Source organism: Nicotiana sylvestris, chromosome 8 (assembly GCF_000393655.2).
Source record: "Nicotiana sylvestris chromosome 8, ASM39365v2, whole genome shotgun sequence".
NCBI classification, from domain to species: Eukaryota; Viridiplantae; Streptophyta; class Magnoliopsida; order Solanales; family Solanaceae; genus Nicotiana; species Nicotiana sylvestris.
The window spans coordinates 3,512,152-3,639,756 of record NC_091064.1 but is presented as its reverse complement, the minus strand read 5'-3'; the positions used below and the strand labels follow the sequence as shown (position 1 = coordinate 3,639,756).

The window sequence follows — 127,605 nt, the reverse complement described above, 5'->3', positions numbered from 1 at the left end:
TTTGCTGAAGTTTTTATTCGTAATTGCACTAAATAAACTGAAGTTATTTTGTCCTGAATTCATTAGTTTTGTCATTAAGCTTTTTCAAAAACTTCAGCAGAAGATGCTGAAATTATTTAGTTCATTTATAAAAACTTCAGCACTAAATAAGCTGAAGTTTTTTTGTCCTGGATAAGCTTTTTCAAAAACTTCAACAGAAGATGCTGAAGTTATTTAATTCATTTGTAAATGTTTCAGCACTAAATAAGCTGAAGTTTTTTGTCTTTGATTCATTAGTTTTGTCATAAAGCTTTTTCAAAAACTTCAGCAGAAGATGCTGAAGTTATTTAGTTCATTTGTAAAAACTTCAGCATAAGCTTTCTAACATACTAGATAAATAATCACCTTATTCTTTCATAGTGTATTACTACTATAAACTAATCAGATTGCCAACAGTATCTAAATCATAAATTTTGAAAACAATAAACGTGAAATGAATAGAATTACATAGAAATATTCACAAATTATTGTTTACTAACTTACGTAATTATTTATAATTTATTTTTAAATAATCTGATAAACATACTTATGGCAATCATCCCATGAACTGAAGTTTCATAGCAGCACCAACGGCAGCAGAAGAAAGAAGAAGAAGAAGAAGAAGAAGAAGAAGAAGAAGAAGAAGAAGAAGAAGAAGAAGAAGAAAACGAATGAGGAGAAGGAGGGGGAGAAAGGGAGCTAAAATTGTTTAAAAAGTGGGTACAAGTTAAAACTTTTTTAAAAAAAAATGGATATAGGTTAAATGGGGGCGACCAAATAGGGCGCCGCGTGCAATTTTTACGATAAATTATATTATAATTTTTGTATGTATGTGTATTTTATATATATATATATATATATATATATATATAATATAAATATTTTATATATTTTTGGCTAGTTAATGCAATTAGTTTTGACCGACCAACCAATTTTGTAATTTTTTCTATGTATTTTGACATGGCCATTTAGTAGTATCTGCCCAGTTAGTTTTTTAAATTAATACCAGAGGGATTTGATTAATTTATATATCTAAATTCGAGGATAATTGTATCTAAATAATATAAAAGTAATTAGTTTTCATTTTAAAGAGCCAAATTTTTTTTTTTGAAAAGTCATTATGGTCAATTTAAATAAATATATCAACATGACTTATAAAAGTGTAATAATCCTTCACCAAAATTTAGTTTAACATGTCGGATTATGATAAATTGTTTAAGGTATCTTAACGTGCGAAAAAAATTGGTAATTTAATCATACAAATTTAGCGAATGAACCATTTTTAGCCATGATACCTTATAAGTGTTAATTTTGATTATAAAGCTAGATATGCTCAAGTAAATTGCAGTATTGTTTATATACATGAAAAATAAATTGAATATACAAAAAAATGCAACTCAACAAATGGTTGATAAAATTCGTAACGAATGAAATTTGAATACCTTGAATCCTGTTTTGGTATCGTTTAAACCCCAACTTGAGAGGGATGGAGGTCATTTTTGAAATTCGCATTGACTAAAACTAGGGAAGATTCTCCAGAAGAGGAGGATCAATATAGCGTATGTCCATGAGACTAGATGGGTGGGTACTAGGGCACGTGAAGTTAACGGGTATAAATTATGGTACTTAATGGGTGTTGGGGGTACTAGGGGCAAGAACGAGTTAGGTATCTTAGGAGACAGGGATTTTAGGGAGCTTGTGCTTGATGTTAAGAGGCTGAACGATAGATTGATGGCTATTAATCTAGTGATTGGTGGGCTCACTTTAAGCATGGTTAGTGCATACGCATCGCATGCAGGCTTGGGAGAGGAGGTCAAGAGGCAATTCTTGGAGGATTTAGATGAGGTGGTGTGTGGTATTCCGCACTCCGACAAAATTTTCATAGGAGGTAATTTTAATGGTCATATTGGGGAGACGGCTAGGGATTATGATGATATGCATGGCGGGTTCGATTTTGGAGTTAGGAATGAAGGTGGTACTTCGTTGCTGGATTTTGCTAGAGCCTTTGATTTGGTGCTAGCTAACTCGTGTTTTCATAAGAGGGAGGATCATTTGGTCACATTCGGGAGCACGGTGGCCAAGATTTAGATTGATTGCTTACTTTGCAGGAAGAGGGATAGAGGCATATGCACTAATTGCAAGGTTATTTCGAGTGAGTGGCTTTCGACCCAACATGAGCTCTTGGTTATGGACTTGGAGATTAAGAGGGAGAAGGAGAAGAGAGCGGTGTTTGGTCAACCTAAGATCAAGTGGGGAGCCTTGACTGAGCACAAAGTTGGGGAATTGGGAGAGAAGTTGTTAGATATGGGGGTTTGGAGGAGTTGTGGAGACGCGAGTAGTATATGGACCTCGATAGCAAATTACATTAGTGAAGCTGCTAGAGCAGTGTTAGGGTCACAAAGGGTTTCTCCAGGGGCCACAAAGGCGACTAATGGTGGAATGGAGAGGTCCAAGGTAAAGTAGAAGCTAAGAAAATGGCATATATGCAGCTAGTGGAGAACGCTGACGATGAGGATAGAAGGATGCTTAAAGAGTTTATAAGAAGGCTAAGAAAGAGGCAAAGTTAGCGGTCACGACGGCTAAAACCGCAGCATTTGAACTCTTGTATGCTGAACTTGGGGGTAGAGGCGGTGACAAGAGACCGTTCAAGTTAGCCAAGGTTCAAGAAAGGGCGGCTCGGGACCTGGACCAAGTGAGGTGCATCAAAGACGAGGATGACAAGATATTGGTGGAAGAGGCGTGTATTAGGCGCATGTGGCAGTCATACTTCCATAAACTCTTGAACGAGGATGGGGACAGGAACATTGTTCTTGTGGAGTTGGAGAACTCAGAGAACTAACGTGATTTTAGGTTTTATAGGCGTATTAAGGTTAAGTAGAGGCATGGCGACTGGGCCAGACGAGATCCTAGTAGAATTATGGAAGGCTGCGGGACGGGTAGGGTTGGAGTGTCTTACTAGACCATTTAATATCATTTTTAGGACTAAGAAGATGCCCAGAGAATGGAGGCGGAGTTTTATGATCCGTTGTACAATAACAAGGGTGATATCCAAAATTATAACAACTACAAGGGTATTAAGTTACTGAGTCACACTATGAAAGTATGGGAGAGGATGGTGGAGAGGAGGGTGAGGAGAAGTGTGTCTATTTTGGAGAATCAGTTCGGTTTCATGTCGGAGCATGAGACCACACCATTCATCTTGTGAGGAGGTTGGTAGAGCAGTACTGGGAGAGGAAGAGGAAACTGTATATGGTGTTTATCGATTTAGTAAAAACTTATGATAAAGTCCCAAGGGAGGTTCTATGCATATACCTGGAGGTTAGTGCTGTTCCAGTAGCGTAAATTAGGGTGATTGAGGATATGTACGATAGAGCAAATACTGAGGTGATGAATGTGGGAAGAGACTCGGACTATTTTTCAGTTATAATGGGGTTGCATTAGGATTTAGCTCTTAGCCCATTTTTATTTGCCCTGGCGATGGACGTGCTGACGCCACATTCAGGGGGAGGTGTCATGGTGTATGTTGTTTGTAGATGACATAGTGCTAATCGATGAGATGTGTTGCAGGGTTAACGGTCGGCTAGAGTTGTGGAGGCAGACCCTGGAGTCTAGAGGTTTCAAGTTGAGTGAGACAAAAACTGAATACTTGGAGTGCAAGTGTATGGGGACGCATGAAACAGAAGTGGGTGTGAAGCTTGATACACAAGTCATCCTGAAGAGAGATAATTTCAAATATCTTGGGTTTGTTATTCAGGGGAACGAGAGAGATTGAGGATGACGTTACTCATCGTATTGGAGCGGGGTAGATGAAGTGGAGGCTTATGTCTGGTGTTTTGTGCGATTAGAATGTGCCTCCAAGCCACCAAGGCTTAAGGGCAAGTTTTACAAAGTGGTAGTAAGGTCGACTATGTTGTTTGGAGCCAAGTGCTGGCCAGTCAAGAAATCTCATGTCTAGAAGATGAAAGTATTAGAGATGAGGACGTTAAGAGGGATGTGTGGGCATATCAGGAAAAACCGGATTAGAATGAAGTTATTAAGGACAAGGTAAGTGTGGCCCTTGTGAAAAATAAGTTGCGAAAATCGAGATTGAGATGGTTCGACATGTGAAGAGGAGAGAGATCGATGCCCCCAGTGAGGAGATGCGAGAGGTTGACCATAGCGGGACAGATAAGAGGTAGAGAGAGAATTAGGAAGTACTGGGGAGAGTTGATTAGGCAAGATATGACATTACTTTAGCTTACCAAAGACATGACCCTCGATAGGGAGGTGTGGAGGTCGATGATTAGAGTTGTGGGTTGACAGGTAGTCGAGAGTCTCTCTAGTCGTAGTAGTAATAGTAGTATGGTATTCTCTTATTCTGAGTTCCTTATTGTTAGACGATGTGGCATTATTGCCGGTAATTTTTGCATTTTGCTTGTAGCTTCGTATTCCTAGTTCCTTTGCTATTACAAGTTGTGCTACTTGTTTCTGTTATCTTATTTCCTTGCCATTGTTAATTGTGTATTTTTCTTTGTTCTTGTGCCGAAAGTCTATCAGAAACAACCTCTCGTCCTTCATAAGGTAAGGGTAAGGTCTGCGTACACGTTACCCTCCCAGACTCCACTGTGTGTGATTGTACTATTTTTTTTGTTGTTGTTGTTGTATTGACTAAAACTATTTAGGAAGCAACAAAATAAGAAAAATATTTGAAACATGGTTTTCTCACCTTATTTTGTTTTGTTTTGTTAGTGCCATTTAATAAGCCAAAAAAGTAATATTTGAAACATGACTTTCTCACCCTTATTGTTTTATTTATTTAGTCTTTGGATTTGTAAGTGACAACGTGCTTTAGCTGATATGAGTTTGTTTCATTCACGTGCAAATTCATTGTTGTATTTTATAAATAAAGTTGAGGATAATAAATTGTTATCTAATAATTGAGGTGTTAATGATATGGGTGATTAATGAGTTTTTCTTATTTTATTTTCCTTTCGCCGTCCATCGCATGAGCTTAAAGATAAGCAAAATCTTATAGACATTGCTTTAAGATTAATCCATATATTCAATTGAGACTGTTTATCGTTTTATCGTTGTCGTTTTGCTTTCAACTTGTTTACTTGAATTAAACATTACAAAATTAAAAATAAAATAAAAAAGCATAAGACATTTCATAAGGTGGATTTAATCAGATAACCTCGATGCAAAGGCGGATATAACACTAAATGCAACGAGTTTTACCTACTCTAATATTTTTTATAAGGATCATAATTCCATATATATATATATATATATATATATATATATATATATATATATATATATATTTGAAAAATATAAAATTTTAATATTATAATGAGTTCAATTCAATAAAAGTTAAAACCATCAAGTTAAAATAATATATACGACCTTATTGTGCAGGGTAAAATTGGTTAATGTCAGTTGGTCGAATGATAAAATGACACGTAGAATCAAAGACAAGCAAAAGATAAGTCAACGGATAACTCACACTGGGTGCGAAGTACATAGCTGGTACCGAGTGGATACCGAAGAAAGCATAGCCAATAATAGAGATCCGAAAGCATGACATCGGATAAGCATTTAATGAGCAGCCATTACGAAAAATATTTACATTCAAAGTCCCACGTTACATGACCATCAATGACATTTTCATTCTCATTCAAGAGTAGCTTGATTTTAGATCTGTCTTCCTAAATAAAGCTATAAATAGCAGGATTGACAACCATTTTAAGACATAAAACATTTTGCACACAAAGTTTTGCTATACTATTTTATGCTCAATCTAAACATTTTTATTATTGCTTCTGCTTTTGCTCTAGGAAAGACAGAGTTCAGAATCAGGCTTGTTATTTTCTTTAATTTCAGTCGTCAATCTTATTTTTATGCTTATTTCTTTATCACTTCTGGATCAAATCGATTCGCTTGTCTATGAAACACACTATAAATTCAACTGTACAGTTTTACGGGTACACACTTATTTTGTTTGGTTGCTATAACTCGCTTATTTTGTTTGGTTGCTATAACTCGAGAAATGAAGTAACTACTTATCTTTTTTTTTTTAAATTATAATTCAATATTCAGTATCCATATTAAAACTCACATTAATTCGACTTTACATCGCGTAAAGTTCATTAATAAGGAACCACTTCCTCTGAAATTTTTTTCATTCTCAAAGTTCAAGTTCATTGTACCACAACCGTAAATAACTATCACAAATACAGAAAAGGAAATAAAGGAAACAAAAATTACTCGTATTGGTGCTATTATTAAATCCAATAATATATTCTTAATATCTATATCTATATCTATATATATATTAAAGCAAGAAAGTTACTATATATAATTGACATTATGATTAAGCCAAGTGACAAGCTAATAAATATCAATAGTATATGGTAACTTTATTCTATATATATATACGAAATTTGAATTAAAAGATAATTTTGAATTTATAGATAAAGTTCTAAAATTTAAATTTAAATTAAAAATAAAATTTATCTTTTTTATCATGTTATCATACTTAATTCGGTTAATGATCATATGCAATCATGTTACGAACTTTTGTTATTTTTTCTAATTATTTAAAATACTACTTCGCCTCTAGCCAAAAAAAAACTACTCCATATAACTATAAAATTCTTTCACATTTAAAATCCTATAAGTATAGTTCTTTGAAACACTATAGCTAGATTTGAATAAAACGAAATTCTTTTAAAATAAATGTAATATATAGGGTACACGTCTATGTTTATCTAAATAACAAAAAAGAGTTTACAAGACCAGATAAAAGTTTACTTGCATATATAACAAAGTAAACATACATGCTGGAGAAAGAAACATCACAAAATCAATCAATATTAAAAAAAAAGTTGTTTCTTTTTTCTTCTTGAAGAATATTTGTTTGAAGAGTCAATTTGCATGAATGGACATCAAACAAATCACAAAAAACTTTGGCTATATAATTGCTATCATTAATTTCAATTTAGCACATTCAAGGAATTGAAGGGTATAAGCTGAAACCCCTTTATTTAGTTGTAGTCAAGCCAATATTGCAAAAGTATAATATTTTTTTCATTGAAGAATATTAGTTTTGAATCATTAGATTATGTGAAAGGTTTTTCTTTTCAAACTCAACAAGAGAGAAATTGGTTTCTAATTGATAGTTTCTATAGCGACTTTTAAGTGTAACAAAGAGAATATATAGAAAAAAATTGGTATGACGTGAAATATTTTTTTTAAAATGTAAACAAATTATTTCAAAAAAACTCTTTAATTTATTTAATTCAAAGATAATAAAAAGATAAGATATTTTTGAACATTAGTAGAGAGTTTTAAAATTATTATAATAGAAGTTTTATCATGGATAAACTCAAAAAACCGAAATCTTATGGAATATTTAAATAATATTCGGTCATATTTATTGTTTACTTTTTATAACTAATATAAATAGATGATATACTGACAATACACGATTATACACATATTATATATGGATTATATATAAATTACACATCATTCAATTTTTTAATTTAAGTGGTCGGGTGTGCACCTATTTAGGCTGACTAGATAAAGCCAAAAGAAAAATATGAAATAACTTCAACCAAAGACTAAAAATATAATTAAAGTTCGTATGTAGACAATTTTTATTAAAACTCATCCTTTTATAGTGAAATAAATTAATTTTTTGTAACAAAAGAAATAGTGACATAAAAAGTAAGATACAAGAAAATAAACATTGAAAAAAATGTTAGAAAGATCTAAAAACGAGAAATAAAAGATGACAACAAATTTCTTCTTATGTTTCATCTTTGTTCAGTATAAAAAATTTGAAAGTTAATCTCATCGATTTTAATTTTTTTTTTTCAACTCAAATACATAGATTATAATATAAGGATATCTCAGATTTTTTTTTAATTTACATTATATGTCATTTTTAAAAAATCACTATTACTAATAAACTAATATGATATTCGAATTTGAATTGGAATGCAATTTGATTAGTTTGCATTGAGGTTAAGCCAATTATGATGTCAAAAATAAACTACTTGACAATTTTAAGACAATATATGCAATATTTTATAATAATAATAATAATCAACTAATTTAACATTTAATGATTCAAAGAACAATTTTTTTTGTATATATAGGGTATTAAAAATTCAAATTCTGGGGCTAGAAATATCGATAAACTTAAAGTGGAGTCATACTGAAATAAATCCGGCCAAAGAATCATTTAAATTTTTAGATAGTCGATTAAAGTGAAGTTTAAATTAAGGATAATATCTTCACTAGCATTATTATAAAGATAATCATTATTATAATATATATATATATATATATATATATATATATATATATATATATAAAGTTTTAGAAATTGAAATTTCAAAAAAGAAATATTTTTTGAAAGATAAAATCATACCAAATAAGAGTTCAAGTCATAGTATAAGAGTCACGTCGTAATCAAAGAATCGTTTATATCGTGTCAACCTTTGTGTTTTGCCATAAATATGAGTTATTATTTCACTTTGTGACTATTTTTAGGTTCCAATGACACCTATGAGAATAATGCAAAAATAAAATTATTACTACGAGAATTGAGAAAATGTTAGTCTTTTTTCATGTAGTATTTTTTAATTAATATCTGATGATTATCTATAATTATTTATAAGGTTTAAATGTTAAAGTTATTTATATATAATTCAAATAACTCAAATATTTAACATGGTTAATGTCAAATATCAAAATAGAGTAAAAAAATTCACTAGCTAAAGAATTTTTTTATATTTTTAGATAGCCAACTAAAATAATTTTTGAATTAAGAATAATATTTTCAATTACATTATTATAAAATAATTATTATTGAAAAATAATGTTTTAGAAACTGAAATTTTAAGAAAGAAATATTTTTTAAGAGATAGCAACACACTAAATAAGAGTTCAAGTAGTAGTAAAAGAGTCAAGTCTTATCCAAAGAGTCACTCATTGTCTCAACATTTAATTGTTTTACCATAATATGAGTTGTTATTTTGCTTTTTGACTATTTTTATGATTCAATGACACTGACAAGAATGATCCCAAAAAGAAAAATAGAAGAAATGATTAATTTTTTTCATGTAGTTAACATCCAACGATCATCTATATTTACTGAGAAAGTGTAAATTTTAAGATTATTTACATACAATTCAAATAACTTAAATATTTGACATGATTAGTATCCGCACATCGGCGCGCGGTGCGGGTACTAATAATAGTTTACAAATTAAACGAAAAGTACAGTATTAATTAACTATAGGGAAGTAATAGTTTATTATTCCAAAGAGTACATTTCAAGAGCACCATTCATAGTAAAAAAAAAATTTCCTTATCACACAGAGAGCATTTTCAACAACACAAATTGGTGAATTACCGTTGAAATCTCCTTTCTTTTTATCCTTTTTCTTATCTATTTTACTCTCTTCAATTTTCAGAAATTTTATCTATGATATCCGTCTGTTATCTCTTCGTCGTATGATCAAATCTCACTCTGGTTAGTTTTTTCAATATGAAGTTTCAGTTTTTATTTGTTCGTGTATATTTCTCTCTTGTTATACAGTCAAAATGCATGCATTAGGCTCTAAAATGAAGCATTTTTTGTGGATTTTGCTTGGATTTTACTATGATCTCGATTTTCATGTCTTACTTAAAATTGGGGGTTTTCATTTTGAGCTTTATGTTTTTTTTTTTTATATATATATTTGCAGGGATCAGTTACGGTTAATTTATCTCAACATTCATCTGCTTTGTAATTACTTGAAGGCAACATCCGGGGAAAAAACCGATTTTGGATGGTAAAAAGGTGCGGTTTTGAGTTTCTATATTTGGCATGTTTTTTGTGTATAACCTGCATGTTTACTTCTGTAATAATGATGATATATGTATTGATGAAGAAATAGCAAACAAGGGAAATATGCTGATATTTGTATTTAACACTAATTACATTCTAATTACGTAATAATTGATCCTAATATATCGAAGATAAAGGAAGGAGATTGCCAAAGAAGATCCACACCTTTAATGGCAATCCAAGGAGTTCTTCAAGAATCGAAAAGGTCTCCATAGAACCTAAGATAAGCATATCCAAAACCAGTTAAAAATCTCGCACTACTCCAATTTATACTACTAGCTAAACAATGACCTTAGGCCCAAGTTCAACTATTCAAAATTAATAGCAGTCCTAACATAACTAAAGGGGTCGCGAGGCCAGTGAGGCGTGTGGGACCATGCTTGAGTAATTCCGAAAGCTCAAATTGTGATAAAGTCTTGGTCAACTTGTGGTCAACGATGGTCAAGCCCGTGGTCAATACCAGTCAAACTTGGTCAACTCTTGATCGGGCCTTCATAAAGCCTTCCAGTCTTCTTAATTACTAAAGTTCGGAGCCATGCTGTTGTCATGTGTGTCCTCATAATAAGCTTTCTTTTCTGATTTCAGCAAAGAGAAAATCAAATGGAGACACCTTAGAAACAATTATTCAGAAAGGTAAAAACTTTATTCTCATAATTTATTTATCTACGACCGTCGCTTATAAGAAGGTTAAAAATGTAGGTTTAAAATCGTTCACGTGGTTTATAGGTAGAGTTGTTTGGGAATATATTAAGCAAGTTTTAATTTGGTAATCTTGTTCTCTTGGCTGTCCCTTTATTAGAAGTTCCTTGAGTTACTTGTACTATTAGGTTCAGAAGTCTGAGCATGCATGGTAAAGAATTTGATGCTTTTCTTATAACTTCATTTTTAAGAAATCTGTTTGGGGCCAACCCTTAGGACCAACTGCGACCTTTGAAACCCGAGGATATTGGTCCATCCCTTTACTATCCACTTAAATACCGGGCTTAGTTCACATGCTACATGTCTTGAACCTGTGACCTAAGTCACAAGTCCCTCAACCTTTGCCACTTGAACTAAGTCTTGGGGGCTTTAATAATTTAATTATGGAAAAATATTTGACAGCATATTATGATTCTATGAAGGACACAATACAAATAGGAATTTCATGAGTGCGCCAAAAGGAAACTAGAAATGAGAGGCTATAAATATACATAGTCATTCTCTATTCCTTCAAAAGCTCTCCTATTTCTCTCTTTCTACACGGCCAACATGATTTCTAATGGTGCTACATCCCATGCTCATTGGCTTCTCTTCTTGCTTCTAACGTCAGAGAGCCTCCTTTACTCTGCCTAGATAGCCTCCTTTACTGTGCCTAGCATCACCCATTGCAGCCCAAATGAGCGCAAAATCTCACACCACAAGCAATTTACCCCTTGACAAGTAAAAGGAGGAGGTCCACATCTTGACATATGTAATGCTCATTTTCTCAAATTCTCAGCTGTCAGGATTGTTCCATTGCTGCTACCTGCTAGCCAAGTAAAAAGGACACCTTTTTTGGTGATGCGGGGATCCGAACTGATAAATGTTGAAAATCCAGTTCCTCCCTCGGCAAGAGCTGATGACAATATGACTACACTGAAAAATCTCCATCTCTTTCCACCCTTCACCCACCTCCAACTTCCATGAGTCATGACTAGCGCATGATATAGTTGGTTTGTAAAGCATTTCAGCCAGAACTTGAAATTCAGCTACTTCCCAGTCATGAAGTATTTTATGCTATGATGTGGTGCAGTGGATGAGACTGTTTCTCCCTTAACCAGAGGTCTCGAGTTCGAGCCCTGGGTATGGAAAAATCCTTGGTAGGGAGCGCTTCCCCTCGAATGGGGCCCTACGCGGCGCGAATCCGGATATAGTCGGGCTCCAATGCAGGTACCGGACACCGGGTGGAAAACCAAAAAAAAAGTATTTTATGCTATGTGGTTGAAGATGTTTACTATGGAATTACACCCCTGTATTGATGGCTTAGTTTTGTCACAAACATGGCGTGTATGATTTTTGTTAATGGTTGAGAAATCCGTTTGTTCAGCTTGTAAACTCAGTGGCTAATTCCGGCTTTTTGCTGCCCTTCTCCACGCAAAATACTGGACTAGGTCCAACACTAGGTTTCAAGCTCGTCATGTACTTGCCACACATCCAACCCGTACTACCTTTTTCGTTGAACCAATGCCCTGGGGCCTGGTTGTATTGGTATTTCAGCTTTAGTTTTTTTAGATGTTGTAGATTTGTTTCTGTATCAGTGTCATTATTTCTGTCGTATCTTCTGACAGTAATTTCTAGATTCAAAACTCTTCCGGATATTTGAACAAAGAAGTCAAGGTTTGCTTGACGCCTTTTCACTTTCATTTCATTAACTTACTTTGTTTGATTTTGTCTGGATGTTGTTATAAGATTGGGATATAGATTCTCAATTGGGATGCTTTTAGTCTTTACTCTACTGCGCATGGAAATGCTGATTCTCATTTCTGATTTGAACGTTTGATAGTTGGGTTATTTTTACCGCTGCCCGCTGAAGCTACTTTTGAGCTATAAAGATCCATTCATTGGAGGCTACTCCTATTTAGCTTATGAATCTTCTCTCAGCTAGATCACATAGAAAGTTGATCTTAAACATGATTAGGTATACCCGTACCTGATCGATATACTCTTAATGCCGTTGCTAATTGCTCAACTTATTTTATTTTGTCGAATTTATGTTCAAGTTCTCTTCTTCTTCTCCATGGCATAATCATCAGAACCGATCAAGTGGATTGAATGAACTTACTGGTGCCTATGAAGCTTGTCATATGAAGCTCGTTTTGGTTTCCAAATGAGCAGTTATGCTCGTCAGTGATGTAATACTGCCTGTCAACTGAATCCAGGTCAAATTTGATAGTTGAGGGGGTTCAATCTTTAGAATTATGGTTGAGTTTTGCTATTCAAAATATGTGCAGTGTTATGTATAAATGTGAAATCTTCAGTTGTTATTTTATCCTACACCTATTTTGGTAGATGGTGTGACTAGTGGAAATCTTTGAGTGCATAGCTTCAAATGGGTGAGTCTAAAAGTGTGATTGTGGTAGAGAATTGCCCAAGACTTCATTGTATTGAAACCTCATATGTTGCTTGAGCAACTTTTCCTGATACGAACAAGTGTGACTTGTTAGAGTGGCATGTTTGACTCCCAAGGGAGAGGAAACAGACAAATTGATTTTGAATCCTTTAGGCAACTTGTGCTTACTGAATTGCAAAAAGGTCCTGCAGCCACTTGACTTTCAAATGAGTTGAATTTTTTGGCCATAATGCTTTATTATTGTCATGATTTTGTTTTGACAATGAACCAGAACCCATTCTCCATCAAACTCTGTAGCCGTAATCCTCTCCGTTTTGCATGTTCTTTTGGATCTTTACTTGCCCATACTAAAGCGTTCAAGATGTGATCAGGTTCGCGATGTGCATCACTTCCATCACCCATACCCTATATTATAACGGATTCGAAATTGCAATCAACAGTTACCCCTGAAACAATTAGGTCCGCCATCATAATAATATACCTTTCGCGAAGTCAACTTGGAAATAGTAGTTTGAGGAAAATTTGAGTGCAGGAAGAGTAGCTTGCCGTCTTTGCTTCATTAAATTCTCGTTTCTATTCCATACAGTCTGGTTTGCTTTTTACCAAATATAACTGCTCTATTTTAAGCAGCAAGTCATGCATAGCTCTGTTTTTTCTTATCAATATCTAGGTGATGTTTTGTGAGATAAGTTCAGATTTTTGACTCAAAGATCATGAATGTTAAAACTTTTGAACGGAAACTACTAAACTTTTAGGTTTTATTGAACTGTACTTATTGAAATGAATATAGACAAAGATATTATAATAAAGTATCAGTTGACCTGAACATTATCTTCATTGAAATAAGTATCAGCTCGTACTCACTTAAGTTTGTGCAGTCTCTTACAATGGATTTACGTGAAAGTTGTATTCTGATGCCTGTTTCTTCTCCAAGCAGGCATTCTCCACTAAATTTTACTGGATAAAATTGCGCAAAGGAATATGTCCTATAGTAATCAAATAACTGATTTGGAAGCAGACCAGCGAAGTCAAGATGTCCATCCGGAGCCTTGTGCTTTTTACCGGAGCTTAACAACTTTTCCGCAGCCTAATGTCCACGCAATATTACCAGCCCCTGGAAATGCTGGTAATTTCTATTTGCACCATCCACAAGACTGTCAAGAGGGTGCATTAATTTATGGGATGTCGCAGTACAATGGGGTTCAATATCAACATCCTGCCTCCAATTTCGACCCAGCCATTGCTTCATCGACAAATCATTATAACCATTACGTAGCTGCTCCATCTGCTTCTAGAGATCTCCAGGTTGCAGTAAACCATGGGCAACATGAGTGGCTTCCATTTTCAAGCACTCAAGGCACCTTTGGAATTAATGTAGACAGTTATGGAAGGAACAATATTTATGGCGACAGTGTCAGAGGCTTGTTTAAGAGAAAGAATGCTGAAGGGATTCCCGTGAATTTTCAGTATCAGCATGCCTTGGTAGGCTCCAGTTCTTCTCTTGCCCCAATGGGTGCTGCATCGTTTATACCACCTGAGTACAGAGGAAATGACTCATCATCATTCATCGAAGATGGAGCACTGAGAAGTGTGAGGGACATATCTGGTGCTAGTGGTCCAGATAATGTATTAGGACACAACAACAATGATCTGCTTCAAGGAAACTATGTCGGCCAAGCCTGTCAATTTCCTGGAAATTATTGGTCAGGCTTGCAGTTCAACAGCACCGCTAGAGAGACTGAATCTTGGGCCTGGAATCGTAGTGCTCGTCTACCTTATCTGCCTGGTACTTCCTACTCATTTTTTATTAATGACTTTTATGGATCTGTTCCAGCCTATATTTTTGTTCAGTTGCTAAGGGATCCTGAGATGAGCTTCTGTTTCTTTCTTTAATGAGAAATTCTTGCTTTTAACTTTCCATTTTATGTTATCTTTGCCTAATTTGTGGATAAATTGTTTCGTAGGATAGAAGAGTTCTTAACATCTTCAATTGCATAAAATGAGAAACACTGACATGAGAGTTCAGTTATAGAGGGCGGGGCGAACTATTCATATTTAGGGCACAAATTTGGAGAGATTAGTGGATGGCTTCGATATACCTAATTTACGAACAATAAAAGCCGTGTTTTTTTGACAAGGAGAAAATAAGGAAAACTCCCTCCATCTCTCTCCTGAATTGATATAACTTTTTAGGAATTTCCACAGCAAATTTCTCCTGTTTCATGCATTAATTTCTTTGCCTATTCTCAACTAAACACTACCTATTCTTCTCTTCATTTAATGTTCATCAAAGTCGGTGCTGTTTTATGTTCCGCTCTAATAGTGCCACTGCTATGTCACCCAGTTGAACAGTATCTGTATCCGAGCTTTCCTTCTGCATTCATGTATGGTTAAAAGGATATATTCACAGGAAATAAGTCTTACCCTTTCTTTTCATCCTTACATTATTTTTCCAAAACCTATTTCATATTTGTTCAAATTGAAAAAGTTAACTTTGTTATATGCAGAATGATTATATAGGATTCATATAGCTGCCCAGTGAATTTTGAATTGAGGTATAGTTGATTTGATTGATTGAATGATTTAAGATTTAACCTTATGAAATCATTGCAGCTCTCGCCTTTCTTTTGGTACTGCTCTAGGACAGTCTTCTTTTTTTGCCCTTCCCCAAATCTTCAAGGTCTTTGTTCGAAGTGATAAAATTTTAACTTCCTAAACTAATTGCATGTCTCTTCTGCTTTTTTTTCTTCCCATTACTCTAGGTGATACTCGAGGTTGTGAAGATGGTGGAAACTTCAGTATGCGAGGTTATCAAGTAACAGCCGGCAACGGAGGTTTGACTAGTTTTGTGCACCCATCCGTTCCTCAAGGGCACCCAAACCTTCGTCATTTGCCCCCAAATGTCCAAGGAGTGAGGCCCCACATTATCACCCTCCCTCCACAAATGACTGCTTCTTCACACAGACACCTCCCAAGTAGCTCGTTGAACAGCTCTATCAATCCATTCGCCCTTGTGGAAGCAGGGCCTAGATATATTAGACCATTCCCACCGACTGGGTTTAGATTGTACAGGCCTCAACGAGGAGAATTTATGCATGAAACAAATGTTAGAAATCACAACCTACCTAACATGAGAGTTCTTCCTGAAGATGTAAAATATGTGTCTGTTTGACCAGATTTCCAGATTTTTTTGTCACATAATTGTCTAATTCCGGGCAATAAAATTTATGGGGTTGAATGTAATGGGTTATTCTTTGTTGGTGGTTGTATGCAGGGAGTGGCAATGTTGGATATTCCTGGCTACCATGCAGTGAGTGATCCTGCTGATCAGCATGGAGAGATGCGTATGGACGTAGATCACATGTCTTATGAGGTAGGAAGATAGAAGGTTCTTCAACTGTATGTACCGGTTCATATTTATCATGATGGTTAATGAGTATTATACAACTTTTCCATTTTCCTTTTTTTGGGGGGGTTAGGTATATATACTACTTTAGTAATGTTCATTTTAACAATTTATTTGCTGTAACTTCTGGAAACAAAATTTAAATCCACTTTAAAATCCTACGCCAGGAGCTTCTTGCATTGGGAGAGCAGATCGGCACTGTAAAAACCGGGTTATCAGAGGAGGTCATTGTTAGCCATTTGAAAACAAGATCATTTTCATCATCGGTAACTCCTTGCAATTTGGAAAGGGCTGCATGTTCAGATAGCAAGACTGATTTCTGTGTCATATGCCAGGTATTATCGGTATGCTGATTTACAGTTGACATGGGAAGCATTTGTGTATAATTTTTTGGAGGGGTCATTACTCAATTTGTGAGGTGTTTTCAGGAACTTTTGATGATTCCTGTAGCTTAATGAGTTAATTTTAGTTTTTCGGGATCATTCATGCCCACTGTCGGTATTTTTTTTTTGTTGATAAAGTAATAATTTTATTAATACTTTGGGCACAAAAAAGGCCCTTATACAGGAAGTATACCAAAAAAGTAGAAAACCTACAAAATGATATGGTTCTATACAAACAACACCCACAAATGGATCTCACAGTTGCACCAAAAAGAAATGAAGGATAAAGAGGCTATTCGTCAATCGTATAAAGTTCATCTCAATATCTTCAAAAGCTCTCCTATTTGTTTCTCTCCAAATAACCCACATAACTGTTAGTGGAGCAACATTCCATGCCCTACGTCTTCTCTTCCACCTACCACAATTCCAATTGAACATCAACACAGGATTTCCCACCATAACCTTGAGGATACCGACATTAAAGGAGGAGATGGTCAACATCTTCACACTGCTGCTATTATGCTGTCATTGCCTTCCTAAATCTTTGCAAGGCTTCCATACCTTATAAGTTGGATAATTTACTAACTTTTAGTGTGTACGGAACAATGTTGCCACGGCCTCTCGAAGTTTCTGAGCATCTTGTTTTATCCATTCCTTCGTAAGTTGAGCGTCCTACTTATTACAATTCAATTGTGTGCAATTACTTGTTAGGTTACTAGCTTTGCTATTCATTGTAGTGCGCCTTTTATTGCTTTTTTATTTTAAACTCTGATGGCCTGCATGTATGTCATATTATTTCAGTCTAATTACGATGATCAAGAGAGCATCGGGACACTCAAGTGCGGACATGAGTATCATGCAGATTGCGTAAAGAAATGGTTGATTATGAAGAACAATTGTCCCATCTGCAAGTCCACAGCATTGTTGACGGAAGGAAAGGATTTGTGAAAGCAAGCGATAGATGGTCACTGGATCTATCATTAAAAAGAACGATGATTTTTGTTTTCTTGCTAAGTATTTATTCCCGTTCCTGAAACTGTACTATATTTTTGTACATACTCGGCAGGGTATGGCAAATGGTCAACCTGTCCAGAAACATCTTTATTGGCGCTATCTCTATCGCCTGAAGTTGTACAGAAACCTCTAACTTTTGTCTGTCGCCTGAAATTGTACAGAAACCTCTAATGGGAATGTCATTTGATCTTCTTTTCTTCAACTACTCTTGGATGTTCTGTTAATGTGTTCTTATGTATGAAGGGATACAAGGACCTGCACAGTTTAATGCTAATGCAATATGGCAGAAAATTGAAGTTGATTTTGGTATAGTTTTTTGGAAAAATTCTTTAAAACAATTTTAGATAAAATGCGCCTTCAGATTCATATTTGAGGTCATATTTGGAAATTGGTCTTTGATTTTTAGTTTAATATATGACGGTTTATAAGCAAGAAAAAACCATATAAGAGTTGCTATTTAACATGTAGCAAGAAGAATATATACTTACCAAAAATAGCAAGAATGGATATGCACAAGTATATAAGTTATAACCATACTTGCCTTTTCTTTTTTGCTGTTTGGTTGGAAAACTATTTTGTAAAAAAGTGAATGTGTTTTTTTACAAAACTATTCTTCAAGTTTTTGAAGCAAATGCCAACAGATCATTTGCTATGAAACAATGACTAAATGGCAGATAAAATAGAAGGTGAAATTGTATTATTCCATGCCTAATTTATAACAGAAATGCAATTTTGATTACACACTTTTGCTTGTGCACATAATACTTTAACTTTAAAGTCTGTACAAAAATAAAACTTCATGGATAGAGCGTAAATTAATTTGATATAGGTCGACACATAGGCTGCTGACACAGTGGATGATAGAAGCCAAATGAGTTGCTCTATTTATGAAGTTAGATTGAAGATTGACAAATTAGACCACCCTAACTTTTGTAAATGTATTTTCGAGAACTTTAAGGTCGTAATTGAAACTAATGGATTAATTTAGTTGGATCCTAGTTTGAGTCATGAGTATAGAGTTTATTAGGAAGTACTATAGTACTTTTCAGTTAAATTACAACTTGTTTGGTGGAAGAGTCTGGTGAGAAGGTGTCTGAACAATCTGCAAAGAAAGAGAAAAGTGTGAGAAAGTCTGTGAAAAGAAAGACTGATGATAATGAGGAACATGGTTCCTCCAAGATTGCCAAGGTGGGTGTGGCCAAGGATGAAGGAAGAGAAAAACTGAGGAAACAGAGGGTGTTGTGGGGGCAAAACATTTGCTCCTGATATTCTTGACATGACAGGGATGCGCCAACTGGTGAATATTTGTAAGTTTCAATATTGGACACATTTGTTCAAAAATGAGAGTCGTGAAGTGTATGAGGAAGAGGTGCATAGTTTCTATGCAGACATGTTCACACTAGCAGAGGACGACATCTGCTTGAAGGTCAACGGTGTAGACTTTGTGGTAGACGAGGCTGTGTTGGGAAATATTTTGGGAGTACCTACTGGAAGAATATCATCCATTGACGGAACTTGTTCTCTCAATTTCAGAAGTGTCATTCTGAAGGATGATGCAGTACAACACGGGGAACGGGTACACAATAAAGCCCTCTTTACAGCGTATCAACTGTTGTTCGAAATGGTGAACAAGGTTATGCTTCCACGGGCAGAAAGTCGTTCCATTACGTCAAAAGCAGACCTGTTCCTAATGGAAGCACTGGATGCCTACACCACTATCAATCTGCCTAGTCTCATGATAGAGCACTTGAAGAAAGTTGCACATATTAAGGATGATAATCATGGGTTGCCTTATGAGTTGTTACTCATTAAGGTGTTTAACTTCTTCAAAATCCCTTTGGGAAATGCTACAGTGGGAACTCGCAAGCAAACCTTCTCCAAGACCACCTTAGAAGAGTGTGAGTGCATTGATAAGAAAGGAGGGATTGGCAACAATTCCACTATCTCTCAATTGATTGAGGCTCAGAATGTTGCCAATGAAGAGACAAGGAAGTTGAAGGCACAAAATGTTATTCTTGAGGTCCAGCTTAATCAGGCCCAGGAGGCACCTGGTTCCAGCAATGCCCAAAGCACAGAGGTTGTCCATCTGACTAAGAAAAATACTGATCTCAGGAAACAGGTTGAGGACCTGAAGGAAAGGCTGCTTAACGAGCAAGTGTTGGCAAATGCTCGAATGGATATCCTCCTTAGAAACCTTGCCTCTTCATCTCTGTCTCCCCCTTCCAGTGCTCCTTAAAATAGTCTCCTTCCTAATGTCCAGTTAACAGTCGTCTGTCTTATATCTTGGTCCCTTTGTTATGTTATTTTTGGTGACTGGTCCTTTTCAAGTTGTTTTATTTTGTGGATGGTTGTATAACAAATGGTACTACTAATTATGTTCTCTTTTATTTAAAATTAATGAGTGTCCCATCTTTTTCCCTATACATGCTATATTCTTCTACTATGTTTTTACCATGTTTGTGTGCACACATGTAGCATGAGTTAACAATGCTGGACTTCTTTTTGCTTATTACTTGTGCATAATTTTTTTATGATGCCAAAAAGAGGAAAATTAATTGAGAGGGAACAGGAACAAGAGTGAACAGGTTCAGGGGGAATACAGAAAATATTGTATGATAATCTTGCTCTCAGGGGGAATTTCAATTACAAGTTTGTCATCATCAAAAAAGGGAAATTGATAGGTTATGTGTCTTATTATGTTTTGATGGTCTAACAAACTTAATAATAAGAACCGGATCGGTAACCTGTTACACATCCTCAAAGTGCTAAAAAATAATAAGTCTCAAGTCGGGCACAAGTTCCAACAATTAAAGTCAAAGAGACGACAAAGGGAACTGATGGACATCAGTTCCCTTGCTGACTGTACCAGTCAACTTCCCACAGTTGTAAAGTTGTTGTAACTATTCCTCAACAAACACGCAACAAGGTAAATAGTGCACCAGTCACTTTATGGGGAATACCTTGTACCGGGTAATTGCTTGCATCATCCAAATGATATCACTTGTATATTATCAACACGATGCAAGGGAAAACGGCCTACTTGAACACATGGAAATCATCAAGCTTCTCTCTCAAGGGTGCTGCAATCTTGCAAGTGACTTCAAGCCTTCAAGAATGAAGAACAACAGAAGAAAGACTAGTTTCCAGCACTGTGTTACCATATATCCTCAGTTGTGTTGTACTTTTGTTAGAGTGATTTACTTGTAACTCCTACTTAGCTTAGCTAAAACCAATGTGTAGGAAACTAGTTGTAACACCATAAACCTTATGTGTGTGTCTTGGTTAGAGTTAGTCGAGTTGTGAGCTTTGTAATAGAGTTATTACAAAGGGGCTTGTAACAGCGTTATTACAAAGGGGCTTGTAACAGAGTTGTTACAAGTGAGTGAGGAATTAAGAGTTTAATTCCTAGGTTACAATAGTTTGTAATCTGAAGTTTGCTCAGTAGTGAAGTTAAAATCCTACGAGTGTAGGTCGTGATTTTTAATCACATGAACTGGGAGTTTTTCACGTAAAACTCTAATATGTTATTTACTTACTGTTGTGTGTGTGTGTGTTATGTAAAGACTGATGGAGAACTAGGTTCTTTATACAGTTTGGTGGACCCTTAATTTATATCATTTGCTAATCAATGTGGCATATGGTGTGGGTTTGAATTTGTGCAAGTCGCATCATGAACGAAACTATCCATCTTTATTCATCCTAAAAGAAGAAAAAAAAAGAACAATAAAAGCGGGGTCAGTACAAATCCAACAGTCCGCAGAAATTTTTTCTTTCCTGTTAAACGAACATCTTGTTGCCAGAACAAACTGTTATAGCATGGCAATTGTAACTTTGCACCTTTATGAAGAGAAGAACTGAAAATGTATTTTGGTTGTGCAAAATTTGGGTGTGGTAATTACAAGTTCTCTTTCTTTGAGAAAGAAAGGAAAGAAAAAGTCTGTCTTAGAAGTACCAAGATGTGAGTATGACACTTGTGTGACATGAATCAATAATATTCTGTCAGACACGAGTTTAGGACGACCTAAAATTAGAAGGCAAAGGTGCAGATGCACCAGTGAGGAGGTGTGAGAGGTTGGTAGGCTGATGACGTATTGGAGAGAGATAATTAGGCAAGATATGACATTGCTCCAGCGTAACGAGAGCATAACTGTGAGACCCCATGTGTTTTATTCTCTTCTCTTACGTAATATACGTAACGTGGTGTGGTTATATTAGGTATATACAATTGGGTATGGCACATTGGGAGAATAAGACTGAAAATGTGTGGTAATATCAAGGAACTAACTAAAGCTTTAGGTCAAAGGAATCCCTTAAACAAAGGTTCGTGGTTAAAGAAATGGCTCGGGTAGCACCCCGCGCGTTCGGAAGGTTTAAGTTAACTTGCATCCGTGGGATAAGACTAAGAGTGTCTAATATGCTAAGAATAGTGTATTATGAGGTATTATAATATCACACGGGTCACATGTTAAGTTTTGGAGTCAAGCAAGTTGCGAAATAAAGGTCGGCAAAGATTATCGTAAATTTCTCTAATACTTTTTCTAAACTTTGGGTCAAATGTATAAGTTCATTTCTCCCAATATATAATAAGTTATTGGATCTACAACCTATCAAATTGAAGGTCTACAAGTCTAGTTCGCAACCAAAAATACCTCACATCAAACGGACCTTGGAGTAAAAAGTTATTACTGTTTTACCCCGGACTATCCAGGCTGAAACCGGGTCGCGAACCGAGTCGGGTCAAACAAGTGGTATAAGTCGGCAAATCTGACTTGTAAGACCCCAAAACATTTCATTTTTGTCCCAAAACAGTGAGGGGATGAATAGAGGGTTTCATGGCGTTCTTGAGTGATTAAGGTACGTTTTTAACGATTTCTACCGTTAAAGTTTGTCCCTGTGCCTAGAAACTCAATCTCTACGCTTTGCAATTGTTTCCCCCTTCTATTAGCTGTGTTTGGAGCTATTTTTGGAAGATAGAAATTTGTTGTTCTTGCTGGTTCTTCAGGCTTTATACTTGATTTTCCAAGGTAACTATCTTGGGATTCTTTTATGATCGTTTTTACAAAGTTCTACGGACGTTTCGTCAAGTTAGGGCCATATGGCAAATCTGCCGATTTAAACTCAATTATGAATTGTTTATAGGTGCGTATAAGCTGCATATATATAGTGTTTGCGAAGCTTAGTACGTAAGGAATAACTTTTGTGAAGGAACTACAGGCATTCGGACGTTCGTTGGGAAGGTATGTTAAGGCTAAGCTCCGTCCTTCCTTTTTGCACGAATTCTTGGAAATTCCTAAGACGTCAAATGTGATATTTTACTATTCTATTGCTAGAAAGACCTTCTTTGAAAGGCATTGGTATCGTATCTGAATAATTTCATGATGCTATTAGGTTGATATTCCACTCGTTCGGTTAATTAGGGTATTCGACATCTATATATGTCATTTTGTCGTTTTTCTTATCCGTATGTTTATATATATGAATTCTTATTCGTCTTTGGGTTGTGTAACTAAACAAAATAAAGGCATTTAGTATTTACGATCAGTTCTTCTTCCTTGTTAAAGTATATTTTAAAATCTCTAAAGTGACACATCGATTTCCAAAAATCACAAATATAAATTTTACGTTTAAACTATTAAAACACTTGATTTTTTATATACTTTCCTTTACTAATTATCAAGAAATCAGATATAAGGACTAAGTGAAGCACCTTAAGCTTTTGATGAACATCTTCAGAGTTAAGTTATCTTTCTAAAAGTCGAGTTAAGTTTTCAAGCTTATTTATTCAAAGAAAACATATGAGGTTCCACGAGACAATTGTATGCGATACGAAGGTGATTATGAGATTATGAGGATAAGAGTACCTATGAGCCAAGATTGGCTAAGTTCTTGTTATGGCCTATTATGTACATTCAAAGTTCATATCATACATGGCATATTATGCATGGACTTCGAGCTATAATCGGAGGTAAGGGGCCTATTTACCCGAAAAGCTATATATATTGTATAGATGGTCACTGTAAGCACGTGATTTTTGCTCTATATGAGAATTACTCCCAAAAAATTCAAAATCAAATGATTTTCCTTGGTGTGCAATTTTGGGAATTTTGTGACATTTTTGGATAATTATTTGTATTTGTCTGTGTATGTTTATTTGTTAAATTAATAAAAAATACAAAAATATGTCGCATTTTGCATGTAGGATTTAATTCTACAATTTGTTAGTAATTAAGTTTGTTTTACAAAAATTAAAAATTACAAAAATAGGCATCTTTTGCATTTTTAGCATTTAATGTCCAAATATACACTTTTATGCTTAATTATTACTTAATTATGCGTTAATTGTTATTGTGAGTTAATTTGTGCTTTTATAACCTAATTTAGTTCTTAATAATAATTTAAGTATTTTTATAATTTAGTTTTAGAAAATAAAAGAAGAAAAGATAACAAAAATACAAAGAAAAATCGGATTGGGCCATTTCTTCAAATTTCAACCCCAGGCCCAAATAATTGCCCAACCTTCCCCATGACCCGGTCCACTTCAAACCGGGTCGACCCGGTCCGCCCCATTAACCCAATACCCAACACCTTTCTTCATTATTATTTTTCAAAACACAAAACAAAACAAAAAAATAAATAAAAAAATCAAAAACCCTAAAACACTAAACTACCCGCCCCCATCCCCCTCTTCTTCTTCACTTCTACTCCAAAAGAATGAGCTCCCATGGCTGCCCCTGGCAACTTCGTCCCAACGACCATGGCTACCCCTTCTTCACCATTGTTAAACAACAACAAATCCGACTACAACACAAGCACACACACGCCCAAAACTCGAAAGCTTGCTGCCATTGCTTCGTTGCTTCATTTCCTTCGTTAAGCTCAAAGCTTGCTCGATATCCATGGCTGCTGCCACGTCCAGTCGTCGACGACGAACAACTTGTTGACCTTGACCCTCTCCAAACAGACCCAACAAGCTTCACTTAATCGTCTTCGAAGCTCCCTCGTCGCCATGGCCATAACGCCATGTTTGCTACTACTTCTGCCGCATGACGAGCAGCTGCCCCCGACGTTGCCTCAGCTGCTGCTTCATCGTCCAAACCCCACCGTCGCCGCTGTTTCTCCTCCTTCTACCATGGCAGCTGACGCTGCTTCTCCTCCTTCCTCCGAGTTGCTGCTGCCGCGCTGCTGCCTCACCTTCGTCTTCTTCACGAATCAGCCTGCTGCTGCCTTCTGGCTTGTGATAGGCTGCCACTATTTCGTTTTTAAACAATGCCAAATGACCATCTTCTTTGGTCGTCCATTCGTGGTCGTCTTCGGCGTCAAGTTATCTTGGTGCGATACTCGTTTCCGGACAGATTGTTTTCATCCAAGTTCATCGTCATTTGTTCGAAGCTTTGGTCGAGGTTTGTCGAAATAGTCCGTACATATTCGTGTCGATCCGGTTGGTAGATTTTGAGTGTTATTTTGTCCGTATTTTGTTTTGATATCTTCGAATCTAAAATCGGCAAATGTTCGTTTTGTTCATGTCTATCGTTTGAATTAATTTTTTTTAGTTTGTTCATGTGCTTTGTTAAATTAATTTTCAGATTTCAAATGGAAGTTAATTAGTTGTTTTTCATGTTTGTATTATTGTTTAGGTAAAAATTTGTTAGTTTGATGTTTTGTTAGATTCAAATTGAAATTTAATTAATTATTTCTTCAATTTGTTTCATGTGTTATGTATTTTCCAGAAATTATTAATGTTGTTTGAATCATTTAGTCCGTCATGTTTGTTGTTTAAAAAATAGATTTAGTTCATGTTCATCTTTGCTTGAAGTTCATGTTTAATCCAGTGATTTAACGTGAGTTTATGTTTGTTTTGATTTGTTTGATTTAGTTTGAATCATGTGTTTTGTTGTTTGTATTGTGGTATCCTTGCTCATCCATTGATGGTCTAAATTAACCAGGATTGGTTCCCGATATGGTTAATTTATTTCCATTAATTTGGAGTTGTGTTGTTCATCGTGTTCATGTGATTTGTTGTTGAAGATTGTTGAGAAATTGGTCATCTTGGCTATATTTTGGTTAAGTTTTGATTAATTGATTGTTTAGAGCTGATGGGGGTAATTTGGTAAATTGCATTGCATTCAGGGGTAGAATGGTAATTGCAATAAGGTCGGAGGGGTAGTTTGGTAATTGAACATTATTTTGATTCTTTATGTTAAGCATGGGGGACAAAATATAATGGGGTGGGTTTTTTGATATAATTGTTTAACATAATGGGGGACAAGACAAAATATAATGGGGAGGAATATTGCATTTGTTTATGTTAAGCATGGGGGACAAATTATAATGGGTTGGGGATGTGGTATTTATTTAATGTAGGCATGGGGGACAAGGTTTAAAATAAAGAAGACATTAAATAGTGGGGACAAAGCATGTCTTGGGGGAATAATTTGGGGTTGGGAATTCAAGACTTGTCTTGCTATATATATAGGGTCATTTGACACATTAGAGAGACTTGGAGATTATTATTGACAGACTTTTACACTCGAGAGAGAGTTTTTGAGAGTAAAAGAGAAAGACAATTTGAATTTTCACTTGAACAATTCTGTTTGCTTTTCTGCGAGTGTTATTCAAAAATCAGAAACTACTGCATCTTGTATCTTTCTCTCTTCTGCTTTGACTGCGATTGCACTTTGGTCTTGCTGATTTTTCAATCCGTTGCTGGGTTATTCTGCTGATTGTTACTGGTTTGCGGTGTTGCTGAACCTGCTGTTGCTGTGTTATTATTGCTGCTGACTCCTCCTTCTTTTGTTCTTGTACTGCTATTTCCAGGTACACATTTGTACACTCTCGGCTTGAAGCGAAATGAAATATTAATCAGGCTTTGTTCCTGTTGAATTCCTCCTGTTTAGACTTGTGTTTGAATATAATTTTCCTTTCTTTGTATAAAGATGTAGTTGAATGATTAATGAGTAATGAGGTTGCATATGTATAATTTCTTCATCTAATAATGTTAGTTTAAATTAATCGAAGAATAGTTAATCTGTTTTGATATTATTGTGTATCTATCTCATGTTCTAGCATTAGTAAATAATAGAATGTAGAATGAAAGCAGTTTTTCCTTGTACAAACGCGATCGCAATTTTCCGTTCACATTAGCCGTAACTTAATAACTAATAAGTTACGTTTTTCAGCATGTAATTAATTAAGAAATTTTCTTTTGTTTTTTTAGAGACAAACTTAATAGAAGAAATGTAGTCACTGTAGGTTTATTCTTAAAATAAAATGAGACGAGCCTCGCCAAATAAATCACACATCGCTGGGGCCCTCAATAAATACATAACCATTGACTAGACTTTGGATTTGGCCATTTAATGAACCTTCACGGCCTCTTCCTAAAATAACAATACGTTAGTCTCTTTAGGATGCGCCTTAATAAATCTTACCTTCTTAAACTCGGGTGCACATTGATGTGACCCAAATTCAAAATCTCAACGGAGTCAAAGTGTATCGACGACCATGGGTACATTGATTGTAACGCGGTTCGAGATACATTTTCACAACGTTGCAATTCCTTGTAAAAAATAATAATAGTAATTATGAAAGCGGTAAAAAGTTAAAATTTGCACATAAGTTCATATTTGTATAAAATCAGATAATTAAGCCGAATATAACAGTTGAGCGACCGTGCTAGAACCACGGAACTCGGGAATGCCTAACACCTTCTCCCGGGTTAACAAAATTCCTTATCCGGATTTCTGGTACGCAGACTGTAATATGGAGTCATTCTTTTCCTCGATTCGGGATTAAAATTGGTGACTTGGGACACCCTAAATCTCCCAAGTGACGACTCTGAAATAAATAAACAAATCCCGTTTCGATTGTCCTTTAAATTGGAAAAAACTCCCTTGTCCCCTCGCGGGTATGTAAAAGGGAGGTGTGACAGCCACAGGTTGGCAATATGATACTGATTAGCTACCGGGAGAGACCGCCATTGCTAGCATTTGGTTGGGTATGTAATGCATTTGCATTAATATATATGTATTCACAACATACGCTTACACGAGCATACCATGCATAATTGATTACTATGAGGTCGGATGTCGGTCATGGAGGCTATAAGAGTTTCAGTGTCAGGTGGTTTCACTATTATTTTTTTGTTACATCAGCTATGTATGATTCTACTTTCTGTCTTACATACCAGTACATTTTTATTCGTACTGATGTCCCGTTGCCTGGGGACACTTGCATTTTTGTTTCGTGCATGCAGGTCCAGGTAGGGACTCTGATCGACCCCTCTGCTAGGATTTCGGGGTTCAGCTGTGAGTTGGTAAGCTCCACCTCTTCCTGGAGCTTTCATAGGATGGTTACTTTTGCGTACAGTTTGGGTATAGTCGGGGCCTTGTTCCGACAGTGCTTATGACACTCTTAGAGGCTATTGTGGACACAGTATTCTGGGTTTCTTTTTGTAGCTTTCAGTCTCCAGCCCATAGGCTTGGCATGTATATATATATGTGTGTAGGCATGTATGTCTCCAATGTGTGTAGGCATGTATGTCTCCAATCGCGGCCTCGTCGGCCAGCTAGTTCTTTATTATTTTGGCTCGTCTACCTTTGTTTATATGGCATATTGTTATTCAGGTCATGACCTTAATGGTCCATGCTTAGTATTTCAGATGTTGTGCTGCCTGATCTGTTGGGCCCCTAGTTTAGTTAGCTAGTATGTTTAGTGGCTAACTCGATCGAATATAGTATCGAGTGTCAGTCGTACCTCCCCTAGTTTGGGGCGTGACAATAACCATGGGTAGGAATATGTGGAAGTTGAGAATCATGGTAGAGGCTTTAGTACATCACTTAGTGTCTTTCGTGCATTTTTGTATTTCTGGACTTCTGTTGTTACTTGTTATTGTCTTCGCTTTGTTTTCTAAATGCACTACCTAGTGTTAGTTTTGTGTTTTCGCTTGATTTTCTGATTGGTTTGTTTGTCACCCCTTCCCTTTATTTGTCCTGAGCCGAAGGTCTATCAGAAACACCCTCTCTGTCTTCTTAAAGGTGGGGGTAAGATTTGTGCACACACTACCCTCCTCATACCCCACTTATGAGAATACACCGGATTTTTTGTTGTTGTTAAACTAAGGAAAATATTATATAATAAATATTTAATAAATAGTTCTTGACATGTTACACGATTATAGTTTACAGTCTCTATTTCTAGTTTCGTGATTTTTTAGCTACCGATAAAATTATTAACAATGCAATTTAATTTGTTGTAACATATTATTCAACATTTGGTCATCAGCACAAAGGTTGTGCTGGAGCCATATTTGTAGTATGAAAACAGTAAAAAGATGCTTTCATGTCCATCGTATAAGGACTGAATAATCTCTAGTAAAATATGAGGGGTGAAGTACACAAATAGTTCTCAAAATAAATGTATCTTGAATTTTTGTCCGGCACATCACATAGCAAAAATTTAAGTTTAATAAGTATTGCCCTTGCTAATACGCTACACTTTTAATATTTGACCTTGAAGTTCTGTTCAGGGGATAAGCGGGGGTCAAAAATTAAAAACAACCCCAAAAAGTCATATTTCTGTAATTTTTAAAGGTTGAGCATCTTCTAAAAAGCTTTCTTAATTTGTTGTAACCATATTAGTTGTCTTAATTTTAGTTTACTAAATTCACTCATCAAAGATAATTATCTCTACAGTCTATCATAAACAGCTGAGTGTATAGACCAAAATCTGTTCTAAGGGAATTTAGCATAAAGTGGTATTAAGGAAAAAGATGTGGTCGAGGTCGACTAGGAAACAGTAGGATTCGTGGCCGAGCAGTCAACACTGGTCGAGGTTGAGCATCAAAGACAGAGCACTAACGACTAGTTTTTGTAATAAGATATTAAAGAGAATATTCCATTGAATATTCTCTGCACTTGTACTATTAAGGTTGATTAAGATATGTCTCATATAAAGATAAAAAGAGATAAGGGGATAAGGCATGTAATAGTCATTTGATAAGAACACTTTTTGAGAAGAAGACTCTCTCTAGCAAAGATACGAACTCTATCTTTTTACTAAGATTCCATCCTCTATTATTTCATACTTTTCCATCAGATCCGAGAATAGTTCCAATGTTCTCGGATTTATCTGTCATTCATCACTCTCAGAAAGAAGAATCATCCACCTCACTAATTATTGGGTGAAATATTCTCCTTATTTACGTAAATGACATTCATTGTTATTTATTGCTTGATGTTCCTCTATTACCGCTCAAATCCTTTAAAATATTAAATGTGCATTGTTTTCAGTTCCCCACCAGCATTATCTCACGTTATTTATGATAACAAGTTCTAAATCTAGAGATATTATCATTAACTAGGTTTAACCCTTTATTACATAAGATTTAACAATTTAACCGAAAGTTTGTATTTTTTGGTCAAACAATTTGGCGTCGTTTGTGGGGATTTCCTAGTTAAAATTTAAGTTTCTTCTAGATCTACAACTAGCACAGATTGCTAACAAAAAAACACACAGAGAACAAAACTCCTTTTTCTTTGTACACACAGATTTGACATGGCAGGTAACGGAGAAGAAAGAATGAGGGTAGTGACCGACCTCACCACCAATCTCTTGAACACCATCAATGAGGTTTCTTAGACAGAAGATGAGGACATAACGCCTAATGCCTCTTCCAGGCGAGGCGGGTCGCCTCTCCTTCACGGCAGTATTGCAACATCATGCGGTAAAGGAGCCTCCACGTCATGACGGAAGAGACGTCACCAGCGGTGAAAAAGCTCCTTGAAGCTTGGCTAACTGACACGCTAACCAACATCATCTACACGCCTGCTCAGGATAAGTCATAGAAAACGCAAGGACTTGCATTACACTGACTACGGTCGAGCAGCATGGCCCTTGCCCTCCTCCGATAACAGGTACTACTCACACTGTTAGTAATGCAGTAAAAACACCCTCACAACCATTTTGAAACAGATGAAGGAAATGGAGAACAAGAACAAAGTGCTTCGGGACCAAATAAGAGAGCACTAAGAAAGGGTCAACAAAATGCGAGAGTGAATGATATATTCGTTATCAAACAGTCGCCTAGAGAGGGAGTGAGGGACTTCCTTGCTCGATTCAACCGAGTAAGAGTGACCTTACCAAATGTATCGGAAGGAATGTCTGTCGCAACTTTCCAGAACGGGCTGAGCAGGAGTGGTTCAAGGGAAACGAGAAAGTTATTGAGTCGGCTTATGAAGTATCCCCCAACTACTTGGGATGAGATACACAACGCCTATTATGCCGAGGTTAGAGAAAACGAGGACGACCTCAATGGGCTGACTCACCGATTAACTTCGATACAAGCCGAGTCTAGGAAATATCGAAGAAACGATACCAGAAGGGGCCTCCTGGCTCCACGACCCAATCGAGAATGACATCTACCATACGATAGAGGCGCCATTGTACCTCCTTCCCACCATGAAGAAGGCCCACCCAGACCAAGGACAGGGACTCATCGGAACGAGATAGGTATTCCCCCTTTGTTATCCGCTCACAATTTTGTGTGTCACCTTCAGAAACAGTCTACGCATTGGAGAAGCTCAGGTCAAAGGTAAAATGGCCACAAAAGATGAGGTCAAATCCAAGTACCAGAAAGTCAAATGCACTATGCGAGTTCTACCAAGAACGAGGGCATAAAACCGAGGACTGCATCGCCCTAAGATTGGAGGCCTTAAACATGCTCCGACAAGGACACCTCAAGGAGTTATTGAGCGATCGGGGAAGGACCAACTTTGCTAGAGGATGCGAACAACATTAGGGACCGCTGAAGCCGCCTTCACCAACCCGCACCATCCAGATTATCATCGATAGAGGTGACGATGCTTCTATCAACAGCGTAAAGTTCACCACAACCCATAAGCACAAACGGTCGATCATTAATGAACGATATGCCAAACTCGAAGAAAGTATCATCTTCGATAAGTCAGATACCCACGATTTGGCTTTCCCTCTCTATGATGCCCTTGTTATCATTTTACAAATTTTAGACACAGATGTGAGATGCTATGGTAGACAATGGGAGCAGTGCATGCATTATCCACCCTCGGGTACTTGTACAAATGAAACTCGAGGATAAGATAGTTTCGTATTGCATAACGCTAACAGGTTTTAACAATATAGTTGAACGAACATCTGGAGAAATCATACTCCCCGTCCTGGCCAGTGGCATCATTCTGAAAACCACATTCCACATCATGGATCAGGACACAACATATAACTCCATAATAGGGCGACCATGAATACATGCCATGAGGGTCATCCCATCTAGCTTGTACCAAGTCATCAAATTTCCAACTCTGTGGGGAATATTCAGTATACGAGGAGAACAACGCACATCTCGAGAATGCTGCCGCATCGCCCTGGATTATACGACCACTCAACCAATGAAGGGCAAAGCAAAAGAGGCATAGCAATTAGCAGGGCCGAGGTCCAGCTGTGATGAGAGAGAAGACGTCTTCAAAAACCAGGATAGGGTATAAGCCGCGAAATCGACCATAGAATACCTCGACCCCATTCAATTGGACTACAACGAACCCAGCAAGAAAGCTTAAATCGGCTGCAAGCTTCAAGAACCAGGTAAATTTCGTCAATTCTTAACTACTAACGCGGACTTGTTTACTTTTAGCCGTGCAGATATGCCAGGTATCCCGAAGGAAATCGTAATTAAACATCGACCCATTCCACCCCCCGATGAGGTAGGTTAGGCGTAAGTTCAACTCCGTGATAAATGATGCAGTACACGATGAAGTCAAAAAGTTATTGGAAAACGGCTTCATTAGAGAGTCAAAATACCCCCAATGGGTCGCCAATATTGCCATGGTAAAGAAGAAAAATGAGAAGTGGCGAATGTGCGTAGACTTTACCGATTTAAATAAAGCATGCCCAAAGATTCATTCCCATTACCTTACATCGATCAACTCATCGATGCAACGGCCGGGCACAAACTGCTGAGATTTTTGGATGCCTACTCAGGCTACAATCAGATCCTCATGGAAGAAGAGGATCAAGAAAAAAAACACTTTCATCACCCACCAAGGAATGTACTACTATAGAGTCATGTCATTCGGACTGAAAAATGCAGGGGCGCCGTAACAAAGGTTGATAACAAAGATGTTCAAGAACTAACTCGATAAGACAATGGAAGTCTACATAGATGACATGTTGGTCAAGTCCAAAAGAAAAGAAGATCACATCGACCACCTGAGAGAAACCTTCGACATACTCAGGCAATATGGAATGAAACTAAACCCCAAAAAGTGTGCATTCGGTGTAGCCTCAGAAAAATTCTCATTTTTCCTAGTATCACAGCGAGGTATCGAGGTCAACCCCGTCCATATCAAAGCCATCGACGGGATACCAGAGCACTTAACCACCAAAAAACAAGTTCGAAGGTTGACTGGTCGTATCACCGCCCTTTTAAGGTTCATCTCGCGATCATCTTATAGGTACCACAAATTCTTTGGTGTGCTCAAGAAGGATAACGACCTCTAATGGACCTTTGAGTGCGCCCAAGTCCTGAAGGAGTTAAAGGCTTACTTTTCGTCGCCCCTACTGCTTTCAAAACCACAACCTAGGGAATGCCTTGTCGTTTACCTCGCTGTGTTCGAGGTGGCTGTGAGCGTAGTCCTAGTCCGAGAAATTAAAGGTATGCAATCTCCCATCTATTACATTAGCATAACACTAGTCAACGTCGAGATGAGGTATTCCACCTCAAAAAATTGACCCTAGCCTTGGTCGTAGCTTCACGAAAGCTTAGACCCTACTTCTAGTGACACCCCATCTCGGTAGTCATGACTTTTACCTTGAAAAGTATTTTGCATAAACCCGAGCTATTGGGAAGGTTAGCCAAATGGGCCATATAATTAAGCGAGCATGATATCATATATCAACCACGAACGACGATAAAGTCACAAGTCCCTTGCCAACTTTGTCGCCAACTTCATCGTAAAAATAATACCCGAAGTCAAAAAAGAAGTCGCTCATGCTTCTCCCCAAACACAAGATCTATGGATTTTTTACATCTACGACGATTCTAACGCGTTAGGGTCCGGACTGGGACTCGTACTCGAAGTCTGAATAGGCGAAGTGATTCGTTAGTCCATAAGGTGCCCTGACATGACTAACAATGAGGCCGAGTATGAGGACGTGATTGCAGTATTAAGGCTAGCACTCAAGTACAAGGAGAGGCAGGTCAGACTACGCTGCGACTCTCAACTCGTCGTCAGCTACATCACAGGGACTTTCCAGATCAAAGAGCAAAGGTTACAAAAATACTAGGCTGAGATTTGTAAACTATTACCCGAGTTTGATGAATGTCAGCTCGACCAGATTCCTCGAGCACAAAACATCGAAGCAGACGGCCTCACCAAATTAGCAGCAGCCTCCATAAACATAACCGGAGAAAGAAATATGGTCACCCTCATCCGATCATCGATAGATCAAATTGAGTCAAGGACCATAAATATAACTTGGGACTAGTGCAACTATATTGTTACATACTTGCAGGATGGCATACTTCCAGATGATAAAAATGAATCCAAGAAGCTTCGAATGCATGCAGCCAGGTACAACATCATTTATAACGACCTATACAAAAGGACGTATGGTGGCCCCCTAGTGAAATGCTTAGGCCCGAATCAGACACGGCATGTCCTTGAAGAAGTCCACGAAGGCCATTGTCGGAGCTCATTTAGACAATCAGGCTCTGGTCAGATGTCTCATACGGGCATGCTACTACTGGCCCACCATGAAAAAAGAGGTCGCAAATTTCATGAAAAAATGCGAGCAACGCCAAAAATACGCCCCGATGATCCGCCAAGCGAGCGAGCACCTCCATTCAGTCACTTCCCTCTGGTCGTTCATCAAGTGAGGAATGGACATCGTCGGCCCCCTCCCCCTGGGGAGAGGTAACATATGATTTATTTTGGTTTTAAATGACTATTTTTCTAACTGTGTAGAAGCAGGAGAATTCACCCAAATACGTGAGCATGAAGTGATCGCCTTTATATGGAAAAACATCGTATGCCACTTCGGCCTCCCCAAAGAGATCAGTTGCGACAATGGACCCTAATTTACAGGGAAAAAGGTCGTTGAATTTTGGAGAAGTTGCATATCAAAAGAATACTCTCGACACCTTATCACCCCGCAGGAAACTGGTAAACAGAATTCTCCAATAATTCAATATTGAACATTATGAAGAAAAAGCTTAAGGACGCCAAGGGACTATGGCCGGAGTTACTACCAGAAGTGTTTTGGGCCTATAGAACAACACCAAAGATAAGCACGGGAGAGACGCCCTACTCATTAGTCTATGGGACTAATGCGGTAATACCAGTTGAAGTCGAAGAGCCCAGTTTGATTTATTCCCACAAGAGCAGGCCGATGAACGATGAAAGTAGAAGGCAAGAGCTCGATGAAGCCAAAGAATGGAGAGATATGGCCTACATAAGGATGATCACCCAAAAACAACAAGCAGAACGCTATTATAACAAAAAGGCAAAAGTCAGACCACTCAAAGTCGGGGACTACGTGCTCAAAGCTAAAACACAAGCAAGAAAAGACCCACGGGAAGGAAAACTGGAACAAATTGGGACGGCCCATACAAAATCACGGCAAAAGCAAACAAAGGGTCATTCCAACTAGAAACAATGGAAGGATAACTACTACCAAATAACTGGAATGACACCCACCTCAAGTACTTCAACTTTTAAGAAAAAGCATTCTCCAAGTCGTACTTTTTTTTTCTCACTTGAGTTTTGTCCCAATTGGGTTTTCTCAATGAGGTTTTTAACGAGGCGGCAAGGGGAACTCTTCAAGTTGAAGTGCGAACGGACGGAGGCACTGGACGGTCAGTCCATTGCCCAACCTCTCAATACTTCTCCAGGTCGACCAACGAAGGGACTAAATAGACTGGGACTGGAATTCCAGCCCAGAAAATATATAAATTTCTCCAAGTATATGAACAAAGCACAAATGCATGAAGTTCGCCCATATTTCGCCAAACGCACAACCAAAGCAACTTTGCCTCAATACTTACTCGGCCCTCATCCATAATGAAATAAAAGTTACATTCAACCTCGTTCGAATTAACTAAGTACAGGTTACAGTCAACCCCGTTTGAATTAACACCTACTTGGCCCCCGGCCGTAATTAAGTAAAAGTTACATTCAACCTCGTTCGAATTAACTAAGTACATGTTACATTCGACCTCGTTCGAATTAACACCAACTAGGCCCTCGACCGTAATTAAGTAAAAGATATATTTGACCTCGTTCGAATTAACTAAGTACAGGTTATATTCGACCCCGTTCGAATTAACACCTACTCGGGCCCCGGCCATAATTAAATAAAAGTTACATTCGACCTCGTTCAAATTAACTAAGTACAGGTTACATTCGACCTCATTCGAATTAATACCTACTCGGCCTCCGGCCATAATTAAGTAAAAGTTACATTCGACTTCGTTTGAATTAACTAAGTATAGGTTACATTCGACTTCGTTTGAATTAACTAAGTATAGGTTACATTCGACCTCGTTCGAATTAACAACTACTCAACCCCTGGCCGTAATTAAGTAAAAATTACATTCGACCTTATTCGAATTAACTAATTACAGGTTACATTCGACCTTGTTCGAATTAACACCTACTCGGTCCCCGACCATAATTAAGTAAAAGTTACATTCGACCTCGTTCAAATTAACTAAGTAAAAGTTACATTCGACCTCGTTGGAATTAACTAAGTAAAAGTTACATTCGACCTCGTTCGAATTAACTATGTAAAAGTTACATTCAACATCGTTCGAATTAACTAAGTACAGGTTACATTCGACCCCACTCAAATTAATACCTACTCGGCCCCCAGCCATAATTAAGTAAAAGTTACATTCGACCTTGTTCGAATTAACTAAGTAAAAGCTACTTTCGACCTCGTTCTAATTAATTAAGTACAGGTTACATTCGACCTCATTTGAATTAACTATGGGTTATAGTCAACCTCGCTCGAATTAACCAATAGGTTACAATTCGACCTTGTTCGAATCAATATCTGCTGGCCCTCGGCCATGCTCAAAACTAAGTTATGTTTAGACCTCGTTCAACCCACATGAACCAATTTTTTTATGACTAAAGCGACCAAAAAGCAAAACTAAAGAAAGAGGCATACAAACCCAAACTGAAGGAAAAAGAATAAGGTACGAGCAACTAAACTAGCATTTTCATACTTGGAATATTCTTTTTACAAAGGCTAGAACAAATGCTCACAAAAACATGTACACAAAAGTCTACAAACAAAAAGAAGGAAAACAACTAATCGCCGCCTAACCCAGCAGCGCCATCCGCCTCTCTACCATCGCCATCGAGATATTCATCCTCGTACCAGGGATCCTCTTCAATCCGATCCACGCCCACATCCTCCTCGTCATCACCGACCTCCGGTGTAGTGGGGTCATAGCCACAAACGACACGAGCTATACGTGCCTTAGAACGAGCGTACTCAAAGGCGGCCTTAGAAACTTTCCCCGCCCCCATCAGATCTCTAAATATATCCAGTTGGGCCTTGGCGTGGATCCACTTCTCATACAGATCCTGCAAAATATCAGGGAAAGTGGAAGTGCGAGAAGAAGACGGCTGACACAATAACTATGACTTGTCGACCTCGAAAACAACAACTTGATCACCAAGGTCTGAAACCTCTTTTTCCGACTCCCCTATCCACTCATCAAGTCGCTCCTCTCTAAGCCTAGCTGTCTTTAGAGCGCTCTCCCGCTCAGAACGAAGAACGCGGACCACGATCTCTAGTGCCTCCATTTTCCTCGCTGCCCCCAACCGGGCCAACTCTGCCTTCTCTAAGTCCGTTGTCTTCTCGGTGACCTCGCTATTGAGAACATCTACCTTGATTAGACACTCCTCGATCTCGGCCCGCAACGAAACCACTTGGTCTTGGAGATTGGCACATTGTGCCTCAACCCCCTTGCTCACCTCGAGCTCTTCTTCTTTATCTCTCAACGCCCCTTCGAGGACGCTGCATTTTCTAATGACTCTCACCAACTCGTCATCTTTCCTTTTCAGCTCGTCTCGGAGAGCCTGGAAGTTGTCACCCTCACAAAACCACCTGCAGATCTCGCGGTGCATATTGCGGTACTCACGATACTTCGGCTCCATCTTTTGAAAAATGACCTTGCGCCTTTCCTCTCGGCGGGCACTCTCGATTTCCAAAATCACAGTCTGAAAACAAAGACAAACAACAACTAAGAATGAAGTACAAAGCACAGATCGAAAAAGCTTACCCTAAGGGCGAGGCCGACTGTGAGCACGCAATTTTTACCCTACACAAATATTCCTACAAAATCAAAAAAATAATAAATAAACAAATAAAACTAGTTATTTTTGATTTTTTGTAGAATATTTGGGAATTTCTCTTTATTTGTTTGTTTGCATTTAGTTACATTTTTGTGCATATTTAATGTCTTAAAATCATAGAAAAACCGTAAAAAATTCCCAAATCTTAATTCCATATCATTTTAGGTTTAATTGCATTTTTAGGAACTAATTATATAACTAATACATGAAAATCACAACAAAAAACATATTAGTCACTTTACATGCATCTTTAGTTAAATAATTGGTTAAATGATAGTTACCATGCTAATTTTGCAAAAATAGGTTCAATTTAGGTGTTTTATCTAGAGTGGTTAATTTAGCAATTAAAACAAAAGAAAGATTGGGTTGTTGACATTCTTAACTAGACCAAGGAAAATCAATGGCCCAACTGCCTAAAACACCAGCCCAAACCCACACCCAATCATAAAAATTGCACGGGGCGCTCTATACCCACTTTTTAAAAAAGTTTTAACTTGTATCCACTGTTTAAACAACTTTAGACCTCTTTCTCCTCCTCCTTCTCCTCCTTTGTTTTCTGAATGCTGAAGTTTGAGATATTGTTATGCGTTCCAGCTTGATGATTCATATATATTTGCTTGTCCCATTATGTTCAGTTTGGTCTTATTCACAATAATTTAACCTCTTAGATATTTTAATTTTACATGCACATTGATTTTTGGTTTTAATTTATATGTAGTAACTTGTTTTCATGTCTCTTTGAAATGAACAACATCAACCACTACTAATCATGATTTATTAAATTCATTGTTGTTTAGAACTTCAGCTCCAAGGATGCTGAAGTTCAGCAAATACAAAACAAATTTCAACCGCTAAAGTTCATCACAAACAGAACAAAACTTCAGGAGAAATTCAAAAATAGTCAGATTTACAACTGGTCGTTCAAAAATAGCCCAATTTCAAAAGTAATCGAAATTTAGCCACTTTTCATGTAAAGATAAATCTGAGCGAAAACACTGTTCAAAACCCGAAAAATACGCCAGTATATTATGCTGGAGTTCTAACATAAGTATACTTGAACTCGAGCATATTATACTGGAGTTCCAGGATAAGTATGCTGGAACTCTAGCATAATATGATGGAGTTCTAGCATAAGTACACTAGAACTCCAGCATAATATACTGGAGTTCCAGCAAGTATACCGGTCCAACATAATATACTGGAGTTTGGAGCACCGGTGCTCCAGTCTCCAGTATATTATACTAGAGCCAGCAAAATATACCGGTCTAACATAATATGCTGGAGTTCATACACAGGTGCACCAAACTCCAGTATATTATGCTGGACCGGTCTCTGTTGCACCAAAATAGTGGCTATTTTTCATTGACTTGGTAAACGCTGGCTATTTTTGAATGACCAGTCCGAAAACTGGCTATACCGTGCTATTTTTACCAAAACTTCAGCTAAAACATGCTGAAGTTCAGCAAATACAGAACAAAGCTTCAACTAAGACATGCTGAAGTTAGCAAATACAGAACAAAACTTCAGCCACTAGAATGCTGAAGTTCAGCAATTACAAACAAAAACTTCAGCAAAAACATGATGTAGTTTTATTGAACTGAAGTTTTCCATTTGCATTATGAATTGAAGTTTGTGTGATTGTCTTTGCAAGTCAGGCTGAACTTCATGCAAAAATATCTGAAGTTTTGCTACACCTTAGGCAAAACATTTTGAAGTTCAAACTTCAGACATAATTTTTTGCTACTTCAGGCCCATATGTCTGAAGTTACGTAAAAAGTGAGTACGCTTGCAATTTTTTTTGTAAAACGGGTATAAGTTAAAAGGTGACCCAAAAAACGGGTATGGCTATAAATGCCCCCACCCAATCCGCCTAACAGCCTGACCCAATATCCTCCTCTTCCATCTATTAAAATATCCATCTCCCTAGAGATTTTTATACAGTTGATCACTTATTAACTATTATCTATATTATATTAAAAGGAGAGTAGTTTGCAATGTGGTTAAGCCAAGTGACTTATTGAGAAAATGCCACTTGGCACTTTTAAGACAAAATCAAAATAGATTTTAGGACAAAATCTAATATAGATTGACAAGAATAGAATAAAAATAATATGAAATATGGTATATTTAGGAACATTATGCTTATTAGAAGAATACCAAATCTGTAAATTGTTCAAGAAATTTTTATGTAGTAAATATTTTTATTTAAGGAAGATTCTTTCTTTAATTTTGGTCAAAGTGAAAAACGAAAGGATTGAATTTGGACTGATTTTGCTTCATGATACATTTCCAACTAAAATTTAGGTGATATTATTTTTTTAATTTAGGTACATATTAATAAAATATTTAGTTTGACAAATATGATATGAAATGTCATAATTAATCTCTCTCTCTCACACACACACACCTCTTTCTCTCTCTCTCTCTCTCTCTCTCTCTCTCTCCCTCTCTCTCTCTCTCTATATATATATATTAAAGGAATAAAGTTTGCATTGTAATTAAGTCAAGGGGAAAACTACTATAAAGTCACTTGGCAATTTAGGATAATATTATAATAATATATAAATCTATCTATATTATTATATTAAAAGGAGAGTAGTGAAGCATGTGGTTAAGCCAAGTGGCAAGCTAAAAAGAAGCCACTTGGCAATTTTAAGACAACATTACAAATTTGAATTGTAAATGGAAATATAATTAATGGAAGTAGTTTAATGAATCTTATACTTAATCTAAATAGATCTTAGACAAATTTAATATATATATCTACATTTAAATATATATATATATATATATATATATATATATATATATATATATATATATATATATATATCCACTCATAGATTTTCTTCTAAATTAGCTAGAAATATGGAGGTAAAAAATTAAATAGAAAAAAATAAAAAATATAGAAAGACGTAAATTGAGATAACCTATGACTATTTATACTTTGAAGTAAGTTAAAATATAAAATAAAACTTACTTAAGATATTAAAGATTTATTGACTTCAAATTTTTTTAAAAATTCAAGCAGTAAAATAAGATCTTACATAAAGTATAAAGTTATTTATAAGATAAAAAAAAACTTAAATACAACAACAACAACAACGACCCAGTATAATCCCACACGTGGGGTCTGGGGAGGGTAATATGTACGCAGACCTTACCTCTACCCCGAAGGGTAGAGAGGCTATTTCCAGGAGACCCTCGGCTCAAAAAAAAAAACTTAAATATTATATATATATATATATATATATATATATATATATATTATATCTATATTTATATTATATTAAAACGAGAGTAGTGAAGCATGTGGTTAAGCCAAGTGGCAAGCTAAAATGAAGCCATTTGGCAATTTAAAGACAACATAAAAATTTAAATTATAAATGGAAACATATTTAATGGAAATAGTAGTCCAAGATTTTCTGTAAGTTGAATTTCATTCTTTAGTTAATCAAAGCCAATTATTTTAAGATAAATAGAAATAAAAATGTTCTTTTTTTAATGAATGACCAAAGACGTACACCAAAAAAAAGATGCAATTTTCATTAAGCAAACCAATATACTATAACTATAGGTATCTTTAATTAAATTTGTGTATAATATAGATTTTGTGTATAATTCAGTAATGGTATGAATCCTTTTTTGAGAAGAATCATTATATCTTACACATTAATTTTAATTCTTTATTTAGTACAAGCTTTGTATTTGACCTTATTTGTAAACAATATACATTACTATAGGTATATTTAACTAAATTTTATGTATAATTCGGTTATGATAAGTATCTTTTTTTGAGAAAGAATTAATTAAAATTTTGTTAATTTTGTTTTGTATCTTACACATTTATTTTAAGTTGAAATAATAATTCTTTATTTAGTACAAGCTTTGTATCTAACCTTATTTGTGAACAATATACATTACTATATATATCATATACATTACTATAGGTATCTTTAATTAAGTTTTGTTTATAATTCAGTTATGGTAGGTATCCTTTTTAAGAAAGAATTAATTAAATTTTGTTAATTTCGTTTTGTATCTTACACCTTAATTTTATGTTGAAATAATAATTTTTATTTAGTACAAGCTTTGTATTTGACCTTATTTGTGAACAATATACATTATTATAGATATCTTTAATTAAATTTTGTCTATAATTCAGTTATGGTAGGTATTCTTTTTTAAGAAAGAATTAATTAAATAAATATTTTGTATCTTACATCTATATTATATTAAAGGAAATATTATTAACAAGATGACAAAGGAAAAAGACAAGAAAAATTAAAGCTTGGTGGTTGATAAAAAAATAAACGAAAGTTAAAAATTCAAAAAACCCAAAGCTAAAAAATGAAGATTTGTGTCATTTCTTGAGTGCACTCGCTCTTACATATTGATTTACACATACCTTTTTTTAAAATTAAGATTTCAGATGCCTTAAAATTGATTTACTACGATATCCTTTCCTTAAAAATCTTTATTTAAGCAACTTTTATTTAGGTTTGGCTTCTCTACATTGCTTAGGGTTTAGCTTACGCACAAACTACTGCAAAGTATGGCTCCAAACTATAACTATATCAGCGAAATATCAACGTCCAAAATGAGTTAGAATTTGAAGGTTCGTGTTGTTAGACTATAGCACGTTCCAGACCGTGAGAAACCAGAAAATCTTAATTCAATTAAATTAATTATTCAAGATGAAAGGTGCATACTCTTTTAGCTGTTGTTATTTTTTCGAGTTGTGATGTATTTTTTTCAAGTTATGCGCCTTATTAACTTAACTTAACTTTTTTTTTCAAATTTTTTGTTTAAGAGAGATCGAATTCATGCAACTATTGGAAGAGCTGTTATTAAATGATTTATCATTTAATTATTGAGTATTGTTATTGTCTTATGATCCTTTGGTCTTATGTATCATTTTCTTTAGTTATTATTTTTAATTTGGTATAACTATGTTATGTGGTAGTTCATTAGAGGTGACATTTTAGTTTTATTTCCAGCGCCTCACTCCTAGAATCTTGAAGCCAATTAAGTATTTTTTTTTGTTTTCTTTATATATGATTTACTATGTGTCATTATTGGTTACTGCATTTTGTGTATTTTATTGTCGTGTTGTTGTGATTAATCTGCCACAAGTTTTTATCATATTTGAGTGATACTGTCGTGTTAGCTTGCAGATTAGTGAGAAATGGAGAATACTAATGGATTATACTAGCAATCCTTATCTGCTGTTGGGTGGACAACAACAGTGAACAAAGAACCAGAAACTGGAGAATTCCATATTGAGGTAGTATGCAACTTTTTACTTTAACGCAAAGTTGGATAATTTACTGCAGAGAGCATAATATAAGCTAGATGCATTGGGAAAGTCTAAAAAGATATCACCTGTAGTGACATGGAACAGTGGCCTGTGACTATGTTATCTGCAGTCCAAGTGCATGAAGCTCATCTAGATTCTGATGTTGGTATGATGAGATCTATCGGCTTCCTAAAATCCAAGCTATTGATGTATTTGAATATATTTTATTCTACACTTAATCAAAACATCTGAAAGTGTGGAATAATTTTAGATGCCAACTAAGTTTCCTTCTAAAGGATCATTCTGGCATGTCTTCTTCATTATCTCATCAGTAATACAATATATGTTGTCTCTCATTTTCGTAAAAAATTATCGCCCAAGGACCAGAAATTCTTGAATTTTTACCCATGCCTTTTTGTAGTAATAAACCTCAATACAGAGGACAACTTCTGGAAAATGCAATGCAATATGTCCATGAGCATTTGCTACAATAATGTTCCATTAGGCACATGCTTCATATCAAGCAAATTATATAACATCATTATTTTTCGTGGAATGTTCATATCAAGCAAATTGTATAGTATCATTATTTTTTATGGAACAATTATTAGGAGATGGAATGAAAGTTTTACCGAAGTCCTAATATGTTTTTAATGTTTGGTTGTAAAGATTGTATTAATACTAACATATTAAATTTTATGGTGCACATCATTCTTTTTAATTATCCGCGCATCGCGCGGGTACTAATACTAGTTGTCATTAATAGCATCATTCTTTGTTTATTTCATAAATAATTTGATTTTTGTACAACTTTAGCATATTTTAAAACATATATATGCAGGTTTAAAAATAAATAGATTCCCCAAATTAAGGAATCGGTTTTATCATTATTAATATTCGAAACTTTCTCTCTCCTTTTTGTACTATAAGAGCCTGTTTGGACATAAGAAATTTTTTCCATTTTTCCCGAATTTTTTTTATTTTTTTTCGAAATCCGTATTTGTTCATAAAATTTTCAACTTTTACTTGAAGTTGAATTTTAAAATTTTTCAAAAATTTTGAAAAATCCCAAAAAAATATTTTTCAAAATTTTAACTCATATAGCTCACAAAACTTAAAAATAACCCGAAATTATATTTATATCCAAACAGAATTGACCGTCTCACTTAGAAATCTTTTTTCACGTTTTTTTGGAATTATACAATTCTTATGTCCAAATGCCGACTAAAACTTTCGCCTTTTTCTCTATCAATTTCTTTTTGAAGCCTTTTGCTTTCATCTATGGCGACTAATGGTGTAGGTGGCCATTACCACTAATCAAGTTAGGCCGATTTTCCTTTTCAAAAGGCTGTGGAGAAGTTGCATCTGTTTCTGCTTGATTCTAGAGAATTTTTTTATTATTTCTGGGTTTTTGGCAAGCCGATTTGGTCTTCAATTCTGCTGATAGCTGTTGGAATCGTTGCTGAGCTCTAGTCGAGGCTATTTCTGACCTTTATTTGGTCTGTTCCCTAGTGTTTTCTCGGCTTTGAACTGGTAAGTTCGACATCTATGTACTTACATGTTCCTTTGAAATGACAGCCCCTATTCTCAATGAAATCTGGCATAATTTGTTAAACTCTCATGTTTGGACTGTAATATGATTATGGACATGAGTGCATTTGTCACGTAGTGTAATTAAAGTAGATGGTGAAATTTGGTTAATTCAAGATATGAACACCAACATAATTAATTTATGGAATGAGTAATTAAACAATCTAATTAAGCAAGTATGATTAAACGACCGTCCTAAAACCATGGAACTCGCGGTAAAGGAGCCCACTAGCGGTGAAAAAGCTCCTTGAGGCTTGGCTAACTGACACGCTAACCAGTCATAGAAAACGTAAGGACTTGCGTTACACCGACTACGGTCGAGCAGCATGGCCCTTGCCCTCCTCCAATAACAGGTACTACTCACACTGTTAATAATGCAGGTGACAACACCCTCACAGCCATTTTGAAGGAGGAATCATTCTCCTTATTTACATAAATACCATTCATTGCTATTTTGTTGCTTGATGCTCCTCTATTATTGCTCAAATCCTTTGGAATATTAAATGTGCACTATTTTCAGGTCCCCACCAGCATTATCTCACGTTATTTATGCTAACTAGTTCTAAATCTAGAGTCATTATCATTAACTAGGTTTAACCCTTTATTACATAAGATTTAATAATTTAACCGAAAGTTTGTATTTTTTGGTCAAACACTGAGCTCACACTGTAAAGAAAATTTACACAGTAAATCTATAGAAGTTAAATCCTAGGATTATTTAAATTCCATATTTTCTCGGTTTTAAAAAAATAAAAAAGGAAAATTTTCAGCCAAATTAACACTTGGCCCGCGGCTGCCAACAACTGCCCGCCGTTTCTGTCTCCGGCCAACTCCAGTTGTAAGTTCCTCTCTCTCTCTAACACATATACGCATATCTCTTTTTCTCTCTCATATCTCGCTTATGTATGTCTTTTTAATGATTTGACTATTGATAGTCTTTAGGTAAATTGGAGATATGGAAAATATAGTTAAAAAGTATCAGCAGAGATTCAGGAAGGTGAAGGAAGAGATGGACACGTGGAATGATCTTCAATCTCGACTGCTTTCTCAGTTCACCAATGCTTCTTCCATCATTCAGCGGTTACAGGTAATTAACTTTCCCAGCTTTTTTAACCATGTTCTAATGGCTAGCTTCTAACAGTAAAGGGCTTTTGACATAGTTTACTTTTGTCCCTTATAAAAGATTATATTTTTATGCAGATTCTTCAAGATTCTAAGAATTATGGTGCCCTGAGTTGTGTTGAAGGCATTGCAGAAGCTGTTTTGCTTAAGCAAATGGATTCTCTTCAAACTATCTTGCTTTCTATGAATCAAACTCTGTAGGTCCTTTTTTTTTGTCTTTGTATTTCATGATTTTTAGTAATGTCAATCAATCAACTATATGCCAATCCGAACTAGTTGGGGTCGGCTATATGAATCCTTTTACTATTCGGGCTCATTTCATTCTAATACCCAAAATTAGTCTTTTAAGTTAAACTAGAGGTTATTTGAAACACTTATATGCAAGTCTCTAACTAGAGATAAAATAACTAGTGGCAAACACAAACTTTCCTCAGTTATAAAAGTCAAATATTTGTCCTTGCCCTTTCGAATTTTTTGTTTTGTTTTTTTTGTTGGTAATTGATTATGTTAGCAAAAGTAGCATTATTTTCCTTGTTTTTGACTTTCTTAAAACCGTGGGATGAGTTTTGTTGTACTCCTTTGTAATGTTATAGAGCAATAAGTGAATTGCTTTTGTAGTTTACTTGTGCATTTAGTTATTGGAGCTAGATGTTGATTATCAACTAAGAGGGTTATTCTTTTTCCCCTCTTTCTGTTTGGTTCAAAATCTAGGGAAAATTTTCGTTCTGTCGTGTTATCGCTTGAGAAGATGGTTCGTGATGGTAGACAGCTCGTAAAAGGGGGATACACTCAAGTAACTGTGAAACAGCTGCAGCAACGCGTTGGAGTAAAACCAAGCATTGCTGATTGCTTGGATGGGCTAAAACTTCTCTGTGAGATGCACCAATCAGAGTATGCATAGATAAGAAAATATATGTTTTTCCTGTTTCACTTTTCCTGCCTTATTTATCTTAAATTACGAAGTTTATTGTCTTTTAGTACTAGTAAATTCCATTGTTGAGCCTTTATTAGCAGATAATATGCTGTTTCCTAGTAATATAGCTGTACTTTGATCTTTCTTCCTTTGAATTAGATTTTCAGATGTTATCCTTAAAAAGAAAAATGATATATAATCATGCTATCCACTATCACCTCAGTATCACTTCCTGCATCAGGAGCTTTTTCTCTTTACTGTGAAAATGATATAGCTGTGCTATTTGCTATGGTAGGTTAACATGAACAAAATTTTGGTTTGAAATCAAGTTACATCCTTCTTCTCTTTCTTCCTGTCACCTCGAATGGATTTGATATAGTTTTCTTCTAAGTTGCCCGATATGGCAGTTTAGGTGCCGTACCCGTGTCGACACGACACTAGTATGGGTGTGGGTATGGGATGTACCGGATCTGGTCAAACAATTTTGGGTACTTTGACCACGTCAGACAGAAAAATTCGAGACGAGATACAATTTGATTCCTGAAAATCAGAACCAAAACTAGGGTAAATCGAAAGAAAATAGCATACTTTATCTAGGAAATCAATTATTTACTTATCTACAACTTGAGAATAAAGAAATTCACACTTTACAAGCTAAGTATTCCACAGAATTTCTCATAATTTAGAGATATTTTTATATTTTTATTTTTTTGAATTATTTTTTGCCGGATCCTCCCACCCGTATCCATACTAGGATCCATATCCCAGATTCTTAAAATTTACATCTCAAAGGATCCGATCTCTAGATCCGCACCCGTGTCGGACACCCGCACCCGTGTCCGAGCAACTTAGGTTTTCTTTTGCCATACGAACTAGTTCTTATCCTTGCATTATTATGCATTGAACACTTTACGTTACTGATTCTCTCAGTACATTATTTCAGGTACCATCTTAAATTATCGGTCATATCAGCAGTTGCTTTAAAACCCAGGTTTCATATGACACAGTTTTTTTACACTTATTTTCCTTTCTAGATCTCACTGGCAGAGCTAGGTATAGGTGGTCAATGCCCTGTCAATTTATTTTTCTTTTCCTGTTTTGTTGGCTTGATATCCGTTTTTGAGTCAAAAATCAAGCTCATTCTGTTTCGATTCGTGAAGAGCATTGGGATATTCTGGGATTTCATCCTAGTCTTGTCATTAGGTTCCATTTCTCTTTCTTTCTAAAAATTTATGCACATATTGGAGCTTGATTTCCCTGCAGTGCAACTGATGATTTAGGCATGCTTCAGCAACTGTTGGTTGATCAGCCTAACATCCCCAAAGAGGAAGGTGAGTAAAAATCGATGTAGTCAAGCAATTCAAGTGACTTGCTAATCCATGTGGCTTATGGTGTGGGTTTGAATTTGTGCAAGTCGCATCAAGAACGAAACTATCCATCTTTATTCATCCTAAAAAAAAAAGAACAATAAAAGTGTCAGTATTAATCTAACAGTCCATAGACAGTTACTCTTTCCTGTTAAATGAACATCTTGTTGTCAGAACAAACTGTTATTGCATGGCAGTTGTATCTTTGCACGTTTATGATTAGAAGAACTGAATGTATTTTGGTTTTGTCAAAATTTGGATCTGGTGATTACAAGTTCTCTTTCGTTAAGTAAGGAAAGAGAATTTTGTATTAGAAGTACCAATATGTGGATATGACATTTGTCTGACATGAGTCAATAATATTCTGTCAGACACGAGTCTAGGACAACCTAAAATTAGAAGGCAGACACACTTTGGGTGCAGCCTGAACTAAAGATATGGATGTTGACTTGATAATGCATGGAAAGTTTGTTATGGAAGAAGAAAAAAAAGTTATATATTGCCTCTTAAACCTGGATTACTGACCTCTATGCTCACAGTCAAACCTAGAATGTAGGAGTTAATTAAAAGATTATAAAAACATTGAATTGCTTCAAAATTGTGAATTTTACAATTAGAGTCTCAGACATGTAGTTTTTCATTATTCCTCTTCCCCTTCCTTTGTGGTTTAGTTATTAAGGCAGCTAGTACCCACCGTAATGTTGTTTAAGTTACTAATGATGCGTAACTTCAGTGTTAATTATCCCATCAAGTTACCTAATGCCTTAGATTATAGCTCCTCGGAAATGTACAAGGTAAGATCAACCATATGAAGCCTCTTGACAATGTAGTTTTGCTTGTAGCTGGAATTAAGCATTATGGCAGTAAGGTTTTAGCTCGAGTTAAGCTTCAGCTGTGCTAAAACAGAAGCTTTTAATGCATTGTTTGAAGTGCACATGTATGTTGTTGTTATTGAACCCATACTTCTACATTCTAATTGCTTCTATTCTGCAGTACAATTCATTTTTGATATCATATTCGCTGAAGAGATGGCTTGATGTCCTTCTCGCATGGATTTTTGGACTCATGAAGTGATTTCTGAACTGGGGAAATCTGTTTTAAGTTCAGACTGAAGAGATTGAGGCTTTTCCCTGACCAAAGAGAACACAGTCGTCGATATTGGAGTCCTATCCAGTGGATATTTGCTCTTGGGTAAAGCAGAGAATTATTTTGATCACTCCAGGCGGAAGGGGTTGGAACCTGGAAATGGAAGAGATTCTTAATATAGATATCACTGTAAACTTTAGCTGCTTTGTATATTTATTTCATTTATTTACATTTTCTATAAACAGCGTTTTTGTTCTATTGGTCCTTAGCTGGTAACATAGTTGTGATCAAATATGAAACATCTTAACTAGTGATCTTTTTGGCAAGGGTATCCAAATTCTGATTGTTGAGATTAAAGAAATAACATAGAGTCCTTTGAGTCAACCCAAGAATTTAAGTATTTAAATATTTTCCCCAACTACAGAAATAAAAAATCATAATTTGTAGTTTTCCACTTGTTTGTTGTATTCATTCATCAACATCAACTCCTGCTGCCAGCTCTTTCCCTTCCTTCTTCCTCTCCAACATGGCCCCATTCAAGAACAATATGAATTTTGCTCAATTTCATCTTTGGACTTTGTTGCTGAGTTGATTTCATAGTCTTGACCGTTGAGCTCCTTTTCCCTAAAGGTATGAGCCTTTTAGGTTAACTGATGTTTTTTTTCAATTCAATTCTAGTTTTTTTAACTGTCCCAAGTAAAGGGTGTTACCCTTTTTCCAATTGAAATTGGGGTACAACTAGTTTTCGTTTGTATCGACTTCTTTTTGGTCATTGAACTTGATCAGTGAATTGTTAATTTTACTATTTGTAATTTGTTTGGATCATTGTAATTTTGATCTTTGATTATAGGGCTACTAGTTAATTTTGATCATTGTTATTGTAGTTGGATCATAGGGATTTTACTGGGTTGTTGTTGTTGATGATTATAGGGCTACTAGTTGTATTTTCCACAAGTCATTTCTCTTTTGGGATCTTCTGTTACAAGTTCCTCTTGTTTAGTTTTGGTCACATTTTCAAAGATGGAATTTTGTATATCATTAAAGCATAGCGATGACAACAATTGAATAGAAGAGAAATGCTGATGGCTTGATTAAAAACATAAGCTTGGTTAAAAGAATTCCTATAAGTGGACACTTCGAATTGTGTAGCATTCCGTGAAGCCTCTCCGTTTTCTATTTCTTGTTTTATGTTTTGCTTTCATCTATGGAATTGAAGTCTGGGAAAATGGACAAGGGATGATATTGCTTTACCAGTTTAGTTTTTCTTTTTTCATCACATCATGGAAATAGTAGCATTTCATATTAGTGGGAGCAAACTCTTGCTCAAGAGGTCGGCTTATGTGTGAGCTGCCATTTGTTTGAGATTTTTGTGTTAGGATTTGAAGTTATGTTAGATGCATTGACAGGTACAAAGCTTTAATGGCGGAAAGCTGGGATGGGAATCATGATCCTGGTAGCCCGTCCGAGGAGAGTTACCATCTCGAGAGACTGCACATAGAACCAATTTATGATGCATTTATATGTCCTTTGACAAAACAAGTAATGCAGGATCCTGTTACCCTGGAAAATGGCATGACTTTCGAGAGGGAAGCTGTTGAGAAATGGTTCAAGGAATGTAGGGATAGTGGAAGAAAGCCTGTGTACCCTTTTAACGCATAGAGATCTGAAGCACGGAGCTGAATCCAAGTATAGCTCTATGAAATACCATTGAAGAATGGAATGCAAGGAATGAAGCTGCACAAATAGATATGGCTCGCAGATCATTATCACTGGGTAGTGGGGAGAGTGATATTATGCAGGCTTTGAAGTTTGTCCAGCACCTTTGCCAAAAAATCGCTCAAACAAACATGTTATTCGAAATGCGGAGCTCATACCCATGATTGTAGAAATGTTAAGAAGTAGCAGTCGCAGGGTTCGATGTAAAGCTCTTGAAATGCTTCTAGTTGTGGTAGAGGACGACATGGATAATAAGGTTGTAGAACTTTGGTAAAAATTACTTATGTTGTTACCAAAGTCGATTTTATGATGTTGATTGTTCCTATTATTTATGTTTTTCCAATTTTAATTTCTTTTATCATATGCCCTGCTCTTTCCTCAGGAAATAATGGCTGAGGGTGACAACGTACGGACAATAGTGAAGTTCTTATCACATGAACAATCCAAAGAAAGAGAGGCAGCCATTTCTTTGCTGTACGAGCTATCGAAATCTAAGAGTGTGAAAAAATTGGTTCAGTTAATGGGGTAATTCTGATTCTGGTTGGAATGGCTAGCAGCAAATCGGAGAATCTTGTGACTGTTGAGAAGGCTGAGAATACTCTGGAGAACCTGGAAAAGTGTGAGATTAATGTAAAACAAATGGCTGAAAATGGTCGGCTGCAGCCCCTTTTAACTCTACTACTTGAAGGTACTTTACTTGATGTCTGAATCTCCATCTCTTGTGCTTCTTTGTATTACGATAAATGTTTATTTGTTCCGCTTGATAGCTTCAAAGGATGACAGCTTGCTTATTGTTTATTTGTTTGTTCTCTTTCTCTCCCTCTCTCTCTCTCTCTCTCTGTTGCCTTTTATTGTTGAAACTTGAAACAACAAACTCAAATTAATTAAGTCTAAAGAATAAACCATTTCAGTGTAGAGAGCAAGTTGTCATATGTAGGATAGTTAATAAAAAACTCTAAGCGCCTTTTTTCTTAGTCAGTACTCAGTATATTTTAGTTATTCGTATGATTCTAGTAGATACGTATTGTATGACATACGCCATGAGGAGATCTGAAACGTGAGAGCGTCAGCGTGGTAGGAAGTTCTTTACTTCAAAGTATGTTTTAGCCGTATTTTGTTCATAGAAAATCAAGGAACTTACTCTAGAAGTTCTAGACAGAGATAAAAAGGCCAAAAGACAAAATATCGTTAATAGTAATGGTTGAATGAATTACAAAGTTGAAATACAGTTCTATTTATAGGAAAAAGGACTAACTATCCTCATCCTGAACAATCTAGGACTCCTAATTATTGTGAATCAAGAAATTGATTCGAAGGTACTAAAGATGACATTTTTAAGACAAGGGAACAACAAAGCAAAAAGTTACTGAAAATAAATAGGACCTAACTAATAACCCCAATTCTAAAGAACTGCTACAAGACTTATCACAATAGCAAAATTTTTACGGTAACAATGAACAGCAAACTCTGTAAAGTGCTTTCATGAAAGTTTCCTTCTTTATTTCTGCATCTGCTGTACTTGGGTGGAGAAGAACTTGTCTCAAGCTTGGCTTTCGTCGATCAGTAAGATGTCCATGCAACCGTTATATCCTTTTTTTCTTTCTTTTCATTTGCCCAGCGAACTGAAGTTTCTTCATGTGCAGCTCTCTTAGTTTGCATCGCTTTCCCTCCTTGTCATATAATTCACTTCCTTATTTAGCATATAAGTTGATTCTGAAATAACATGCGCTGCAAGTGCATGCTTTACCTCCGAAATTGTGTGATATTCATGGAAAGGAATTTCATAATGTTTCATGAACATTTTCAAATGAAATATTATCTGAGTTTCCATTCTGTTATAGATGAAGGCTCGACTTTCAAAGCTTTAGCAGTTGAACAGTCAGGTTATTTGGATGCATTCTGGAATGCTTTATGATGCTTTCTGGAACTCTTCATAAACACTGTTATTGTTTTCCTCATTATATCATTCTGTAGACCTTAGAAGGATTAAGTCTAAGTATCTGGATGCATCATCATCGATTGATGGAGATCCCAAATCTGTGGAACAATCCTCCAATTTTTCGCCTTCAGGTTTTTTATAATAACTTTTCCTGGAATACCTGCATTAGGTCTGAAGTTTCATTGAAACTATCTTGATTATCATGTAGGATTTATTTTTCCTCCATATGCTGTTCATTTTTCTCTGGTTTCCTCGGACTCTTTCTCCAACAATGTAGAGTGTCTCGTTTATACCTAGGTAATAAATCCTCTGGTAAGAGATCTGGTAGTGACGGGCTGATGGCTTATCACTTTAATTTCTCAGAGACTTCCACATGCACACATGAGGACTCACTCGCTAGACATATATTTGTGTGTGTGCGTCTACCTTTGTGTTTAGTGGTTCTTTTTGGTGGTGGTTTGGCTGGAAATCTGGAGGGGAGCTGGGGCATACCCCCTTCTGATGTCTTTTGAGTGAACCAAAAAGTCGCATACTGTTGCCTGTTTCCATTCTGAAATTTTCTTTTTCAGACTTCTATACTTGCTAAAACTCATTGCTTCATGCTCATTGTGTTTGAGCTAAGTAGATGCACACAAACTCATCACCCATGGATATTTGGCAGCAATTTCCCAGATTGACCATACTTTCTCCTTATACTGGTTACATCTCTCTAAGCAAAATCCTTGCTTTATTTCATTCAACATCTTCCAAGTTAAATTTATTGTCCCATCAATTGTTACAGGATCGCCAGAGACCAAACTTTCCATGGCTGCTTTCCTTGGTGAGCTGGTTCTTAATAATGATGTGAAAGTGTTACTGGCAAGGACTGTTGGTTCATCACTGATCAACATCATGAAACATGGGAACATGTCATCAAGAGAGGCTGCTTTAAAATCTCTAAATCAAATCTCATCTTACGAGTCTAGTGCCAAGATCCTCATAGAGGCAGGTATACTTCCCCCTCTTGTCAAAGATCTCTTCTTTGTTGGGGCTAACCAACTGCCGATGCGACTCAAAGAGGTTTCTGCAACAATCCTTGCAAACATCGCCAACTCAGGGTATGATTTTGATTCAGTTCCGGTTGGCTCTGAATATCAGCAACACCGGTCCTGCAGTAGAATGCAACACCGGTCCTGCAATAGAATGCAAGCTTCTTCAAGTTCTTGTTGGTTTAACCAGTTCTCCTGCAGCTGTTTTTAACGTTGTTTCTGCCATTAAAAGCTCGGCCGCGACTATCAGTTTGGTTCAGTTTATTGAGGCTCCACAGAAAGATCTTCGGGTAGCTTCGATAAAGCTTCTGCGGAACCTCTCTCCTCATATGGTTCAAGAACTCGCTCGTTGCTTACGTGGTACATCAGGTCAGCTTGGTAGTCTAATTAAAGTCATATCAGAGAATACTGGTATAACCGAGGAGCAAGCTGCGGCAGTTGGTCTTTTAGCTGATCTCCCTGAAAGGGATAGGGGACTTACTAGGCAAATGCTTGACGAAGGTGTCTTCCCGCTGGTAATCTCGAGGGTAGTTAGTATCCGACAGGGAGAGACAAGAGGGAGTCGCTTTGTTACGCCATATCTAGAAGGGCTTGTGAAAGTTCTCTCAAGGATCACATTTGTTTTGACTGATGAGCCTGATGCCATTGCACTTTGTCGTGAACAGAATGTTGCCGCACTCTTCATTGAACTTCTTCAGACCATGATAATGTGCGGATGGTCTCCGCCATGGCTTTGGAGAACTTATCTCAAGAATCCAATAACTTGACCAAATTGCCTGTGCTGCCAAAGCCAGGTTTTTGTGTCTCGATCTTCCCTTGTTTGAGCAAGCCACCTGTTATAACGGGATTGTGTAAGGTCCATCCGGGAACATGTTCTCTGAGAGACACCTTCTGTCTCTTGGAAGGACAAGCCGTGGACAAGTTGGTTGCACTTCTTGACCACACAAATGAAAAGGTTGTTGAGGCATCACTTGCAGCTGTATGCACTTTGTTGGATGATGGAGAGGATATCGAAGAAGGTGTCCAGATATTGTGTGAGACTGAAGGAATCAAACCTATTCTTGATGTATTACTTGAGAAGAGCAGTTTGGGCAGCTGAAATGCTACTGCGTACAGAGGATATAGCCCTTGAAGTTGCTGGTGATCCGAACGTGAGCACAGCTCTCGTTTATGCTTTCCAACATGGTGATTATAGGACACGACAGATTGCTGAGCGGGCGCTGAAGCATGTTGACAGAATTCCGAACTTTTCAGGGGTATTGCCAAACACGGACTAATCTTTTTCGAGGTGCTTACTTCACCATTGATGAAATTGTGGCCATTTTCACTGCTGAGTTTCTCAGATGAATCAGAGTGTTTTCTTGTTGTAACTTGGTATGATGCAGGTACATAGTATTTTCTTTTTCTTTTTTTCTTCTTTATAGAGGGGTTTTGTATTCTTCCTTCTTCCCCTAGTCCACCTTTCTGGTGTTCATTCTTTTTCATGTCTATTCATTCTATTCTTCAGAAGATACTGTCCTCTTTAAATGTTTAAGGTTTACTGTTGTAAAATGTTTTATTATTCAATTTTTACAAGTTTTGCTGAACCATAAAAACAAGTGCTCCATGTTCTGATTCAGTTGATTTGAAGCTTCTAAGGGAGCAACCCGGTACACTAAGCTCTCGCTGCGTGCGGGATCCGCGAGAAACCAGAAAATTCTAATTCAATTGAATTAATTATTCAAGATGAAAAGGTGCATACTCTTTTACATGTTATTTTTTTCGAGTTGTGATGTATTTTCATCAACTTATGCGCCTTACTAACTTAAATTTCTTTCCACATCTTTTATTTTAAGGAGATCGAATTCATGCAACTATTGGAATAGTTGTTATGCGTATTTTCAAAATAAAAATACATGAAATAGGATTGTACGTTATGAAAACTTTGTGGTTGGACCAAACAATCTGAAAATTAAGACCAGCAAGCATAAATTGAAACTGAAAATTATAGGGGTTCCATCAATTTTTGATATTGGGAACAGATTGAGTTCCCAGTTGGTATTCTATTGTTTATATCCATATAAAATATATTATTATTGTTTAAGTTCTCACCTCAGCATAATCAACTTGTGACGACCCAACCCGTCGTCTCGTGAGTTACCGCCCCGTTTTCCCCATTTCCTATTTCTTTATGCTTCATTATCAGTGTTGGGTGCGAACGAGTTGATTTGGATTGGTTTTAGTAGGAAATCAGACACTTAGTCTCTTTAAGGAAGGTTTGTTTTGGAAAAGTCAACCGGACGTTGTATATGTAAATGATCTCGGATCGGAATTTTTATGATTTGTCTAGCTCCATTAGGTAATTTATGACTTAGGAGCGCGATCGGAATTGATTTTGGAGGTCCGGTGTGGAATTTGGCTTGAATTGGCGGAAGTAGTATTTTAGCGATTTCCGGTTGATAGGTGAGATTTTGATCCAAGGATCGGAATGGAATTCCGAGAGTTGTTGTAGCTTCATTATGTGATTTGGGATGTGTGTGCAAAATTTGTCATTCGAAGGTGATTTGGTGAGGTTTTTGATCAAATGCGTGTTTCAGAAGTTTTTGGAAAACTTAGGCTTGAATTCGATGTGAATTGATGGTTTTGATGTTGTTTGAGGTGTTTTGTTTATTGGAAAAAGTTTGAATGATGTTATGGGGTGTGTTGGCATGTTTGGTCGGGGTCACATGAGGCTCGGATAAGTTTTGGAAGAGTTTTTGGAAGATTTTTGCCGTTTTGAGCATAAGCACGTAATGATCCAAAGATCCATTTTTAGTTCTAGAGATCGAAATTTTATTTCGAGATTTCCAGAATTTAAATAATGAATTATAGGAGTGCTCTGGAAAGTTTGGTCTAATTTCATCAAGTCGCGATTGAGTTTTTGACGCGAAATATGAGTTAATTGTTTAACGAGCGAAATGGATATCGCACTGAGCAAACGAGCTCCGAATTGAGTTTCAATTGAAGGACTATGTTCGTATCATTATTTGTGACTCATAGGAGCAAGAATCATCGAATTCCGAGTTCGTATGGTGGAGTTAGAGCTTTTTTAGTGAAAATAAATATTGCTGGTGCAGAAGGTTCTGATGTGCACCTTTAGCGACCAGATTTGGGACTTTTAGCGACGGGAATGGGTCTTTTAGCGACCAGATTCGGGTTATTAATGCTGTTCTGGTTTTCTTTGCTCATTTTCACGTTTTTTTGGTGAAAGAACACGGATTGGGGCGATTTTTGAGCAAGAAATCATGGGAAATCTTGAGGTAAGTCACTTGTGATCATTTCTACTCCATAATATTGAATTATCATCGAATAATCCGACTAGATTACATGTTTTTGAGGAGTAAATTGGGGATTTAGGCCTAGGGATTTGAAAATAAGATTTGAAGATTTGAGGGTCGAGTTGATGTCCTATTTTGGTAAATTTTATATGTATAGACTCGTGGCGAGATAAGGAATCCGTTGATGTTAATTTTTCTGAATTTCGAAAAGTGGGCCCAGGGCTCGGGTTTTGCCAAATTTCGGATTTTTGATATTTTCAGTTATTTTCGATTGGGTATTGTTCCTACAGCATAATGTGACATATTTGTTCTAATTTTGGATAGATTCGACGGACAAAGAGGCCAATTCGGGGGCAAAGGCGTCGCGAATTAAAGAAATAACCGGTTTGAGGTGAGTAATTGATGTAAATGATGTCCTGAGGGTTTGAAACCCCGGAATTTCACATAATAATGCTATATTAAAGTGACATGCACGCCGGATAACGGGCGTGGGGTAGAGCACCATTGGGGATTGTGACTTGGTCCGTCCCGAGAGATGTTTTTTACCGTGTTTTCTACTTGAACTAAATTGAGAATCATCCTTACTTAGATTTGATTGTTACATTTGGGCTTCTTGCCAATTATTTGAATCCTTCAAGGATTGATATCACTATTTTCGCATATTTTGCATATCATTTGATCTCAGTCCAAAGTTTTAAATACTGTTTTGCAAACTCAGCCATCTTTCTAAGATTTGAAGACTTAAATGATATTTCTAAATGATATTTCGGGCTGAGAACTGTTGTTTTACAAATGCCCAAGGGGATTATGGTGATTTCTGGACTGAGCATGGATCGGGATGCGCGTTGCAGCAGTGTTACATTGATATTGAGGTCGAGCGCCTAGTTGATTACATTGATATTGAGGCCGAGAGCCTGGTTGATTACCTTGATATTGAGGCCGAGAGCTGGGTGATTATACTGATATTGATATGAGGACGAGGGCCTAGATTTGATGCCACAAGATGTCTTGATATTGCGCTTGGGCTGTAGGAGCCCCTCCGGAGTCTGTACACACCCCCAGTGAGCGCCGTCGACGATAAATAAATATGGATGGCTCGGGCTGCACGCCGCAGTGGGTACCAGAGGGTACTGTCATATGCATTGCATTGCACTCCTGCATTTATTCCTTATCTGCATTATCTACCATAATAATTATGTGCTCTTATTTCATTGACAGATTGCTTCATACTGTTTTGAGCCTGAGGGGCTGATACTATTCTAAGATACTGAGCCCGAGGGGCCGATTTCTACTTATTATTTTGATACTGAGCCCGAGGGACAGATTTCTAATTACTATTTTTGATACTGAGCCCGAGGGGCAGATTTCTACTTGTTATTTTGATACTGAGCCTGAGTGGCAGATTTCTACTTGTTGTTTTGATATTGAGCCCAAGGGGCACGTTTCTACTTGTCATTTTACTACCAAATTACATGTTTTACTGGTTTAAAAGAAATTTCACATGATATTTCACTAAATTGTTATTTTAAATGATTTCACTGCTTCTGTATAGAATGTTGTGTGCCTTAACGTGTTTTCTTACCTTCAATCATTATTTATATTTATTACTCACTGGGTCGAAGTACTCACATTATTCCCTGCACCATGTGTGCAGGTATAAGTATTCTTGAGGCATAGAGCGAGTTTTCTGCTGTTTAGTTTTCATCGGAGTTATCGAGGTAGCTGCATGGCGTTCGCAGACCCGTTTTCTCCCTTATCTTCTATTATTTATGATATCTTCAGACTTTGTTCCTAATTTCATACTTTGTAGAATTTTAGTAAACTCTGTAGTAGCTCATGACTTGTGACACCCCGGTTAGGGCTGAGTTGGGTTGGATTTTCGTATTTTATCTATACTTTCCGCTATTGGATACTATTAAACCATGTTTATACTATAATTGTGTTAATTAATTGTCTTAAAAGGATGAATTGGGTTGAATGATTGGCCTTGTCTTCATGAGAGGCGTCATCACGACCAGGTTCGGGAATTGGGTCGTGACACAACCCTTCCACCGACTTCATCTATGATTTGAATAGCTGAATTTATCAGCTCTCCGCAATTGACCTGTCCCTTTTCTGCCTCAACTTTGGCTTTAGACAGTGTTAGGCTAATAGACAAAGCCTGTGGAATGGTAAAAAGAGTAAAAAGTTTCAATTACCACAAATGCTAGACAATAATAAAGAGAGAGCCTTAGCGGGAAATCAGTTTTGCATATGCATTGCCGCATACATTTTGATTATGAGCTAGTGTTTGACATAATTCATGTTCCTTCATCATTGCCTCAATACAGAGGACAACTTTTGAAAACTGCACTGCAATATATCATGAGCAGTTGCTACAAAAATATTTCCTTAAGCACATGTTTCGTATCAAGCAAATTGTATAGCATCATTATATTATTTTTCGTGGAACATTCATATCAAACAAATTGTATAGTATCATTATTTTTTATAGAACATTTACTAGGAGATGGAATGAAAGTTTTACTGGAGTCTTAAAATATTTTTAATATTTGGTTGTAAAGATGGTATTAACACTAACATATTAAACTTTACGGTGTAGATCATTCTTTTTGATTATCCGCGCATCGCGCGGGTACTAATACTAGTTATATTAAAAGGAGAGTAGTATGCATTGTGGTTAAGCCAAGTGGCAAGCTAAAATGAAGCCACTTGGCAATTTTAGGACAACATTTATAATTAGAAATTATATATAGAAACATAATTAATGGAGGTAGTTTAATGAATCTTATACATAATCTAAATATATCTAGACAAATCTAATCTATATATCTATATTTAAATTTATATATATATATTTGTATCAATATCTATATCTATATCTATATCTATATTTATATCTATATATTGATCCACTCATAAATTTTCTTCTATGTTAGCTAGAAATATGGAGGTGAAAAATTAATTAAAAACTATAATAGAAAAAAATATATAAAGACGTAAATTGAGATAACCTATGACTATTTATACTTTGGAGTAAGTTAAAATATAAAATAAAACTAAAAATTACTTAAGATATTAAAGATTTATTGAGTTTAAAAACTAAATAAATTCAAGCAGCAAAATAAGATCTTACATAAAGTATACAAATTAATTATAAGGTAAGAGAAAAATTAAATAATCAGCAAAAGATATTTTAATAACAAGAAAAATAAATTCATATTAATATTGATAAATCGTGCAAACGAATATTTTATACGTAAATATTACTACAACATTTAGATATAATGTGTTCAAACAATTAAGAAAATATTTTTCTATGATTAATATTTGAATTGAGTTTAGTTAGTTTAAGTTTGAAAGCATACCATAATATTTTGAAAATATGGTCCAATTAAGAAAATAGAATGATAAAAAATATTTAAATTTGAGATGAGAAAGTATTTTAATTTTTATCTATATTATATTAGAATGAGTGCGGTAAATATAGATATTAAATTCAAGCAGGCTAATAAAAATTCACATGACAATGTAATAATACTAGGTATTAAATAATATAAAATCAATAATAAAGAATAAATAGAAGAAAAAAAACTAAGATTTTTTATCATAGGAAAAAATGTAAAACTTATTTAAATTTGAGATGAGAAATATTTTATATTACGATAAGAAAAGTCATAATATAAGTCCACATAACTCAAATCTAATAGTAAAATAAAAAACTAAAAATATTGAACAATAAAAATAAATTAGAGATAATGTAAGGACATTTATAAATCATAAGTTTAGAAAATAAAATAAAGTAAATATACAATACTTAAAAATATTATTAAATTATAAATAATTTAAAATTTTCGAGCAATATTTTTGAAACAAAATAAATATTTATTTCATAATTAAAAAATTATATATTTATCTTATATTATTAAAGAAAAGTAGTTGAGAATGATATTAAATAAAGTTACGAGTTAATGAAAAGCCACATAAAACGTAATAAGACTATATATTATATTAAAAAAATGGGAGAATTATGTTAACTTATTAGAAATTTACTATTAGAAATGAAAAGAAAAGACTATTTGAATTTAAGATTAGAAAGTTTTTAAAACTACGATGTGAATGCTCAAATTATGAATAATACCACGAAATTGAAGTCTTATTTATGAAAAATAAAATAATAATAAAAAATAAAATTTTAAATTATAAAATAAATTTCTGATATAGGTAATTTTACAAAAATTAAATTTGTATCTTAAAACTAAAAAAGAAAAAAAATTATGTAAAGAAGTAAAATGACAGTGAAAATATTACTAAAACATTTATATATAATATGTTCAAACAATTAAGAAAATATTTTTCTGTGATTAATATCTGAATCGAGTGCAGTTAGTTTGAGTTTGAATGCATAACATAATTATTTGAAAATGTGGTCCAGTTTATAAAATAAAATGATAAGAATTATTTGAGTTTGAGATGAGATTTTGTTTTGAAAATATTACGTAAAGAATTAAAATGACAGTAAAAATACTATTACAATATTTAGAAATAATGTGATCAAAAAATTAAGAATTTTTTTATATATTAAATAAATTTTTAAAAATACAAAATAAATTTTATTAATACAAAATAAAATTTTAAAAATATTGAAAATTAATATTAAAATTAAAATTAAATTTTATCTTATAGCTTAAAAAGAAAAAAAATTTAACTGCATCTAATACAAAATTAATTATAAGAGAACTCAATACATATGGAACATGATGATCAAATAACTTATGTATTAATATTTTAGACTAATTAAAAGTTATAATTTAAACAAAATATGACATTATTTTGGTTATAGGTAAAATATTAATATAACACTAATTAACATTTATAGCAAGAAAGAGAATGTATATTAAAAAGAAAATAGAGGTAGTGTGAGGATACTTGTACTTTACATTAATTTTAATATAGATAAAATAAAATAATTAATTATATTTAAAAATATTACTGGCAAATTTAAATGATTAAAATATTATGAATAAGAGGATAAAAGCATAAAAATATATCAAATTTCGAGAATAAAACATTTATTTTATCACATACTATTAAAAGGATAATAAGCAAGACATTAATTTAATTATAAGCTAACAAAAAATTATATGATGGTATAATAATATGAAATATTAAATAATACAATAACTATAAGAAAAGAACAAAAAAAAGAACTTACGTAAAAATGATGTGATGAATAAGACATATTTGACTTCCTGATAAAAATAATTGTAAGAATTTTGTTAAAATAATATGATCTAATGTGCTCGAACAAGACAGATCACAATATGACATGTTTAACATTCTTTAATATTGACAACAGAACGAAATTCAAGTACTAAAATCAAGGGGTTAGGTTGCTACAAATATATGTTAAAAAGATTGGTTGTCTACTACGAGATTTGATCAATAATTTCATATCCTGCTTCATAATTAAATTCTCATGTTATATAATTTTTATCTGAGAGATATATATTTTAAGGTTATTTTACATGATTCAAACAACATACTCGCAATTTGAAATGATTTGTTCGAGCATCGCGCGGGTACTAATACTAGTCTATCTATAATTAAAAAGAAAGGAAGAAGCATCCTCGTTAAGCCAAGTGGCATCATCATAATAAGCACTTGGCACTTTAGGACAATCCTCCGAAAAATAGGAGCTGGAAGGTTATTTTGAAAATTCCTTCAAACTTTTAGATTTTTTTATTTTTAAAGTATTAAAGATTTTTTCTTTTGAACAATTTAACTGATTCTAAAGCATACATTTATTAATCTTTAAAATTAAAAAGGAAATCTGATTTAGATTATTATTTAAAAATTAAACATTGATTGCACATTTTAAAACATACGTTTTTGACTCCTTAACTTTGAACCACAAAGACCAAATTTTTTATTTTAAAGAGCTTTATTTAATTCAAAATTTCAGATTTATTTATTTTTAATAAAATAACTGACTTTAAAGCATACATCTTAAAAATTTAACTGGTTTTAACATACATTGTTTACTCTTTAATTTTAAAAAAGAAAACTGATTTAGATTTTTATTTAAAAATTAAATTGCACATTTAGAACCCACTTTTCCTAATCTTTTAGTTTAAAATATTAAAGATTTCTTTATTTTTAAAAACTTAACTGATTTTAAAGCATATGTTTATTAATCTTTAAATTTAAAAAGAAAATCTGATTTTATATTATTATTTAAAAATTACACATTTTAAAACATACATTTTTGACTCTTTAATTATGAACCATGAAGACCAATAAATAGTTTTATTTAATTCAAAATTGTAGATTTATTTATTTTTAAGAAAATTTACTAATTCAAAATTATTTGGAAATAAAAGCTACTTCAAAATTCATCCACTTTTGAACCATGAAGACCGTAAATTTTTCTTCCAAGAAAAGATCTTTATTTAATTCAAAATTTCAGATTTCTTTATTTTTAAAAAGTTAACTGATTTTAAAACATATACGTTTTTTACTCTTTAACTTTAAAAAAGAAACTTGATTTATAACCCACTTTCCTCTGCAAAACCTCAAAACACATTGAAACTTACAAACATGCGCACGATTGAAAAGGAAATTTTCCAAACCTTTTAACTTCCACTTGCCCTAAATTATCTCTGCAAAATAACAGAGTGTCCTCAACTATCTCAACCACGATTGAAACTAACGACTCAAACCCACTACTCGGTAATTACTGCACAAACTGCAAACTTATATTTCATACCAGTAACTTACACGGTACTTCAATTCTAATCTTCCTACTGCTATCAAAAATTAAAGAAAACTTACGGCTGATGCAAAGAATGACTACTCACAATGATTTCATCAAGGATATAACTATTTCAAAAATGCAATGGAAGTTGAAAGTTCGGGTTGTTCGTTTGTGGAAAATATCATATCGTTATAATTCAGACACTGCATTCTCGATTGAATTAGTTCTACAAGATGAAAAGGTCTTCAAAAATTGTTATTTTCTTACTAATTTGTTTTGCTCTTTCTTTCGTAAGTTGCAAATTTCAATTTGTTGCTTTGTGTTTTTGAGTTGTTAATTCGTTCAACTCTAACAAGATAAAAGTACTATTAAGTTTCAATTTTAAAATAGTTCCTCTGTCTATGAGTTGGCAATCTTAATAATTTAATTTCCTTCCCTATTTTCTCTGTTGGCATTCATCACATCAAACTTTTATAGTGAATTCATGAAGCCACTAAATTTTAAAGGGGAAAGGTTTAATTTTACTTGATTTAGAGTGTTGCTATGAGTTTGTTTTGTTAATTATCTCTGCTACAGATCATTACCATATCTGTTTTTTGGTATTGCTTGTTAAACCAGATAAATTAAAAATAAAACAAAATTATTTTGTAGTAATATAAATCCTAATTTTTCAAAAGAAAACATCGGAGTTTTATTCGTCGTATCTAGCTTTTTTTCTGCCAAAATAAAGTTTCTATATTAGAATTTCAAAGGCTAAAATTATATAGTCAAACCCACAAAGGAATGTGATATGATATTAGACGACAGTATATGATCTCGAGCGTCTTTTCAATTTATTATTACAAATATATGACGAAAAGATTATGCATAGACGCTACAACGGACTCTTAAAGGTAAAAATAATAATTTTCGGCGCTTTTAATTTATGCAACAATAGAGAGGATTTTGGTCTTTCCTATGGCTAAAGCTGTATAACCAAACGAGAATCATATTAAAGATATAAATATATATCTTCGGGTACAGATTCATATCCAAAATTACATAGTCGCGAAAGGTACGAAAGGTCTTATGCTATTACAACATATGTATCACGTATCGTATTAAAGATGTAAGATAAAAAAAATAATGCATAAATCTTACAAAAATAATGTTACGGGCAAAATTCACAACCAGTTTTATTTTTAAAATATTCACCCATGGAGACGATTTTTCTCTGTGATATGGCTAATCACATAACTGATGTGATTTCGTAATTTAAAAGAAATTAAAAATAATAACCAATCGACATTCGACAATTTTTATGCAGTCGATTTTTATGTGGAAATTTGAAATTGTAAAAGTACATAGTCGCACACATTACGAAATATCTCATGGTATTATATCACATGGTATTAAAAGTACACGGTATTATATCATGAGCATCATATTAAAGAATTAAAAATAAGTTCAAGAAAACAAAAAAAAATTAAAATGCAAAAACTACAAAATAAAGCAAAAAAAATGCATATTTTTTAAATACACTTTTACTTTCTCCTCAAAATTAGTATACAGACCTCATCCTATTTACGTTGTTATTGAAAACCATTACAACACACCAAAACTCAATTAATATTATTGTATCCAAAAAATAAAGAGTGAGACTTATATTAAAATAAAATATTACTTAAATAAAAATAAAAATATGCTATACACCAGCGAAAAAGAGGCGCAGTATATGCCATGCATCATCAACTGCCTTCTCTTCAATAGACGGCTCTACAACTTCTCACAACTACGCCAGTTACTACTCAATTTGACATGGAAGAAGAGAAGAAACTACAACAACAACAACAATCCAGTATAATCCCACTTAGTGGGGTCTGGGGAAGGTAGTGTGTACGCAGATCTTACCCCTACCCTAGGTAGAGAGACTGTTTCCAAATAGACCACCGGCATCCTTCCCTCCAAGAACTTCTCACCTTGCTCTTGGGGAAACTCGAACTCACAATCTCTCGGTTGGAACTTGTCTAAGAAGAGAAGAAACTAGCCAGGAAAAATAGAATGAACATACGAATACTGCATATTTCTTACGTCATCTTCTTTTATCTCTGATTTTCCTTGGGCTAATTTTCATGGCCTATTGGATGGCTCAAAAGCTCTATCACTGCCCACCGTAGACTTGCATAACTTATTAGTTAAGTAAATTTTTATGTGATCTGCTGGAATTATTGTTTTGTGTTGCAATATGGACTTTTCATTAGAAACCATCCAATTAAGTTTCTGCTACCTTGATCATCTTGCTTTGGGTCATTCTTCAGCAGTAGAGTTCCTTTCTGTCTTGGACTCTGAATGTAGCAACGCTACACTTTGCACCAGCCCAAACTTCTTCCTCTTTTGACAAATTAATCTTCATGTAGGTTGCAGAAGTGATATATTGTGGTATTTAAATTAGCTTAACTGAACTACTAATATCAGAGATGTGGTGACTTAAGTTTGTAATGACCTGATCGGTCATTTTGAGCTTTTGCACTTTGATTGTCCGTTCTCGAGCATGACTTGCCCCGTATGATGTATTATGACTAATGTAAATCGTTGGTTTTGGTTTTCGCGGAGATCGGTATGAATTTGAAAGAACAGTCTCAGTTGAAAGCTTTAAATTTGAAATGTTTGACCAAGAGTTGACTTATTTGTATATGAGCTCGAAACGGAATTTTTATGATTTGGTTAGCTTCGTTGTATGATTTATGACTTAGGAGCGTGATCGGAATTGGTTTTGGAGGTCCGGTGTAGAATTTGGCTTGAATTGACGAAGTTAGTATTTTTGCGATTTCCGGTTGGTAGGTGAGATTTCGATCCGAGGGTCGGAACAGAATTCCAAGAGTTGCAATAGCTTTGTTATGTTATTTGGGATGTGTGTGCAAAATTTCAGGTCATTCGGAGGTGGTTTGGTTGGGTTTTTGATCAAAAGCATATTTCGGAAGATTTTTCAAAAATTAGGCTTGAATCCAATGTGTTTTGAGTAATTTGATGTTGTTTGAGATATTTTGATGATTGGAACAAGTTTGAATAAGCTATTGGGTTATGTTTGTGCTTTTGGTTGAGGTCCCGGGGGCCTCGGGGTGATTCCGGATGGCTAACGGAGAGGTTGGAACCTTGTTGCAGCAGCTAATATTGTTGCTTCTGGTATCTCCGCACCTGCGGATTGGGGACCGCAGGTATGGTGTCGCACATGCAGAAGGGGAGCCGCATATGCGAGAGTGGGCGTGGTGAGCAGTTTCCACAGAAGCGGTCGAGGTGGCCGCATCTGCGAAGCCGCAAATGCGGAATTTTCCATCACAGATGCGGTTTAGGCTAGTAAATGAGTGATCGCAGAAGCGGTTGTTTGGGCCGCATACGCGGTTCCGCAGAAGAGGGCTTTTGTTCGCAGATGCGAAAAACCCCTGGGCAGAATGTTTTAATTCGTTTCATCCGCGATTTGAAGCTCATTTACTCCATAGTTGGCCTTTTTGAGAGGTTTTTGAAGGAAATCGAAGAGGGGTTCAAGGAGAAACGTTTAGAGGTAAGATTTTCGAACCTGAAACTCTCATTATATTGTGAAATCCACCTAGAAATTCATGGAAAAACTAAGCCTAAAACTTAAGAACTAGGGCTTGAGAAATTGAACTTTTGAATTGGGATTTGAAGGACCATTTGAGGTCGGAATTGAGAACTTTTGGTATGTATGAACTCGTGGGGTGATAAGGAATCTAATGATGTGAAATTTTTTGAGTTTTGAGAAGTGGGATCGGGGCTCGGGTTTTGCCAATTTCGGAATTTTTGATATTTTTCGATTGTTTTCGATTGGGTATTATTCCCTTAGCTTATTGTGACGTATTCGTTGTGGTTTTGGTCAGATTCGACGCGTGAGGAGGCCGATTTGAGAGGCAAGGGCATAGCGAGCTAGAGTTTTGGCCGGCTTAAGGTGAGTAATGATTGTAAATGATGTCCTGAGGGTTTAAAATCCCGGATTGCACAACGTAGTGCTATATTGAGGTGAGACACGCGCTTAATGGCGGGCGTGGAGTCGTTTACTATTGGGGATTGTGACTTGGTCCATCCTGATTGATGTTTTTACCGCGTATTTGACTGAGACTTAATTGTTATCATCATGACTTGGGCTTATTGCCATATTTGGGCTTCGTGCCGACTATTTGAATCTTTCATGGACTTTTATCACTATTTCCTCACTATTTTGACATACTACTTGAACTCAGTCCTATTGATTTACACTGCTTTACAAAATCAGCCACTTTTACTTGAATTTGAGACTTAAATGATCTTTCAAATATTGTTTGGGTTGAGCACTACTCTTTTATTAATGCCCAAGGGGCTTGTGATAATTTCTGGATTGAGTGAGGTCGAGGGCCATATGTGAGGACATGCTGAGTGATATGAGATACTTTCTATGCCACGAGGTGGCTTGAGTGATGTGAGGCCGAGTGCCTAGTGATGTTGCCATGAGGTGGCTTGATATAACGCTTGGGCCGTAAGGGGCCTCTCCGGAGTCTGCACACCCACGGTGAGCGCGAGTACCCATTATGATCTGAGAGTGAGCCCGAGGGGCTGGTACTGTTCTGAGTGATTGATACTGAGCCCGATGAGCTGATAATGTACTGAGAGTGAGCCCGAGGGGCTGATACTGTTCTGAGCGATTGATACTGTGCCCGAGGGGCGGATTTCTACTTGTTATTTACCTGCTAAATTACATGTTTTACTTGTTTTTAAAAAGAAATATCATTTGATTTCTTCACTGATTTACTGCTTTAAGTGATTTTACTGCTTGATATAGAATTGCTTTGTGCCTTTACGTGTTTTCATACTTTCAACCATTATTTATAACTATTACTCACTGATTCGGAGTACTCACATTACTCCTTGCACTATGGGTGCAGATTCAGGCATCGCAGAGTCCGCTCCTGAGTGCTGATTCTCCCAGTTCAGGCAGTGATTCGAAGACTACGAGGTAGCTGTTGGCGTTTGCAGCCTCGTACCTCCCTTATCTTATCATTTTTATGTTTGTAGAACTATTGTATCGGATTTAGTGTTCAGTAGACTTGTATTCGGATTTCTTAGTTGCTCATGACGTGTGACACCCCAGTATCGGACTGTGTTTGGGTTGTATTCCGCACTTTATAAAGAAATCTTTTGCTTAGTTTGTGGTTATCTAATAATACTAAAACTGTTTATTAATATTAACTATTCTGAAAAGGCGAAATGAGTTAGTTGGCTTGCCTTGTCTTCACGAGAGGCGTCATCACGACCGGATCGGGGTTTGGGTCGTGACAAAGTTGTTGACTATGCTCAATTTTTTTACTTTATAATCTATATCTATTTCATCTCAAAATCTGAAAACACAAAAAATATTAGCTGTTAGTTTAATTTAGTGGAATAGTCGTCAGGTTCGCCGATGTTAACTGGGACATTTCTATTATATACATACAAAGGAAGCTTAGCTAGAGTGATTAGAAAGCTATTGAAATTACAATGCAACTAAAAGCGCGAATAATGTCCTGTGATCTAATGTGACACTATAGATGAGTCGAGTACTACACAATTATATCAATATTAAATTTCTGCCGAAAGCTTAGGTTCAAATCTTATCAAATGTCCTATTTTTCCAAGGGGAGAATATGGCACAACCATTGAGTTCCCGATATTCTATTTTTTTTATGGGCTAAAAAAAGTGACACGCCTTCATACGTGTATTATGATATCTGAATCATTTTAAATCTTGAATTATTAATCGTATGTGCTAATAGTTGATTTGTCTTTGTACTTGCCTATTTATTCTGCCCAAAAATTTTTATTACGTTGTTTAGTTTGTTAAACATACATTGATTTGTGATGATACTTTTACAAAATTCATTACGTTAAATAGTACTATTCATATAAGATGTAAGTTTATATATTTTTTCCACTTCTTTTAGTTATCTGATTTGTATGTTTTTTGGTTTACAGACTTTGTTCGTAATGCTACTATCAGAGGAGATGCTTTTGGCAAAGAAAAGGAAACACAACCTTTAACAGACATAACAAATCGTCAAAATTCCACACGATTTTATTATACACCTTTAAACGGTTGTGGACATGCTTCATCGTCTCAATCTCAGGCACGATATCCAAATTTACCTCAAGAGAAACATTTGCAATTTTGTTTGTCACCTTCAAATGTGTAGAGAAATTATCTTCTACCGGATTTAAATGAGCTACCCCTACTGCAAGGTTCTTATTATAAATAAATTTATTTATATAACATGAGTCATTTATGTATACTAACAACATTTTATTATAACTTATTATTAGAACTTGAGGATGACAATATTGATGGTGATGTACCAGGTATGTTTTTAATGAATAAAAGTTTTAGCTATTAAATTATACAAATAAACTACATTTATTTAATATTAAAAATAATGGTAGCTTGATTAAATACTTAACGTAATGGTACGTGAAAACAATCGCAGAAAATAATAATGCTACTGAAGATGAAGACGAGTATGAAAGTATGTCCATCTTAACACAAACAATGATTCATACATGTCCACTTTTTTCAATTTATATGGCTAATTTAATATGATTTTAATATTATACTATTTAGAGGCTGGCGTCGGATATGCAATTATTGACAATGAAGGTATTAATATTTTATTATTGTTATATGTATATATAATAAGTAGGCATGCCATAACATAAAACGTTGACATTAATCTTACATTTGCTTCTTTTATTCATAGATTACTGGGATATCGGCGATCCTACATATGAATGTGAACATTGTGGTGCTTACTTCTGGTACGAAGAAAGAATAAACAAGAAAGTCAAAGCTAAAAAACCAGAGTTCTCTTTGTGTTATAATCATGGAAAGATACACTTACCACAGCCAAAAGAACCTCCCACAATTATAAAACGCTTATTATTCGGATCAGGTAACAAGAAAATCTATTTTACCATACTTAAATAATTTCTTCAATAAATGAATATTTTGATTCACCACCAAATATTGTTATGCAGGTCCAAAAAGTAACCATTTCAGAAATAATATTAGAAGTTATAACTCAATATTTTCATTTACATCAATGGGAGTAAAAGTTGATGCTTCTGTCAATCAAACAAAGGGGCCAAGAACATTCAAACTGTCTGGACAAAACTATCATCAAATCGGAAGTTTGTTGCCTCCCGAAGGATCCACCCCCAAGTTTGCACAATTATATATATATACGATATAGAAAACGAAGTGCAGAATAGAATTCATGCACTGTGGTTAGTATTCAATTATTCTTATTTTAAATATGCATGAATATTCTAACAAAAACAAACTTAGATCAATTTTACTAAACCTATATTTATGCAGTCATGGTCAAAGCGTAAACCAACTTCACGCTAAAATTGTTCAAGATCTAAAACAGATGCTTGATGAAAAGAATATTTTCACAAAGTCATTTAGAATGGTCAGAGACAAATTTCAAGAAGATACTCACTCCAATTTAGGTTCAGATTGATAGGGAAACGGAATTATGATGGAAGAAGATACAACTTACCAACGGTTTTAGAGGTAACTGCTTTGGTGGTTGGAGATTTTGATGTGTCTAGATGTGAACGAGACATCATTGTTGAAACCCAATCTGGACAACTACAAAGGATAAATGAGTTGAATGCCGCCTATTTAGGACTTCAGTATCCTTTATTGTTTCCATTTGGTGAAGATGGTTATCGGGAAGACATTCCTTTAAATGGAAATGATGAAACAAGTGGAGCAAGGAATTTTGTTAGCATCCATGAATATTTCGCATACAAAATTCAAGAAAGGAATGGTGAAGTACCAACAATTGTGAACTCAAGAAGATTATTTCAACAATTCTTGGTCGATGGATTTACAATGGTTTAATCGTCTAGGTTGAAGTACATCAGAACTCATCAAAGACAATTGCGAGCACATATGTATAAAGGATTAGAAGATGAAGTTTTACATGGAGAGATAAATCCTTCTTCTCAAGGTAAAAGGATAATTCTTTCATCCAGTTTCACAGGGGGTGCAAGATACATGATTCAAAATTATCAAGATGTTATGGCAATCTGCAAATGGGCTGGATATCCAAATCTCTTCATTACATTTACTTGCAACCCAAAGTGGCTTGAGATTAGTAAATTTGTAAAGAGTAGGGGCTTGCAACCAGAAGATCGCCCAGACATTTTATCTAGGGTGTTCAAAATCAAATTGGATCGTTTAATAAAAGATTTGAAAGAGAAACAAATTTTTGGAGCATTTAAATCAGGTATATAATTAATCTTTTATAATAAATTATTATCAGTTTATAATCTGATTTAATAAAGCATTTTTTTAACATATAAATTTTAACTACTTACCCTAATTGTAAATTATTATTTTTTGCAGTGATATATACTATATAATTCTAAAAGCGAGGGTTGCCTCATGCACACATATTGCTCTTTCTTCATAATAAATATCCAAATGTTGGAGACATAGATCAAATAATTTCAGCAGAAATACCAGATGAATTGGTCGATCCATATTATTATAAGGCCGTGAAGAATTTTATGATGCATGGCCCGTGTGGTTCTGCTAGAAAATCGTCTCCTTGCATGTGTAATGGTAGATGTACAAAACACTTTCCAAAGAAGTTCGTAGAAAATACCACAATCGATGAAGATGGATATCCTGTTTATAAAAGAAGGGACAATAGAACTATCCAGAAATAAGGTATTGAAGTGGATAACATGTATGTGGTGCCACACAATAGATTTTTATTGTTAAAGTATGGTGCACATATAAATGTTGAATGGTGCAATCAATCTCGATCAATCAAGTACTTATTTAAGTACGTTAATAAGGGTCATGATTGCGTGACGGCAGCTTTTTCTCAAAGTGTGCATGGGGAAGACGTTGATGAAATAAAAATGTATTATGATTGTCGATACATATCACCGTGTGAAGCTATTTGGAGAATTTTTAAATTTCCAATTCACCATAGAGAACCTTCGGTAGAAAGACTTTCCTTTCATCTACCAAATGAACAAACAGTTATTTTCTCTGGTGATGATCCAATTGATGATGTTGCCAATAGACCAAGTGTAAAGGAATTGCAATTTTTAAGCTGGTTTGAAGCAAATAAGACATATGAAGAAGCAAGAGAATTAACTTATGCAGAATTTCCTCTTAAGCTTGTGTGGAATAAAAAAGTAAAAAAGTGGAAAAAAGAAGAAATTCTGCAGTTTCAATAGGGAGAATATTCTTTGTACCGCCTATAAATGGAGAGCAATATTACCTTCGAATGTTGTTGAATGTCATTAAAGGACCCAAGTGCTACGAGGATTTATAAAGAATCAACAATCATGAACATCTAATTTTTAGAGATGCATGTTATGCACTGGGTTTATTAGATGATGATAAAGAATATATGGATGCCATAAGGGAGGCAAGTAACTGGGGAATGCTATCATATCTTAGGCAGTTATTTGCTATGTTACTATTATCATATTCAATGTCAAGACCAGAATGTGTTTGGGAGGCAACATGAATTTTATTATCAGATGATATCCTACATGAATAAAGAAGAATATTGGATAATCCAGGTATACAATTTCACCTTCTATTTCAGATTTTAATATTATATATTTGTTAAAAAAAATTACATTATTGTTGTATACAAATTAAATCTTAGTCTAATATACGATGCTAGATTTAGGTTTGCAAAGTATCAGTGTTTAATTATTAATATATTTTGTTGGCTACATACTCGATGTACTTCCAATGAAGTAAAGTAACATTAATTTGCATTTATAATTATAATTTCCGATCAATTAATTAATTAATTATATACTTTTGTTATTTTAGAGGTTGAGCTAACAAACTATGAACTAAAGAATCGTTGTCTACAAAAGTTGGAAAATTTGTTGAAAGGTTGCGGAAGAACGTTACATGATTTTCCAACAATGCCAAGACCGGTTTTTAATGAAGAGGAAGTTGACAACATCAATAGACTCATTTGTGATGAATTGTGTTATGATAGGTGCTCTTTGTCTAAGGAACATGAAGAATTATTGGTTAAATTGACAGTGGAGCAAAGGTTAGTTTATGACAGAATTATCACAACAGTGAATGAGGACAAAGGTGGATTCTTCTTATATGATCATGGAGGAACTGGAAAGACATTTATGTGGAGGATTTTGTCTTCAGCCATAAGATCTAAAGGAGACATTGTTTTAACAGTTGCGTCCAGCGAAATTACATCTCTTTTGTTACCAGGAGGTCGAACAGCTCATTCGAGATTTGCAATCCCACTCAATGCAACTGAAGATTCAACATGTAATATAAAACAAGGTACTCCTTTATCAAAATTGATTGTCAAGACAAAGGTAATTATTTGGGATGAAGCACCAATGATGCATAGATATTGTTTTGAAGCTCTAGATAGAACTCTAAGAGATATTATTAGATTTAAAGGTGCATCCAATTTAGATCGACCATTTGGAGGAAAAACGGTTGTTCTTGGAGGTGACTTCAGACAAATACTTTCAGTCAGTCCAAAAGGTACTAGACAAGATATTGTTAATACTGCCCTTAATTCTTCATATTTGTGGAATCACTATCATGTCTTAAAGCTAACCAAAAATCTGAGGTTGGAAGGAAATCAGGTGGATTCACATTTGAATGATCTAAGACAATTTTCTGATTGGATTTTAGCGATTGGTGACGGTATGATTGGAAATTCTGTTGATGGTATTGAAAAAGTTCATATCCCTGATGATTTATCATAAATAATTGTGGAGATCCAATTTCTATAATTGTGGAAAGTACATATCCAGATTTTTTAAGTCATTGCAGTGATATAACATACCTACAACAAAGAGGAATTCCTGCTCTCACTCTTAACATGGTTGAATCAATCAACCAATACATGGTTTCACTAAACCAAAATCAACCAAAAACATTTTTGAGTTCCGATACAATTTGCATGTCAGACAATGCTTTTATAGGTTTGAAACATTTACATACATCCGAATTCCTAAACACTATTAAGTGTTATAGAATTCCAACTCATGTTATCATTTTGAAAGTGGGTGTCCCAGAGATGTTATTGAGAAATATAGACCAATTTTCAGGGCTATGTAATGGAACAAGATTAATCATTACAAGACTCAGAAATCCGGTTATCGAAGCAAAAGTTTTATCGGGAAATATGGCTAGACAAAAGGTGTTCATTTCGAAAATGTCGCTGACTCCATCTGATGCAAGAATACCTTTTAAGTTCCAGCGAAGGCAATTTTCAATAGTTGTATCTTTTGCAATGACTATCAACAAAAGTCAAGGACAATCTTTATCTCATGTTGGGTTATATTTGAAGAAACCAGTCTTCACACATGGGCAGCTTTATGTTGCTCTATCATGGGTTACAAAAAGAAAGGGATTAAAGATTTTGATTTATGACGATGATGGAGAAATTTCAAATGAAGCAACAAATGTAGTTTACAAAGAAGTTTTCCGTAATTTTCTTGGAGAATGAAAGCAAATATGATCTGAAAGTTCATAACTTATTTGCTTCTCATGCTACTGTATTTGCTAAACCATATTGGAAATAAGCTTCAGAAACAATAGTTGACAACTTCAATTGGTATGCTTATCTGTTATCTCATCAACATTAATTGTTACTATTTTGAGTTTCTCTGAGCTAATAAATTCTTATGCTTTAAATATACTAACAAACAACTTACAAACATCTATGACCTTTTACAACAGAGTTCTCGCAATGGATGTTGAGGTTTACAAAATAAAACTTGCTCCGTAGCCGAAGGTGGAACAATAAAAGACAAAGATTCTACTGGTAAAATTAATACTAAATAAACATCCGCTTGATTTTGGTTTCATCGCACATTTGAATATGATTAAAGATTTGTGAATTGATAGCTTATATCTTTTACTTACTTATGCATTACAAATATGAATCATTTATTTCCTTTTTATTTATTTAAATGAAAGATCGTTCATTTCAACTAACACTATTTCTACCATGTTTTCTGTTCTTCAAGCCTTTTATTTTAATTTTGGTCTCATTTCCTCTCTGTTATTTTTATTCCTACCATATTTTGTGAATCATTTAGAATTTACGCCATTGTCTTGAAATTGTGATAGAAATAGTGGAGAAAAAAATCTTCTTTTGAAGTGCTCATAAATTAAATTCATCCAAATTATACTTGCATTAGAGTATTACTCGCTAAATGAAAATTTTAACTTCTGTTATGTTCCTTTCGGTGAGTATCAAGTGTTGATTACTCTTTCTTTTATCAAGTTGTATAAACTCATAGTAATTCATGTTCAGGGATATCAAATATATGTTCAACTATGTTGTTTGGAGCTGCTTGCAGTACTTTCTTCCGATATTTCACTACATTTTCTATGGGAAAGGTTAGTGCTTTCATATTTACTTGCTTACTCTTTCTTTCTTTCTTTTTTCTAACTCCTTTTCGCATATTTTTGTTTTGCGTTTTGGTTTCTGCAATAAACCTTTGCAATAGGTGGTACTCGAGGATGACTATACTTTCACAACACCTTATTGCGGAAGTGACACTTTTGAAAGAAAAGTCCAGGTTACTACTTTTTACCTTTACAACACCTTAGCTTTCTGTTAATTGTTCTCTTTACTGCATTGATAGGGGTTGTGTGCAAGTTGCCGTTACACTACTGCTTTCTCGGGAGGTTTAAATACATTCTTCTTTACGTGTATCTCAAATAAAAAACTGTCATCTCTTGCCTTAACTATTCATCTGCATATTTAAGATTCATATGGTGAACTTTAGTCCTTGCCTCAACTGCGGATGCAGCATTACAGGATTCAAGTAACGAGTCTCAATCTCTATTTTTAAAGTATAATAGGTTTTCTTCAAAATATGTGCAGTTATAAAGTTTAAGTTCAGGTTTTGTCCCTGTTGTAGCCAATACGGTAAAAAAGGGCAAAAACTATAGGCCACACATTGAACAACAATATCTCTAAATATGTATTTATAAACAAATATTGGAATATCCTTTATTGAAAAGGTAATACATGTATCTTTATCTTTTGTATATGCATTTTGTAATTTTTAACTGTCCATACACTTACTGTTTTTTCTGTACTAACATAACCTGATACATGCTACAATCAGAAAGAATCAAGTAAATAGGTTCAAGAATTTGTTGAGTAAAGGTTTAACCTATGTTAATCAGAATTTCAAAGTTACTGAGACTTCTGGTGAATATAGACTACTGACAAGTACTTTTAAAATTACTTTCTTACTCACAAATTTGCTCCAGAAACTATACGAAGAAATTGTTAATATTCCTATATAGACATGATTAGTTCACGGCTGAACAATAATACCATGTTATCAGTTTCATATATTACTATCAATCTTTGCAGCTACATTTTGTTTATTTCCAATGTAATTATGAAATAACTCCTTTTTTCAGTTCATATTATAGATGTCGTTGGTTTTCTATGTGCCATTGGTGACATGGAGAGTTTTGGAAATAAGTGGAAAAATGGGACATCTACTTTTGTTTGTTATCTTCCGAAAAAAAGTTGATTAATTCTTACCTTAATTCTGTTTCCAAGTTGTTTAAGCACATATCTTTATATTACATTTTGGATGAATCATATGGATTTTAACTCAACTAGATTATGTTTCTTCTTTTTCCCCAGGCAGTTCTGCAAAATCAAATATAACTTTGTGGGAAGAATTTGAAGAAAAGTTTGAACCTTATCTATACAATGGCTCTCGCCCTTACATTGTCATATAATTTTCAAACTTTATGAACATGGATTTCACTTCACATAATTCTGTCGGTAAGAAGTTCAAAATGTCGTGTATGTTATATTATAGCAATTACTCCAATCTCTTTGTTGTTTCTTTTATTTATTTATTAATGCTTTCCCTTCTTCCATACAATATAAATCCCTTTTGGTCATTGACTATCAATACATGAAAAATAAATTCATAATCTTGGCAGTCAGAGCTGAATCATATGTAGTTTTTGTCTAAGGGATATGACAGCTGATGCTAGAACGAAAAGAAGTGCTACTTGGTAATTTACATACTCTATGCATGCTGCACCTCACACTAAATTTCACCTTCTATTTATAAAAGTCCATAAAGTTAACTAAGTTAACCATGTGTTAAATCAGTAAAGAAAAAAACACTAAAAGGTTCACAACAATATGGCTTTTCATTCCCTGGTTGCTAATCCTCCATCTACAACCGTTCTTAATTTTTCTTTCCTTTTGTTCTTCTGCCTACCACCCTTTCATAGAGTTTGGAAAGCTCAACTTTAGGCCCCAACGTGTCATCGTGCTCCTATTACAATTTGCTCCTCATGGACCATTCTTGCAAGTCGCATTGCCCTTGCCGATGGAGCAGTACCTAAGGCAAGGCTAGAGCCAGAAATCAAGTTGTCTTTGCCTATTGCTCAATCAAACTAACCTCATCTCTCTTCCTATCAACACCACATTAGCACTTTAGTTGCCACTTCTTTGCGGCATACACGTTGACATCTCTACCTGTTCAGGTATTTAATAATAAAAGTCTATATTACGAAAAACTATCCCTTCTTTAAATTTAAGTTCAGTACTAATACATCCCATTTTATATTGTCATTTTCTGAAGGACTACCTCCTAGGACAACAACATATCAAGTTTCCTTTGGATATAAAAAAGAATTCAATTGTTCCTGGTAAGAAATTCTTTTACTATCGTATTAATGGTTTTATTATGTAATAAATAACATGAACAAATCAATATCTCATTGTTATTTCTCATAAATTTGTATAATTTGTGATATACATCTTCATCAAGATATTCTTTTAAACACATTTCTGAATTTCTGTCCTTATGTTTTTACAATTTTGCGCGTCTTAACTTAAAAAATATCATTCTGTCAAGGCTTTCATTCTCCCACTTCCATGAGAACATACCATCGAAGTTTAAGAATCTACAATCTGAAAAACTAACTTTCCAGTAAGTTTGAAGAATTTTATGCTAGAAAACTATGTTTGATTAAGTTATGTACTAGATACTAAGTGAACAACCTATAATTCTTGACACAAAGGAACGACAAAAGTAATACATGCATAAAGAGCATAATAAGAATACAATGAAATAAGTCATGCTTCCATAAGTTCCATTTGGAACAAGATTATGTATTTTGCAACTTGATTGAAAGGTGAAAGAAGATGTTTTAAGGCAACATCCTCTACATCTTAAGACTCCGTCAATTTCTTATATTTAATTCTTTCTTATTTCCTGTGTTTTGACAAGGAGCCTGGATATGAGCGTCTCTGCATGTAATATCAAGCAAAAACTCATACTCCAGTATTTATGAGTGTGTACATTGTCATGTCCCCAAACACCTAAGTAAAGTTGTTGTAATAAAGTGGGTACATTGTGGATTTCAAGGTTATGCAAGTAGGAGTAATTGTTTTCCCCTAACTGTATGTTATGAAGTCTGATTTTTCTATCTTGAAATACTATGGCTTTGTCGTATTTCTGAATTTTCAAGGCATTAGAAACCTTTGTTTCGCAATCTACCTGGTATACATGACTTCAGGAAATAACTGTATGTTTTTTATAGTGTTTTCTTGCTACTTTATTATACGAATATCTGTTACATTAACATGTTCCAAAAAATAATAGCATTTGCATGCTTTTTGTATCTACCGTCTTTTTAGATATATTTTCTTATGAAAGATTATATTTATTATTCTCCGTACAACGCGCGGAAACGGATACTAGTTATATTAAAAGGAGAGTACTATGCATTGTGGTTAAGCCAAGTGTCAAGCTAAAATGAAGCCACTTGGCAATTTAGGACAACATTAATAATTAGAAATTATAAATGGAAACATAATTAATGGAAGTAGTTTAATGAGTCCTATACATAATCTAAATAGATCTTAGACAAATCTAATCTATATATCAATATTTATATTTATATTTATATTTGTATCTATATATTGATCCACTCATAGATTTTTCTTCTATATTAGCTAGAAATATAGAGGTAAAAAATTAATTAAATAAATATAATAGAAAAATAAAAAATATAGAGATACGTAAATTGAGATAACCTATGACTATTTATATTTTGGAGTAAGTTAAAATATAAAATAAAACTAAAATTTACTTAAGATATTAAAGATTTATTGAGTTTAAAATTTAAAAAATTCAAGCAGCAAAATAAGATCTTATATAAAGTATACAAATTATTTATAAGGTAAGAAAAAAATTAAAGAATCAGTAAAAAAATATTTTAATAACAAGAATAATAAAGTCATATTAATATTGATAAATCGGGCAAACAAATATTTTATACGTAAATATTACTACATTATTGTCACGACCCAAACCGATGGGCCGCTACAGGCACCCGGTACCTTACTCGACCGAGTACCAACATAACGTATCTTTCTTATTACATCATCATATACACGTGACATACGGGCCTAATAGGCCAACATAATCATTTATAAATTCAAAACATAGGCCGACAAGGCCGTACAATCTTTCACGTATACGACATATGTCTACAAGCCTCTAAGAGTACATAAATGTCATAAAGGTCGGGACAGAGTACTGCCATACCAAACAATACACGTCTAAATCATACTAACCAAACACGCAACTCCGAAGCAAATGGAGCGCACCAACATCTTCCGTTGAGCCGATAGCCTACTTGGAGGGCTCTCGACCCGTCTATCTGGACCTGCGGGCATGAAACGCAGTGTCCCAGGCAAAAGGGACGTCAGTACGAATAATGTACTGAGTATGTAAGGCACATAAATAAATACATAAGAGACATGGAAGACATATAGAGTACATGACTCAACATGTAAGTCTGAATAACTTTGTAAATCATAAATTACTTATAGCGTCATGTGTATGCGTATGAATGTCATGACGTGCATAGGTACATGTTTCATAACATCATCAGCCTCTGAGGGCATCCCATCATATCATATCGGCCACTGTGGGCAAAATCATCATCGTATACCAGCTGATCAGGTGGTGGTGCGTATATAACGCCATAACCTTTCCCATATCCCATATACATATATATATACATATATACGCGTATATAACGCCGTTTGAATCATATTTACATATATATGCGTATATAACGCTGTTTGAATTATATTTCGGCCACTGTGGGCAATATCATCATCATATACCAGCAGATCAGGTGGTGGTGCGTATATAACGCCGTAGCCTTTTCCCATATCCCATATACATATATTTACATATATACGCGTATATAACGCCGTCTGGTCATGGGTCAATGCACATGAATGCAATGCATGAAAAGTACGTCAATAAAATCATTCGGAAGGTTATAAGACCACTTTGCCTCTTGAGCAATATCATAAAGTAACATCTTTTCAACTTTCGTATTTTTCTGAGACCCATGAACAGATGATAAAATATTATGACACATGGGAATTAAAGAACATAGATATTTCTATTACTTTTATGAGTAGAGTCACTTATGGAGTTTGTGCATTTTCATTTTTCGTTCATATCGTATGGATCATGCCAAAATAAAGAAGGGATAGCCTTATCATACCTGTTCCCGAAATTATTTGAACGAATCTGCTTCTGCGTAATATGGACAAAATTCTGCTTTGAAACTCTCGAAATTCAGAAACGGAATTGGTAGCTCTTTGAAATTGAAACGTTGGCTAAAATTGAATTGATGAACGAAATTTATTCTGAACAAGGCTTGCTTCCGAAAATGAAATCTGATACTGCTTTAACGCTTTCTTTTTGAACCAAGGACAAAATGAATTTGATAATTGACATCAAAGACAGAATGTCTTTGTTGAACCCCAAAGGCCAAAACCAAATGCTTCAAGTCTTATTTTGATAAGACTTGACTTATGTTAGTGTCACCTACTCATAATTTAATATGAGTCATTCTTAAGTAGTGGACTTTCTGTCACGTTTTCTTGGGGGGAAGGGATTTAATTTTATCCACTTATTAGTTAACTGGGTAATGTCTTGTTACCCGGTAATTAATTAATTACCCGCAAAATTAAGAATTATTCCCACTTGCTTGAAATATTACTCACTTTTCACATAACTTATACGCCTTACTATTATGGTCATGTGGTATCTTGTATGGTACTAGTCCATAAATTCTGAGTATTTTAGCTTGAGGCGTATTTTATCCCAAAATACCAAATTTCAACGAAATTCATTTCTTAGACTTGCTCCCCCTTTCATCTTCATAAATTTACTAATCACTTGTGAAATAGGATAATCCTTATAATCCCTAAATAATCTTTTCTTTGGACTAATGTCAATTACCTTACGACAAATTCAACGTAAAATACTGCAGGGTGCAACACTGTCGTAACTTATTACTGCGAAGCGTAACATTACCGTAATGTAATACTGCTGGGTAGAACATTGTCGTAACTTAATACTGCAGGACGTAATATTGACGTAATATTGCGGGGCGTAACATCTTTCCCCCCTTTGGAACATTCGTCCTCGAATGTTGACTGATGCTCTTATCATTTTCGTAACTTATAGCTCTTGTGAATACCTTAATACTCTTCTTGCCATTTAAATAGTTTCTCCGTGAATAAATTCAAAGTCTAGGGTATTCCCCCCTTTAGTCTTTTTGCTCATATCATGACATGTGGTCGAAATCTTCCTAATCTTGTAACTTCTGTTACCTCCTGTCATGCAGCCTGTATGACCCTGGCTTTGTAGGTGCACTTATGAGATTCATCTTTCCTTTTTTACTTTTATCTTTTAGTCAATCTCTAGGCCTTACTTTATATATACAAGGCTTAATAGGATGCCTCTCTGGGCCTCTATAGGTATACTGAAGTTCTTTGCTCGACACTTTGTAGAACTTGCGAATATGGTCATATCTTATTTCATAGATCCGGTTACCCATTCACATGACTTTACTGCATTTACATGGGTTGTACTATACCATAATTTTTTCTTCAATCTACCTTTACCGAAGTATGCTTACCAAGTTCCCAGTTACTTTTGTTGCCTACCCTTTAGGTATAAATCTCAGTCCTTCAATGCCCCTTCATTACCGTTCGTCTTAAGAATCATGGCCCAATCTCACGTCATACTTTGTAACTTATATTTGACCATTGTTGATTCGCCTCAATGTTGATCTATAATCCTTTACTTGAAGACTTGAAACTTCTTATATAATACATTACCGCTAGGGTTTACGTTGCATTGAGGAATATTTGAAGTGATCTCCATAATCATATTTCATAGTGTCTCAATGTGATTCACCTTATGGGGTATCTTAATTTTGTGCCATCAGCGAAATCTTTCTCCTTCTCTTCTTCTATTTTTTTTTTTCAAATCATTATTCAAACGAAGGCCCAAACGTCATCCTTTATCTGTCATAATTATGCCCTTGTTGTATTATCAGGGCAGCATTCCATCTTTTCTAAATGCTACTAGTCTTAGACTCATTTGAGTTCATTCAGGCTATACTGATCTTTCTATAACTTTAGAGAAACCATCAGCTCTTCTTGTCTTCATGGGCTTAATCCCGAGGACTTATCCATTCTCGTCACCTTCTCACTCGCCCTCTTCTTATCCTTACTCCTGTCTGTCTAAAACCTTGTCGTTCTATCATACTTTAGCTTGCGACCGACTTCCCTATGCTTTTCTGGAACATCGAGACATCACATCATCTCTACTTTTGTTATACACTTTAATTAGACCTTTTGGTACTTAGAAACCATAGGCTGGAAGGTATGCTACTGACGATACTGCTATCATTCCTGAATACTGAATCTCAGCGCTTATAGTCTTTTACCTAAAGTATGAATCATTCTCACCCTTCTATACTTGAGTATTTCGTACGGTGTTCACCTTTACCTTACTTACCTTAAAATCTTGCATCGTATCTTCTATCTCTCTCGTGACCTCCCTTCCACCTAGGTGTAATTTATGTCCATAACTTGAAGCTCTATTATAATACTCGCACCTCTGGAGCATACACAATCCGGTGGGAGCTTCGTACTGACTTCTTATGAGGCTGGTACTTCTTCTAACTGGCTTCCTTGTAGAGCCATTATAGATTATGGTTGTTGTGTTATTTCTCTTGAACATCTGACATTAAGAGTGATTCTATCATGTTCTCAAGCAAAACTTCTATAATTTTTCTAGGTCCAATAATCAGACTCCTGATTTACTTGGGTGATGTAATTCTTTAGTTTTCTCTTCCTTCTGATCAGCCTTTATGTAGGCTTAAGCTGTCTTCCGTTCTGTGGCTCATGGTATCAGTTATTACCTTAGCTTTTCATGGGTGTTATGGAATATTCATAACACAATCTTCTAACGATTCATTCTTTTGTCTATGCCCTGGGCTTAATTCTTTCTTTTAACTTATACCGGAGTCTTCTATGGCCGTATGATTGTCAACAAATATGTTGCCTGGGTAATGCTCTAAAATCTTGAGTGTATCCATAACGTACGAACTCTGGATCATTGATCAAATAATTCTTTTGTTCCATCTTAGCTTTCTTTCAACGTAAGCTATTACTTTTCCTGGTCTTTTTGCCCCCTCGTTGCGTCCATTACTTAGCTTATCTTAGTGCCCACAATTGCCAGAGTTTTTATACAACTCATATGATCTCGAATATTACCTTTAACCTTTACTTCCCATTCATTAGCCACGGTAGGTGCCACTTTCCTTTGGAATGCTTACAATGTTGTTGCGAGATTGTTGTTATACGACCATTTCCACTTTAGGTCGTTGTGCTTAGGTTGAAGCCTTCTTTCTTATCTCCTCAACTAGTTTTCCGTTTTAGTAATTAGGGAGAACCCTTGACTCTCGTAATGTTGTGATCTTATTACATACCTTTTTTTGATGTCCTTACTTGCCTATAATCATCTATAGTAGCTTACTTTCATGCCCTTGTGCTTGTATAGTTGCTTCTGAACGGATATTTTGACTGCCTTCCTAGTGGCACTTTCTTTTATCCCCGTAACACTCATACAGTACCTTTAACTACCCCGACTCTTGTTTGAATATATCTCAAGTATTATAATGATATTCTCCGAGGTTGAATTCTCCATGGTGGGTTCTACTACGTTTATCTTAAACGATCTGATGACTCGTCTGTAACCTCCTATTTAGCCAAAACTAAGATCTTCCTGACCAATTACAAACTACTCGTTGGCCCATTCTCATATCAATATTCCTCGTAATCTTTCTTGGGTTATTTACATTGTTTTAACTTACATCTCGTACTGACTCCTTATTTACTAATAACAGCTCGGGCAAGAACCTTTACTTCCTCTCATTGACGTCATGCTTGCACAATATTCTTGAATCGTAGCGTATCTGTAAGATTTGGATAAGTGCCATCTCATTCCTCTTTCATTTATCACATTCTTCCTTTACCATTCCATAGTCACTAGAACCATTTAATTCTGACTTAATGCCACATCACTCCATATTCCCTCCTTTAGGGGTGTACTAAGAGCTGAAGCCACAAGGATCTACCTATACATGTTTTACCTCTTCATCTTTGGCATCATTTCTCAATATCAATGATCCTTACTCGCCTTGCGGCAATTCTTCTGTACCAAGGATGAAAAATTCCCTTACTCGCGAGGGTGACACTTAGCGTAACTGGCACATACAGTCTCTTAAGCTTAACATTGCTCACATTGCTTGTTCTAGGGAAGCGTCTCCCCGAATGACTATTCTCTGAATTCATCGTGAATCTTCTTCTGTGGTCCCTTCTATTACCACCGGAACGAAATCTAAAATTCCCATGATGCCGAGTACTTCCCAATCATTCAGTCCCTAATTCATATTTAGTTTATCTTGTTTACCAGTCCATACTGATTTCTATTACTCTGGGGTTAACCCTCCCCTCTAGTAGTCGTGTTGGAGTCACGAACTTATTTCTCGAAATGAGGATATAGCCTTATGGCCTATACTCTTTCGTTGTCTTAAGGCCCATCATCATTCATCTCTTCCTTCATTTGACTATAGGTTCTATAACACTCTACCGTTTTTATCCATGTATCACATCTTATTCATAATGCTTCCTTATCTCTCTTCTCATTACTCTGCTAATATTTCTGCATATCCTTTTTCTTGTGAAAACTTCAATACGATATTCTTTCGCTTTTAGCTTCCCTTTGCTCCATCATATGGTTCTTTGGGTTGCTCAACATTCTCGCTCTACTAGGGATGAGAACCACACTTAAGGTAATAATTATCCTATCCAGGCTTTCAGTGCCTATCTTTTGAATACTAGTATTCACATCTAATCGTAATATTCAGGGTGCACCATCTGGGTGTCTCACAAGAAGATCTATTGGCATATTTGTAATACCCTTCGGAAATGCCAACAAATGAAAGTAATTCATTTACCAATTTGGGTTACTCTAACCCTAGTCAGATCTTGATATCACATCCTTCTCTTAAATATACATGTTAGCCCCCACAGGACATGACTGAAATGGGTGTGACCAATTGTACATACCTCTGTTACTATTGAATATAACTCAAAAAGCTTATGTTTCTCTACCTCAATTATAAACGTTGTTAACCTTCATTAACTGGGCGCCTCGTACCATTCTTCATCTTGCTTCTCTTGCTAGTTGAAACTTGTATTTATCTTTTTAATCTCTCATTGTCTTTCACCATAAAGGTGGATAGACATTCTTGCCTTAAGGCTTCTTATCAGGAAGCTTACACCTTCCAGTACACCCATAATCTGCTAAAGACCTCATATTTACTTATCGCAGGCATCACACAAAAATTCAATTCCTCTGACTCAGCTCTTCCACAAGTATCTCTCTTTCCAATCCATCTTTTTGGATGTAGGCATTGTCTTATAACAATTAAAATAGAATTTTGGAACTTGAATTCTTATAAGTGAGCTCTACCACACAATCTAGAGTAAAAAGAAAGAGTGACAATCCTAAATACCCTGTAACCTCCTGCTTATAAGTGTGGTACACGACACACCCATAAATAAGACTCTACTAGACACGGCTTGTAGACTCCCTAGGACAGAACTGCTCTGATACCATTTTTGTCACGACCCAAACCAATGGGCCGCGACGGGTACCCGGTACCTTACTCGACCGAGTACCAACATAACATATCTTTCTTATTACGTCATCATATACACGTGACATACGGGCCTAATAGGCCAACATAATCATTTATAAACTCAAAACATAGGCTGACAAGGCCGTACAATCTTTCACGTATACGACATATGTCTACAAGCCTCTAAGAGTACATAAATGTCATAAAGGTCAGGATAGATTACCGTCATACCAAACAATACACGTCTAAATCATACTAACCAAACACACAACTCCGAAGCAAATGAAGCGCACCAACATCTTCCGTTAAGCTGATAGCCTACTTGGAGGGCGCTCGACCCGTCTATCTGGACCTGCGGGCATGAAACGCAGCGTCCCAGGCAAAAGGGACGTCAGTACGAATAATGTACTGAGTATGTAAGGCACATAAATAAATACATAAGAAACATGGAAGACATATAGAGTACATGACTCAACCTGTAAGTCTGAATAACTTTGTAAATCATAAATTACTTTTAGCGTAATACGTATGCGTATGAATATCATGTCGTGTATAGGTACATGTTTCATAACATCATCAGCCTCTGAGGGCATCCCATCATATCATACCGGCCATTGCGGGCAAAATCATCATCGTATACCAGCTGATCAGGTGGTGGTGCGTATATAATGTCATAACCTTTCTCATATCTCATATACATATATACATACATATATATGTGTATATAACACCGTTTGAATCATATTTACATATATATGCGTATATAACGCCATTTGAATCATATTTCGGCCACTGTGGGCAACATCATCATCATCATATACCAGTTGATCAGGTGGTGGTGTGTATATAACGCCGTAACCTTTTCCCATATCCCATATACATATATTTACATATATACGCGTATATAACGTCATCTGGTCATGGGTCAATGCACATGAATGCAATGCATGAAAAATACGTCAATAAAATCATTCGGAAGGTCATAAGACCACTTTGCCTCTTGAGCAATATCATAAAGTAACATCTTTTCAACTTTCATATTTTTCTGAGACCCATAAACAGATGATAAAATATTATGACACATGGGAATTAAAGAATATAGATATTTTTATTACTTCTATGAGTAGAGTCACTTATGGAGTTTGTGCATTTTCATGTTTCGTTCATACCGTATGGATCATGCCAAAAAAAAAAGGGATAGTCTTATCATACATGTTCCCGGAATTATTTGAACGAATCTGCTTCTGCGTAATATAGACGAAATTCTACTTTGAAACTCTCGAAATTCAGAAACGGAATTGGTAGCTCTTTGAAATTGAAACGTTGGCTAAAATTGAATTAATGAACGAAATTTATTCTGAACAAGGCTTGCTTCCAAAAATGAAATCTGATACTGCTTTAACATTTTCTTTTTGAACCAAGGACAAAATGAATTTGATAATTGACATCAAAGACAGAATGTCTTTGTTGAACCCCAAAACCAAATACTTTAAGTCTTATTTTGATAAGACTTGACTTATGTTAGTGCCACCTACTCATAATTCAATATGAGTCATTCTTAAGTAGTGGACTTTCTGTCACGTTTTCTTGGGGGAAGGGATTTAATTTTAATAATTTATTAGTTAACTGGGTAATGTTCTGTTACCCGGTAATTAATTAATTACTCGCAAAATTAAGAATTATTCTCACTTACTTGAAATATTATTCACTTTTCACATAACTTATACACCTTACTATTATGGTCATGTGGTATTTTGTATGGTACTAGTCCATAAATTCCGACTATTTTAGCTTGAGGCGTATTTTATCCCAAAATACCAAATTTCAACGAAATTCATTTCTTAGACTTGCTCCCCCTTTCATCTTCATGAATTTACTAGTCACTTGTGAAATAGAATAATCCTTATAATCTCCAAATAATCTTTTCCTTGGACTAATGTAAATTACCTTACGACAAATTCAACGTAAAAATCTGCAGAGTGCAACACCGTCGTAACTTATTACTGCGAAGCGTAACATTACCGTAATGTAATACTGCGGGTAGAACACTGTCGTAACTTAATACTGCAGGACGTAATATTGACGTAATATTGCGGGGCGTAACAATTATTTAGATATAATGGGTTTAAACAATTAAGAAAATATTTTTATATGGTTAATATTTGAATTGAGTTCAGTAAGTTTGAAAGAATAACATAAATTTTTAAAAATGCGGTCTAATTTAGAAAATAGAATGATAAAAAAATATTTGAATTTGAGATGAGAAAGTTATTTAATTTTTATCTATATTATATTAGAATGAGTGAGACAGAAATATATATTAAATTCAAACAAGCTAATAAAAATTCACATGACAATGTAATAATATTAGGAATTGAATAATATAATATCAAAAATAAAGACTAAATAGAGAGAAAAAATATAAATTCAGATTTTTTTATCATAGAGAAAAAAGGGTAAAACTAATTTAAATTTGAGATAAGAAAGTCTTTTATATTGTGATAAGAAAAGTAATAATAGCAAAGGTGTTACGATGGCTGGGGTATGATAGACCTATTCGTGACTGGCAGAGTGAGGTCAACTGGATAAGCAAATGTGCTAAAATGAGGAATGGGTATTGTGTGATAGTCACTTGTGTCTTTGGTACGATGGTCTATATTATATATAGAGAAAGGAACAAGCTAAGATTCCAGGGAGGCACAGTGATAGTCAACAATATTTGCAAAGAAATAGCAATCCACATACACATGAAAGGGGGTTCGATACAGAATTGAAAAGAAGCTCTTGAGAAGATTAATTGTTACCCTTAGGAATACTAGTATTGTACTGTTTTGTAATATCCTTAACTAGTATTGGGATTGCTTTGTAGCTTAAGAAGAAATACTTAGGCTAGAGCTTGTGGAAGAAGGTGTGTAGATGATCAACATCTACTAAAATGTAATGTATTTTTTTTGTCTAGAATGAATATAAATGCCGTTTAAAAAAAAAAGGTCATAATATGGGTAAGTCCACGTAACTCAAGTCTAATATACAAAATCAAAAACTAATAATATTGAATAATAAAAATAAATTAGAGATAATGTGAAGATATTTATAAATCATAAGTTTAGAAAATAAAATAAAGTAAATATACAATACTTAAAAATATTATTAAAATTTAAATAATTTAAAATTTTCAAGCAATATTTTTAAATCAAAATAAATATTTATTTTTATGATTAAATAATTATATATTTATCTATATTATATTAAAGAATAGTAGTTGATAATGATATTAAATAAAGTTACAAGTTAATAAAAGCCACACAAAACGTAATAAGACTATATATCAGATTAAAAAATAGCAAAATTACGTTAAATTATTAAAAATTTACTAATCTAAATGAAAGGGAAAGACTATTTGAGATTAGAAAGTTCTTAAAACTATGATGAGAATGCTCAAACTATAGATAATACCACAAAATTGAAGTCTTATTTATGAAAAATAAAAAATAAAAAAATAAAAATTTAAAAATAAAAAATAAATTTCTATATAGGTAATTTTACTAAAAATTAACTTTGTATCTTAAAACTAAAAAAGAAAGAAAATTTGCATAAAAAAATAATATGACAGTGAAAATATTGCTACAACATTCAGATATAATAGGTTCAAAATAATTAAGAAACATTTTTTTATGATTAAAATAAAATTTTAAAAATACAAAATAAAATTCTAATATAGGTAATTTTACTAATAAAATTAAAAATTAAATTTGCATCTTAACGCTAAGAAAGAAAGAAAATTTAACTGCATTTATTACAAAAATAATTATAAGAGAACTCAGTACACTTGGAACATAATAATCAAATAAATTAATCCAAAGTTATAATTTAACACAAAATATGATATTATTTTTGTTATAGGTGAAACATTAATGTAAAAACTAATTAAAATATTGTAGTAGGGAAGAGAATGCATAAAAGATAGAGGCAGTGTGAGGATACTTATATTTTAAATTAATTTAAAAACTAAATAATTAAATTATATTTTAAAATATTACTTTAAATTTAAATGATTAAAAATTCCGAATAAGAGGTTACAGGTGTCAAAATATATCAAATTTCAAGAATAAAATATTTATATTTATTAAAGACTATTAAAGGATAATAAGCAATACATTAATTTAATTAGTAAGCTAATAAAAATTATATAATATAATAATATTAAATAATAAATAATACAATAACTATAAGAAAAGAGCAAAAAAAAGAATTTGCATAAAAATGATGTGATAAATAAGACATATTTGACTTTCAGACAAAAATAAAGTGGTAGTAAAATTTCTATTAAAATAATATTATCTAATGTGATCAAACAAGACAGATCATAACATGACATGCTTAGTATTCTTTAATATTGACAGCGAAACGAAATGCAAGTACTAAAAATAAGGGTTATGCTACTATAAATATATATATTAAAAAAAATAGGCTGTCCACTACGAGATTTAAACAATAATTTCATATCCTTCTTCATAATTAATATCTAATGTTATATAATTTTTATCTTAAAGTTTATATTTTAAGGTTATTCGAACATGATTCAAACAACCTATATCACAATTTGATATGATTTTTGTCCGCGCATCGCGCGGGTTCTAATACTAGTAATGAAATAAACAAGAATATATAGATGAGTTAAACGCGCATCAAACGTCCAACAAATGGTAAAAACTGGCCATAACAAAAGAATATGACACTGCACATATTTTGACTAGTTGGCATTCAGAAGATCTGAAGCTGAGGAAACAGATGTTATCGTAGGTCTTCTTTGATCCGTCACAAGTGTAGCACTGCCATGGATTTAGTCAAGCAAGAAGCAGCATCCAATTCATGGGGTAGATGGTTCCTTGAGATATGGCTCCAGCTTGTTCCAGCACCAGATACTTGTCCAACAGTCAAGAAGTCTAGCACCTGCCCGAATATTTTGAACATTTCAACTCCAAATATAAAGTTTTTATCAGCAATAAACGCGGCATTCCAATCCATTGGGGCATCAGGATGTGTTGAAACTTCTGTCCAAGTGAGATACATAAGATCAAGCTCCCAAAGCTTTCTTACTGCTTTGTTTCTCCTGCCAATCTGACCTTCTCCTTCACACCACGAGACAGAGAGCATAAATAACCGTCCATTGCAGCATATAAGTTTAGGGTGGTATTCATGAACTCGGGGAGGGAATGGACTGATTTGGATTCGAACCCAATAGCCCTTCTCAATGTCATATGCTGCTACCTTATCACTTTCTGAATAAACATAAAACATCCCATTGCACACAACCCCCGAACAAGCTACTCCAAAATCTACAGGCAGCCTCTGGATCTCTGTCCATTTATTTGACATGGAATCATAAATTTCCCCAGAATCCAGAGGCTCGTCCCAGCATCCAAGACCCCCTACAGCAATCAAGAGAAAGCATCTTTGATCTTTATTTGAATGTTCGCCTTTTTGTTTGATAAACTTGTATGGTTTCACACTTGGCAAGGACGTAAGCTCGTTCTCATCCAGAGAATATCGAAACTGGCGTCTAACTGAAAGTCTATGAGGATCCTCATAAACATCAGATACCCCACCAACTCTTGGACGGTAAAATCTTCTGTCTCCTCGAGTTTGTTGATTCCTAATAATTAAACAATCTGAACTGATCTCATACGCTCCTAAAATAGGGGATGATCTTGCATGCTTCATTGGTGCAGCTTTACGCCACGTTCTCATCAAGGGACTAAAAGCGAGCATGCTTTTATGTGTCTTAAATGAACTCTTATCAACTTTCCCAAAGTTAGTAAGGCTAGAACAGCCTCCAACAACATAAACATCATCATGGATACCGGCAACAGAAAATAAAAACCTTCCTTTCAGAATTTCAGAGTTAATTTTGTGCCATTGGTTGAAGGAAACATCCAATGCATGTATTTCTGCAGAACAACAACCGTCTTTTACAACCCCAAAGAGAAAAACCCATGGATTCTGAAAAGAACCTTCTTGCCTCATTCGCCAGAGACGAGGAGTCATTGTCAAGTTTCTCCATTTCTTGCACACCAGCCTAGCATTCATGACACTCATAAAAGGAAGCCTTAATAAGCACATTTCAAGGATGTCATCCGGTAAAAACACATTCATGCTTTTGTTCTGTAGTGCTGCTTCAAGTTCTAGAGATTTCCTATTAGTCCTCCTCCAGAATTTTTCCCTCAGGCCATAAGCGAAGCAATCTACTGTGGTTTCTTCATTTCCACATATTGGGGCGTAGCCTTTGCCTTCCTCACTTGCATTTGACCTTCTTCTACCGCATGAATCCCATAACTCATCGCCGGTGTCAGCACCTACTTTGCAACCACCCCCTCTTCTGTATAGCATTAGACATCTCAAGGAGACGCCCCTGTCATCATCCTCTTCTCCCCCTCCGCTTCTATGGTTCTTCTTTTTCAATTTTTGGCTCACACTTCTGACTAGCTTTTTCGACACGCTTAAAGACTCCAAATCCTGTTGAATAGATTCTTCTCCTGTTAACCTTTCTGATGTCATCTTAGTATCCTACAATTGTGTTAAAAAAAAAAAAGGAATTATCTTACTGATCCCTTTCTATTGTATAATGACTATGTGGCATGTTTATCACATAAATCAAATAGTTGTTGGAAAATCAAGTCTTAGATGTTTCAACGAGACCTGAAATTCCAATACCCCCCAATAATTAAACACTCTCCATCTTCTATCTTGTTTTCAACAACAACAACCCAGTATAATCCCACTAGTGGGGTCTAGGAAGGGTAGTGTGTACGCAGACCTTACCCCTACCCTGGGGTAGAGAGGTTGTTTCCTATAGACCCCCGGCTCCCTCCCTCCAAGAACTCCCCACCTTGCTCTTGGGGTGACTCGAACTCACAATCTCTTGGTTGGAAGTGGAGGGTGCTCACTACTAGAGCAACACATCCTTGTCGATCTTCTATCTTGTTTTCAGACTAACTTTTTTCGACAGCGATGACAATAATATTACTCCACAAAGCTACATACTCAAATAAGAGAAGCACAAAGCCCAGACAAATGTGCCAAGAAATAGCTAATAAACAAATGAATGCAGTTCCCCCTTTCAAGAGTGATTGAGATATTTGACATATTCTTACACTAAAACCACTAGGAATCTAAAGGGTGTCTTCCTATATATTCAAAAGACACAACTCTTTAGGTAGAAATGAAGTTTATTTATTTTTCCTTGAAAGCAAGATTCATATATTTCTTCCTGAAACATCTTCAGATATACATCCCTATACCTAAAAAATCAATTGAATCTCCAAATAATCAGCTTAAATGAGCTAAAATAGAAAATACAAATGAAAAGCTTAGACAACAGTCACAAAGACAAAATAAGCTCAGGAACATTTAGGTTGACAAAATGAGCTAAAAGCATCCTGTTTATTTTACAAGATCAAAACTTTATCCCAAACAAATCTTGAAACAAGAGAAATAATTACATATCCAGATGGAATAAAAGCATGTAAAATTCAAGAAATAAAAAAAGCACAGCAAACCTCATTAATCAAGTCAGCAGAGCTCCAAAAATTAAAGACTCTTATCTTTTTTTTCAAACAGTTTTAAGATTTTGATGAGAAAAGCAGAACCCCAAATGAGATCTCATAGTCACAGCAAAAAAGAAAGCATCTTTGAGTTCAGGGAAGAAAGAATCAATCAAAAAAAGTAATGGGGTATGTATTCTCATGTGAAAAAAACAAGAAAGAATGTTAAAAAAGAAAACCCCACAAATCGTAATCAAAATAGGTAAGAACCTAATTTTCATTCCAAGCGAATAGTAGCGACTTCTTTTTTTTGTTCATTTAAAAAAGAACGATCATTTTTAAATTTGAAAATAGTTTAACTTAAAATTACAATTTTACACTTAATAAAAAAATTTATATTCACACAAATACTCTGGATCATTTTTAACTTATTTAGGACCAGAAATTCAAAAAAAAAAAATCTTAAATTTTGTGTCCAATCAAACACGTAATTTTTTTTTTCTTTCGATATATTATAGTGGTGTTGGTTGGAATGAAATTACTTAGTAAAGTTAGCAGGCGGAGCTCACAGCGACGTCTCTCTTTTTCCACATTCACTGCTCTATCTGCCTTTTGTTTTTTTCTTTATTGTTTTAAATTATTACTAGTACTACTATTATTTAAACCTTTTTTCTGATTTATTTAGATTTATTTTACAAATCTCAATAAAATGCAGTTCCAACCTATTCCAATCTACAGTTGTTGGCTCGAGATGCTATTTATAAAGGAAAAAATGACACTGCCTTGGATATATACAATAACAACAACCCACTAAAGTCCTACTAAGTTGGATCTGGGAGGGTAGTGTGTACGCAGACCTTACCCATACCCCGATAAGGCAGAGATATTGTTTTCGATAGACCCTCGGCTCAGAAAGATGAAAATAAAATAAGAAAAGACAATTCATATGTTATCCGATAGACCCTCGGCCGTTTGACACACACACACATATATATATATATTTGTTTTATATGTTATGTACAAAAAAATATAATATATAACTTTTATAAATTATTACGGCTACCGGATATAAATAATTTCGCTTGAAGGCTAAAAGCGATCTTTGGCCTTTATAAAGTCCCGTTTCGTTAGAAAATATTTTTGAGGCACTTTTCTTAAGAAAAAAATTGAGGAAAAAATGTTGCTTAAAATAACAATAACCTATACCTTTTTCCTTGCATAAACTTTTCCGAATATTTTCTCAATTTTTTTTCCAAAACTCTCTTCAAATGGGGCCTAGAAATGTTGTACATCAATATATTAACTACTAATAGTGACTATTGACCATGACTTGGTACAAGAAATCAAAAGTTTGAGGGCGGAAGAAAATTGAGCTTTACTGGATAAGAGTATGCAATAATTTTTTTTTGTAACAGGGGAAATTCGTTCCCACTACAATCACTGCTACAGCCTCTGTCGCAACCTTTATCGTTCGAGTGAGCACTCTCTGATAAACACTTAAGTCAAGTGGCATTCTAGAAAGAACAGGCAAAAGTCTTCTCCTTAAGCCAAGTAGCAGTCTAGAAAAAAGTCACATGACATAAGTAGTTAACAATTAGTTATTTAGTTAATAATTAGTTATTCGCTATTTTTTTAATTTAAATATCTATAAAATAATAAAATAAAATATTTTATAACAAAAACGAAAATTTAAAAAAAAAAACAATCCATTCAAATTATAAAGTAGTCTCAAGTTGAAGTTTTAAAATTATTTTAAAATAAAAAATTTAAATGATAAAAAATAAAAAACCTACCAATTTAAAATTTCCTTACTTTTTAATATAATTTTTGTTATTTGTTTTAAAAAAAGTTTATTTATTCAAAAAATATTATTGAGAATAATACAATAAAATAAAAAACAAAAAATATGTATCTTCTATTATATTATAAAAATAAAGTACCATACAAAAATTTAAATAAAATAATATGCTAATAAAAGTTTCTAATAACAATGTAACGACCCGACCGGTCGTTTTGAGCTCTAGCGCGTCGTTCGGTAGTTTGAGTCCTTGAGCAGCTTCACTTCAAATATTATGACTTGTACGCGTGGTCGAAATTGAATTTCGGGAGGTTCGAAGTTAATTTGCACAAAAAAATCTCATTTCGGAAGCTTTAAGTTGGAAGAATTGACCAAGGTTTGATTTTTGAGTAAACGACTTCGGAATTGGGATTTGAATGTTCCAATAGGGTCGTATGATGCTTTTGGACTTGGGCGTATGTCCGGATCAAATTTTGGATGATCCGGGAACATTTCGGCGCATATTGTGGAAAGTTAACATTTTGGAAGAATTTCATAAATTTCTGTTGGAGTACATTTCAATGTTATGGATGTTTGTTTGGGATTATGAGTCTTGGAATAGCTCCATATGGTGATTCTGGTATAAGGAACGCGTCCGGATGTGGATTTGGAGGTCCGTAAGTCATTTTGGGGCCATTTGGCGAAAGTTAGAAATTTGAAGGTTTTTGGAAAGTTTGACTGGGAGTAGACTTTTTGATATTGGAGTCGAATTCCGAATCCAAAAGTTGGAATAGGTCCATAATATCGAATGTGACTTGTATGCAAAATTTGAGGTCAATCGAACGTGATTTGATAGGTTTCAGCATCGATTGTAGAAGTTTGAAGTTCTAAAGCTCATTAAGCTTGAATTGGGGTGCGATTCGTAATTTCGATGTTGTTTGATGTGATTCGAGGTCTCGAGTAGGTCCGTATTATATTATGGAACTGGTTGGTGTGATTGGACGGGTTCCGGGGGGCCCAAATATGTTTCAGGATGGTTTCGGACCAAGTTTGGCCGAGTTGCTGCTGCTGATATCTGGTTTTGGTTTTGTTCTTCTCGAACGCCAAGGAGTTCAAGCGTTCGCGAAGAAGAATTTGTTGGCTGCTGATTTTGTGCTTCGCGTTCGCGGCAACGTGTTCGCGAAAGGGTCGCCCCGTTAAGCAATGCGTTCGCGAGCTGGGAATCGCGTTCGTGAAGGGTAATTTTGGAGCTAGAGCTGATATTGCTTTGCTAACACGAGGAGCTTGCCGCGTTCGCGAAGAAGGTCGTACTGGGCAGTGTTCTTCTAAATATCGGGAGTTTGGCCATTTTTATCTCATTTCCTCTATGGGAGCCGACCTAGGAGCAATTTTGGAGTGTCATTTTCATCATCAAGCATGAGGTAAGTGATTTCTACTAGTTGTGAGTTCCATACAAGGTTTATCACATGGATTTAGGTATGAAAATTGGTAGAAATTTGGGATTTTAAAGAAAAACTTAGAAAATTTATATATTTTTTGGATTTTGACCACGAAATTGGACTATAATTTGGAATAAATTATATATTTGAGTCTGTGGTGTTACGGGTAAAGTTTATCTTCAAAAAATTTCGGAATTCGGGCAAGTGGGCCTGATGGTGATTTTTATCAACTTTTCGAGCGGAGTTGAAAATTATTGTAAATTGGATTATAATGAGTATTAGAGTATATATTTATGGATTTGCACATTTATTGACTAAATTTGGAGCGTTGAGCATCAGTTTGAGTTGTTGGAAAGGCTTGGGAGCCGATTATGAAATTTCGAAGCGAGGTAGGTCTCTTTTCCAACCTTGTAAGAGAGAATTAGCCTCATAGGTGAATTGAATTCATGTGTGCTCTTATTTGCGGAGGCTACATATGCACGAGGTGACGAAAGTTCGTACATAGCCACTAATTATGCCTATGTCTGGGTAGTTTTAGGTTTACACCATGCCTCGTTGATACCGTTATTTGATTATATTTATTATTTGCCTTGAAAAGAGTCGAGATTGAGTATGCTTACTAATTGCCTTGAAAAGAGTTGAAATTGAGGATTTCAAGATTTGAAAGTTTTCATTTGAGTTTCGTATTTTTGAAAAGAATTGAGGAATATTATAATAATTTGAGAAATCTATGTCCAACTGCGTCGCAAATATATTCCGTGAGCGGGGTAAATTTTCACTACTCTCATGGGAGCGGGCCGTTTGCCTCGGCAGATTAATAGATGCATCTATGGTTCGTGTCGTTCGACCTTGACAATGCACAATTTATATTTATATGTTGGATCGGGCCGTATGACCTCAGCATGATTTGCGCATGATAAATCTTTGGAACTAATAATAATTGATATTGCTTCATTGGCTTGAGATATAAATTGTTGAATGACGAAAATAAATTTGGAAATTTTCTAATAGTAAAAGAATTGTTTACTTGCTTCTTGTTATTGAGTTCCAGCTGTTTTATATAATTCATGCTTAATTATAATACCGGTAATTTATTGATAGCCCATAGTAAGTGTCGAAATCGACCCCTCGTTACTACTTCTTCAAGGTTAGACTGGATACTTATTGGGTACGCGTTAATTTACGTACTCATACTACACTTGCTGCACATTTTTGTGCAGGTACATATATGTTTAGTGGCCTTGTGGGCGCAGAGGCGTGGTTAATGCGGGGACTTAGGTGAGCTACATTCCATGTTATGATCCAAAGCCAGCAGAGTCTCCTTCAGAGTTATTTATATTTTTCCTGTCTAACTTGTATTCTGGACATATGCTGTATTTTATTTTACTCCCTAGTTATGCTCATGCACTTGTGACGCCGGTTTTTGGGGTACTTGTTGGTTGTTCGGTATTGTAGTTGTGAAAACATCTCACTTATTGTGTAAATTTTACCTCTTATTATTTAATTGAAGGAAATTATGATTTCAAAAACTACTAAAATGAGTAATTAAGTTAATCAAGTATTGTTGGCTTGCCTGACAGCGGTGTTAGGCACCATCACGACCTTTAATAGATTTTTGGTCGTGACAAACAATGCAATAATACTAAATATTTGATAATATAATAAAGAAAAATATAGAACAAAAAAGTTATTCGATGCCTATATAAGCCTCATTAATTTAATGGAGATTTTATTTATTAAATTTCAGATAATATTATTAACAACAATAGGATAAAATTTTTAAAAAATATTTCAAGAGTAATAAAATATATATCTTCTATTATATTATAAAAATAAAGTAGTAGATAAAACATTAAACAAGGTAATATGCTAATAAAAGTTTCCATTAACAATGCAATAACAATAAATATTTGATAATATAATAAAGAAAAATTGAGGATAAAAATGTTATTCAATGACTATACAACTCTCTTTAATTTAATATAAATTTTATTCATTAAAATTCAGATAATATTATTAACAACAATAGGATAAAATTTTTAAAAAATATTTCAAGAGTAATAAAATATATATCTTCTATTATATTATAAAAATAAAGTAGTAGATAAAATATTAAACAAGGTAATATGCTAATAAAAGTTTCTATTAACAATGCAATAACAATAAATATTTGATAATATAATAAAGAAAAATTGAGGATAAAAATGTTATTCAATGACTATACAACTCTCTTTAATTTAATAGAAATTTTATTCATTAAAATTCAGATAATATTATTGAGAACAATAAGATAAAATTTTTTAAATTTTTTTAAGAGTAATAAAATATAGTGTATTATAAAAATAAAGTAGTAGATAAAAATATTAAACAAGTTAATATGCTAATAAAAGTTTCTATTAACAATGCAATAACAATAAATATTTGATAATATAATAAAGAAAAATTGAGGATAAAAATGTTATTCAATGACTATACAACTCTCTTTAATTTAATAGAAATTTTATTCATTAAAATTCAGATAATATTATTGAGAACAATAAGATAAAATTTTTTAATTTTTTTTAAGATTAATAAAATATAGTGTATTATAAAAATAAAGTAGTAGATAAAAATATTAAACAAGGTAATACGCTAATAAAAGTTTCTATTAACAATGCAATAACAATAAATATTTGATAATATAATAAAGAAAAATTGAGGATAAAAATGTTATTCAATGACTATACAACTCTCTTTAATTTAATAGAAATTTTATTCATTAAAATTCAGATAATATTATTAACAACAATAGGATAAAATTTTTAAAAAATATTTCAAGAGTAATAAAATATATATCTTCTATTATATTATAAAAATAAAGTAGTAGATAAAACATTAAACAAGGTAATATGCTAATAAAAGTTTCTATTAACAATGCAATAACAATAAATATTTGATAATATAATAAAGAAAAATTGAGGATAAAAATGTTATTCAATGACTATATAACTTTCTTTAATTTAATAGAAATTTTATTCACTAAAATTCAGATAATATTATTGAGAACAATAAGATAAAATTTTTTAAATTTTTTTAAGAGTAATAAAATATAGTGTATTATAAAAATAAAGTAGTAGATAAAAATATTAAACAAGGTAATATGCTAATAAAAGTTTCTATTAACAATGCAATAACAATAAATATTTGATAATATAATAAAGAAAAATTGAGGATAAAAATGTTATTCAATGACTATACAACTCTCTTTAATTTAATAGAAATTTTATTCATTAAAATTCATATAATATTATTGAGAACAATAAGATAAATTTTTTTAATTTTTTTAAGAGTAATAAAATATAGTGTATCTTCTATTTATGTTATTTTTAAAACAAAATTGTATATCAAGTGACCTTTCTCATAACTCACAGTATTACCCTTCTCCCACATCTTCAAAACCCCCTCTGTTCCCTCTCTTCATCTCTTAACCTCCGTTCACTTTTCCTAAACCCTAGCGCTCTCTCTCTCATTCGCTCCGCGACATTTCTCTTATAATATTATCTCATATTGTGTTTAACCTCCAATGGCGGAAGCTACTGATGATTCCAACGACATCGAGAAACTGTACGAGTTCGGCGAACGGCTCAACGAGGCCAAAGACAAGTCTCAAGTCAGTTATCTCTTATCTTTAGTTTAGTTTTCGCTTTTGTTTTTTTCTCTTAGGGTTTCTGGAAGCTTCCATTACACATATTTTGATTATTTAGTTTTGTGAATTGCTTGCTCATGTCTGTCTCAAGCCAGTAGTTTCTCAACTTCAGTGTTTATTTTTTTTTTTTTTTTTCTGTTAGGGTTTCTGGAAGCTTCCATTACACTCTGTTTGATTATTTAGTTTTTGTGAATTGTTTGCTTGGATTGAAAACAGCATAGGCAGGAATATGAGGGCATTATTGCGGCAGCAAATGGCAGTGGAAAGGCCAAGCAGTTAGCTGCGCAGCTTATTCCGAAGTTCTTCAAGTTTTTTCCTCAGTTAGCGGAGCAAGCTATTGAGCAGCAATGGTATTTATGCGAAGACGAAGAGCTTGGGGTTGGTATTCAACCCATACTTACTATTAACCTGTTATAGAATGTTGCTTACCATTTATTTTAGGTTACTAATCAATGCTATTAAGTGGAGTTACATGCGATTACATTTTAAAGTGACCTTATTGTTTAAGTAATATAGAATTTAAACTCCTATGACATAGCCTTGAGGTGCCCAGACCCTTTAAATGTATAAAACCCCTTGGGGGTGTTGGACTAATTTAAAAACGATTATTCATATCTCAAGTAGAAGTTATTAGATGGAACTCTTTCATTTCTTAACTAGAAGATATTATTTACTCTGTTCCAAAATCAACTCCAAATCATGCGAGTAGTCATCAGATGTGCTAAGGGACATATATGGCGTACATATTTAGCCAGCTTTGTTAGGTGGCTTGCCCAAGAACAATAACTATAATAAAGTGATAGTAAAACATAATTTGAAATCATAATTCAACATTCATCATCTTTCCAAGTTTCACAAAACACTTCAAAACCAGTTTAGGCTCCTTAGGACATAACCATAATTGTAAATCCATTTTATTATATTGGGAGAACCATTAAGACACTCACATTTATCACCATGTGACCAACATGGCTTATCCCGCTACACATTGTGTAAGTGGATAAAACATGATATATACCCAATAGGTGTGGTTTCCAGAGATACTCACGCCTATCTATTATCTATAATACGAACACCCATCTCAGTAACCCAAGGTAACTCCCAAAGCATTTATAACTAGAAGTTAGTATAAGTTATTACATTGAACTCTTTGATTTTCTAAATAGAAGATACTAATTACTCTGTTATAAATCAACTCCAAATCATCCGAGTAGCCACCAGACATATAAAGAGACATACCTAGCCTATGTATTTAGCCAGCTTTGTTCTGTGGCTTACCCAGAAAAATAACTGTGATGGTGTGATGGCATTAATGTGGTTGTGTCCTCATTGTTATATAATAGAAATTGTCAAAGAATAGTTGTCATTGGTAGCTTATTAGTGAAGAAGTTGGAATATCTTAGAACTAGGTTTGACTTTTACCGTGTGTTGTCTAATAAATTTTGTATTTTCTTTATTGACTACCAGGTCCGTGTACAAGCGATCCGTGGACTTCCGCTTTTCTGCAAAGATACACCTGAGCATTTGTCTAAAATTGTTGACATTCTTGGCCCGCTCCTCGTGGCAGGTAAATTTTGTGCTCAATGCCTTGTGGACTTGGTTGGTTCGTATCATTTGCTCATATTGATACAGTTTATACCAATTATGTCAGGTGAAAATGTAGAGCGTGATGCTGTACACAAGGCTCTTATGACCTTGTTACGTCAGGATGTGAAGAGTGAGTTTCTGCTCCTGAAGTTTAGCATTAAATCACCTCTCCCCGAAACTATAGAAGTCCAAGAGTTTCATGGTCAATAATTTATCTTCCACTTACATCTGTTATTACTTATTAGTAACATTATGAAGGTTTCTAGTGTGATTATTCATCACAACTATCCTTACTTTTGTATTAACTGGAATTCTCAATGTTGATGTCGTTAACGTTAACGAATTAACATTAGTAGTCATTACAATGTTTACTAGACCTACAATTACTTCTAATCTTACTACTTTACACGGGAAAAAAATGAGAAGCTACAATAACATCTAATCTTATCAGTTCAGGCCCAGCATGGTTGTCTGAATGGCAAACTCCTTGGTCATAGGGTTTTCTTCAAATTGACACAAGATATCCCTAGAGGACAGAAAATGCCTGAACTCTGTGACTGAAACTGGTCTTTGAAAAAAATAGGAAGTGCTGAATGTGTAGACAAGTCTAATAATCTCAGGAATGTCACTAACTGTTGCTTAATTCACTACTATGAAACCTAAAATATTTATAATCGTATTTATTACTATCTTGACTTATGAAATCAATCAATCAATCACCTCTACGCATCAATCCTAAACAAGATTACATAGTTGGCGTCAACAGTATGAATTTCTCTTTGACCATTTTACTATATTCGGGCCTTTATAAAACATATTTCATAAGTCATATACACAAAAAATATAAAAGCTACTTTTGATGTTCTGAAATGGCTGTACTATTTTGTGTTTGTGGATTCTAGAGCCGTCAATATGGGTTTGGCTTGTTGGGCCAGCCCGGCCCAATGCGTGATTTAGTAGGGCTGGGCTAAAATTTTTGGAGCCCATTTAAAAATGAGGCTTTTAAGCCCGGCCCGAGTAAGCCCGTGAGGCTTCATTGAGGTTGGCCCGGCCAGGCCTGTGGGCCTAATAAAATATTTATTTAAAATAAATAAAAAATAAAAAGTATATTGCCTCTAGAGATGGAAAGTTAGAATTGGATCTTTACTTAGAGGAACCAAAACTTGATCTTGAGAAGTTTCAAGAGATGGATGTTGTCATGTATTGGAAGGACCATTCTAGAAAATACAATGGTGGCGCATGATGTACTTAGTATTCCTATTACTATTGTAGCATCAGAATCAACATTTAGCATTGGTGGCGTGTTCTTACAAAGTACATAAGTTGCATTTATTATGAAAATGTCCAAACACTTATTACTAGAAATTGACTGCACAGCTTTTCCCAAACTCAAACTGGAAATATTTTATGTGAATATGAATATTATTAGTTTTTAAAATTTAATTATTCTTAATATTTAACTAATTAATATTGCATATGAATTGTAAATGTAGATGAAAGTGAAGATGTTAAGACAACTTTGTCATAAGTGGATTCAAATGTGTTTGATGAATATGATGTGTTGGATATCTCATAAGCGTCATGGACGTTCTCTTGAATAGTTTGTTTTGAGTTTTGACTTTTAGTGAATGAAATATAGTCTTGTTTTTTACCTTTTTAGTGTTTATTGTGATATATTGGAACTATATAAAAAGTTATTAAATTTTGCGAAAATTTTCCAATAAGATATTCTTTAACTTTTAAATAATTATCTTTTTTTAGGTAAGAACTTAAAGAAAAATATAAAATTATATTTTAAATATTGATAGGCCGGGCCGTGGGGACCCGCGGCCCACATAGGGCTGGGTAGGCTGACCATTATAAGGCCCATCAAAATGGTGGGCTAGCCCAGCCCATCAATTGCTAAAGCCCGCGTGGGCCGGGCTAGCCTAGCCCGGCCCATATTGACCGCTCTAGTGGATTCACATAAAATCATGTAATGGAGATTTTTATGATATTATTTTTGTGAAAAAGAAGAAGAGGAGAACTGTTGTTATATTTGGGTTGATTAACAAATGTAGAAATGGACTCTTAAATAGGAATTTCGTGCTGTATGAATAAGAAAAATCTAACTCTTGGAATTCTTAGTCATAGGCTCATAGCATAATTATTTTGATAAGTAATTATGGCATAATTATTAAGAGTATTCTACACAGAATTCTTAATTATTCTCTTGGCTAATAGAGTTTTTCTTTTTTCACGAGTAAATGAATTTCCTCTTGGATATTATATTTATTAATTATATTTTGTACAATATTCTCAATAGTTCACTTACCCTTTAACATGCTCCTTCTAACTCAAGATGGTGAACAAATTATGTTTACTGAATGCATAAATAATAAACAGAATAATAAATAGACTTCATAAAAAAAAAACAGAATAATAAATAGACGTACCCGTGTGGTGAATAATCACCAAATGAAAACCATGAGGGAGTTCTTTGTGATTTGGGAAAAAACTGTGGGGCATTGGCATCTGCGAGGGTTCACAGATTTGATTAATATAACAGGCGCGGTCAATGTTGTCTTTTCCATTTTAGGGAATTATTGAGTTGCTCAGGTAGTGTGGTAGTGCTGGTGGATGACATTACTGTGAAATGAAGTGTGGTTTGCATCATAAAGGCCTTTTTGTTATCTCGGTGTTAGTGCTGGCAATCTAGGTGGCTCGTGCTGTGAGGGCAGACTTGATGGGGTGGCTGCCTTTTCTCCTGAGTGACTTTCTTTGTGTGTGTGGTGTGGGGGAGTGGGAAGTTGTTATGCATTCTCAGTAACTTAGTTGAGTTCGTAATGTTAAGATTAATATTTTCTTGAACTGTTTTGCATGCAAAGGATTTCACTATTTTAGTCTGTCATATACCATACCAAAGAATGAGGTGCGTGCAATTCCATCTGGGCGATTCTGAACACTGTTTGGCAATTTAATACACCTGCAATTTGGGTGCAGTACCCTTTTTCCTGGTTTCTTTTTGACATCGGCTTTTTTCACATCTTTCCTTGCACAAGGATGATAGTTAGTGTGCTGCCTTCAGTGCCTTGATACTAAGCTACCATGCTATGGAAACTGGTTATATTATTGGTTTTCTGGTACTCACATTATATTGATGAATGCTTTATAGATATTATGTTTGCATTTATTCTCTAGGTCAGGTGTTTGAAATCATGCAATTCACATTGGTTATCCTGCTTACGATTTGGTTGCACTTGTCTATTGCAGCCTCTTTAACTGCTCTGTTTAAGCATATTGGAAGCATCGAGGATCGGAGTGCTGAGGATCTTAGCACTTGGGAAAGCATTCGTGAAAAAACTCTGTTATTTCTTAGAGATAAGGTGTTTCTCTACTCTTGAAGTATTTTCTCAAGGAAAAGGAAAATGAACTCTTCCCATTTGATTTATGCTGGCAGTCAATTGACTAAGAAAGGATGAATTTAACACGGTGACTGCAAAATGTCTTTGTTGTCCACATGATCATGGATTTCCAGTTCATTTGACTTGGACTAACTGCATATATCTTTTCAGAAGTGTTTATTGGTGAACTCCATACGTTTGTGGCTGATCATTGCTATAATGAATCCCATTATTTTGCAGGTGTTCCCGCTTAAGATGGAGCTCCTAAAGCCAGAGGAGGTGCAGAAGCATATAACTACTTTGGTAAAGCAGGTACGGATTGGTATCATGTTGAATTTTCTCAAAGAAGTTCTCTTTCAAATTCCCAGTTTCTTTTATATCAATTTTCTTTTTAAATTTTAGGGCTAAAGATACTAATCCACATCAGATGGTTCTATTATCGGTATCTGTGGGTTTTTAACTGTCCTTGCTCTTGTTAACCAATCCAAAAAATTGATGTTTTGTAGAATTTGCAAGATGTAACGGCTGCTGAATTTAAAATGTTCATGGACTTTTTGAAAAGCTTGAGCTTATTTGGCCGTGATGCTCCTGCAGAGCGTATTCAGGAGCTTGTTGAGATTATTGAAGGTCAGGCTGATCTTGATGCTCAATTTAATGTAAGTGATTTAGTTCCTTTCCTTTGTTGGGAGGCAACCCTAGTTTTGTATGGTTGTTATGTTATTGGTGTTAAGCAACACTTCATTACCATGGCTATGCTTGGGTGATCACTGCTTTGACTAATGCAATCTTATAACTGCATTTTTACTGATAAATTTTTTATAACTGCACTACTGTTCCCCATTAAGGCTCGGGATTTTACTCAATTCGTGCTCAATTCTGAGTTCTGCTTGCTTTTGTGCATTTCCTCTTCAGAATCATGAGGGTACACCCAATCATTAAAGGTCAATGCTTTTAGGATCTGAGAAAGTCTACTTGAATTTTGAACTGAATATGTTTCCAGGCCTTTTAGAAGGTAGAAGGAAAAGAGATTTGTATGGTTAAAGAAAGAGTCTTTGTTAATTCTAATCCAAAATGCTTTCCGGGAAACTATTTGATCAGAAAGGTCAGTAACGTACCATTTCTTTGAAGATCTCCAGTACAGGGGTATAGTCTTGGTACTACTTTACATAGTATTTACAGATAGTATTTCGGTGGTTTTATGAAGACCTAAGGTTAGCTTTTGATCTCTTACTGCCCTAGGTATCTGATGGAGTTCATGTCCACAGTTTCCTTTGCATTCGCTGCAACCTTCCCTTTTAACAGAACTCAGAAAAATTGATACCTGCTGCCTTTGGAATATGCATCTAAGTGCTTGTTTACCTTTCTGGTAGGTGTCAGATGCTGATCATATCGAGAGGTACATATTATGCCTTTCAATGGCACTTCCCTTCTTCAAGGTGTGTACTATTTTCCCTTAAGTTGTCCAATGTATAGTACTCTTGCAGTAGTCATTGACTTCACATTCATTTGTCTTTAGAGGGGTGCATCGGCCATTAAGTTTCTCAACTATCTGAACAAGCAAATCGTGCCTGTTTTTGACAAGGTAACCCTTATGATTCCTATATTAGTTTCTTCATGCAGTGAGTGCATTTTACGCACTTACAGTTAGGTAATGTGCAATTACTTTATAGTACTAATGCAAATGTTTCTGCTGCAAGCTTTATTTTATGTTTTTTCCTGATTTTATGCATTGATGCAGTAGAAACATTTGTTTCTTGTTATTATGGTTAGAATGCGTAAGATCCATTACTCTTCTGTATACGGTGAAGGGTCGCTTATCAACAGTTACTAGGTTGGAGTTTGGACACTATAGATTAAAGTAGCAAATTATTTTGTTTGCTGCTAAGGAGGGCTTGGTTTGGATGAGAATTAAACAGTGTTTTGAAGTGTCGAAATAGAAGAGACGAGTACCAGGTGGTCTATTTTTGGATTGATGATCAGTTATGATTTTTGAAGAGAAGGGAACTAGGCTAAAAGGAATTCCAGGAATCATGAACAGTCGTCGATTCCTGAGGCATCTTATTTATGTTTAGAACTTCATTATACAATTTTTTGATTAGGCCAACTGCATCATACAATTTGAAACAGCAACTTTTACAAAAAGCCTATGTTGATTGGACTAATTGACCGAGGAGATTTGTTGCTGGTAACTACAGGTTGGAAACATCTGTTTCTTTCCCAAAAAGCATAGAAAGATCCATAATTGTCCCTATGAAGCTACTTTTAAGCTTAGACGAATGCAATAGCTTGACCCGGTTACAGTGATGAAGTATAGTATTCTAGAAATTAATGAAGTACCACTACTGCTGGGAAGTTCCAGAATCACAATTGTCGGAGAAAAGAAAAGAAAAACACAACGGAATTAGGACTACAAAAGAATAAATTTTTTTTTGGACTAAAGTGACTAGGCCGGAATCAGTATATATTGTAAGTAGCCATTGCATGCATAATTTCTTATTGTGGTTTGGCAGAATCTTATGATTTGATGCAATTTCTTAGCAAGTGTCCAACTATTGTCGGATTTTTTTTATCTCAATAAGATAATACACTAGAATCTTGATTAAATTAAGTTTTGGCACTCCAAACTAATTAATTCTTTGATTTTGGTGCATACTAGCTTCTGCTATTGGTGTATACTAGCTTCTGCTAGAAGCGCCATCTATGATATTATTTATTGGAGAAAATTTTGAATTCCATACTATACTAGCAGAGAAGGCTTAGTTTATGACCGTGCTTTCAAAAGCACAAAGAAGCAATGAGGTCCATGAAATTCAAAGCGATAAGCGAGAGGTGAAGCGCACTGTTTACGGAAAATAGAATTACAATACACATATGAATTTAGTGCTATGGTAGTCAATTTTAATTAAATTAACTAATCTCAACTACAATAATGCTGATGTTAATCCAACTCAAAGTTGAGATGTGAAGAGTCGACTGTTTCTCATTAGAATAATTTTGTGCGTCATTTGAAGCTTGCATTTTTTCTGAAGCGCAATGCATCATCCCTGAAACACTTCGCATCGCTTCATTGCTTTAACAGTCAAAGTGATAGCTTTTAATAACCCTGGTTATGCCTTGATCTGATAGTGTCAGCACACAATTATATCTCAAAGAATGGTGCTCGTAACATGTTAAATATAACAATCCCGATTACAGAATCAGAGATTCAGAGTAGTCAAAAGCGAGAAGTGCTAAGGTCTTTTAGAGCTTTAAATGCAAAGTGCAAGTAAAGTGTGGGCTTCAGCCAAGAAAAGCGCCAATGAAGAAAAAATAGAAAATAGAAATGTAAAGTGCTAAGTTTTGTTTTGTTTTTTTACTTCATAAAAAAAAAGAAATGTAATGCAAGAAAAAGTAACTATAAACACAATAATGATTTTTTGGACAAAAGAATAGAAAAGGCTTATATATATATATATTTTAAGACTCGAAAATTCATTGAAATTGGTTATTAAATCTTTCCTTATTTAAACTAAATACCTAAAATTTAGGACTTTAAATTTGATTAGAATTTTACCTTAACTAAATTTTTAAAAAGTCAATTATTTGGAATGTTAGTATAAAAGTTTTAGACGTTTTTTGAAGTATTTCGGCAATTAAGTGACATCCTAATGACACTCTAATTAATGTTTCACTTTTCTATTGATTCTGGCTTCTTCAATCACTCTAGACTATTATAAAATCACGAAACTTCAACGCAAAATTGATCGACTTTTTAATATTGAAAAATAAATTTCATATTGGACGATATCATCGTTTAGTTAGTACTTTCTAATATGTAGGACGTTATCAACTAAAATTTTGACTATTAAATCTTTTTTATTTAAACTATATAGGAAATCTAATATGTGGGAATGTAATCGCAATAAGATAAATTATATTAGTTGAGTAAGTTAATTTTCACAAGAATTCATAATTTTAGGAATTGTTATTTCACTCGGAACAACAATAATCCGGGTGATATTATAAGTCTTCCACTTTAAAATACCAAGATACGAAAACTTAAAGCAAATTGTATAGAAATCATACTTAGGAGCTCACGATTATTTTCAGATTGCTAAAATTTTAATATTTAAGGTTGGTAATGTTGAAAATGTTAGCTATTTAAGCTATTCTTTTTTAAGAAAATGTTAATAAAACATTTTCTAAAGTGTTGTCATAGTAGTTTCTTGTAGTGTCGAGAAATCCATCTAGCGGATAAATATTGCATGTAATGCAAAAAAAATATCAAACTAGGAATATGTGGTTAACTGGTATTACCAATTACTAATGACTATTGAGTTAAAGGAAGTAACAACATATATTAGCAAGTATCATCTCTTATCATGATAATAATCGAATCAACCTAGAAAGGATGGCATGAGAACCTAAATCTGTCCCTAACGGAAGTCCAAATAATAAGGCATTTGTAGAGAAGAGATCTTCTTTTATTGAGTTGATAAATGTGATTCATGTTCCTGATTTTTTCCCAGTAGTTTGGATTTTTAAATTTTTGTTGATAATTCAAACACTTTTGTGCATAATATCTATGTAACTTGTATTTATTGATATGAAATACACGCGCAACATGCCTACGGTAAGACTACTATATGTTATACTCTTAAATACAGAAATCATGACTGAAGGTGAACACACTTTAGACAAGAGGGTGAAAAAACTATAACTAAGCTATATGTATGCTGTTGTGCCCTTAAAGACAACCCATTGGTGAAGGTGCACATGTCTTAGCACCTTGATGCCTAGTTGCCTACACTCTGAGCGAGGAGGAGCGCACAACCTGGCTTCAGGGCTTAGGCACGCTTTTAGCGAGCCTTTAACAACACTTTAACTACACTTCTCCGAGTTTGAGTTTCTCTCTCTCTCTCTCTCTCTCTCTCTCTTTTTTTTTTTGGTTTTTTTACCACTCTTCGCTGGTCCATATTTTATGATTAGGGTTTTCAAGTTTTCAAGGGCAGTAATTTTTTTTTTCAGCTTCCAGAAGAACGGAGATTGGACTTGCTAAAGAACCTTTCTGAATGTTCACTTTATGCAACAACTCAGGATTCTCGACAGCTGCTTCCATCATTAGTTCAGCTCTTAAAGGTTTAACTTTGAAGGTTTCATGAATATTGCATTTGGAACTTTAGAGTTGGGTAGATATGGAGATTCTATATGTGTTCCCATCACTTGCTGCTTATCCTTTTTCTCTTAAACATCAATGCTTCTATTTCTGGTTTAGTACGTGAAAGTACAGGGAGAACACACAAATACATTCTTGCTCTTGCCATGTCTATTGCATAATTCATGAAGTACAAAAATTAGTGTAGTTTGTTTTTTGTGGTTGCTTAGTGTCATAAGCTGTACTGCTGTTATTCAGTCTAGTTCATTGCATTTCCTATCAGCATTTGTTTTTAGCATATTATTGATCTTCTCTCTTCTAATTGACTCCTGTGCATACAACATAGTTTAGGTATGCTCTTACTAGTTTTGCTCTGTGTTTCCAGTCACTAGGATCCCCTATTGAAATGCTTTGAAACTCTTGCTGAAAATGACGTTCTGGTGTTTTCTCTCAGAAATACATGGTTCGAAGAAAGATTGAAGAAATTAACTACACGTGTATTGAGTGTTTGTTGTATACCTTTCACCATTTAGCTCACAAGGTAAGAAAGTTCCTTTTCGCCATGGATAACATACCTGATGCATGGAGCCAACCTGCTTAATACTTCTCGATTTGGAATTTTATAGGCTCCAAACGCCACAAACAGTCTCTGTGGCTACAAGATTGTCACTGGACAACCATCAGATAGACTGGGGGAGGATTTCTCGGAGCAATATAAGGACTTTACCGAGAGGTGCTTCTACTTGTTCTGTTCGTTCATGTTACAATCAAACTGTATAACCAATGCTTGCTATTTCCGAAGACATGATGCCAATTAATGATTAGATTATGTTTTTGATCAAGAAAATTCATTTTGAAGTAAAAATGGGATGCCGGCTTCAATATCAATATTCTGGTTTGTGGAAAACCATCTATTTTTTGTTCATGCAACTGTATTCATCTAGCCGAGTAGCGTCATTCCCAAGAGAGCATCTCATTACGTTTTGTTTAACACAAGAAATATCAGACACCCCTTTCTTTTTCCCTTAAATATCGAATATGGTGAATTGTGTGTGTGTAAGGTAATTTTCATGCATCTCAAGTCTACTTTGCTAACCTGATGACAGCTGAATATCCTATGAGCACCACAAGTAGTCATGCAATAAGAGGGTTTACACCACTTTCAGAATTGAGAGAACTGGGGGCTTTTCTCTTTCCTTTCTTCCCCCTCTGAGTAATTGGTAGGAATAAAGGCCGAACATTGGGGGGGGGGGGATTTTTCTGTGTCTTTATTGGGTTAACAAGAACTTAGGAAGAGGCTGTGGGTAGTATGGAGCATGCTCCTACTAGCCCAAGTAAAGGAGAAGCTGGGGTTCTGTCATATTGTAGTTGTTGCTGGTCTTTGCTTTTAATCTTTTCAGGCTGACCGTCCTTCATGTTGATAAAACAGGTTGAGCACGGTTGAGGATTTGGCTAGGGCTATGATCAAGAAATTAACCCAAGGAATGTCAGATCAAAACAAAGCAATGGCTGCTGCTAAAACAGAAGATGAAAAGGATGCAATTGTGGGTTTAACCTTCTCTCTCTCTCGCCCTATCCTCCCTTGTAACCAATTTTTTTCTTCTGTTGGTGTGAACTTGGCTGTTTTCTATGATCTGCAGAAGACGCAGAAGCAGAATGCTACCTTTACGCTTCGGGCTTGTAACAATATATTAGCAATGACCCAGGTAACGCCTGTTGATTTTGCACTTTTTGTTCTACAATCAGCATGCTAGATGTGTGACATCATATATATCACAGCCATTGCATACAAAAACACCAACTTTTATTGGAGATCAAAAAGTAAATTTATCATGGAAAGAAGTCGCGAAGCCATCGGGTCCTTCAACTGCTGCTGTTGCAGGGTATGTGGATTGTTGACTTTAGTCATCGGTAGTATTTCTCATTGATGAAGATAGTAATGTCTAATTATATAATATTTTGGTCACAGTCAGAAGCGACCAGCTGCTACTACAAATGTGTCGAGCAATAATGCAACAAAAAAGGGCCGTGGAGCCGGTGGTATGCAGCACCAGCTAGTTAACAAGGCATTTGCAGGTATATATGATGCTGGAAGAAGCAGTGGAAGAGGAGGTAGGAGTTGGCGTGGCCGTGGAAGAAGAGGGTCTTACCGCTAACATGCACGCTCCACTGTAACATTAATTACTTTCAGAACGATCAGGTGATCTTTTCCCTCGGTAGGATTTGGATATATCTTATAGAGACCCAGATGAGTTGTTTAGGCATCTAAAGAGAAGGCAGGTTTATTGACAGAGGTTCTGATTCTGTAGATTTCTTACTGATAGTACTTTATTTTCTTTATGTAACTTAAGTTTGTACTACGAACCTATAATAATACAGTAGTATTTAGTTGTTGCTATGAAATTATGGAATTTCCTATGTTCGTTTTTATCGCATTAGTTTGGTTGAATACGCATTTTCCTTGTTGGTATGATTTGGCAGCTCATCAAGAGGCACTGAAGGAAATTGAAAAGACAGATTCATGATGAACTGATTATGCAAAAAATCTCAATGGTAAGATTCTTTCTCGTGTTCAGATTGGAGCAAAGCCCTGAACATGACACAAAATCAGAACGAACACACTAAAGGGTAGTTCGGTGTACAAGGCATTCCACGTTCATGCAGGATCAGTGAAGGACCGCACACCTAGGTTGTAGCTACACAAACATCTGATAGATCAAAAGCAAAGTGTCCTAGGTGTGTGCCTTTGCCCGAGTGTTCTCGAGAAGTTTTATTTTGTGTCTCATACAACTCCTTTTTGTCTCACAAATTTATGGACCCCAATCTTACACTTTTGGGTCCACAGAAATCTGGGTCTACAAAATTGTGAGACAAAAAAATTGCCTCATACAACTAGTGTCAGTTATACGAGACACAAAATAAAATTTTCCCGAGTGTTCTTATGTTTGTTGTGTTCTTTCGCTCTAAGCTACTGATTCTTTGCAATGAGTGCCTAGGTTTTTGGCTTACAGATAATAAGGAAAAAAAAAGAAAAAAAAACTCATTCGGGGTTCAGTGGAATTAGAATTTCTACCGTTGCAATTAAGCCTTTATTTTAAACGCTACAAATATATTTATTGCAATTTACACAAAACTATATTAACTCACTATGGTTAATTAATTGAATTAGATGAGAATGCATATGATTTACCATAGTTAAATGATTGAAGTCCATATGCAAGACACATGTCATGCATCTATTGATTTGGTGTAAACACCTGGTGCGGATAAATTTTTTCCTTACAACCATTGCAGTGGATAATCAATGGCAATGGTTCTATAATCGAAATCTTGTTAAACATTATCCAGATCAACTAATTTTCGACGAATATTTTCTGAAATTGCAGAAACAGATTCTAGTTAAATTCGTTAAATTCTTTTACTATGGTGGTCTGTCGAAATAAAAATAATTGCTGGCAAAAATCATCTGAGAAATCTAGAAGTTTAACCTTTTTTGTCGATAAATCCAAAAGCTATATTATTTGTTGAAAAAATGACACTGTATGACCACTCTCAAAACAATAGCCAAATAAGTGTGTGTGTGTATATATATATATATATATATACACACACACACACACACACACACTCTGTATGTTATATATAACAATTATATAAATTTTATATACTTTTTCGGCTACCAAATATAAATAGTTTCTGGCGCGGGCTAAAAGTGATAATACCTTTTTATTTTTGTTTTTGTATTTCTATCTTTTCAACCCGGATCACACTCATTGCTAATCAGGTTTATTTTAGAGGAATTTTCAGAAACCACTATAGTTTAGTAGCTATTAACTTTCTACAGCTACCACATACATAATTACTTCCTATAGCTACTATTCAGTTGTTACGGTAGTGTATTCCTGCTGCTGTATTCATGAATACAACATCAAAAAGCGCCTAAAAATCAGGGATGTCCAGTTGTATGCGCATGTATTCACATGTATTCGCGCCATGTATTCATGAATACAGCAGCAAAAACGCTTAAAATTAGGGCAATCCAGCTGTACGCGCATGTATTCACATGTATTCACATGTATTCACGCTGCTGTATTCATGAATACAACAGTAAAAAAGCGCCTAAAATCAGGGCAGTCCAGCTGTACGCGCATGTATTCACATGTATTCGCGCCATGTATTCATGAATACAGTAACGACAATCACCTTAAAAATAGGTACGTCCAGCTGTCTAAGAGTAGAGGAAAAACATAAATATCGTATTTCATGCTTCAATGTAGTACATACTATAAATACTTATTTTGCTATAAAATATAAAAGGTAACTATAGAAAATAATATTTTAAAATAATTTTGGTTTATAATAAATAAGGTGTATACATTTGCTATAGGAGGTAAAATTTCCTCTATTTTAAGTCCCTAAAGGCTAAAGAGGCTTAACTTTACCCACTATGGCTAGTGAGTATATTTTAAATTTTAATTACTTTAATGTGATAAAAAGAAATTTGTGACTTTATCCAATATTTTAATTCGAAAATAATATTGTAAAATAATTTTGGTTTATAATAAATAAGGTGTATACCTTTGCTATAGGAGGTAAAATTTTCTCTATTTTAAGTCCCTAAAGGCTAAAGAGGCTTAACTTTACCCACTATGGCTAGTGAGTATATTTTAAATTTTAATTACTTTAATGTGATAAAAAGAAATTTGTGACTTTATCCAATATTTTAATTCGAAAATAATATTGTAAAATAATTTTGGTTTATAATAAATAAGGTGTATACCTTTGCTATAGGAGGTAAAATTTCCTCTAGGAAAATATGGGGCTTGGGCGTATGCCCGGAATCGGAATCCGAGGTCCCTAGCCCGAGAAATGAATTTTTTAAGTGAAATTATTTTCAGAAATTGATTAAGGAAATTTGAAATGAAAACTGATTAGAAAGCAATGGTATCGGGCCCGTATTTTGGTTCCGGCGCCCGGTATAGGTCTTATATATGACTTGAGTCATTCCTGTGAAATTTGGTTAAAAACGGACGTCGTTTGACGCGATCCGGACCTTAATTGAGAAATTTGATATTTAAAAGAGTTTTGAGAAATTTCAGTGATCTCGAGGTTTAATTCGATGCTCGTGATGTTATTTTGATAATTTGATTACACGAATATGTCCGTAGGATGTTTTTGAGGTTGTGTGTACATTGTTACGCGGCGCCTTCCTGAGATTCCTTGGAAGGGCGACGTAAGGCTAAGCAACTGATGTCAGTGCAGTTGCTGTCCGCCAACTGAGGCCCCTTCCGTACGCTAGACTAGATTGTCAGTGCCGTACGGGAAAACCAATGTCAAGAGCAATTGAGAGAACATGAATGAGAATTGAGAATGAAAGAAAGCTTGATTGCATTAATGAAAGCTATTACAGAAAGGCAACGCGGTGTCGAGGGGGAGAGACACCAGTACAGAGAATTGTTTGCTTGCTAGAAAGTTTGATTGCTTGATCCCCCCTAATAATGCTTAAAAAAATAATCCAAAGCTACAAGACTAGACTTGATTAAGCTAGAGAAACATAATGGAAGTACATGGAATAAAACTACTCTATATTTACAATGAAAAAGACTTAGTTTGCTATAAGGCAGAAAACAGGTCCGTTGTCAGCAGCATAGTCTTTGGCATCAGGGTCTGCGCGCGCGGCGTTGTCTGCGCGCGCGGCGCTGTTGGCATCTGCCTGCGGTTGGGCGCTGGCGAGGGATATCGGTGGGGCGACAGAGGCACATGCGCGCTTGTCACTTGGCGCGACCAAGACCACGGGGCCGTCCGTGGCGCTAGGCATTGGAAGGCTTGCTAGGACGCCACGGGGCGCGCCCAAGGGGTCATGGGGCACGGCTGGAAAGCCGCCCATGACATTCTCCCCCACCTGAGTTGGCGACGTCCTCGGCGCCTTACTTGCAAGATAATCTTCAATTAGGCTCTTGTAGGCTTTGAGGTTTGTTCCCCTCTCCCAAGTGTTCTCCTCTGCATCACAGCCCTGCCATTTCACCAAGAACTCTTGGTGATCTTTCCTTGAGGCATGAATCACTCTATCATCAAGGATAGCTTGAACACGCCTTTTCCCGGTTGAATTGGGCCCTCGAATACTGAGTATTGTAAGCTGGCTCCTTGAAGGATCCTCTGTATCTTCCCGAAAAGGTTTCAGGAGGCTGACATGAAAAACAGGATGAATTTTCCACCAAGCTGGGGTATCCACCCGGTATGCAACTTTCCCAATACGCCTTTCAATGGACAAGGGTCCAATATATTTTTGCAATAAGCGAGGGTCATGGACCCCTGCAAATAAGTAACGTTTTGGAATTTTGACCATCACTTTGTCTCCTACTTGGTATTCAACAAAGCGACGATTCTGATCAGCATGCCTCTTCATCCGCTTTTGAGCCTTGACAAGATAGCTCCGCACTATCTCCAAATTTTGCTTCCACTCTTTAGAGAAGCTAGCAGCTCGAGGAGATTTAGACATATTTGGTGCATTGACTGTGTGTGGGAGTAGCGGTTGCTGTCCGGTAACAATTTCAAAAGCGCTTTTGTTTGTACTAGAGCTCTTTTGTGAATTGAAACACAGTTGAGCAGCATCCAGAAGCTTCACCCAATTCTTCTGCGATCCGGTTACAAAATGACGCAAATATTCCTCCAACATACCATTGAACCGCTCCGTCTGGCCATCAGATTGCGGATGAAAACTTGAGCTGTGATTCAGCTTCGACCCAAGACACTTAAAGAGTTGGGTCCAAAAGTTGCTAGTGAAGCGTGAGTCACGATCACTAACAATATCTTTGGGTAGGCCCCAATATTTGACGACATGAGAGAAGAAGAGTCGAGCTGTATCTTCTGCTGATATATATTGTGGGGCAGCAATAAAGGTAGCATATTTGGAAAACCGATCTACCACAACCAAGATAGTTGTTAGATCTCTGACCTTGGGCAATCCGGTGATGAAATCCAGGGAAACACTTTCTCAAGGTCTCTTTGGGACAGCTAGTGGTTCCAAGAGTCCCGCATGTGTTAAGCAGTCTGACTTATCCTTCTGGCATACTAGACAAGTCTTCACATACTGAGCAACGTCATCGGCCATTTGAGGCCAATAATATGCACGGCGGAGTAACGCCATGGTGCGTTCTTCACCGGGATGGCCGGCCCACAGAGTATCATGACATTCCGCCAGAAGAGTCCTTCGTAGGTCTCCTCCTTTAGGAACATAAAGTCGGTTCCCTTTCACTTTCAGAAAACCATCTTCCATGTAGAACTGGCGAGTCTTGCCCTGTCCTACCAAATCAACCAAATACTGTGCAGTAGGGTCTTTGATGAGTAAATCCTGTATCTGGTCCTTGATGGAGGTGGCTACTTCGCTCCCCCTTAGGGTGGCGAGCAAGCATACCGATGCTAGATCAGCTCTCCGACTGAGCGCATCAGCAACATGATTGGTCTTCCCACTTCGGTACTCCAGGTTGAAGTGGAATTCAGCTAGGAGTTCCTGCCACCTGGCCTGTCGACCATTCAACTTCGGCTGGGTCATGAAATGGCTAACAGCTGTGTTGTCTGTCTTGACCACGAACGGGGTTCCCAGCAGATAGTGCCTCCAGAGGCGCAAGCAGTGGACGACAGCCAATAATTCTTTCTCATGGGCGGCATAGCGCCGCTCTGCATCTTTTAGCTTCCGGCTCTCGTACGCCACAGGATGCCCTTCTTGTAGCAAGACGCCACCGAGGGCATAGTCAGATGCATCTGTTTGTACTTCGAATGGCTTGGCCAGATCAGGAAGGGCCAAGACGGGGCTACTAGACATAGCCGCTTTCAATGCGTTGAAGGCCTCCGCTCGCTTGGGTCCCCATTCCCAAGGCGTGACCTTTTTGAGGAGTTCTGTCAATGGTACTGCAATGAGGGAGTAGTCTTTCACGAATCGTCGATAGAAATTGCATAGACCAAGGAACGCCCTCAAGGCGTGGATATCCTTAGGCGGTGGCCAATCTGTGATTGCCTGAATCTTCTGCTGGTCCATCTTGATCCGCCCTTCCTCGATGACATGTCCGAGGAAGTCAATTTGCTTTTGAGCAAAGGAGCACTTAGATAGCTTCGCATATAGTTCATGCTCCCGCAATCGAGCTAGGACCTTCCGCAAGTGCATCAGGTGTTCCTCCAATGTTTGGCTATATACCACAATGTCATCCAAGTAGACCACCACGAATTCATCAATGTACTCTCGGAAGACTTGGTTCATCAAAGTGCAAAACGTAGCTGGGGCGTTAGTCAAGCCAAATGGCATAACCAGGAAATCGTACGATCCATATCTTGTCACACAGGTCGTCTTGTGCTCATCACCCTATGCAATCCGAACTTGCCAATAACCTGTCTTCAGGTCTATTTTGGTGAACACCGTCGCACCACCCAGTCTATCGAACAAGTCTGCCATTAGCGGAATAGGGTACTTGTTCTTCACAGTAATTTTGTTTAGAGCCCGATAGTCCACACAGAGTCATAGACTACCATCATGTTTCTTTTGGAATAGCACAGGGGACCCGTATGGGGATTTGGAGGGCACGATAATCCATGTGTCTAGCATTTCCGTCAATTGTCTCCGAAGCTCGGTAAGTTCGGGTTGTGACATTCTCTAAGGCGCCCGGGCGGGTGGCTTCGCGCCCGGCACCAGCTCAATTTCATGGTCCACAGTGTGCCTAGGCGGTAGTCGCTTTGGCATGTCTTGTGGCATGACATCTTCAAACTCTAGTAGTAGCTCCTTCACGGGTTCAGGAATGGGACCCGATGAGTGTTCTACATCTTCGATGCAGAGGGTTGCCAGGAACGTGGGTTCATTTCTTTTGACCCCCTTCTTCAACTGCAAGGCCGAGATGTTTTCAACGACCATCTTCATGGGCATGTACGGGATAATGCAGGGCTTGGTCCCATTTGCTCCCATCATCAGTAACATGTCAGCATACGGTACATGCATGGTGTTGGTTTGCCTCAGGAATTCCAATCCAACTATCAACTCGAAGTCATCTATGATCACCACGCGCAGGTTGAATTTTCCTTCGTAAGGGCCAAGCTTCACCGGTACTTCTTTGGCTATTCCACCCACTGGCTGGGGAGGTGAGTTGATAGCCTTGACACGGCCTCTACCTTTCCCTACGACTAGACCAAGGCGCTCCACCTGAGTCGAGGCTAAGTAGTTGTGGGTAGCACCCGTGTCTACCATGGCCCGAATGGGCTTGCCATTCACCTTCATCTCAACGAACATTAAGGTCCTCTCGTGCTTAAGAGGAGTCTCATCATCCGCCTTCTTTTTCCCTTTCTTGGTGACTGGACATGGGTCCTTCTTCTTACGGATGCCAGCACTAGTCTCTACTAATGCTTCAGAAATGGAGCCAACAATTGTATTGAAGGCACCTACTGGTTCAGTCTGATCCGCATCGTCTGAGTCGTCATCCGTCCCATCATCAAAAGTCTGATGGGCGTTCATCTGTGCCTGTGGGCACTCATTGTTCCAATGTGGTCCGCCGCAATGACGACATCCTGAAGGAGGTTTCCTCTCCCGATCATTGTTGTTAGACGCAACACTGTTGCTGCCTGTGGAGGGAGCCTTAGGTTTGGTTGAGCTCCGATCTCCCCCACTTCTGCTAGGGCCACCATTGCTAGACTGTCCCCCTTTGAATCCCGCTCGGGCAGGCGGTTGAGGCTTATCCTTCCGAGCTTCCATTTGATAGTCCCCACGACATTCAGCTGCTTGGATCGCCTTGGGCAAGGTATCTACCCGTTGTCTTTGTAGCTCCATACGGGCATAAGGTTTCAGCCCTTCTAGGAAAGTGAAGAGCTTGTCTTTGTCCCCCATGTCGTGTATGCTTAGCATGAGCGCGGAGAATTCCTGCACGTAGTCCCGCACGGATTTGGTCTGGAGGAGCTCCCGTAGCTTTCTCCTTGAATTGTATTCGACATTTTCGGGGAAGAACTGTAGGCGGATGGCTGCCTTTAGTTCTGCCCATGTTTCGAGAGCATCTTCACCGGCCTTGATGGCTTCGTATTTCACCCGCCACCAAAGTTTAACATCACCTTGAAGATACATGGCAGCAGTTGCTACATTCTTAGCTTCTTCTAGGCCCCCAACAGCATCGAAATATTGTTCGACATCAAAGATGAAGTTCTCCACTTCCTTGGCATTCCTAGCTCCACTGTATGGCTTTGGCTCAGGAATTTTCAGTTTTTGTGTCGCGGAAGTGGGGTTTGCAGTGCCCCCGATCTGGTTTCCACCGCCTCGCAGCAGGCCCTGTAAAGCAGCATTGACAACATTGAGCTTGTCTGTCAAGTCATCAATAGTTTGTTGCATGGCAGTCACCCTGTCTGCCTCTTGTGCCCTGTAAGCTAAATCCTCGGCACGCTCCTGTTGGAGTCCCTCGAATTTTCCAAAAATTTCGGCTGCCTCTATGGCTGCCGTTTGCCGATCTCCCTCAGAGTCACGACTGATGTTTTCTATGTCAACTTCGGCCTGGAGCACCCTGCGGTCCAGGTCGTCCAACCTTTGCCCTAGGCTAGTTCTTAGTTGAGGCACCGTATCCATGATGGGCAGTAATCCATCAACCGTCTGTTCAAGGGCCGCAATGCGGTCCCCATGATTCACCATGGTCAGAAATGGTGGTAATGGCAATGCGTTCCCTTGTCCGATGTCGAGCCTAGGCTCTGATACCAACTGTTACGCGGCGCCTTCCTGAGATTCCTTGGAAGGGCGACGTAAGGCTAAGCAACTAATGTCAGTGCAGTTGCTGTCCGCCAACTGAGGTCCCCTCCGTACGCTAGACTAGATTGTCAGCGCCGTACGGGAAAATCAATGTCAAGAGCAATTGAGAGAACATGAATGAGAATTGAGAATGAAAGAAAGCTTGATTGCATTAATGAAAGCTATTACAGAAAGGCAACGCGGTGTCGAGGGGGAGAGACACCAGTACAGAGAATTGTTTGCTTGCTAGAAAGTTTGATTGCTTGATCCCCCTAATAATGCTTAAAAAAATAATCCAAAGCAACAAGACTAGACTTGATTAAGCTAGAGAAACATAATGGAAGTACATGGAATAAAACTACTCTATATTTACAATGAAAAAGATTTAGTTTGCTATAAGGCAGAAAATAGGTCCGTTGTCAGCAACATAGTCTTTGACATCAGGGTCTGCGCGCGCGGCGCTGTTGGCATTTGCCTGCGGTTGGGCACTGGAGAGGGATATCGGTGGGGCGACAGAGGCACATGCGCGCTTGTCACTAGGCGCGGCCAAGACCACGGGGCTGTCTGTGGCGCTAGGCATTGGAAGGCTTGCTAGGATGCCACGGGGCGCGCCTAAGGGGTCATGTGGCACGGCTGGAAAGCCGCCCATGACAATACTTGTGTTGGAGTTTCGAGGGCTCGGGTGAGTTTCCAGTAGGTTCCGGGATGCCTTAGGCTTAGAAAGTCAGGTGTTGCAGGTTGAGGAAGCCACAGTCTCTGAACCCTCTAGTGCGGTTCGCGAGAAATCGCGTGCGACCGCGATCGCCTTTGTATGGTCCGCGGTGGAAGCTGTGCGGCCGCAGTCGCCTTTGTGCGGTCTGCACAGGGTGCTCAACTACAGGCCTTCAGGGAGGGGCCAACGCGGCCGCGGTCGCCTATATGCGGTTCGTGGTACAGGCTGTGCGACCGCAGTCCATTTGATTCGGTCCACACTGGGGGTCTGAGAGGGGTATAAATAAATAGGAATTTCAGTTATTTTTCACTTTTCAAAACTCCAAAACATAAGAGGCGATTTTTCAAACAACCTTTCTTCTCAAAAACGTTGGTAAGTGATTTCTAACTCATTTTCTTCACTCCTTAACATCTTTTAACATGATTTCAACTTCAAATCAATGATTTTCATAGGGGAAATTGGGTGTTTTGGGTAGAACCTAGATTTTTTAAAATTGGGGATTTGGACCTCAATTTGAGGTCCGATTTCAGAACAAATTATATATTTGGATTCGTGGGAGAATGGGTAATCGGGTTTTGGTCCGAACCTCGGGTTTCGACCATGTGGGCCCGATGGGTGATTTCTGACTTTTGGGTAAAACTTTAGAAAACTCATTTTCATGCATTGGGGTTGATTCATTTAGCACTTATTGATGTAATTAAGTAACTTGTGATTAGATTCGAGCGGATTGGTGGTGGAATCAAGGGGTAAAGCTATAGTTGAGACTTGAGTGGTGATCAAGGCATCGAGGTAAGTGTTTGGTCTAACCCTAGCTTGAGGGATTAGGAGTTGAGTCATACTTGCTACTTGCTTCTTGTTGAGTACGACGTATAGGCATGGTGACGAGTATCTATACGTTGGTGTCAAGCATGACCGTGAGTCTTAAATTGAAAGTTGTTGTGTTCTTAAATGACACTTGGGTGCTTTACTTAATGATCTTCGATGATTGAGCATTTTCAATAATTGAACTGAGTACAAGTTGAATTGAGATTGGTTATAGCTGATTCTCCCTTGCCAGGATGACTAATTCAATATTGTTGTTCCCTTGCCGGGAAAATTATAATATTATTTTGTTCCCTTGCCATGAAGTTACTATATTATTTGTGTTCCCTTGCCGGGAAGTTATTATATTATTTATGTTCCCTTGCCGGGTTTTCTTGTGATTGTATGATGAAATGTAAAAGGGAGCGGGTGGTACGCCTACCACATGATATAATGAAATGGGAGCGGGTGGTACGCCTACCACAAGATATAATGAAATGGGAGCGGGTGGTACACCTTATACAAGATATAATGAAATGGGTGCGGGTGGTACGCCTACCACGAGATATAATGAAATGGGAGCGGGTGGTACGCCTACCACGAGATATAATGAAATGGGAGCGGGTGGTACGTCTACCACAAGATATAATAAAATGGTATCGGGTTGCACGCCTGCAACAAGATGAAACTGAAAGTGAACGTTGCCTTATTTCTCTTTATCCGTGTTAGAAGTTAAATTGTAGTTTCCTTACTATTCTTTGATATTCTGTTTTATCTGCTACCCCCGGAGCATGTTTCCCCTTTCCCAGCTTTGATTACCTATTACCTGTTTACTCTTCTGCCATATAACTTATAACTGCACTGGTTTATCTGGAGTCTGGTCCTAGCTTCGTCACTACCTCACCGGGGTTAGGCCAGACACTTACCATCACATGGGGTCGGTTGTGCTGATACTACACTCTGTGCTCTTTTGCAAAGATCCAGGTCTCGGACAGCAGCAGTAGCACGGGAGCCAACTTTCAGTCCAGTGAGACACCGAGGTAGCCTTGCAAGCGTCCGCAGGCCTGACGTCTCCTCTATCATTATTTTAGTCTGTTATCTCATGTATTCGAGACAAACAGTTTATATTTTTCTTTCAAACGGTTGTATTTAGTACTCTTAGAAGTTCGTGAGTAATGTGACAACAGTTCTTGGGTAGAGGCATATGTTGATTTCCGTATTATTGTTCAGTTTATTTAATTTACGTCTTCCGTATATTCATTAAATTCCGCTGTTTTCATGCTATCACTGATAATCGTTAAAAGAAGTGATTTTTTTAATGAAGTAAGCTGTTAAGGATTGGCTTGCCTAGCTCACATTAGTAGCCACCATCACGACTCCCGAGGGTAGAAATTCCGGGTCGTGACAAGTTGGTATCAAAGCTCTAGGTTACATAGGTCTCACAATTCACAGACAAGCTCAGTAGAGTCTGAGGGATCGGTATGGAGACGTCTGTATTTATACCCCAGAGGCTACAGAGTTAGGAAAATCTCACATTTGTTCTTTCTTGTCGTGCGGATTTGTTCCTCAAATGCTAATTGGATTTCTACTCTGTTCTCTCATAGATGGCGAGAACACGCGCTTTCTCATCTACCACTCAGCAGCCCGAGCCCCCAGCAGCAGCTCCCACTAGGGACAAAGTCCGAGGCCATGCTAGAGGCCGAGGTAGGGGAAGAGTTCCGCCCTGAGCAGCGGCACTAGTGGCAGAGCCTCAGGTTGACTTTGAGGAGGAGGTTCCGGCCCCAGCAGTTCTGGTAGGACCTGAGCTACCCCAGTTCTTCAGGATGCTCTGGTCCGATTGGTGGGCCTCATGGAGAGTGTCACCCGAGCAGGCTTGCTTCCTATAGCACCAGCCACTTCTCAGGCTGGAGGAGTGGCTCAGACTCTTGCTACATGCACTCCGGAGCAGGTAGCTCCTCAGATTCAGACTCCAACGGTTTAGCTAGTTGGAGTAGTTCAACCGGGTGTAGTAGCTCAGACCGGTGATGGAGCGGCTATGTCTGCCAATGCTTTGTGGAGGCTGGATAGGTTCACCAAGCTCTTCACTACTACTTTCAGCGGTGCTTCTTCTGAGGATCCCCAGGATTTTCTATATAGCTGTCACAAGGTTTTCAAGAACATGGGTATTGTTGAGACCAATGGGGTCGATTTTGCTACATTCCACTTGTCTGAATCCACCAAGACTTGGTGGAGGGATTATTGCTTAGCTAGGCCAGCCGGGTCGACAACTTTGACTTGGGAGTAGTTTACAGTATTGTTTCTGGAGAAGTTTCTCCCCGTTACTCAGAGAGAGGCCTATCGGAGGCAGTTCGAGCGCCTCCAGCAGGGTTCCATAACTGTCACCTAGTATGAGACCAGGTTCATCGACTTAGCTCACCATGCTCTTGTTATACTTTCTACCAAGAGAGAGAGGGTGGGGAGGTTTATCGACGGTCTTATTCAGCCGATTCGTCTTCAATGGCCAAGGAGGCCGGGAGTGAGATCACTTTTTAGGAGGCGGCCAATGTGGCCCACAAAGTTGAGATGGTTCTATTGTAGGGAGGTGTTCAGGGGTCGGATAAGAGGCCTCGTCATTCAGGCAGATTCAGTGGTACCTCGTCTGGAGGTAGAGATTCATATGGCAGAGTCCATCCTCCTAGGCCCTTCCAGTCAGCTCTTCAGGCTTTTCACGGTGCTTCAGGTAGTCGTGGTCCTCCAATTCAGTATTCTGATTAACAGTCCTTCAGTGCCCACCAACAGCTATCAGTGCACCGCCATTTCAGAGTTTTCAAGGTCGTCAACCCCAGTAGCCGAGGGCTTGTTTTACTTGTGGAGACACGAGGCACATTGCTAGGTATTGCCCTCGGGCTTCGAGAAGTTCTCTGCATAAGGATTCCCGTACTATGGTTCAGGTACCAGATATTCCACAACCCGCCCAACCAGCTAGAGGTGGGGGTAGAGGTGCTAGAGGTGGAGGTAGAGGTCCTAGAGGTGGAGCTCTGGCCGCCAGAGGTGGAGGCCAGCCAGCTGCAGGCCGTCCTAGAGAGGTAGTTCAGGGTGGTGGGGCCCAACCCTGATGTTATGCCCTCCTAGCCAGGCCCGAGGCTGAGACTTCAGATGCAATTATTACAGGTACGGTTCTGGTTTGTGATAGAGATGCTTCAGTGGTCTACATACTCGTATGTGTCATCTTATTTTGCACCGTATCTGGTCATGCCTAGTGATTCGTTGAGTATTCCTATTTATGTGTCTATACCGGTGGGTGATTCTATTGTGGTAGATCGAGTCCATTGCTCTTGTGTAGTTATGATTGGGGGTCTTGAGACTCGTGTGGATTTGTTGCTTCTAGATA

The 127,605-nt window shown here is 35.8% G+C and overlaps 6 protein-coding genes and 2 pseudogenes across 7 annotated transcripts; 6 read left to right on the top strand and 2 right to left on the bottom strand.

Moving 5' to 3' along the window:
* The first annotated feature begins 1,647 nt into the window (after nt 1-1,647).
* Nucleotides 1,648-2,857, top strand: LOC138874619 (uncharacterized). The gene is made up of 3 exons (XM_070153390.1): nt 1,648-2,045; nt 2,127-2,472; nt 2,564-2,857. Exons 1-3 carry the CDS (start codon nt 1,648-1,650, stop codon nt 2,855-2,857), a joined length of 1,038 nt encoding a protein of 345 aa, XP_070009491.1.
* A 6,470-nt stretch (nt 2,858-9,327) lies between these two features.
* On the top strand, nt 9,328-17,994 carry LOC104211108 (probable E3 ubiquitin-protein ligase ZFP1). Of its 2 annotated transcripts, XM_009760105.2 has the most exons (8): nt 9,348-9,544; nt 9,759-9,853; nt 10,487-10,534; nt 13,927-14,775; nt 15,752-16,140; nt 16,264-16,362; nt 16,563-16,730; nt 17,580-17,994. In XM_009760105.2, the coding sequence occupies exons 4-8, from the start codon at nt 13,971-13,973 to the stop codon at nt 17,724-17,726; spliced, it is 1,608 nt and encodes a 535-aa protein (XP_009758407.1). In that variant the 5' UTR covers nt 9,348-9,544; nt 9,759-9,853; nt 10,487-10,534; nt 13,927-13,970; the 3' UTR covers nt 17,727-17,994. The 2 variants fall into 2 exon arrangements, with proteins under 2 accessions (XP_009758406.1, XP_009758407.1); XM_009760104.2 differs by lacking the exon at nt 10,487-10,534 and having other exon boundaries at nt 9,328-9,544.
* A 19,141-nt stretch (nt 17,995-37,135) lies between these two features.
* Nucleotides 37,136-38,795, bottom strand: LOC138874618 (peroxisomal and mitochondrial division factor 2-like). The gene is made up of 3 exons (XM_070153389.1): nt 38,712-38,795; nt 37,499-38,053; nt 37,136-37,414 (listed from the first exon to the last, which is right to left on the bottom strand). The coding sequence occupies exons 1-3, from the start codon at nt 38,793-38,795 to the stop codon at nt 37,136-37,138; spliced, it is 918 nt and encodes a 305-aa protein (XP_070009490.1).
* Nucleotides 38,796-46,032: 7,237 nt separating this feature from the next.
* Nucleotides 46,033-48,772, top strand: LOC104212866 (uncharacterized protein At5g43822). The gene is made up of 5 exons (XM_070153388.1): nt 46,033-46,164; nt 46,278-46,396; nt 46,911-47,090; nt 48,376-48,443; nt 48,654-48,772. Exons 1-5 carry the CDS (start codon nt 46,033-46,035, stop codon nt 48,770-48,772), a joined length of 618 nt encoding a protein of 205 aa, XP_070009489.1.
* Nucleotides 47,097-55,846, top strand: LOC104212868 (U-box domain-containing protein 44-like; annotated as a pseudogene).
* Nucleotides 55,847-70,573: 14,727 nt separating this feature from the next.
* On the top strand, nt 70,574-75,841 carry LOC104219760 (uncharacterized; annotated as a pseudogene).
* Nucleotides 75,842-92,082: 16,241 nt separating this feature from the next.
* On the bottom strand, nt 92,083-95,146 carry LOC104234109 (F-box/kelch-repeat protein At5g42350-like). Its single transcript, XM_009787606.2, has 2 exons — nt 94,992-95,146; nt 92,083-93,999 (listed from the first exon to the last, which is right to left on the bottom strand). The coding sequence occupies exon 2, from the start codon at nt 93,988-93,990 to the stop codon at nt 92,251-92,253; it is 1,740 nt and encodes a 579-aa protein (XP_009785908.1). The 5' UTR covers nt 93,991-93,999; nt 94,992-95,146; the 3' UTR covers nt 92,083-92,250.
* Nucleotides 95,147-101,603: 6,457 nt separating this feature from the next.
* Nucleotides 101,604-114,403, top strand: LOC104234108 (apoptosis inhibitor 5-like protein API5). The gene is made up of 16 exons (XM_009787605.2): nt 101,604-101,841; nt 102,094-102,255; nt 103,345-103,444; nt 103,529-103,594; nt 106,717-106,829; nt 107,088-107,159; nt 107,354-107,503; nt 108,218-108,283; nt 108,364-108,429; nt 111,855-111,965; nt 112,436-112,522; nt 112,608-112,714; nt 113,411-113,525; nt 113,622-113,687; nt 113,761-113,864; nt 113,951-114,403. The coding sequence occupies exons 1-16, from the start codon at nt 101,755-101,757 to the stop codon at nt 114,135-114,137; spliced, it is 1,659 nt and encodes a 552-aa protein (XP_009785907.1). The 5' UTR covers nt 101,604-101,754; the 3' UTR covers nt 114,138-114,403.
* The last annotated feature ends 13,202 nt before the right edge of the window (nt 114,404-127,605 follow it).

Bases quoted from the DNA above. Each gene is read 5' to 3' on its own strand.
- LOC138874619 (XM_070153390.1), top strand. From the start codon at position 1,648: ATGGGTGTTGGGGGTACTAGGGGCAAGAACGAGTTAGGTATCTTAGGA. The intron at 2,046-2,126 runs GTGTTTTCATAA...CTTACTTTGCAG, and splicing joins GATTTGGTGCTAGCTAACTC to GAAGAGGGATAGAGGCATAT. The intron at 2,473-2,563 runs GTAAAGTAGAAG...GTTTATAAGAAG, and splicing joins GTGGAATGGAGAGGTCCAAG to GCTAAGAAAGAGGCAAAGTT.
- LOC104211108 (XM_009760104.2), top strand. From the start codon at position 13,971: ATGTCCTATAGTAATCAAATAACTGATTTGGAAGCAGACCAGCGAAGT. The intron at 14,776-15,751 runs GTACTTCCTACT...CCATTACTCTAG, and splicing joins TCGTCTACCTTATCTGCCTG to GTGATACTCGAGGTTGTGAA. The intron at 16,731-17,579 runs GTATTATCGGTA...ATATTATTTCAG, and splicing joins ATTTCTGTGTCATATGCCAG to TCTAATTACGATGATCAAGA.
- LOC138874618 (XM_070153389.1), bottom strand. From the start codon at position 38,795: ATGAATCATCAAGCTGGAACGCATAACAATATCTCAAACTTCAGCATT. The intron at 38,054-38,711 runs GTCTAAAGTTGT...CTTTGTTTTCAG, and splicing joins AGAAGGAGGAGGAGAAAGAG to ACTGTGATTTTGGAAATCGA. The intron at 37,415-37,498 runs GTTGTTGTTTTC...GATATTTTGCAG, and splicing joins TTTCAGACCTTGGTGATCAA to GATCTGTATGAGAAGTGGAT.
- LOC104212866 (XM_070153388.1), top strand. From the start codon at position 46,033: ATGGAAAATATAGTTAAAAAGTATCAGCAGAGATTCAGGAAGGTGAAG. The intron at 46,165-46,277 runs GTAATTAACTTT...ATTTTTATGCAG, and splicing joins CCATCATTCAGCGGTTACAG to ATTCTTCAAGATTCTAAGAA. The intron at 46,397-46,910 runs GTAGGTCCTTTT...TTCAAAATCTAG, and splicing joins CTTTCTATGAATCAAACTCT to GGAAAATTTTCGTTCTGTCG.
- LOC104234109 (XM_009787606.2), bottom strand. From the start codon at position 93,990: ATGACATCAGAAAGGTTAACAGGAGAAGAATCTATTCAACAGGATTTG.
- LOC104234108 (XM_009787605.2), top strand. From the start codon at position 101,755: ATGGCGGAAGCTACTGATGATTCCAACGACATCGAGAAACTGTACGAG. The intron at 111,966-112,435 runs GTTTAACTTTGA...GTTTTCTCTCAG, and splicing joins CATTAGTTCAGCTCTTAAAG to AAATACATGGTTCGAAGAAA. The intron at 112,523-112,607 runs GTAAGAAAGTTC...GGAATTTTATAG, and splicing joins TTCACCATTTAGCTCACAAG to GCTCCAAACGCCACAAACAG.